Here is a 129069-nt window from a genome sequence, read left to right as displayed (position 1 = left end):
GTTTACTTAATTATTTTCAGGACTTCTCAAGGCTGCAGTGAAACCATGCCTTCTGACAGGTGGTAAGTGTTACATGAACTAGAAGGGGAGTAGTTTTGCAGTACTGCTGTGAGTAAATGTATGGGATGAGTAAAACTATGGGATGGTGCCAAATATAAAGACTCTTATAGTTAATAAATTCACATTGCTGTTCCAGTGGTTGGGATTGACACTATTGTCAATATGATAAAATACTTCTAGCAGTACTAAAAGACAGTGTTATTTTTGCATTGTGATTTTCCCATCTTTGACCTTACTTAAAAGCACAGGAGTCATACTGCTTGAGAGGATTTTGCCATTGGGTATCTTCTGAGTAAAGGTCATAGCATATAATCAAAAGATTCTTAATACAAGGGTGGGCAATACATGAATTATAAAGAGATTTACAGATAAATGGATTTTCTTAGGGCTTAGTCCCTTAAAACTGTGGAGTATGGCAATGAAGTTAACAGAAGTGTGTTACATAGATTCACTGACTGATGAGTCATTATCAATAAAATCAAACAGGGGAATTTGCTGATACAAATCGCTATTTTACCATCATCCTCAGCACATCTGTGCCAAAATGACATGATGGTAGAGCACTGTCTTACCTTTTACAAATATTTAACAAGTCAAATTGTCTGGGAAGAGAAGCCAAATTAAACATTACCTAACTACAATGGTTTAGAGCTGGTCACAGATGTCCTAGAAGAGAACATGATGAGATACTTCATGGCCATAAAGCAAATGTGTTGCTCTTGATAGTAAAAGCAAACCTGGAAGCAGTTCAAACTGCAGGTTTTACACAAGTTATGTGAAATGCAGCTATGCAGCATTTCTAGAATACTATTAGAAGAGAGACTATTTTAATGAAGGGTGACACTCCAGACGACTCAGGTACCGATGAATTTAACATGCCAGAAGTGAGTCCAAAAGGAGGAACTGTAAATACAAAATAAAAAATGGGCCTGCTAACTCAATACTCATGTATATCAACTTACTTGCACTCTTCAGCATTTTAAAAGCTTGTCTTTTTTATTTATTTATTTTTATATGGGACAGGAGGATTACCTGAGAAATGTGTTTCTGCATTCTGCTTACATGTTACCTTAAAAAAAATGCTGATTCCACAAATACAATTACTGTTCTTCAGTGGCATTGAAAATAAAGAAAAATCAAAATGAGAGACAAGAGATAGTGGAACTCACGGACTGATAATATTCGGTCCTGTCTGCTTGTCCTGAAGGGTTGTTTGTAGAATTAGAATGAAAACTCTTATGTCTACAAAAAGAGTTTTGTCAGAGGTGTTTAATCCATTCCCATTGTGTTTTTCTGTGTTTCCACAGAAAAAAAAACAAACCCTGCATATAAGAATAATTTCTTATCACTAGTGTTATTTTACTTTAAAAGTTAATATAATTTTTTACTGTTACCCTTTAACTAGGGTTAATATAAGTAGTTAATCTTTGGTCTTTTTTTTTTTTTTTTTTTTTTTTTACAAATTTTATTTTTCTAAGTGGTGTTAATGTGTAATTTATTCAGAATAAGTGTCAGTGGGGAGACGACTCTTTACTCCAGAGAAATCTGTGCCTTATAGTGTGAATTCTGCATTTTTAAGGTCAATCAGTGCTTTTCATTCCGTGAAATGAATTCTGTACAACAGGAAATCAAGAGAATGTGTTTGAAATTAGCAATTTCATGTCAATGATAATTTGAGAGGGGGCAATACTGCAGCAGATTGCTGGTGAACATTCACAGGCATTGGTTATTGTTTTCAGGAATGTAGGCAGAAAGTGAAAATTCTAATGAATTCTTACATAAGTACGTTGCATTGCCGAAATTTGAATCCAAGGGGCTAAATAAAGTGATCTTTTAAAAGAATACTGAACAAGGGTTTGAGGTGAACTCAGGCAGTTTATAAACTGAAGAGTGACAAGGACTTAATTGCTGTCAAAATTGCAAGGACTATGCCACTCATTTCAATCCAAGCACCACGTATTTTTATCTAACATCTAAATGAATGATTAAGAGAATATGATTCAGTGCTTATTGAATTAAAGGGAAATTTTCATTTTGGTAGACCAATGATATGGTCCGAAATTGAGACTAGAATGGTTTCTGTAAAGGAATTAAGAATAATTACTTTTTTATAATGGTGCAGTAGCACTGGGCATTTTCTAGATCTGCCCCGTGAGTGTGTTTACTTGTCTTTTTGTATAATAACTTAATGGCATGTATAACAACAAAACTGCATCTGTCTTCATACCTGTCATACCATCAGCATATTCCATACATGACCCATCTGACTGTAGAAGAAATTTTCAGTAGCAGAACAGAGCACAAGTATTCACACATGGCAGTTCATGTATTTCTAAGAGTTATGGCATATAATATGAGAATATGATACAAAAAGAGAAGATGGATCTGAATTAATAGAAGAGAGGACAGAGGAAAAGCAAAGGCTGAAGGGAGAAGTCTGCCTGAATGAGAAACACTCATCATACTAGATCTTATCAGATGTTTCGTCTCTGAAATGTCCGGGAAGATTGAGTGAAAATGAAAAAACCCCAAATATTTCAGGACAGAATTCTACTTTTCAAGAGATGAAAAAGTAAAAGGAAAATACACTTATATGATGCATAGCAAACGTATTCCAGTCTCTTGCTAGAAAAGACATGCATTTACAGATTTTTTTTACCTATACCCTGTAAAACCACAACACACAGTTGGAAGCACAACATAGATCCCAGATTGAGGGGAGAGACAAGTTGAAGAAGCAGCTGACCTGAACCGTCACCAGTACTCCTGGATTACTTCATGCTCAGTTGAGTTGCTAAGATAACCAGTCTTTCACGGGTTGAATCCAGAATGTTTCCAAGAACCGAGTTAATTAGTGAAATATCCTAACATTAACTAACTCCCCTGCCAAGAAATGGGCTCTTCCATTTTCCTCACATGATTATCTAGGCACTTTCACTTTTCCATATATAGGAGCAGCTCAGGGACTGACAGATCAGCCTAGGTAGGGATACGGACTTCAGGCACATGCATAGTCCTTGCATGTGTACACAGATGCAAGCACATGCTGATTTCACACACTGAAATTCAAGTTAGTGTAAGAAGTAATAACTGAAGACAGCAATAGTCCTGCTGATAAGGAACATTCTCCTTTAAGAGAAGGTACTAAAGGTAGAACTTTTCTACCACTATAATAATCCATCAGGAAACGCATCACAATCATGAATGGGCCAGTGGATGGTTTATGTGATTTTACGCTGGATGATGAAGGAGCTTTCATGTTCACATCAGAGTCAGTGGGAGAAGGACATCCAGGTAAGAACCCAGCTTTGACAGATAAGTTAAAAGAATAATATTTTAATTTTAAATGTTTTAAAAGCCTAAAGATTTCATCTGCTATTAATCTTATTATAGAAGTAATTTGTAGCAGAATGCTTTTAATTTTAATTCTGTTGGACCTCATTCATATAGACTATAGAACCGTTATAACTAGGGTCCTCCCAACAGTTTACATGCCTTTGCAGGGTGTGTGTTACACTGAGTAGGGCAAGGGGGTTTCTGGTTGCTGCTTCTTCCTTTTCATCTGAATTCCTTTCAGTATTACTGTGGAGACACTACTGTATCTCTGATACACTCAAGTTTCACATATGTATAAGAATGCATAGCTTGCTTCTCAAGTTCCATCTTAATGGGCCCTGAGAAACTGCCCTGCATATATGCTATGCTCTAAAACTGTTACCCATGACAGGAGTATCTCTAAGCAGGCTATTTTAAAGCCTTTGAAAATCAATGGTCTCAGCAGCTGTACATGGCAAAGTTGCTGATTTTCCACTCCCCCGCCCCATTCCATCATCTGATGCAATATATGGAATTGCTTAGCAAACAGTGGACAGTTAATCACTAAACTTTATGTATGTGCATCTGCCATAAACATGTACCTTAGGTCAACTGCAAGTTTTCCCCCAAATGAAGCCAGGGGACAGTAGACTGATGTCCTGCAAAGTACATTTATTTTAGAAGCCAATTTGGTGTCCTGTACCTTTTGCTATAATGAGGCTTTTTAAGGTCTGTATTTGTATTATGTAAGTAAATAATAAAAGGGGTGAAATTCCATAGCAGAGAGTAAAAAGATCAGCAGTGAGAATTCTATGACTATAATTCTGATACTCCTCTATAATATTAACTTATTACTGCAGTTCAAATCCATGGCTGATGCAATTGATTACATCTCTGTCAATGTCAAAGCAGCTACATCAAGTTATGCCAGTTGGGGTTCTTTCTGATGTAACAATCCAAAAATGACAACCACATTCAGTACTTGGGACATAGGTTCCATCTCAGATTTATATATGATTACATCCAGCATCTGTGCCACAATATAGTTTCATAGGAAAAATATTCTACAATATGGTAATTTAAAAATCGTGATGATATTTCCAAAGATAACAGGTCAAAATTTATGCTAGTCTAATCATTATTTTTAGTATCCCCAGGATAATAATAGGTAAGTCTCTAAACAGCAAGAGTACAACTAAGTCCCCAGGCTTAGCTTTGCCCCTTAGTTTTCCTCCTTTACCTGTTCTCTTGTTGTCTTGTTTCTTGCTTTAGAATATGGCCTATTTTTTAGTTTTGAATCACATTCCCTTCTTTCTGAAAATTCTGTTGGCCCTCCGTAGGCTTTTTCTTAAGTCCCATGAACATGATTTTCCTGCTGCTCTGAAATACTTGGCACACCTTTGAGAAACAATGCTACCACATGAAGAAGTGGACAGCTGAAATTTACGTTTTCAAGACTCTGGTGCTTATAATTTCTTAAACAGTCTAGGTCTTCATGTAGGGTACTGAAAACCCAAATTCCTATGACAAAGGTACAGATTTTCCAGATCCAGGGACAGGTTGACAGTAAGTAACTCTTTGTGGTCCTGCAAATTCTTGTTCCTGAACACAGCCCAGCAATAGGTCTTAATTGTCTCAGCACTAGCTGAGACTAGCTCTAGTTCCTGGCAGCAAGTTGATTACCCGTACATCCTGGCCAACCCCCCCTTCTCCCTGTCTGTGGTTTTACATGAGAGATACAGACATGCCATTATGCCTTTATCACCCAGGAAAATCAGGCTATTTCTGAAAATGTAGCTGGACTTCTGACGTTATCAGTAGCACTAGAATTTTATTGTGAGTTTTTACTTCCTCTGTTTGATACCAAGTGGATAATTGGTGTGTTCTTGATTATTTCTCTTCTGTATGCAATAGTATAATTTTGCTAGAGGGTATTATGCGAAGTAAAGATCCCGAACCAGATCTTTGCTGGAAATTTGAATTGCCCTGATTATATTAGCTTAGGTTTGAATGCTTTAATGGACACCTCCTTCTTAACAAACAAATCAGGATAAATTACATGCTTTTTTATTTGGGTATACAGAGAACTGCCTTATAGTTGTGCAGTGCCTAAGTGTGTATCACTTAGAAGCCCAGATTTCGTAGAAGCAAGTAATAGCTGTGAATCATTAACATACAGGTATTACCTATGCTCTCCAAAGACTTTATAGAAGACTGTTTATCCCATCTTCTCAGTCCAAATTCTTGAAAATCACTTTGGTATAAAATTTGGGACTTCCTTCCAGAAGGTCTTTAATCCTGGCAATTAGTGGAGTAAATTCCAAACTCTCTTAAGACTTACATGTGACCTTCTTCATTTCAGTATACTAAAAGTACGTAGACTAGTTGCATGGGGAGAAAAAATGTCTGCCCATAATGCACAATGGTTTCACTGTGCTGTGAAAGGCATTGTGTGTTTCTCTGACCCACAATGTCTCACAGGTGCCAAACAACTTAGGTTTAATTCCTTCCCCTGTCTGGTGTGAATTCAGGTGGAAGTGACTGCAAACAGAATGTCATTCAGTTTTACAGTAAGTATCCAGGACTCTCTTTAAAATATGTAAGAGAAAACATCTACTAAAAGCACACTCAGACTTTCAACCATATTAAAAATGTGTTGATCTTCTGGATACTCACAGAAAAATCAAAAAAGAAAAAAAAAAACAGAAAATGCAGCTCTTTCCAGTAAGTTGATGCTTGCATTATCTATACTTATCAATATCTGACATTGTATATACTTAACAATATACAGTAAACTGTATTGAACAAAGAGAACAGATGTGCTAGATACTTAAGCAGTGTAGTGTTAACAATGCAATACCACTACAGTTATTAATTAGCACTCCTCAAGAGTCTTTTAAATAGGCTAAGTATATATTTTATTTTGAGGATCATGGGTTTTAAGAAAATCAGCCTTACCTTTTGAAATGTTCAAAGCTTATTATATTTACCACACCATCAAAGCCAGAAGTGTGGTTGTACCTCTTTGTTGTGCTTCAAAGGGCAGAGATTTTTTTAATTACATTTTCAGTTGTTAGTGCTGTTCATACGATTTATTGTGTGTGTGTGTGTGTGTGTGTGTGGTGAATCCATGAAACTGAATTCCTGGGGAGATCCTGAGAATTTGCAGATGTCCTGGCTTGCATTTGGCTCTTAAATAATCTAGATTAATGTAACAAACTTATGTTCAGCTATCTGGAAAACTGTGCAACGCCTTCTAATTATTGGAGATTACTTTTGTTGTTGAATGCCTCCTTCATTATTTGACAGCTGGGCATTTGAGTAGGGTTTATCATCCGCTCCCATAGACCCATTAATTCCTTTCATAGTTGGCAAGAGCTATTTTACAGCTGATTGGCAACTCTGCCATAAGGCTGGGTCTGTGGGATGATTGGATTTCATGAAAAGAATCAATGGTTATCTAATACTCAGTCAAGAAATCCTCAGCCTAGACAGCCCTTTTGCAATATTTATCCTATTGGATAGTAATTCACTACATGAATGTATGCATTTAAAATATAATTAATATAAATTTTAAATAAATTTAGGTAACAATGAAGGGTGCACAAAGCCTGCTAAGCATTGCTAAAAATAGAATGCCTCATTTTGTTCTACTAATAGACATGTCTTTAATTTAATGCATTAATAAGCCAATCATCCAGCTAGCTTTCTCTTCCCAGTCTTGATATATCTGTATTTGGATCTAGTTGCACTAGAACTGCTGGTTGTTGTACCAATTTTTAAACTGATTTGGATTTGAAGGAACAAAGGAATCCTGCATACCTCTAGATGAATGGTCTCAATGGCTGGAACCCTTTTAAGATTTTCTTTTTTGAATCCTTATCTGTCTCTCTTTAATTTCCAGCTATCAACTGTAGTTATATTATTATCCATCAGACACAACTTTTCTGACAGCATATTATTTTAGGTTCTTACAGACTATGATCTCAAGGCTTCTAAGGGTCTCCTCTGGTAGGCTGCCTTTCATAGAATGGTTTGAGTTGGAAGGGACCTCAAAGATCATATGGTTCCAACATTCCTGCATGGACAATTTGCTCAAAGCCCCATCCAACTTGGTCTTGAACACTTCTAGGGAGAGGGCATGCCCAACTTCTCTGGAAAACCTGTTCCAGTGTCTCACCACCTTGACTGTACAAAAAGTATTCCTAGTATCTAATCTAAATCTGCCCTTTTTCTGTTTAAAACTGTTACCTCTCATCCTATCACTTAGTGCCCTTGTAAAAAGTCCCTCTCCAGCCTTCCTATAGGCCCCTTCAGGTACTGGAAGACTTCTCCTTCAGCCTTTTGAACTAGATTGAGCTTGATTGATTGCATCCTGTAAGAAAGACTTTTCTGATTTTTGGGCATTCTTCTCAGTCTGTCCTAAAGCTTCCCACAGCTTCTTAATGTCATCTTTGGAATACCACCACCAAAATCTAGTATTTCTGCAGCAGTTTCAATGCTATTGAATGCAGAGTATTTCATTTCTATAGGTGACTGTTAATCTGGTTTTCTATCACAATCTTTTCAGAGTAACAGTTTTGTAAGACAAACTCTCCTCTTCTGTTAATGTGGACTATGCTTTTTGTTTATGAATGTTCACTGTGTTATTTCTCTGAGAGGAAGCATAAGACCTGCTTTTCTATCTACAGGTATGCATGAACTACTGTAGATACTAACCATACAGTTCATGAAGAAAAAACAAAACCAAAACAAACCAAAACCAAACAAAACAAAAACCATGAAAATATCCTGTTACACCTTCACTTGCTGATTTCACTGCATACTGTGGCTCATGCTCCCTTGAGACATTTCATGAAAGTTTTAGTTCATAAATTAGTTTCAACCACAGCATGCAAAACCAACATAAGTTGTTTGTACCAGGAAGGTTCCACAAGGAGAAAAAAGGATGAATTAGTCATATGGGATTACTGGTACTATTCTTGAATGTTTTGTACAATAATATCCCTGAATGTGCAGGGAACTTAGACAAACATGGTACACTGGCATCTAAGACAGGTGAGACATGCTTCGTGTGGAGCAAGGAAAGGGATGAAGGTTGTTCCTGGCATTGAAACTCTGGGTGGCAAAAAAAAAAGACTACAAAGCAGTTCCAGTCACTGGGAGTTTACTGTAAGGCACTGGAATTGCACTAAGAAGGTCATCATATCCCAGTTGCTCTGGTGTCCCACCCAGGTAACAAAAAATTGCATATTTTCATAAATATTTTCTGGTTTATGCTTGAAAATATGGCTATATTTCCATGTAAAAATGGAAACTCTGAAGAGAGCAAGCAGAGATGCATTTTAATAAAATCCAGTCTTGCTAAACAAGTTTCATTTGGACTTCTAGCAAAATTGCAAGAATGGTGTCTGATCCCTGTTTAGTAATAATTGTCTCAAATATAGTAATCCTAAAAAATTATTTCTTGCAAGGCTGAAGGTTCCAGTGCAGCCTACATCTATTAATTGTCTTTTATGTTTGTTCTTTTTTGTGTTGAAGTGGTTAATATGGGAGATAAGAGTGTAAAATCACATTAGTTCTCTCATCTTTGATATTTCCTTCTTAGCTAAATGTGCATCTTCCTCATGAAAATAAATGAGAAATTATTTTCACTTGAGGTTGAATATATTAAAAGTCTCTCATTACATACATAACAAAACATTGCTTTCCAACAGACTGTGTTGCAAATGGCAAGGCAGGAGATAAATTTATTTTGCCAGACAGCATGTTATGGCAACATCTAAAAATAGTATGCAATGCTAGACGTTCTTTAAGAACAATAAAATTAAAATGTATGAGAAAAATTACTGGTTTCATGTGAAAGGCAATGTTATGGTTGCTGCCCTTTTGTGTTCATTAGATTAGCTATTGTTGTGGGGGTCTATTACAGGCCTCCTGATCAGGATGAGGGAGTTGATGAGGCTTTCTACAGGCAGCTGAAAGCAGCCTCGCAACTACAGGCCTTAGTCCTCCTGGGGGATTTTAACTACCCAGATATTTGCTGGAAGGCCTACACAGCCAGCCATTCACAGGCTAGGAGGTTCCTCCAATGCATCAATGATAACTTCTTGATACAAATGGTGGACAAACCAACTAGGAGAGGAGAGCTGCTGGAGCTTGTGCTCACCAACAAGGAGGGTTCAAGCAATTATTAAGAGAAGTCCCATGGGACAGGGTATTAGATGGTAAAGGGGCTCAAGATAGTTGGTCAACATTCAAGGACCATTTCTCCCAAGCTCAGGATCAGAGCATCCCAATGGGTAGGAAAGGTAAGGGAGCCAAGAGACTGGCATGGTTAAACAAGGAACTGCTGGGCAAACTCAAGTGGAAAAAGAGAATCTATGGATCATGGAAGGAGGGGTTGGCCACTCTGACTGTTGTCAGAGGATGTAGGGAGGCAATAAGGAAAGCTAAGGCCTGCTTGGAACTAAACCTTGCTGGAGAGGTCAAAACAACAGAAAGGGCTTATTGAAATACATTGCAGACAGAACTAACACTAGGGGCAATATAGGCCCACTGCTGAATGAGGTGGGTGCCCTGGTGACAGAGGATATAAAGAAGGCAGAGGTACTGAATGCCTTCTTTGCCTCTGTCTTCACTGCTGCAGACTCTCCCCAGGAGCACCAGATCCCTAAAGCCCCAGAAGAAGTCAGGATGAAAGAGGAGTTTGCTTTGGTAGATGAGGATTGGGTTAGGGATCAGTTAAGCAATCCGGACATCCATAAATCAATGGGTCCGGATGGAATGAACCTGTGGGTGCTGAGGGAACTGGCAGAGGTCATTGCTAGGCCAGTCTCCATCATCTTTGGTAAGTCATGGGCAACAGGAGAGGTGCCTAAGGACTGGAGGACAGCAAATGTCACTCCAGTCTACAAGAAGGGCAAGAAGGAGGACCCAGGTAACTATAGACCAGTCAGCCTCACCTCCATCCCTGGAAAGGTGATAGAACAACTTGTTCTTGGCACTATCAGGGAACTGCTTGAAAGAGTCCAGTGCAGAGCCACAAAGATGATTAAGGGAGTGGAACATCTCCCTTATGAGGAAAGGCTGAAGGAGCTGGGTCTCTTTAGCTTGGAGGAGACTGAGGGGCAACATCATCATTGTTTACAGATATGTTAAGGGCAAGTGTCTGGCTTTTTTCAGTGATGTCCAGTGATAGGACAAGGGGCAATGGATGCAAACTGGAACATAGGAGGTTCCACGTAAACATCAGAAAAAACTCTACTGTGAGAGTGACAGAGCACTGGGACAGGCTTTCTCAGGCTTTACTAGCAGTGTTGTTCAGGTGCATTCTAACTTTCTGTTGGGGAGATGGAAGTCGATGGTGAAATATCACCTTGTTAGAATACTACTGATATGGAGTGCATGCTGTATTGGCTTGTGGTGTTAGAGAAGAGGAAAGCTGGAAGTTAAATCTCTTAGCTTTTCTGGTAATTCTACACGTAACATACTTGTTTCACATTTAAGTGCAGAAGACTACAGGTAAAGTTGTATTCAACTTTAGTTTACACCAGTAAAAAATTCCTCATTGTATTTAATGGCTTTGTTTGCAGGACATTTCAGATGTCTTTCTATGTAGCTAGCTTAAATACTCTAGTCAGTAGCAATAAAAGAATTCCTTGCTGAAAAACTTACCTATTCAAAGAGATACAAACAGTCCAGGTTTTGTATTGAGTGCTATGGTTTTGAATCACAATTTTGATGTATTGCAGATAAAATCTGTGATCAAATCAGTGATGCTGTACTAGATGCCCATCTCAAGCAGGACCCAAATGCCAAGGTTGCTTGTGGTAAGTTGTTTGCTGCTTTGCCTTAAGTCATCACCCTATCATTGTTCTTTTTTTTGTGATGTTTGCAAAGAGCTTGGTGTTATCATTTGCTAATTCATTTTACTCTCAAGAAATTATGTAAGAATTACTTTTTAAGCGAAGGAGAGATGAGAAGAAACAGTAAGATTTTGTAAAGACTAAAGCCAAAGCAGGCTGTAGAAGTGTAGGATAGTTAATTTTGTGTGTGGACTGAATTTTCCTGGGAGAAACAGGTTGGCTTCATTACAGTGGATTTTTGAAAGAATTTTTGAATGTTTTGCTGAACAGTTAATTTACTATATTTAATAAAGTACAAATTGTTAACTCCAAGTCCCTGTAATTGCTTGTTTTTCGAAATCTCTTCATAAAGAAAAGCTCCATGAACCCTCGGGTTATTAACCCAGTTTGTGTGTTATGTAACTAAACCTCATCTTCAGATTCTTCCTCCCTAGACTGGGGGCAAGTTTTCAAAATAGTTGGTCATTGATTGAGTTTTAGTTAGCCTCAGTATGTATCTTAGAGTGATTAAGTGGATTTAGAAATCACAGCTTAATGCTACATTTCCCCAAAATCTGTGCGTATCACTGAATCTTGCTTAGTATTGTGACTTGTCCATTTGTAAGCTGGACATAGTAATCTTTTCCTTACTTTCAGACATACTGTGGATACGACAAGAATTTGTTTAAGAATAAGCTAATAGTGCTAAAATTACAAATAGAAGGGACTTACACTGTATATACCCAGTAGATATCTCAACATCACCGTCATTACAGTTATTTGTCTTAGTGGGCCTGGTTCTTCTGCATTTATAATCCTGTTTTTATCTCTCTCCTCAGAGACAGTATGTAAGACAGGAATGGTGTTGCTCTGTGGGGAGATCACATCTCGTGCTATTGTGGATTATCAACGAGTTGTCCGAGATGCAATCAGACATATTGGCTATGATGATTCAGCTAAAGGTTGGTGGAAAAACTCATGAAATCCTTGAAGAGCAAGCAATAGGCAACAGCAAAACAGGTCTGTCACCACTTCCATATATGGGCTTTAGCACACCTGATAAACAGTGAATATCCTTTGTGAAAGCTGCTTACATGGTGCTACCTGATACACTTTCTGGTTTTATCCTAGTAAGTAGAAAAAACATTGTGTATTAGTTAAAACTCAAAGGAAGTAGACAGAATATACTTTGACCTGTGCTATTAGGCCACAATAGCTAACTGAGTCACAAAATCTGCCAGACCACAATGTCTGCAAGAACTCAAATATTGGATATTAATTTGGCAGGCTGATTGGTGCATCTTGGTGAGAAAGAGATAGAAGAAGAAACCTAGTTCATTTCATTGCATTGCTATATATTTGTGTTGTGGTAGCACCTAGAATTCTCAGATGTCCAGCACGTTCTCACTGTGCAAGGTGCTCTGTCAGCTCTGAACAACTCCTATGCTGAGGTGTTTGCAGTCCAGATCTGTTTTGTGTAATGTACAAATGATATAAAAGACAAAATGCTTTCTATACTAGACACATTTCACTTTCTGATTTGCCATGTATCTGTTTATATGTTACAAATATTCCAAATCCACTGTTCCAGGGTAGTATATCTTTGAAGAGCTTTTTGTTTAAAAAGTTTTTTCTTGCAGTCCTTTAATTGCTATTGAATTTACAGGAAGATTATGGTGGGAGAATATTACAGCAGCACATCTGCAGGTTATCTTCTCTATCATGTAACAGCAATACTTCAGAAAGCGCTGGCAAATCTAGTAGGTCATAAATCTTTTTTTATCCTAACTGCCAGAAATTATAAGGAGAAATGCAGTGACCCAGTAAAAATCCATTTCTATGCAGAAATAAAACAAAAAGCTAAACCAAACAATTGCACACAGAAATATAATTTTCTTCTCTACATAGCCTACTTAAAAGAGGGTGACAAGCATGCTTGAAATGGGTCATATGCATGTATATATGTTGTATTGGCTGAACATGAGTTTGGTCAGCAGATGCCAGTAGCTACAGTTCTAGGAAAGGTTGGATTTGGAGAGAAGCAAGTTACTATTAATATATTAGGAAGAGGTGGAGAGTTTTTGCCACAATCTTGTGTAAGTCAAGATTTAAAGTTTTAAAACTTTCCTTTTGGTCTGTGAAAGTAATGTAAAGTAAATTCCCATTTCCAGATTTTCTATGAGACTTGAATCTGTTTGGTTTTTTCTGTTTGTGGCTCTCACGCAAACTCCCACAAGACATTTAGGTGCAGGCACTGCTTTACATGTATTACAAGTACTGCATCAGAGAGCAGCGCCTTCAGTTGCCAAAAAAAGTTAGCTCCTAGGAATTCACATAGAGGGTTTTAATCCTATTTATTTGGGAGAGGCTGGTTATTTACATTTTTTACTAGTTTTCTGCAGTTAATAATTCATAATCTGAATTGGCTTAGCACAGGGTGCCAATGCAAGAGAAAACAAGTGGCAACAAGCAATAAAGGCAACACTATATGCCCCACCCACTCCCGAAAAAGGCTTTAAGTGTTGTATTGACAGAAAAAAAAAAAATCTAAAAATTGCAGTTAGGTTGTGAGTTCTGAATGTGGTATTCTTCAGAATAAAAATTTGGTCATATGGTTCCATATTACTTTTCTTGATTGTGACAGAAAGAGCTCATTTTCCATTAATCTTTTTTTCCAAATAGGCTTTGACTACAAGACTTGTAACGTTTTAGTGGCACTGGAACAGCAGTCACCTGATATTGCCCAAGGTGTTCACCTACACAGGGATGAAGAGGATGTTGGTGCTGGAGATCAGGTACACATACCGTCTCATCTAAAACATCAAAGCTGTTTGAGTGGAAAGTTTACTGCATCTCATGGCTGTATTTTCTGAATCAAAACCTTGTGAATATTTCCACACTTCCACCTTGGGCAAGTCCAAGATAAAAAACATATTTCTATTAAAGCAGTTGGAAGTTCTTTGAGGGCAGACTTTTGCCTGGTTTTGTTGTTTTTTGCTTACATATTTCATGTTTTTGTTGAGTAGCTTTATGTTCATTAGACCATTAATCTTGTAGCCAGACTTGTCTTGTAAGATGGAATAAACTAAAGATATTTTTGCTTTCACAGAAGTCTTGAGATTTTGCACAGCAAAATATTAGGTGATGTTTCAACTGTCTGCAGCCCTAGTACAATGATGGCAAATATGCCAGATTACTTTTAATTCTCACTTATTTCCCAGAGGCAGCTACTGTAATAGGTCTTCCACATAATTAGGGCTATCCAAGCTGCATTTCTGTGAGCTAAATAACATATGTAGATCATTATGGTGTGTTCCCAAGAGAAAAATGCTAACATAAAAACTCCATAATCTGAATGATGCCAGTATAAGCAAGTTTAACATCTGCAGTAATTATCATTAGTAGTAATATCTAGTTCATAACAATACTGTTGAGAACCAGAAGTGGACATATCAGAGTCCAGGAGCCAAGCTAATATTGTTCAAAAAACCCTTGAGGACTAAGTCAAAATGCTTTTATGCTGTCATGGGGACATAATACTACATCAGATGAAAAGATACCTGACTTTCAGTGGAACTTATATGGCTTCCCTTCCCATCGTATCTAAGTACCTTCCTGTTTGTTTGGGATTTGTTGTGGTTTTGTTTTTTTTTTTTTTAATCACAACATACACTGGATGAGGAGAAAGAAAATACTGCAAACTATGTAACAAATGAACATGGCTGAATAACAGTAGAAGCTGTGACTAGAAGCATGTGGCACTGTAAACCTGAGGCAGGTGCCCTGACTTCATGGAGTATTCACATCCCATTCCTCTGAAATATCAGATGTGACCTGCTCTTATGCACACATAAGTGCACCTGTGTTCTTACATAAAAGCCTCTACAACCTGTTCAGGCTAACCAGAACACCTTCCCTATGACAGAATAGTCCTGAAATGGACTATTCAACAGATCCAACAGATTCTTCTTCTGTGTAAGAACCTGATTTTTTTTTCATAGAAACTTCTCCATTTTTGTCCAGATTTCCACCTCTCCATGCAAACCTTTAGGCTTTCACTGTAAATTGTAGGAACACAGTTTGTTTCTCATTAAACTAACATGTTGGAGCCTGATCTGAGTTTAGGTTTCTTGCACTGTAATGTAAAACAGTAGAAAGTAAACCCGAGGGTACTTTTTACTCTTGTTTCAGATGGAATCTTGTTGCCTTTGGTTGTGGTGCTTTTAACACTGATTGAAGTCTCTTCTCCTGTAGGGCTTGATGTTTGGTTATGCAACAGATGAGACAGAAGAATGTATGCCTCTAACAATTATTCTTGCTCATAAACTCAATGCCAGGTTAGCAGAGATGAGACGTAGTGGAGAACTTCCTTGGCTGAGGCCTGACTCTAAGACACAGGTAAATACTGCTACAGGTAGTCCAGATAGTTGAAAGCTAACACTTTTTCTCTCCAGAAATCTTTTTTTTTTTTTTTTAAAGACAGCAATTGATGGTGTTCAGAGTATCAGAATTCCTACTACATAACCTACAAGTAGCAGATAAAGAATTTCCACTGCTTATGATACTGTCTCCTTTGCTGTTGGAAAATGGTTAAGCTCTATCAGAGTGGTAGGAGCACTTAACCACAGACCAGTGAAGAAACATTTAGCCCTTCAAACCTTAGTGGTCTGTGCTTGTTCAAAAAGTGACAAGAGATCCAAGGATTTACTTGCATTTAGGGATTTGGGCTGGCCTTTTGAACATGCACTGAGAAGGTGAATTTCTGAGGCTTGGCAGTTTTGCTGGAAATCCCAACCAAAAGACACATCTTGGACAAATTCACAGAAAATTAGATTGTCCATGCTGGGTTTTGGTAGTGGGGGGTTTTCTTCCTTTTTCTTTTTTTTTTTCTTTTTTTTTCCCCTCAGCACTCCAAAAACAAAGAATGAAAAAATGGGCTTAATTTCTCACACCTTGTCAACAATGTGAGCAGCGTTCATTATCACGTCAGCATTGATATTTTTGCTACCATTTTGCTCTTGAAATAGCAGAGCATGAGGTATGATGTAGACCAATAATACATTTTATAAGAACTTTGTTTTTTTCTTCCTGCTTGTCCCTGTTCTGCTCAGGTCACGGTTCAGTATACCCAGAAGAATGGAGCAGTCATCCCAGTGCGTGTTCACACCATCGTGATATCTGTGCAGCACGATGAAACCGTTTCGCTGGAGAACATGCGCAGAGCCCTGAAAGATCGTGTGATTCGAGCTGTTGTCCCTGCAAAGTACTTGGATGAGAATACTGTTTATCACCTTCAACCTAGTGGACGTTTTGTTATTGGAGGGCCTCAGGTTTGTGTTGTATTATTTTGGTGCTTTTATCAGCTTGCCTTTGTCATGGGGTGTGTAACTTAAATGCTCAGCTTTTTGCCACGTCTTTCCTAAGGAGTAAGAAGCAAGCTGTCTAGTAGAAGTTTTAACTGCAGTTGTATGTGGAAGAAGCACCCAGGGTTTCATGTGCTGTACTCCAAAGTAACCTTTGAGGGCACAGTTGTATCATCCATGTGCTGTGGTTAGGCAGGCAAGTTGAGCTGTATCTTACATTGTGTGTGGAATGCATAGCCCAGCTCTGGGTTTCCAATACCTGAAAGGGGCCTACAGGAAGGCTAGGGAAGACCAGTTCACAAGACCATGTAATGATAGGACAATGGTTAGTGGTTTCAAGGCTTGAGGAGGCTCTGAGGAATCTGTTCTAATGTGAGATGTCCCTGCTTATCGTAGGGAGGTTGGACTAGATGACCTGTATAGGCCCCTTCCAACACAAGGCATTTTATGATTCTATGATTCCTCAAACCTTCTCGAGTCCAGCACTGAGTGAGAGACACGATCCTTTTCTCACAGAAAGCACACCTCACAAAGAGATAGACAAGAGAAGATTCACTTCTCTTACAGTGAACCTGGTTTTCAGATCTGCATGGCTTGCCCTGTTCTACCTACAGCAATGACAGCTGAAGGTGTTAATCTGTTCTGAAAATCAGCCCCTGAGAGGCTTCTCCCAGTGAGAAAATAAGTGTTGCTTTTGCTTTATATAAGCAATGCAGGAACTGGACTAGATGATCTTTCGAGGTCCCTTCCAACCCCTAGGATTCTATGAACTGGGATTTAGAAACTGCACTCACATATGTCAGGCAGAACTTCAACTCTATAGGATCAGGACCTTTGAGATTTAGTTTTTCAAAACAAATTCATAATTCCCAATGTTTTAGTCTTCAGTGCCTTTCAGAACTACCAAAGCAAAATTTCAAAGCTCCTTCCTGAAATTAGGCCAATTTTTACAAAAAGTCCATATAGATGATGTTTTTCCTTTGCTGTTAAAATGCATTCATTTACTGGAATTTTCCAGAATTATTTCTAGGGTGCTCAGTCTTTTTTACATTAGTACTATGGAACAGGTAGGAAGGTGTTGAGATTAATAATTATCATAATGATTATACAGAGAATTTATTTTTGTGTAGTTGCATTGGTTGTATCACTGTAATTTTGTGTATCACTGACATCCTAGACTATGGAAAAATGTAGAGGCAAACCTGAGCTGTAACTTAGAGCAAATGAACCAATGCAGCAATCATAGCTACATGCAAAAAGAAGGCTAAACGTATGCAAATTTTCAGGTGTGCACTGAACTGCACCCATTAAAAAATGTAGTAGAATTACATTTGGTAAGCCAACCAGAACTATTTTTTTTACTCTTGCGGTGGAACAGTATTGCTTCTGTTTGCAGAGACAAACACAGGCATGTTGCAGCGTATGTTTGCAGCTTTTTAAGCCTGGGATAAGTTTACTTAGTATGGGTCAATCTGCCTGTATGTCCGTGGCCTTACAACTGCTGTCATCACTTGTGCAATTTGCAATAGCATTGCAGCAACCAGAAAACAACTATTTCTTTCTCTGTCTTTTACATGTTGAACTCTGATCCCTTTTCATAAGAGTATTACTAAGTTGTATTGTTAATGAAGCCAGCTATGGAAGGCTGTCTTAATCTGTAGCTCAGTTCATATAAGGAAGACGTATTTCACTTGGGATTTTCACATGGCACCTTGAAATCTGGCTATGCCAAAATTAGTAATTTTGCTGCTATCGCCCATTTTGCAACAACAACACCCTCTGGTACTGTGAAGACATTACAGCTCATCACAAAAGCAACTTTCACATACTTTACCAATGCATTTGTGCTCTTTAGCACCTTTAAAACCAGACATGTCTTTTTCCCTTCACCTGTCCATTTCTCTTCCTCTCACTCAGTTCTGCACTCAAGTCATGATGGCACACCAGGTGTTCTCACTGCAATTGTCAGTGCCACCAGAATTGAAGGTTTGAGCCCAGCAGAAGAACCCCAAGAAGACAGAATCCTTTAGACAAGCCCAGCTATCTGCAATTCAGATTTATGTCTTTCTGCTTTCTTAGCAGAATGGAACAAACAGTGCCAAAGGTTTTCTTCTGTGTATATGCACAGTCTTTCTGAGAAAAACTTTGGCTCTCCACTTGTGTTTGCTTTGCAAACATTCCAGCAGTTGAATTTTACTGACACAATATTCTATAGACAAAGAATTTCCAACCTGCCTGCACAGGTGGAGACTGAAATTCAAATTTGACAATGTTTCCATTCACGCCAGAAAGCTTAAGTATTTAGTAAATCAAGTGACAGACAATTAGTCAGGTACCGATCAGCTAACTAAGATCAAATGAAAATATCAAGTACTTGTGTGGAATAATCAGGATCACTGTATAGGCAGCTAGAAGGTGAACTGTGCTCCCTTATTTAATACTTTAGAATATTCATCTACATGTATCTGTAACCTTCATTCTCAATTAGCTATAATGGCCTACTGCTCCATACCTGTTGTGTTTAGTTCAAATTAGACTATCAATATTTTGGAGTTGAAAAATGTGTTTTTAGTACATACTTGTACGACAGTCTCTGTAATGATACTGCACTGGAAGTATGGGGTGCCAGCCTCAATGTAATGATGTGTAAGGTAGCACTGGCATACCTTCTGATGGTAAATAAGAAAAGCCATAAAATATTTAATATTCACACAACTATCAGCGTTTGACCAAATTACACGAAAGCTTGTTTGGTTTGGTTTTGGTTCTGTTTTTTTTTAACAGTGTACAATATCTCAATGGCTCCTATATGCCACATAGTTTGTTAGCAATATTCTGTATTGAGTTAGGATGTGGTAGATATAGGTAACTTTTTAAACCCAAGTTCCTATATTGTCTGGAATATAAAGTGGGATTATTTAGTCTGGAGAATAGGAGGCTGAGGGGAGACCGCATTGCTTTCTACAGCTACCTGAAAGAAGGTTGAAGTGAGGTGCGTCTTGGCTTCTTTTCCCAAGTGAATAATGATAGCTCTAGAGAAGATGGCCTGAAGTTGCACCAGGGAAGGTTTAGACTAGATACTAGGAAGAATTTCTTTACTGAAGGAGTGGTCAGGTATTGGAAAAAGCTGCAGGATGCATAGCCTTGTTTGAGAGTTATATTAAAATGGATTGTAAAATGGATTAATTCTTTTACTGATTCAGGGTGATGCTGGTGTTACTGGTCGGAAGATCATTGTGGATACCTATGGTGGCTGGGGAGCCCATGGGGGTGGTGCCTTTTCTGGCAAGGACTATACAAAGGTGGACCGATCAGCTGCGTATGCAGCCCGCTGGGTGGCTAAGTCTCTTGTGAAAGCAGGGCTCTGTCGCCGTGTTCTGGTTCAGGTATGGTTTGCTATGAGTGATACTTTCCTCAAACAGATTTTTCCTTTTTAACTTTACCTTGAATACACATGATATGAGAGACTATAATAGAAGCAGTCTTGGTGACGGCTTGGGGTTGAAGAAAGGAGGACCTTGATCTGCTTGGTTCAAGACCACTGTAACATCCCTAGTAGCCTATCAGCTCCTTGAGGCTGAACTTTTCGTTTAGCTTTCATTATATTGGCTGGTTTTCTGGACACTTATTGAGTCCTCAACCCTCTGACACACACATGGAAATTAGAATGGGGTGACTGGATAATGGGGAAGAAAGTTATCCGGATACATTGGTATTTCCTCTTTTTTTCCTACAAATATAGATTGCACAAATGTGGGAGATGAAGAAAAGGCCTTAGTTTTCCTAAGGTGGCTCATGAATGAGTGCTTTCTTCTGTTTCTTACTCTTTATTTGCTACTGTGTTTTTTTTTTTGCTGTAGGTTTCTTATGCCATCGGGGTAGCTCATCCATTATCCATTTCACTATTCACTTATGGAACTTCCCAAAAAACAGAGAAAGAACTGCTGGACATTGTGCACAAAAACTTTGATCTTCGGCCTGGTGTCATTGTCAGGTATATAAAAACACAAAAAAGAAAATATCTTGATGATCACATCCTAGACATTATTGCAGAAACATTAGGTGTTACAATGTTAGGAGTTAGCCTCTTGAACTGGTGTGGGATTATTCCACGCAGTACAAAGGAGACTTTCATTCTTTCAGTCTTCACAATTGATATTTTTAATGAATCTACCACTGTGCCATATGTCTTAAGATAACAGCTGTAGTTTTCAAGTTTCATATGAAGCATATATTTTCAGCATTAGGCTTTATACAGTATGTGGAATTCAAATAAAATAAAATAACTTTTGTATTCCAAGAATTTTAAGTTACTTTGCTATCAAAAAAAAAAAGTGCTTTGTTTTACAAGAGGAATCGGAGTTTAAGCTTTTCTATTACAATTAATAAATCTTAATAATAAGGACTTTTCCTGTAGCCCTAAATTACTTCAGATTTAAGTTTTGTTGTCACTTTTATGGTTCACTATTGGACATGTTTACTGATATATGTGCATCTTCAGAATATGCTTGCTCAACTAAGGGTGTTAAAATGGATATCAGCATCAAGATTTTAATGGTAGTTATTATCAGGTGATCTTAATGTGAAAAAAATTGTCTTCTTTTTGTTATACACACAGGGATTTGGACCTAAAAAAGCCTATTTATCAGAAGACTGCATGTTATGGTCACTTTGGAAGAAACGAATTCTCATGGGAGGTGCCTAAGAAACTTGTGTTTTGACACTAGCAGTGACCCTTTAAAAACAGGAAATAAGAGAAGTCCATTAGTGATGAAGATGCTTCCAAAAATCAAATTTGACAGCTTTGTATTCCACAAAAGGAATTCTAGATTTTTAAAGGGAAAGAAAGAAAATGATATTTTCATCTAAATTGATTTTTTTATCCCTCAGTGTCTTTCATTATCTAAGATATAACGGACAGAGTCTGTTTTTTAATCAGCATAAGACAAAAAAAGTTTACGTTTTATTGCTGCTCTGTTGGTTCTTTTGATAAATGCAAAGTATGACTCAGACACACAAACTAATAGCTGAACCTCAGCCCTTTCATGGGCAAAGGCGAAGACAACTTTCTCAATTCTGACTAAGGATCAGCAGATCTGTTGCTTCTAATTAGACAACAGGAAATTCTGGGGTCCAATTTCCATACTGGAGTTAGTTGCATACAGCTGGGGGTTGCTTTTTTGGGACAAGGCTGAATGTCACCTAACTGCCTGTCAACTCTTTTGTAGATGATGTTAACATATACGTAATATTTAAATCACCTTCACTGGGTATGTGCTGTTACTGTAGTGTTTCAATTACTTATGTATTTGAAACACAAGTGTTCCATAAAACAATCATAGAATAAAAATCTTTTTCCTACCATATATATAAAGGTGTCTCTTTTTCCAATTTTTTTAATATTTCAGTAAAATGCTTCATTTCAACTGAGTGTCTTTATACTCTAGGATTTTCGTTTACCAACATAATGGAATTTTATTAGATTTTGGAATTTTTATATGAATTTACCTGTCCCTTTTGAGTAAAAGCTTAGTGAAAAAGTGTTAGATTTTTATTTTTAACTCTTAGGTGCATTGTATACAGTAATCTCTTTTAATTTTTGCTCCCAAATGTTTGGTTTGTTGCATGGCTTATTTGATATAATTTGGTAATAAAATGAAGTGCATAGAAATAACTGCAAAACATCAACGAATTATACATAGCATGAGGTTAAAATTTGGACCACTACCTTCCCTGTCGAGCAGTCCATCACCAAAAAACCAGCCGCTAGATGGCTGTATGGAGCAAAAGCAGGTCCCTGTTTGTCCCCAGTACTCGGCTGCTCAGCCTGGGCGTTGGTTACCTGTTACTCCGCTGGAGACAGTGACAGCCTCTCCTGGCTGAGCAATGCAGTTGCTGTGCATGGTGGATTGGCTATGATCTAGACTGAGGACAAGGATGGTTCTGTGCTCATCTGCTGTATCATCCTACAAAGTGACAAACTAATTTTTGCATAAGACTGTGGATTAATCCTAGGCTGTTGAAATTGGGAGGGTGTGAGATCACATTTATCCTCTGTGATCAGTTTTGTTTGTCAATAGGCAACAGGGATGAACTTCATCCTGCAATGCAAGGGTTACCTATGTATGACTCCCAAGGTCACTTAATCCCAGCGTTACAGTTTAAGCAGTGTCCCATTAGCTCTTCTGCACTGGAGAGATCCTGCCACCCCATGATTCTCACCTAACTTCCTTTCTAGTGTCTCCCAAATAGATGTTGAGGTGGAAAGAGAGTGTTTGACTGTGATGATCATTAAAGAAAAGTTGCTATTCATTTTCTTCAAGTATGTCACAAACATAACTTGTATCTGTTCAAGCCAGAAGTTTATCCACTGTATTAATTGTGGTGATGTGCTATATGTAGTGTGTACTTTGCGACAAACAAGTAGGTTTATCTGTAGTTTCTGATGTTATGAGGACATAGAGCATTGATCAATGGCCTTTGTTGGACACCTGGATACTTTTTGGCAGGAAAATATCTTAAAATGCATCTGCATCTTAAATAATGTATTGGCAAAAAACTTCCCAGGGCCTGTTTTCCCAGTTGCATATTGCTCATCTTTCTTGCAAGGAAGATTACTGTGTGTGTCAGCCTCAAAAATGTAAACTGTCTGGGAGCAGGTCCTGCCTTGAAACATAAACCTTGGCCTTCATTATTAAAGACTTGTTTTGCTAATGAACTTTTACCTATCAGTAATGTATACAAAGGAATTTTTACTACTAATAAGGAAGTTGCCATTCATGCTGCCACAGAACTGTTTAGTGCCAGTGTTACAGTCCTACACATACCTTTTTATCAAGCAGTCCCCGAGATGGCATCAGAAGGCACAGCTTTGTTCATGTGATGGAGATCTTGCCACTGGTTTAGCTGCTCCAGGATCTTCTGGTCATAATGTGTTGTAGTACAACTAGAAGAAACAAGCAGATGAAAAATAAATAAAAGTAAACCTGAAAAAGTGCTGTATAAATAAATGTGTTGCATAATGTAATATGAAAGCAGAATGTCCCTGTCTCAGCAAAGCCAAACACCTACAGACAAAATGAACAGTTCTGCTCTAGCAGTGACAATAAACCAGGCCAGAGTTTGTTGGAGAGGGAGCGTGTTTGTGTGTCTAGCTGTTTGCTGGGCAGGCAAGGGCAGTGCTGAGGCTTGGCAGTGGTGTGAGCATGATGGGCTGTGGCGGAAGGCTCATGACTGCAACCTGCAGTTTACAGAAGGGGTCAGTCAGTTACGCCCCTAGGACACATGAGGACAGTAAATGTATAGGGTAGAAATTATTGAACTTCTGTGGTAGTTTTGCTTAGATATTCAGTTTTTCCCAGAAATGGGTATAAGCATATGAGGTTCCTTGCCCCATTAAAAAAAAACACCCAAAAGTAAAAATAGAAATACCATGTAGCTGCTGGTATAATACACACGCAAGGAGGAGGTATGCAGTTGGCAATATAATATACACAGAAAGTAGGTTCATGTTCTCAGGAATTTTTTTTTCTTTTTTTTTTTTTTTCCCCCCTGCTTCTGCTGTTTCTTTGTTTAGTCTGTATTTTATAATTCAGAAGCTGGAAACTGGAAACCATAACTGCCTTCCTTACCAGACAGCTAAACTCTGTATGTTACAGGATATACAGCACTCCCCCTTGGTCCAAATCAGTTTAGCCATCACCTGATGTTCTGAGCTTCCTCTTTCTCTGAGATACAGAGTTGAGCCCTGTAAGTAAGGTGTACTTGCGTCTTCTATATGCATATATGTGTGACCAAGATAAGCAGACTCAGACACATGGAGGGGTGGGGAGGCCAGAGAGAGCAAGAACATGACAGAGTGTGCATACACTAAACACGTTTACAGTAAACCAATTAATCTGAAAGTTTCCAGATGGGGTTGGCAGCAGCAGGGAAGCCAGACCGCCTCAGTGTGGTAATTGAGAAACCTCCCTTTGCCCTCCCTAAGCCATGCTGGCAAACTCCCTGCTGGCTTCCCAGCAAGTTGGGCAATATGTGCGTGCCCCCTGTCTGGTGCTAATGCCTTATCCCAGCACTGGCTAGGAGCGAGGCACACTGGAAAAACCAGCGACCCACAGCTGTGTAACTTTGTGCCTGACTCCAGCACCTCAGCTCTTAGGATCCACAAGCAACAAGTTATTAGCCCCTGATCTGCTGCAGAAAAAAATGCTGTTCAGCTCCTGCTCACTGTGGAAAACTCTGCCCACTCTGGTTGTTATAAATGTAGCAGTGCTTCTTACAGGTAAGATATTGCTATTCTTGAATATGACAATTACTTAAATAATGGTTTTCTTTTAGAGAAATGAAGCATCCCACCTGGGAAGCCAGACCTAGGTGGCCACAAAGAGGTGATCAGGTTGCTAACCATTTTTAATAAATCACATTTGAGCCCTGATCACCTTAGGTATACAAGGTAGCACTAGCACCACAGGATAGCGACACAAGTCCCACAAACATGTACTGTTATGTGATATCTGGGCTTTGCTAACGTGTCAGAAGGGATTACTAACCAGCTCTGTACCTGCTTCTGTTCATTTTTTAGATTTTGCTGAAACCGGAGCTCTTACCAGTGAAAGTGACTGTAAAAGTGCAACCATAAATGATGTGAATGAGAGGCTTGAGGTAAGAGGTTGGCTGCCTCAGCCAGCCTGTGACCCTCTTTGCACTCACCTTCTGTGGTGCTGGGAGGAGCAGGGCCCCCTCATGCCGCTCCTGCAGCCAGACACACCAGCTGGGCAAGCACCACTTGCAGATTGCTTCAGCAATTCCTGGTCCAAAACAGAAGTATATGGTGGGGAGGGAGGGCTGTGAGATGGAAGATAAAAAAAAATTAGTGTCACTTGACTTGTAGTATCTTTGGCTCTGCTACTACTAGTTAAAAAAACCCAAAAGTTCCTGTAGGTGTATTTTCCAGTTTTGCTTTGCTCCAGATATATAAAGTGCCTTGAACAACAACAGTTAAGATCTTTCGTCTTACACACAGCATGTTGTTTTCAATCCCACTTCCAAATACAATGTGCTAAATATTTTAAGTACAAATAAAGCCAGTGAACCATAAGTCTATGTTCTATGAGTTAGTGCCCCTGCCTTTTATGGGTTAGGAATAACATAATGGCGTGATTACAAGTGATTACGCAGTGACCCTTGAACATGGCAGAAATGGTAAAGAAATACCAGAGGCAGAGCCTAAAAGTTTTCACACATGGTTGAGACATTCATCTGTAAACCCGTAACATGGAACTAATAGCTAGACTCGGGTTTACATATTAGTTCACATTGTGAAGTTCTGCCTAGGAGGAGGGGAGGGGCAGGAAGGCTGAGGGCAGCACTTGCTGAGGAGGTGTGCTTCCAGGTGTTTGAGATTTATTCTTTTTCAACAAAGGTTCTGAAAGCTTCAGCCCAATAAACAGAGTTAGCCATTGCTGAATAGTGCTTCAGCAGCTGCCCCTAAAAATTTTACTTGGTCTTTTTTCTTGCACCTGTGCAAGTGCAAAGTAACTGGTGTCTCATTTAAGGCTGGCACGCACTTGTGTTTTGGTTGCAGACTTTACCACAACTCACACTATCCACACGCTTATGGACTGAAAGGTATTTATGTGCTTATAAAGCAATAACCAGATTTTAAAAATATGTAGAAATTACTTTGTTTACACACATTCACAAATATGTATTTTTCACACATACACAGAGAAAATCTGCACGATGCCAGCATTCAAGGAATAAAAATGATATACCAGTTTTGTGAAGAAAAAAGATACATATAGTTGTTTATAAAGGCATCTTTTCATAGATAGAAAAAAACACCACAACCTGCACTACTTCTTACTTAAAGATATATAATTTTCAAGATGGCTCTTGTTCTGCATTAAAGAAAAAATTAAAAATTGCCACTTCCATAAACTAATTCTAAGACCTCTCCTGCTCAACTTGGCCTTTTTCTCCCCTAACTCCATAGAAATATTCAAAATGTTTTAATGCAATGATCGCCAAGGGTGAAAGAGCTTCAATCAATTTACTTACCTGGACACTACAAGAAATGCTGGATCTTCTGCGCCCTGTTCAAGAGAAATGTAAGTGTCTGCTTTTCTTGAGCAGGGAAAAAATAAGATAAAAGTAATAAGCCAGAAAGCAAGGGTACTTAACTATTGCACTGATAAGTATTGGGGGCACAGCAGCACCACAGCCCAGCACCCCAGGTGCAGCAGTAATGTGGAGTCACAAAACACTGGGCCTGCTCTGCCCTCCGGCAAGAGCCTCTTTGCTGTCTGGGAAAAGGCATTTAGGTCATATTTTTACAAGAAATATAGGGATAATTTTTGGCCCCAGTAGTACTGAATGTGAATGCCACTTTGAGCCACTTTTGAAGTGCAACTGGGGCTAAGAGAGACTTCACTGTCACAGTGATAAGTGATGGAAAAACTGGGTGTTGCCAGGAAAATGCTAACCAGCTCGAAAGAAACAAAAATGCTTACAGTGACTAAGTCAGCTAGTGGGGCCAGTAATCATCCATGTCCACGTCAATGAGCATGCTTTTGGTTTGCTTGAAAAGGGGAGACTTTTACACTCACTTTCACACTGATGTGTTTTTCTCTCTCTACTTTTTTTTTTTTCTTTGTAACCCTCTCCGAAGTTTGCAAGCAGCTCCCTCTGTGCCCACTCCCACTAGCCCCTAGGAATGGTGGGCTGGTGTGTGTCATCATTGACAATGCTCAGTACTGCAAACCCATGTGCAACAAGGTAATACTCATAATTTACTGCTGTTCTAGTGCTGGATCTATTCATTAATTTACAAGTGTTCATTGAGTCATGCAGACTATTAATTTAATTTCCTTTTTTTTTTTCTTTTTTCTTTTTCATTTGGGTAGGGAGAGGTTGTAGTGTTTTTATTACCTTCACTGGCTGAATGTTTCTTCATCTTTCAGTTACCATGATGTAGCCTAAAACACTGTTTGCTTGGTATTTCCCCTATCTTTGTCTTCCAAGGGTTATGACTTTCAGTTCCTCAGAAGAAGTAGGCTGTATGAAGTGTGTGGCAATGCCACCGGATTTTCCTGGACATCACAGTTTGTTGGAGGAAATGCACTTGCTGTTTGTAACCGTGAGTATTTCTCAAACACATCTGGTCACACAAACCGGAGGCTTGGTTTGTTATGTTTAAACAAAGAAGGAAAGAAAAGTTTATCTTTTCTTGGTGTATGTGACAACCTTGGCATATGTGACATTGTGAGAGCTAGTGCTGAACTAGCAAAGTGCTGAATAAGAAATCATGTGAGCTTTAGAACCACCACAAAGGCCTGGGCTGATGAGCATCACTAGTTCAGCTTGGGATAACAAACATGACATGTATGTAATGTTTTGGGGGAAATGCAATTCTTTTAAATAGTGAACAGGTACCATCTTAACATAAACCCTACATTGCACAAGGACTGTGTGACCCACTGGTCAGACAGCAGTGGAACATATAACTGCTGTTTACCTTGCAGTAGTACTCGAAGAACTTCAGTAAAACTGGCCAACACCTGCATTATTACTCTATGTACATAACCGTTAAATCCTGCAGCTCCTGCCAGCAAGGCTGCCCTTTTCAGGTGGCAGTTCACGGGTTTTGGCTGCTCCCATTGCATCCAGTGAGTAATCTGTGACCTTAAACAGGCTGACTCCATTGTTATTGCCTTAATTTAAAAATAAGTGTGTATATACATACACAAAAAGGACAACCTATCACTCCTATGGTTAATGGAAAATATTTTACTGTATACAGTGCCTTGTTGCTAGAGCAGTTGTTTCCCAAGGCTTACCAAAAGCAATCTAGATAATTTTATTCCAAGTTGAAGTCTTAATTTGGAAAAAACAGAATGCCTACACTTGTTTAAAGATCAGGACAAAACTGAGCTAATTAATTCAGCTGCTTTCTTTGTTGTTGTCGTCTTTGATCTTTTCAGCCTCTGAGATGGCCATCAGTGGAGCTAAATCTGCCTATTTCCCCACCAACAGCACCTGTCTGCGTACATTAGCCTTCTCTGAAACTCAGACAGAGCAGCTAAACATCTTCCTCAAAGAGCTTGGTGAGCAAGGCATTGAAAGCTCCAACCGTGACAAGGAGGGTGATTGTATCATCTGTGGTTACTAGCACCAAAAGGCTTGTTTCACAGACCAACCAGCCATCTGCTATTTGACATGGGTTCTTTGACAAGAGTAGCAGTGAAATAATTGCAAAAACATGTAAACACACAGCTTTCTTTTAGCTAAAAGACTAGACTTCTTGATCATTTGGCTTCAGCTCATGGGTACAGATATGTAGGCTAAATGTCATCACATATCTCTTGGTGTTGGTCTTTCTAAAAAACATCACTTTTTATGACTTAAATTTGTAGCTGGAATTAAATAAGAATTGCAGTTGTTTAATGGATGCGGTCATTAATTAAACACAATAATTGTTATCAGAAATAATTATCTGTCAGGGGTCATCTTTACTGAAAAAGGGCCATACATTTAGTTGCTTTTACAGTTGCCAAATAATCACTATTATTGCTCTGATGATCATTAAAGCAATGCAAGCCACAACAGTTACTGGCTGTAGGGATTCTTTATTCATGTGCCTGCTTGATGGGGGGTTAAATCAGGCTCCACATACAGATATTCAACATGCTGTGTTTTGTAAGAGGTGCAAGCTCAAAGCACTGCAGTTTGTTGATGGGACAACTCAGAAGTCTCTTCTGTATTTCTCACGTTGAGCACATCTCACAGACAGACATAGCCTTTATGTATACCTCAATGCACTTTCAGGAGTCAAAAAGTGTCCAGGATGCCCGCTGTAACCAGGCAAAATGTAGTGCCAGGAAAAATGTAATGTCTTGGTTCAGTCCAAAATGTGAGATTTGGGATTGCCCTAAATTACCAGATATTTGCATCACGTCGTCGTTGCCAAAAGATGATGGAGGTGACAAGTGTTGAGGGACCTGCATGAGAAGCACAATGCCAGCAATCAGTCTCCTCTGTTCCATCCCTGGGAGCAACGAAAGTCCTATTGACCACTGGTTTGCTCTAAGAAAGGCTGTGCCCACACTGTGGGATCTGGGGCTTCAAATGCTCTTTGCTCACACCTCCTCTCACTCCCTAGGCATATGCGCCACATGCACCTGTGAGGCCTCTCCTAGGCAGGTAACAGCTTTAAACATCAACAAATAGCTGAGTGATTGTTTTTGTCATTAATTCTTCTATGAAATAGAAAAACGTCCTGCTGCAATCCCCTTCCTTCTGCCAGCTGTCCCTCTTTTATACCCCCCCCCCATAACACTCCCACATGTGTGCGTACTCTGGAAAACCAAAGGCACAGAGTAAGAAGTGTGAAGAACAGAAACCCCAGGCTGTTTGCCACCTGGTACTCAGTGCTACTGAAGGCCAAAGACAACATAGCACTAGAGATCCAGTGAACTTGTGGAGCTGCAGCTATGGAACAGACATGCATGTGAATTATTACAAAATCTAAACAAAAAGCTTAGTTACTGCTTGCATGGTTTTCAGTGGAATCTGTGCTTGGGGCTTTGTTTTAATTTTCTTCTGTTGAGCAAACACTGAAGCCATAGATCTGAGAACAGCCAGCTCATCTGTTTGTGTTTCATTTCTCCTCCTTACCTTTTCCCTATTCCTGTGAATGACATAGACAGCATTGTTATGTGGTACATGATGTCTAATTGACCTTTACCTCACTAATTGGTAAAATTATTTGGATATGTAAAATGACACTCTCTTTCAGACTCGGAATCCAGTCATTACATGCAAAAAAACCCACTGATTGCTTTGGGGCTCAGAACCAGTCAGTCATATGACTATGAGCATAGCAGGCAATAAAATCAACAAAGGAATGAGCTGGCTGTTTTGGCTGCTTACAAATTATGAGGCAGTGACTTAAGTCATTGTTTTGGAGATAAAAGTGCTGGAGTCTTAAAGAAAAGTAACTGCTTTCAATCACTGGTGGGTTGGTTTGTTTCTGGCAAAGGAATAATTGTATCAAATGAAATTACAGAACCATTTAGGTTGGAAAAGACCCTTAAGATAATTGAGTCCAACCATTAAATGTCTTTGAGTCTTTTGTTTCCAAACAATTCATTATCAGCTAATTCTGATTTTGTTTCAAATATGTGAAACACAGAGAACTTTCCATTATAATTTTTTGACTGGTGCTAAAAAACCTGTTTCTCTGAGTTGCACTGAGCTATTCTTGTGACTTTTCAAAGCAACCAACAACAACAAAAAAGAAACCCAATATTAGATTCCATAAGGAGATAAAACCAATTGTAAACTTTACAGAAACGGTTAAATCTGTGCATTAGAAATCCTGCTAATGAGTGTCCCGTTACATGGAAAAATTAGGTCAGAAAGCTTTAATTTGATGTGGCATGGATTTTATATTAAGCTGGTGATTGAGTTGTTGGGTTTTTTTTCATAAACTTGCAGACAATCAGTTGTCTTTAACCTTGAGTTGGTGTCTGGCCAAGCCTGTCTGAGGCCATCTCCTGTGCTCCTGCTCTAAACCCAGGATGGGCTTTTTGTTCTGGTACTCAGGGTTTCCAGGGAGATGAAAATTCATACAGAAGCAGAAAAATGAAGGCTTTAGTAATACTTACAGTGTAATAATAGAAAGGCAGACTTTCTTGGTATTAGTTAAGGGAATACAATGCTGTGTTATGCTTGCTTCTCTTTCAGTCTTCTTTTCAGTCCTTGATAATGCAGAAGTCAGTCTAGGAACTAAGCCAACAATAGTAATTACAAGAGAGAAAAAAAAAAAAGGAAGGTGAAGTGCTGAGAACTGTAGTACATGAAGACAAAATTATACACAGTCTCTTGTCACAGGACCTTTGCAGCAGTGGACCTGGAAACCCATTGCTTTTGGATGGATTCCTAGGCAGTAACAGTGATCCTGAGAGATACTGTCATTCTGAGAGACACTGTCATTCCGAACCATGCTTCAAAGGGACCAGTGGGGTTACAGCTTGCTCCAGGGCTGGCTCACACTGAGCCATGCAGTGAGATCTGAGGCACATGCTTCATTCTCCAGATGACCACCACAGCGGGGGGCAGAAACATGAGGAAACTCATTATCAGCACTGCAGCAAAAATGACCAGCAGTATTTCCCATGGGGTCAGGATTGTTTCCACCATGATTTCCTCCATGTTGAGTCTGAAGCTGTAAAGCAAAAAATTACACTTCATTACTATCTTGAACATAGGCATTATGACTGCATAGATGTGTGTGTTTTAGCTAGCACAGGGCTGTCAGCCTCTTTTGACCTTTTATTGTCTCATCCTGAAGAGCAAACCCATTTTCCCTGGCTTCAGGCCCCAGTAAAGCTTCTGCTCCTTCTCTGTCCCCTTGCAAGCCTCTATAAGGCATCAATGGAAAGAAGGGCGAACTGTAAGTTGTCTGCCATCAGAATGTCTATTTTATATCTTTTCTGGTTTTTTTCTTCCCTAAAAAGTAGGCTTTAGAAACTCTTTGCTTGCCAGAGAGCTTCAGAGGAAACTTGGTAAAGAATTACGTGCATTGAGAATGACTACAGATGTATTTTAATGAAAATTAAAAAATGAAAACTGATTTCTATTTGAAATAATTTAATACAAGTATAAGCTTGTTTGTAGAGATGTTTAGCAGCCAAGCAGTGGGGTGTACATGGAGAACAAAAGCAGAGCTAGTAAGTCTCAAGTCTTTGGTTTTGCAAAATAGACAGAGCAGCCCAGTTAGGAAAGGGTTAAATGATTCTGGTTTTGAGACAGGAGCCAGGCCTGTCTACAGCTGTGTCCCGCCTAATCAAGGCCCCCTTAATCAGCACACGAGCCTCAAACCTGGAAGCCATAACAAAGCCAGGAGGAGGGTGAATGTATCAAAGGTGGTGGCTGCAGAGCCAGCAGACTTCTTTCCCCTCTCTTCTCTGTGCTCTCACGGTGAGGAGGTTTCCTGGGGTGCTGCCTTCGGCCTGGGATTTTGGCCTAGATTTCGCCAGAGGAGATCTCAGGTTTGTCTGTTGCTTTTCAGAGGGAGTGGTATAATGGGTTTCTGTTATTAAATCCTGACTCTGGTGAGAAAAAGACTGAAAAAGGGTTGATAGAATATGGCTATTTGGAGAGCCTGTAAGACTATGAGCGCATATGGGAAACTAGTGAGTTGCCAACAATTTTGTATGTGGCTTAACAGTGTTAAAATGGCTCTCGGCTCAGAGGTTTTTTCGCTGTGGGCCTGTGAGGAGAAGTGGCAGGTGTCTGGTAACAAATTCTGGAGGATTTACGTAATGATATTACTTGATGAAAGCTAGCTATCTGTTGGACAGACTCTTAAATAGAGTTTCTCTTGGCTATTATATGAACTGGGCTCTGCTGCTTAGTCAGGCCTTGGCTTTCTGGTCCAAAGTTTTCTTTTGCGTTTCTCCTCTTGCTGATGAGGTACCAGTTCAGCCTTTTTTGAGACACACACACAGACTTTGCAGTGGGAAACATGTTCTCTCCAGCCTTAGCTGAAGACCCAAGCCAGGGTCAGTGTCTGCCTTGCAGCAGTGCCAAGGTCTTGCCAGAAACCTCAGCTCTCACAAGGCTGTGCTGAGTTCTACAGTTCAGATTAAAGTCCAATCTTGCAAACTGGAGAAAAGCATGGAAAATGCGAGTGAAGGTCCCTTAGCCTGGAGCCTGCTCAGGGCTGCCTCCCTGCCACCTAAGCCACATAGCTGCAGCAGGGCAGGACAGTCACTGCTGCTGGAATGCTGCCCACCAGGTTTGTTCCTTGCAGCTGGCTTTGTCTGGTATTGCCCAAGCTACAACATAGCTGTTTGATTTTGCTTGGTTTTCATCTGCTCAGGCCTGCAGCTCAGACTGATGGGGGCTGAGCTCTCGAGCATGTTAGGCTATGTGATCTTCTTACCTTTCTTGTGGCACTCTTGATTTTTTCCTCCTTTCTCCTCTGTTGGTGGATGAAGGTAGTAATTTGAGGCTGTTCACACCAGGGGAGGCAGCTGTGGGAGAAGGGGTGTTTGTGCTCAGGGAGCTTCCTTGTGCTGCTATACTAGCAATATCAGAGGTGGGCCTCTTGCCCTCTAATTAAATTTTCTTTCTCCATCAAATAATTCCTTTAAATATCATAACTTATGACTTGCTTTGTGGTCTCTTGTTTCTTTTTCTCTGTCAGGTATTTTCTGTTATACTCCTGCTGTTGCTACTTTTGCTTCCTTCTCCAGCTTTCATTCCAATTCTTTTCATTTGTTATTTGATTCTCTTCCTCATTCCCCTCTTTCAGTTTGCTGCAATCCCACTGTTTGGACAAGCAGTTATTCAGCCACTGATTGCATGGTAAATCACCTGTCCTCATTTTCTGCTCTACTGATCCCTCATCAGCACCTGGCTAAGGGGAAAAAAATCCAAGGAGAGCACCTGCTGCTTCCCCAGCAGCCTGATCTCATGAGAGCAGAGCATTGCTCCTTTCTTTAATTCCTGGCTATGAAGGAAGGTCACACGACTTAAACTTCCACAAAACAAACCTTCAGTGATCTTCAGCTGAACTATACACCATGTTGTGTAAGAAATAGAGGTCCTAAGACAGCCTGGATTTTGAGGATGAAGGAAGTCTGTATTCTCTTCCTCTGCAGAGAAAATAAACTCTGTAGTTTGAGATGAGAAGGTGAGGTGTGCCTGAGCTCAGAGGCAGTAGAAGCATCCCAGGAAAGGCATCTCTCTGTCCCTTGGTGAAGAAAATATGTCCCTATGCTTGAACAAAGGATGGCTGTCCTGGCAGTTATACCACTGGCAGTGAAACAAAGGCCAGACAAAACATCTGTATGTGTGTCTTCCACAGAAAACACTAACTGGGAGACACTGCTGGGTGTCTGCCTTGGTCCTTCTGAGGAGCTGAAATGCTCTGCAATCTGAAAAATAATGGTGAGGGTGATACTGCAGAAGGAATTGAGATGTTACGGGAAGGTCTTTGATAGTGTGGAGACAGCTTCAAAGCTGTAAAGAGCAGCAGTTCATTTGCCAATGACCTTGTTTGCACATGAGAGCTGTAGTAAGCCTTACATAATGTCTCCAAACTATGAATTTGTCATTCACTTACCTATTTGGTGCTTTCTGTGTGCTCATGTTGTCATATTTTAAGGCTTTGGGCTCTCAGCTTTTAAGTGAGCAAAATGCTGCACAGCCCAGGGGTGTGTATGCACCTTATTTTGGTCTTTTGGGGACTGAACACATCAGCAGCTCTTTGTAACTACTCGTATATGATGAGAGTGATGTCATACATCAGTATTACTATAGTACATAATTTTCAGTAAGATACATTGTAAATAAGGAACGGTCATGACCATGGAATCCATCTCAGATAGAAATGGTGTCCTGACAAGTGCGTCTGCTTCACCTTGGTGCTGCCTAATCAGCAGGTGCAGAGGCTGAAGGCCATGATTCTGATCCTTCTCAGTATTGCCTGCATGTGTTCCATTCAGCACAGCTGTGAAAGATCTGGGACTGCTGCTTTTTTGGGGAAGGGTTTCTCACATTAGCAGTGTTTGACTATGTGAGGGTATGAATTAATCAAAATAGTGATCAAACAAAACATAGCTCTAGAAATATGAAAGCAGAGGTACTTCTTTCAGAAAAAATACAAATTGTCACTGGAGCTTTGCAAGTTCTTTGTCACAACTAAAATCTTCAGTGTGAGCATATAAAATTGGTGTCTAAACAACAAAATGTTTTGCAGTGAAGAATGCTATAGATCTATCCTGTGTTTAAAAAGTGCATAAAAAAGGACTCTACAAGGATTGCAATAAGATAATAAATGGTATACAATAAATAACTTCTTTACAGAAGTATACAATAATGAAAGCATTTGGGGAGGACAGGAAAAAAAGGAGACCTATTCGAAGTGTGATTTCTGGTTGTATCTTCTGTTTCCATTGTTTTATTTAAGATTTGCCTAAAGCTACACAAGTTACAGCTGCTTTTCTGAATTATAGTTTATGGAGGAACTTTTTGAACACTAAAGAAGGGATTATCTTAGCACAGTATACAGAATCCTTTCTTAGAAAAATCACAATTCTATCCTTATACCCTTCCACAGAGAAGAAAATTATAACCTTGTTGCATAACTCTGGAAATGAAGTTCATGTGCTTCATTAACTGTGTATGTTTAATGCAATCTAAAGTAGGCCTTGTAAATATGTATGCCTTAGCTTATGAATTGCTTCACTGCTCCCCTTATCTTGGCACAGATCCATTTATGAATTGTAATATCTTTAAAATCCTGTCACACAGCTGTTGCAGAGGTCTCTATAAGCAGGAAACAGAAGACTTGCACTATAGTATATTTAGCCAATACAGTTGTCTGCCAGCTTACACCTGCTGCAGCATAGAAAATCCAGAAAATACTGTTTACCAACTCAACTATTGATCATTAGGAAAAAGCAAAAATACATACAAGCAGACAGATTATTTATTCTTTGGCATGGGCTGGTCTTTTCTAGTGAAGTGTATGGGCAGGGTACAGCTGACAGCTGCCTTATGGCTTCTGCCCTGCGAGGAATCTACCTTGCCTTCCCCCACCAGCCAAAGCTATTTAGGAGCACCTGTACTGCCTGTGCTGGCAGTGCTGTGTTGAATGTAATCTTTGATTCTAGCTGTAATGAATCTATATTAAAAAATAAGTTATTTCTCTCTGCTAATCTTGCATTTTTTTTCTCCAAGTTACTAATGACTATCTTTTGGTTTTAGAGAGCTAACAGTAGGGAAAACATTACAAAAGCCCAGATCTCTTTATTTCCCTATCACAACTGGGAGGGGAAGCTCTGCTTTGTATGATGAGGTAGAATTACTGCTGTGCAAAAAAGGGCCAATTTTCAGTATACAGAAGTAGTGTAAAGCTTTAAGACAGCTTCCTGAAGCTTACAGGGGTCATTGTAACATGAGAACATCCCCAAGCAAGATGCTTGTGGGAGGTGGTGGCCTGCCAGACTGTTAACTTGTTCTCAGTTTTGGTTTCTCTGGAGATGTTTTCTGTGGGTTAGAAAGATGATCTGATATCTGAATTGGAACCTATTTATATAATTTGTCCTCCTCCAGATTTCAGAATAATTGACTATAGTCCTAATTTTTTCTCTCTATTTGGAAAGGTCACAAATCTAATACTGCTGGCTAAGCTCTGGGAACAGAAAAACAAAAAAATTGTGTGGGAGTCTCAAATTTTTAAATGCAACCACTAAAAGGCAGAATGGATCAAAGTCTGCAAAGCCTGTTTCTTATCAGTAAATTATTTTTTTTTCTATCAGGATATTCTGATTAGTTACTACAGCACTTAATGACAACAACAACAAAAAAAAGCACCTGATAACAAAAGACTTGGATGCAAATAAGGAATGCAGGTAAAAGCAGTTTGTCTTTCCTCCTCTTCAGTTCCAACAGAAAACCTGCAATTCCCTCATCTCCCCCATCACGCTGTGCTTCAGGTCTACACCAGTATTTTTTACATGCTTTTGAAAACAACTGATTCTGTGTAAATCCTGTGACTCTTAAATGATTTCTGAAATTGATGGCTTCAGGCAGGTGAGAGCCTCTGTTCCTGGAACAGAACAAGTTCCCCTCTGGTGAAATACTCTGGGCTCCTCTTACTACGTAAAAACTTTGCTTCTAAATATTTGTAAAGCAAGCATAAATATTCCTCAGGCTGACACTTGCTCATAGGTTTGTGTGTCTGAGTATTTATGGAAGCACATCAAGGAAATTAGACCCTTGAGTAATGTCCAAACAGGTGAATTCAGTGTTTAATTTTGTGCTGTGTGGCCTGCTCTAAGTTTTTGTTTCTAGTATTACTTGAAACTTGGCAACAGCAACAGGTTCTACCCCAGATGTTCCCATGGGCAAGAAAATACTGACAAATGTAGACATGGATCTCAGCAGTATCATTTGCAAAGAGCTGGCTGGAAACACATATTGGGAGGCTTGTTTTTGCTGCTGTCCCTGAAGCAGGTATCAGGGCACTGGTGTTTATATAGCTTGTCAAGTCATCACAGTTTGTTTGGCCACTTCCACATTCCATATTGGGGAGAGGAGGAGGAAAGACAAACTATTCCTACAGCAAAGAAAATTACTGTGACTTTAAGAAAGACCAGTCAGCCAGGACAACTTTTCTATAAGAGCTCTAGGACATTCATTGTACTGTTCAAAGACATTTAAGAATCTTTCCTTCCCTTTTCCTCCTCCATCCCCAAAGCCAGGGTCCTATTCAGTATAAGCTTGCATTTTCGTTGTTACTGAAACAGACTGAAACTAGAGCAGACAGTACAAAAAAACGTCTGCACAATGTAGTTGCATTAGCACTTTTGGGAATACCTTGGTCAGATTTATCACAGTGTCATCAGGTGACAGGGCTCAATCCCTAGTTTGCCTGGTGGAGGTTAATCTCCTGATGGAGATTAATACACTCAGAATGGATGAAAAAACCACAAACAGTAGTACTTAATGAAAATATATATCTGAAATGGTAAAGACTGAATATGAGTTATCTCTTTACACGATAATTTTATATTTTTGTGGGTCAGCAATTTCACTGAATATGGTAATGAAGTATGTCAGATAAAACCAGATATGTGATATTGAATTTCCAGTATCTTATACAAAGAGGGTTTATAGTTCTTTATGTGGGGAGGTGTTTTATTATCTAGATGCGAGAGCTGCCCAGTTAGATACGGAGGTTGACTCTTGGTTGCTTTAGCACAGCTGGAGCTATAGAAAATTTCCCATTTTGCAGAGCTGCCAACAACCTCTGCTCCCTTACATGTACTTATTTTAGTGGAAGAACAAGTCAAAAGGGCCAAACCAGCAAGAGCAATGAACTTCTTGTTCTTCCTGTTCCACTCTGATTTAAATCTTTAGCCTTCAAGTGGGGAAAGCAAGTGTTACTGTGTACTTGTTCTCTAACATAACCGTCAACTTCCTATAAATATTTGAAGATAATTACATGTCTAGACTAGTTTTCTGAAGAGTTCATCACTGCTGAAGGTCCCATAGCATGCCTTGTAAGAGTGTGCAACAGCAGAAAGGTGAATTCCTATGCCATTTCTGTGACTGCGTGTTAAAAGATGATGTAGAAAATGGTAGGAATGTAAAAATTCTGAGACCTGGATTTCTTGCACAGCAATTGTCTCAAAATCAGGGTGATGATCAAGAGATAACAGCTACTGCAAGTTAAGAGTCACTTAAATTCCTGTAAAAACTAGAAATCAAATTCAGGGGTTTAGTACCTTAGAGAAAAGACTGTTGCATCTCTAAAAGCTCAAAGATCTGATACCACTGCTGTGATCCCTCAAGGGCCAAACACTCAAACCAAGAGTGTTATGAAAATGCTCAGATTCATAAAATATTCAAATATCACAGAATTTACTTGTATTATAAATTTATCTATAAGTAACAACTGAATAAAGTGCTAAATATAAATATTTTCATAAATATTTAAAAAGGATTTCACCCTTATAAAGCATGCTGTAGTTTAGTCTGATATTTTTAAGTAAAACTTGTGTATATTTAGCTTTCTGTAAGTCAGGTCACTACAGAGTGCAAATCAAACTTAAAGATTATTAAAAGCAAGATGAAGTTTGGGTGCAGAAATCAGACGTATAGAATTCAGGAGAAGATGTTAAGAATAATGAAGACAGGGCATATTTAATAATGCAAAAGTAGTATAGCACACTGCTGCGATTTTGCTGATCTTGGCTTTTGCTGCAGTATGTTTCACCTCACTTCCAAAATAAGCAGGTGACTACAGTGAAAGTTAAAATGCAACAGAAGTCTTTGCTCCTATTTGAAGAATGCATAAATCACTTTCTGGAAATGTAAATTATGATTTTTGTTTTTCATCTAATAAGATGGTTTATATGTTACCTTGGAGTTCCTGGCCTATCTCTATTAGTTTTTTTACTTATGAGTGTATTGCAGAGATGGGTTATATAACCTCTAAGTCAAATAAGCTTTTCCTGTTCTAAAAGACTTCAAACACTTTTGAATAAACTTACACAAGCTGATAGTCTGCTAACTTTAAAAGAAAAATAAATTATTGCATTATGCAGTGCACTTGCAGACATAACTCTAAACATTTAGCAAACTATTTTTATATCAGTGAACTCAAAATGCATGAATAGCAGCCCTATATTTTCCTTTTCATCCCTTCCCTGCTGACAATCTTATAACCAAATTAGAAATAATTTTGTTATCCTCCTTTTTTTTTTTTTTTTTTTTTAGAAAGGCCAGCAAGTGGTTGAATTTGGGTTTGCATTCCTGCCTGAAATGAGTTCTGGCTTTCTCTAAAGCTTGAGTGATCCTGCAGTCATTCAGCTCTTTTCTGTCCACTCTTACCTTCTCACTGTCCTCAAGGTGTCTTGTAAGTCTTGCAGATAAAATTCAGTCACTTTGGGTGTCTGTCCTCCGCTGTCCGGCAGCAGGAGCGCATTAGAGGAGGTGCTGTTCAACCTGCCAGACAAACCAGGGAGGGTGAGGGCAGTGTCCCCTCAGCTCAGGTGAGCACAGCAGCATGCCCAGGTACTTGTTTGTACAGTGCTGTCTATATCACCTCCCACTTGGTGTTCTTAAAGTGGCACAATCCTTTCCAAAGACAGGATGTAGCTGTTCTGCCTTGATCACAGTTGTTTCTGCAGGATCAGCAAAAAAATAGTGGCTGTTCATGCATGCATAAGCTGCTTTAGGAGACAGTCACTTCTAGTGAAAAATGATGGGCTTCTTTGTGCCAGGAAACCACTTGGGCTTTCCTTGGAAATCATCTTATTTGCTCAGAAGTGAATAGTAATAATAGTAACCAGTCAGAATTGAGTTATTTAATGAGTAGCACATGCATCCTTCAGAGCATGAGGGCTGATACCTCTAAGGTTAGTGCAGATCCAAGGGGTCCCTGTATCCAGCTCTCTTCCACCTATGTATGTTCAACAACCCACTTGTTACTTACAAGCTAGGCTGTATTTAAATATTAAAAAAATCACAGCTACAGTCAGATTGCAGTATCTATTTTATGGAGTAAAAGCACATAGAAACCCTTTCAGAGGCTTTCCTAAGCCAGCTCTGGCTCCGCTCTGCACTGTTGTGGCGGGGTGTTACATGGTCCCTGAGAACTGGCCCTCCTAACTACACAGTACTGCATCTGGCATGCGTCTGATTACAAGGAAAGCTGTGAAGGCCAAACTGCAGCCTGGGTTAAAAACCCATAGGTGGAGGCATTGAAGTCAGTACAACTCTCTTGTCTTGGAATGGATACATTCAAAGGAGTGCGAGTTTGCAGCTACCAAAACCAAAATTCAGACTTCAAGAATGTCCCTTTAGACCTCAAAGTCACCAAGTGGCAACTGGTCTTTTAAAACTCTTACAAAACACAGAAAATATTAATGAGGGTATTTTTACAGAAAATAAAAACTGTTAGGAATATTTTTTCACATGATTGATATTTTTCTATAATGAAAAACAATATTCTGAACATATGTTTGTGGAAAAAATGTTTTCCACTGTACAAGATGGAACCAGTATCACTTCCTCCAACTCAATATGCAACTTCCATCTCTCTTGATATTGGCACAAATATTACATTGATTGTGCCAAAACTAGGTTTCTTTCAAAGTTTCTTTCAATAAATCTGCTTATCCACTTTTTTACTAAGATTAAGAAAGATTAAAATATTGTTAGTCCTGGTGGTGGTGACATTAGTCTTACCTTTGGAAGCGATGCTTTCCACAGTCTGAAAACTGAACATCACACAGTTTGGTTTGCCAGCAAGTGCAGTAGTCCAGTTCATGCACAAGTAGTGGTCAATATAGGGCAAATGGTGGCAGTCTTAAAAGGCACAGATAGTATTTAAGGTTAGAATAGAGTGGATTAAGCTTTTAAATTAAGTTAATAAATATTTCAGAAAATAACTTTCACGTAACAGGTTGCCAGCTTGGGGAAATCCTGTCTCTAGAAATCAGAGGTTGCTTTCCTGCCCTCTCATTAAGATTTAAGAAATAAATTGGGTTCCCAGGTGCCAACCTGCTATCCTTACCAGGCCAAGACCACTAGTTCCAGACCCACCTGCTGTCAGCAGGGTTGATGGAGGAAGCAGCTTCAGGCAGGGTGAGAAATACTTCCTTTGTTGGAGGTTTTGAGTCCACAAGTTGCTACAGTGTCACAACAGGGCTAGCATCTTATTGGCTGTGGAGTAATACTTTAAGTCCTTCGCAGTCCTTCCAAGGAGCCCACAGGGAAAAATGCCCAAATGCAGGGTGGTGGGAGAAGATGCTCTGATGCATATTCATGAAGACTGACACTGAAGGCAGCTATTTTCTTTCACGTATCTGAAATTAGCTCTAATTTTGCGACAATTCTGTGAGCCCCTGAATATAAGAAGCAGGATTATAGAAAAAAAAACAAACACAAAAAAACCCACCAAAAAAACCCCAACAACACAAAAAAAACAAAACCCAAACCAAACAAAAAAAAAACAAGAACAAAAAAAAACTTAGCATGGCCTTAAATATTTTGGGGGATCCATTTTCACTCTCAGGCTGATATTAATTATTGTAAACTTCCTTAACTTTATATGATGAGTGGAAAACTACAGTGCAAAGTGATGCCTGTGTTGCTGTTTCCTTGTTGCTTGTGGCAGAATTAGTTTCACAACAGGAGTCACGCAAGGCTTGAAGGCTGTGGGTGGGTGAGCTGATGGGTGCAAGCAGATACTGGGGAGCTGTAAAACATCTGCAAGTAAGAGGAAGAATAGAGATGAAAGTGGAACAGTGCCTATAGACTTAAATCATCATTTCCTCTGTACGTACCTGTTTCAATTTCATTAACATAGCAACATAACTGTCCACCTAGATTTACATAATCTAGGATTCAGTAATTTATATTTTTGGCTGTGCTGTCCAGAAACAGGGCATTAGTTAACAGCTTGTGGATTTCCTTATGTGCTGAATAGATGCATTGGATAAACTGAAGCCTTAGCTCACAACTTTTCTCTCTGCCTATGTTGGGATAACTTTATGGTTCCTAGAAGAGGGAAACATAGTCCTATTTAGTATGCATTATTGTGATGAAGGATTTGAATATTGCTGAAGTGAATAATTAAGTAACCTGTAAAGAAGACCACTTGAAGGTACCAAATTGTTCAAGCAGAAAGGTGTCTTGGTTTCACATTAGCCCTGTTGCATTAATCATCCTAAGTAAATACCTGTAAGATAAATTGCTTAGTTTGCAGAGAATAACAGCATGAATGATTCAGAGACAATGACACCAAGCAGAGGGCTGAAGAGAGAGGCCAGAAGATCCATGACTTGTCACAGAACAGGTGGTGAGAACCATGTACTCAAAATATTTAAGTAATTGAATCTAAGCTAGTCATGGAATGTTGTGCATGGCCAGTTGCTACTCTGAAATTACAGTGATGTGCATGGCTGTGAGGCTTCAGGCAGCCCCTGGGCTGGTGCCTGCATTCACACCACCGTGAGCAGCTCTCCTTCCCACCCCAGTTATCTTCACACTTGGCCTGTTCTGTCGCACAGAGGGTGAGAGGAGCTAGTCTGGCTCTAGAGCTGGATGTTTCCTTGCTGAACTCTCCATGACCAGGCTGGAACTAACAAAGCTTATGTGAGTGTGTGACTGACAGCCAGGCATTTGGCTGTCTGTATATGAAGGTCTGCCATAGACAGTCTTCACACCATGTCATGGAGCTTATGCAGAGCCTTCATTGCCCAAGCCATGTTGAAATAACTGCCCCAGAGGAAGGGGGAATTGTAGACAACTCTGGATGTGCCTCTTATACTGCACAGCTCTGCAGTATAACAGGCCTTAGGGATGCTCAACTTCAGTAGGTGATTGGACCCCAGCAACAAAGCTGTTCAGAAAGCTGTCTCTGAATCCTTTAGCTTGAGTTGCAGGGTGCAGGATCACAACAGCTTCTGCAATGAGCACTGAATACAGGCTGCTTCAGAAACACAGGCATCCATCAACCTCAGCCTCATGGGAATTCCAGCCAGATTTTGCCAAGCAGCTCTGTGGTGCCCACAAATCAGTGGTATCTGACTCTCTTTTCTATCTAGTTAAAAAATAAATAAATTGGCCTTGTCATGGCTCTACAGATCTCCCCAGATGACATGGGCACTGTAATTCCTGTCAGCTCCCATGTGTTTTCTCCCATATAGCATAGGAGAGTGGGCTGCTTGTGCTGGAAAGGGATGTGGAGATGCTGAAGCAGCTCAGAACAGGTGGCTTCTGGCAACCACTTTTCAGGCATATGAAGGTTTAAGACCTGCTGACTCAACCTTTCCCATGGGAAATGCAAGGTAGGTGAGTGCCCCCTGTGCTCACAGGTCTGTCACCCTTAGCAGCAGTGCTTATTTCATCTTTCAGAGGGTCTGTTAAAGGTGAAGATGGCCAAAGCTGAGCAACAGCTGTGGTAGTAGAACTGTCTGTATGGGTATGTTTGGTAAGGAAAATTTCCAGAAATGATCAAAACATACACAACTTAGAGGCTCGTGGATAAAGGGGGGACTGGGAGATCTTGTGGCCATAATTAACTTTAGGTAAGTGCCCAAGAAATCTGCTTTATACTCGTCACAATAAGTAAGCAGGTTAAGAGAGCGGTAGGAATCCATTTGCAGTACTGTCAAGAAACTCGGTGAGCACTGAATAAATAACAGAACAGACAAAACGGCCACTGTTCTCATTACAAGTAATTTCCTCTTTATAGCTGGTGTTTAAAAGACAAATCAGGCTAAGGATGAGTGACTTTTATTTTTCATGCTGCATTATCTGATCTCACTAGCTACAAATAAAGAGGCAAGGGATAGGAAAGCATGTGGCAGGGAGAAGCACTAAAACTGACAGACAATAAGGCGATTCTTGTTGCATGCTTTGTCATTCCAAGTGCCATCAGTGTACATCTCCACACATGCCTCTTCCCCTTTGCCAGAAGGTTCATTTGAATGCCAGTTAGTATAGCTCAATTTGTTGCCATCCAGGATCTGGAATTTGCCTGGAATTAGAGATTCCTTCATCCCCAGGTAGGCATAGGTATTAAAATTTTTCACGAAGTGCAGAATGGCATCATTCTCTCTTGGGTTCCTTGGAGTGGCAATAGACCCTCCAGCCTCTTTGCATGTTTTCAGTGTAGTATCGTAATCAGCTTTTTTGCCATTGGTAGCAAATATTTTTCCTCCAGATCCTGTTACCATATCTTTCAAGCGGAGTACTGCAAGATGAGGTGAAAGCTGTTAGATTTGTATGCATTGTTTTGTTGTCCCTTTGCTGCCAATTGTACTTTCCACTTTATTTCTGCATAACTAAGGAAAAAGCTAAAGGAGAGGAAAACTTGAAATCAAAGATAAGAAAGGAAAAGAAAAAAAAACAACCCCCAAAAGCCAGAAGAAATCTGAAAAGATGAGGGGGGGAAAAGGAAGAAACACAAATATATGGACAATGGAATAAGGGAAACAGAAAAGAGGTTGAATAAGGAGGGAAGGAAATAAAGAATTCTGTGGTTGGAGAAAGTATATTATTTTCTTGGAGTCTGTGCACTGTATGAGCTCTCTGAGCTGGGTTGCAGTATACAAGGATAAATGTCAGTCCCTGAGAGAGTAGGATCTTAGGTGTGATCGGGTTGTGATTGTGTTAGTGTTCAGTTGGTCTGTTAGGAGCATGAGGCGGCCATGGAGCACTTCTGCAAAGGCAGGAATTTCAATCTGATAAACTGGATGTGCTTGCATCTGTTCTTCAGAGCTGTTACCTTGTCATCTCCTACTGGTTAGGAAAAACTAACCCCTCCCTCCCATGTAAAAGTTATCTCTCTCCAGTCTCTCAGCAACCAAAACACAAATGAAATGTAATAAAACTGCAGAAAATTCTGCTTTTTCCCTCAGAAGCCATGTTGTTGATCACCTCGTTTATGCTTAGCAATTCAGCTAAAGATAAAGGCAGATAAATTACCTCCTTCAAGCTGGGAAATCCGATGTTCCAGTTGCCGGACAACGCCTTCCATTTCATTATTGTTCAGCGGCAGGCAATCTAGGAACAAAACCAGCAATCATGCACTTGGTGCTACAGCTCAAATCTTACCTTTCAAAATAAAGTGCAGTTAATAATGTAAAATTAATATCAACTTCTAAATTATTTGTTTGACCTCTTTTAGTTTACTGCTGGTTTAACTTGGGGATATTTTCACACATTGATTGTTGTATGGATAGGGAATAAATTCCTGGAAACTGCCTGTGCAGCGGTGATGTTTATGGAAAACTGAAATTAGCAAACTGCGTTCACTCTCTTAAGTGACTGAGCCAGTCCAGGCAAAACCCTGGCACTTGTGCAGCAGGTTTAGTTGATTTTTAACTGTGTCTAGGGATTGATGACAGAATCCTTCAGGCTGTTCAAGCACTTGCAGCTCCAACTTAACACCAACTACAAGCTTCTTGTGCCCTGTGTTATGGAAAATGATATCCTGTGAATTGAACCAATGTGTCATTAAGTAGAAGAGATTTAAGCATCTTTTTTCATACAAAGAATTAATAAAGATGTATTGATTTCTATGAAATGGAGCCCAAATCAGATTATACAGCATAGCACTGAGTTTACAAAGCAAACAATACAACACAACAGTACATCTAGATAAAAATGGAGATGGTAACTGCATGTACCTGGTAGAAAACATTACTTTATATTCAGGCAAGAGTACAGAACCATCAGTGGATAAATTTCTATAGGTTTACCTTGAGCATAGCATGGGAGCAGGAAAAGTGTGAATCCTAAGATTTTGTGGAACAATCGTGGAGACAGCATCATTTAAAGCCAGATGTAAATCAGACTGTGTTCCACTCTCCAGTGTAGAGTCCTGTCTTTTATAAAATAAAAAATAAAAAATAAAAAATTCAGAATGTTGCTGCCTGGGTTACAATTTTGTGTACCTTAAACTTTGCCTTCATTGACATGAATGTCATTGATGTAGTTGCAAAGTCAGATTATTTCAAATAATTTCTTCCAAAAACTCAGTCTGTTAGTCTACTTAAGAGTTCAAACTACAGAGCAAAAAAACCCCCAACATCTCCTTCAAAGCTCCATTTTTAAAAAAAAAAATTTTTTTGTAAAGCAAATATATGCCATTTTCCCCATACAAAAAGCTATAACTTCAGTCTTAATTTTACCAAGGATTAATAGAAACATGTCTGCTTTAGTAGGAGAAAGGCAGTTAAAGATGAACTGAGACACAATGTCTTTATAAATTGGTTTAGAGTTAATTAACAACAATTCTAATGCTTATTCTTCCATTATGGCATCAGCTTTTGAAGTATCTTCACCTGAGATGATAGCATCTGTAAAAGTAGGGAAAGTTTTCATAAAAATGTTGAGACAAAGTAAAAAAGGATAAAATGAAAGGCTAAGAGGAAACAATATACATGGAAACATATTTAAAGATGTTTAACTTACCTAGGGCTCCAATATGAAATAAGACTTATTAAATGATCTAATTTATAGGGGATGTAACTTGAGATGGATCCTATTACCCACAGTAAATACAGAGCACGTAATATGATATGAATTTGCATATGAATATAAATGTAATGAAATTTACCTTGATTAATAGGGTGTTTTTTTTCAAGAGGTCAACATACTTAAAATGTGAGGAAAATATTTGAGGGTACTTTCTTGATTTGTAGAAACACTTTCACACATTTAAAGAACACCAGCCCTGGCACAGAACAAAGCAGTTTCTCAATACATATTTGAAATGCCTAATGTTGCCACAGAATGGCTGTGTAAATGTTAAATTGTAAATGAAGATAAGTCAAATCAAGGAGTTCACCTGAAATATAATACGCACCAGGAGCACCACCATCATTTTCATTACAGACTGAGGCCTTATCAGTGATAATTGTTTCGTAACCAAATAGGATCACACTGTAGCAGCAAAACCAAAGGACAATGGTGCATCTGCAGCATATGCAGAGATAACAGCCATAGAAGCACACACTTAGATAACCTACAGAATACTCCAGGGGAACCATATATATCATAAATAGTAACAGCTGTACAGTACTATGTAAGTAGTATGGTTTTAGCCAACAAAACAATGACCCTTCAGTGCAGGAAAAAGCTGTTCTAAACTTGTGTAAGTACAGAGGCCTCAAGATGTGGAGCATCCCTGGATGGAAATGCATTGCCAGGCACTTTTCAGTTACTCTCAGCTGAGAGTTTGTTTTAATGGAGGCTTTTAGGAAAGGAGTTTCAGGCTGTGCTCCAGTTCAGACAAATCACATGTGGTCCCATCATCCTTGTAGTGTCAGGCCAGCATGCTGATATTGCAGCAAGGCTAACAGCTGAGTCAGTTAAGGAACAGGTGCTTTGAGATTAGACAGGGAATGTAAGCAATATCTGTATCAGTCTTAAGATGCTGCTGGAACTAAGCAAGCCCAGATCGCCTCCACAGGCACTCTGCACCTGTGCCCTGCACCTTAACACTTGCCTTAACAACTGATGTAGAGTCCTTTGTCATTGGTGTTGTGCCCACAGAAGCCTGATTAATTCCTGCAGCATTGTTTATTGAGTGCCCTGGAAAAGTCACCAGTTCTGTGAAAAGCAAACAAGCAATGCCCAGTTATATATACCTTGGCAGGAAAGGGCTGTTTTAAATTTGTATGAGTAACCTTTGTTTAAAGTTTCTTGTTAAATTTCAAGTTTCTTAGCTTTTGATTGTTTGACTGAATGCTTTTAACATTCTTTTGGCTGAAGTTTTCTAATTGTTTAATGGCAAAAAACCACACCCAGAAAATATGTGGCAAGCCATCACCTGGAGTCCAGATGAGTCCTAGGAAAGGTCATTGGCAGAACCTGGGTGTTTGCATCCATGGTGAGAACAACTTTAGCACTTCAGCTGCATTTGGGAGAAACTCCAGGTTAGAAAAGTGTGAGAAGAGGATGAGGCTTGGCCTCCATTAGTGGGTTTCATGTGCTGACTGATGGCCTGGGAAGCCCAGAGGGTGACAGACTCCTGAGAAGAACTGATGTAGACTTGATAAATTCTAAACTTTTCTGCTTTTGATTTTCATCAGCATATTGATAACATGAAGCAAGCTGAAATAGGTATTTTAAAATAGTTACTTTTCTACCATGCCTGTTTATGACTGTCTAATAGATTATTCTATTAACTATCATAACTTATAAACTGATATTCTGATCTTACTTTGAGCCACATATGGCAGAAGGTCAGCAAGAATCAAGTGTCAAGATCTAGTAAAGAACAAATAATTTCTGAGTGTTGCAGTTAACTTTTGTTCTGTGTTTCCACAGCTATCATTAAGAGGTTTTATAATTTCAGTTCTAGTAAAGCAAATAAAGGATATCCTGAGAGTAGGTTGTATTGCACAATGTAGGTAGGTAAATACAAAACATGCTAAGGACAAGAGTTGGTCAACACTGCTCCCTTTGCTGCTTCAAGAAATACAGTCTCTAGAGTTGAATTTCTGTTTATGAAAGTGGGTGTGTGTTACTTCCAAGGAGCATGTTTATTAGCCTTTCCTTTGTATACTTAACCTCCTGAAAGTTACTTTTTTTCCTCACAGTGCTAGTCACACCTCAGATAACCTTGAAAATTCTTTTCTTACTCTGTTTGTATTTGAATGGCCCCAAGTACAGTTATATTTTCTGTTTATATCGATCTTGTGCTGTTCTGCTGCTGTTTCCATCGTACCTTGCTAGTACCTTCCCTTGTGCTTTCTGCATTTCCTTTTTTCCTCCAAATCATTGTCAGACTGTCCCCAGCAGCTCCCTTATGCCTGGAAATATCAGGAAGAGCATAGCACGTTCAGGACCTAGTGTCTCCCCTCCTCAGAGGAGGGCTGAAGCTTTTTTTTGCTGTGTTTTAAAAACAGGAAGCAAAGAATTCATCTTGATTGAACACTTAGGATGGTGAAATTAAAAAATTATTATTTTTTAAAATTTTGACAAGCATTTTTGAGCAGAAAGTCTTAATTTTACCTGTAGACAGTGTGATCAGTGCTTGTAAATCCTACTGCCATCTTGCTCCACTGACTTAAGTTGTGTGAGAAGGATCCAAGTGGAGGTAACTAGATGTCTCTGATATGTATGTCACTTGGTGCAGCTCAGCTGAAAAACATAAAACTCTTTCTGTGTTTATAGTAAATGGAAAGCAAGATGATGTATTAAATCTTCAATAGCTGTTAGTAGTAAAATATAGCATTCTAATGGGAGAGAGAAAAACCCTCATGTTTATGAACCAGATGAAAATATTATTCCATCTATTCTGTAGTTGTCCTCCATTAGCTGCAGATGAAGCTTAAATTGTTCGTTACAGTTACCATTGCTGCAGCCTCCTTAAGGGTTAAAGTAACCTTGCTGTACAGTTCTTTTTGGCTCCTGAGCCACAAAGGCAGAGATGGGTGCAAGTTTCATTCCATATCTCACTTGGCATCACACCTGGCTTATCACCCTTGAGCCAAATGCTGCCAAACCCAGGTTTTCTAACAGGGAAACTTCAACACAAATCCATGTTCCCTTATCATTTTTAAAGGTGCTACACTGATTTCCGAGCATCTGATATTGATCGTGCTTTAAACCCAGGTATGTTAGTTAATTGTAGGTTAACAAGATTTTATAATAGTACATTTGAACTTCTGCTAATGAAAACCACTTGAAATCTGACACTCTCTGAGGTCCAAACACATCTGTGTTATACCATTACACAATGCTCCCAAGAATGTTCTCCTCTGGTTCATGAGCATTATAATAGGGCCATTTTTCTTTCTACCACTTCTTGCTGTAGTTTCAAAACCAGCTGACAAATTTCCTGGTGTCAAATACTTCTTTATCTATTTGCACTTACTGTTCTTCCAAAGAAAAGCTGCAAATAAATGTAAATCATATGATCAAGCCTTACCCTACTTCATATTTGCATCACTGCTAAAATATCGCGGCAGCAAGCGCTGGTGTTTTTCCACCATATACCTTCTTCTCTCTGGAAAAGAACAGATGAATAACAGTCATTATTCTTTAAATTTTGCTTAAAAATAATAATAAATGAGGCAGTGGTCACAATTTATCCTAGATAAGTAGCCCTGCCAGTCTGGGTCACATACTGCAAGTTACTATGTTCACGCAAGATTGAATTTGAACTCAATTTTTCCAAGAACCATGGGGCTTGGTTTTTAGCTTTTAATTTCTATAAAAATCAGGAAACCATAGAAAAAAAATCTTATTTACTGTAATTGAAGGTTGCTTTCTTTACATGTAGTAGGGATTGATGAAGGCAGGGGACAAGTTTTTGAGTGCTCAAAATGACTAATAGTATTTCTAAGCTAAAACACCTAATTAGATTATACAGTTACAAAAGAGGATATTACTGTAGTCTAGAAAGAATTCTCTCTGACATCAATATCCATAATTTTTATGGCCAGACAAAAATCTTACTGTTAAATATATACTGTAATAACAATTATATTAAACTTCTCTTATATGATACACAATTCATTTGTTTCAGAAGGGACTGAATTTTTGTGACCTTTTAACTAATACCTTAACTGTCAAAATCTACTTTTATAGCATTTGAGAAGTGAATAAGTTATTTCCTGAATTAAAGATCATACTGTTAGATTGTATCTCTGTAGCAAATAATTATAAATTCAGAGAAAAAAACTCCTAACCTGGGTTTTTTTCTGATCTGGTCATTATCGATCAGGGATTATCTTTGCTGATTGCATTTTTAAGGAAATATTTTATCAAAATTATTTATCCTATAATAACAGAACAGAGAAACAATTTATTCTGTTTCTTCTTGTTCCTGACCTCTCTATTAAAAAAAAACACAACACAACAAAACAAAACCCACTAATACCTAAATGCAGAATTTGGATCTTTCATATAAAATAAACTGAAATTACTAGAAGTGTTTTAAACAGCATTTGTGGGTTTACATTGATAGGGCTACAGACAAATAGTAAAAGCCATCTAAAAGAAAAAAAAACAGTATTTCTGGATACTTTTATATTCCTCTATGAACTGCAAAGAATAATCAAGTAACATTCTACTGAGTATGTAACTTCACCAGAATTGTAATTACTACTAATGAATCCCATGAGATACAAGTGTGTTCCAAGCCTGTTTGTAGAATATTGCTTTGATTAGAGAATTTTATTTCTTTCATATATGTTGGACTTTATTTTTCTGAAGTTCCTCAAAGTTAGGAGATTAAAGTCAAGGCAAAAAAAATGTGGACACAGGTTTTTAGGAAGAAGGTGCGAAACTGGCCGATGTCCTCTTGATATCTTCAGTTTTATATATGAGACATAGTCAAGACTTAGAACACAGAACACAGATGACTGCTTCAGAATGGTATAAGGGGAAGGCTAGAGCATAGCAAGAGATGAGCTGAGTATGTGGAGATATTTTAAGAAAATAACTGAGGAATTTAATTCTATTACCTGAAATGTTGCAGATCTCCATGCGAACCATAGAAGGGAAAGTGCTGCCTAGCAGTTCTTTGACTGGATCTGAGGATTTTTTATTTTTAAGCAGCATATGTGTTTCATTTGTTTGGTTTTTGTTTGTTTGTTTGTTTTTCTAATACTAATGGTTTAAGGAGAAAGAAATTATATGCTGAGACCTAGCCTAGATGCTTTGCTTATTGATGTAATAAAAATTAGCTTTTGACTGGAAAAAAAATAATCTTATTTTTCTGAAATGGATAAAATGCACCCAAGGTGTCTTGAAGTTTAAATGTGTTTAGAGATAAATGATATATTGTGTTGAGCCATCTGTGCAATTTTGCACAGTAAGGATTTTAACAAGAGATTTGTATAGTAATTTTGTAAACACAAATGCAGCAGGAATAAATTGCTGAGTAACTAAAGTCCAAACCTAGCTGGAGTTCTGTGTGAGTGGCTATGTGAATTTGTTTCAGATAATACAAGTTAGAAGAGTTGTGGGGATTTTTTGTCTCTAATAAGATGTCTTCTTATGCCAGGTAATTGCTCTAACAAATAATCTGTACAATGAAAGACTTAAAAATTGCTAACAAGGTTTAATCATTAACATACTAATAATTAAACACAAGAGGTACAAGTAGTTTCAAGTAAACTTTCAACTCTTTCTACCAGACTGTGCAGCTGGTCAAAGCTAAACCTAGGAAAATTTGAAGGTATTAGTTTAGCTTTCTCTTTTCTCAAAGTAATCTGAGGGTCTCCCGTTGGATATTTTTGTCCAAAATGGTATCGTGGTTGTTGGTCTCCAAGGAAGCTATTTTTAAAGCAGGTTTACGCTTTGAAATGGAAAAAGTATGCTGGTACCATGTTGGATAGATTTCGAAGTCCCTGTCTGCTCTCAGATCAGCTGGAGTGCTGTATGCAATGCTGGACATTAGTCCTCCACTGCCAAAAACAACCACTTGTCTCCTGCATCTGAAGATAATAACGGTTTACCATTTGACAGGGCTTGAAATGATCAAGTGAACAGATCCTCTCTCTTAATGTGGGCTGGGGACAAGGGACAACTGTATAGAGTCAAGTCCAGGTTCCTAAGGGCTCCCTGCACAAACTCAAATGTGGGGCAGGAAAAGATGAAGAAAACATGTTCATGTATGTGTTTTAACTCCAGTGCTTCTTTTTTTCCCCTTAGTGTGAAAATGATAATGGATGAGCCAAGGACTCCCTGACTGCAAGGTAAGCGTGTGAGATTTTTCCACTCGTGGTACTTTCCTGAGCTTCCACTGCTCACCAGCTTCCCACGCTGCGTAGCAAGCAACAAATTTAGTGAAAAGGCACTCCTTGATCCTAGCAGATTTGAATCGTGGTCTGAATGTGTGGTTGCTTGGTATGACATCAGCAGAGAAACAGCGAGTATTTGAGCTTCTGGTCTTACCTGCTTCCCCCTCAACAGTACGTGGTTATTTAGGGATCTGGGAGAAGACAGGTGGCCTTCTAACAACGCGATGGTCACAGCTTTATGAGCGAATGTGAAGTTTTAGCAACAAAACACAACCTTTAGTATTTTAAACACGTATTTCTATCACTACATGGGTCTAACACAATGTTTATCTTAGTGTTTGATAGATAGTAGCTTCTGAAACTAAGAAAATGAATTGTTACTGGTAGTGTTGATATTTTTATAAAACAGAAGTTAAATATGGATGCTGTATGAATCAGTGCTTGCTTCAATACAAGCCCTATAATTCTGAGATGTACAAAACCTGAGACGATAGTTGCTCCAGCAAAGCCAACCTATGTGCATCTTCTTTGAGGCAAAAACTACTAAATGCTTCCACTGCAAAGCCATGGCCAATTTTAACTTTGGACTTTCCCAATACCCCAACTCAAACTTTGGGATTTTCCTCTAACCTTTACAAAGGCACACTGCAGAGATAGTCTGCCATCAAAAACGAATTCTGAGTTATTCCCAACCCTCCACAAGACAGAAACACATCAGATTAGGCACATTTTAATTAAGTTAATCACCTATCACATTTGGCATTTTCTTAAGGACAAAAAAATACCGTAATATGATTAATTTTAGATTTTCTGACATAGAATAGTTGCAGAAATTGCATAAACCTAGGATGCAGCAGATTTCATTGTCTCCATACCCTGTGGTGGCAGAAAGGCCATTTTTTAAAATTCACAAACTGTGAGGCGATCCATGTGGCATCTTTTGTCATTCCAGCTCCCATCCAGGTACATCTCTACACATTTTTCGCTCCCTCTGCCATTAGGCTCATATCGGTGCCACTTGGTGTAGTTCAGAGGCATCCCATTTATATACTTGAATCGACCTGAAGTCTCACCCTCTTTAATGCCCAAGTAAGCATATCGTTTATACTGTTTCACAATATCTAAAATGGCTTTATTCTCTGCCTCATTTCTGGGAGTTGCAAGAGTTCCTCCAGCCTCTTCACAGGATCCTAGTGCAGCTGCAAAATCAACTTGCTTCCCATTGCTGGCAAATATTTTCTCTCCCGCTTTACTTATTTTCCCTCTAAAAACAAGCACTAAAATGTGAAAAGAAAAAACCTAGTTAGCTTTTAAAATTTGTTATGGCATACTGATAAGAAAGCAAAGGAAGAGAAATCAATAGATGAAAAGAAAATTTTGTGGTAAGAGGAAGAGAGGAGGGAACGGACAGAAAGCATAAGCCTAAAGGATGAAGAGGTATAAAGAACTTCGAAATATTACGAGTTCACTAAGTATAGCGTTACGGTGTTTGTCACCATCTGTCATTGTCTTCTCCAAGACAAGGATACCCCACTAACATTTGCTACATAGACAATCGGTCCTATTATATTCTGTGTACTCTCTAAAGGGGATCAATTTGCTTCAAATTTGAGCAGTGAAACAGATAAATGATATTTTTTGTGAATTCTTTCTCAGTACAAAATAAGTTACCACCTTTAACAACTTCACTGCTAAAAGATAAAAAGGTTACTGACATGGTACAAGGCTGAGGTGTTCCCATGAATCTGGGTGGAAAGTGCAACATTACTTGGATTTTTTTTGTAGTTTTTAATCAAATTTGAATAAATGCACATTAGTGTTCCTGACACAAATCTGCTTTTCCAGGAAAATTAGTCCTGTTCTCCTCTGCTTTGGATGAGAAAATGGGAGCTTCAGGATGTAGAACCGTTTTCAAGTGTGATTTATTTCTTGCAAGTCATGATTCTAAAATTAATTTTGCCTATTGCACTTTAAACTATGAGCTTAGAAAGTAAAAATGGAAAAAATTACCCCGTTCAAGTCTGCAAAGTCGGTTTTTCAAATGTACTAAAATCTTGTGCAGTTCAGTGTTCAGAAAATCAGGAAGACCTACATGAATAAAAATAAGTTATACATAATCAAGCAAAACTAGGCTCTGCTGATAGGAACACTTCTTTGGATAAAACTAATCATTTTCCAAAACTAACTAGCACACAATGTGTATTTTTTTAACATCATGTGACATAAAATATATATGCTGATAATTCCCCTCTGCACAGAAGAAAATTATTTCTTTTAGGTTGAACCTTAATGTTTGTCAAATCTGTGGAAGTGGCTTTGCTAAAGAGAATTCATTTAATTCTAATAACTCTCCATAAGGGTAGAGGTCTTTTTCATACAAATTTTTATGGGTAACAAAGATTCTACATGTAGAATAAAGTTAGTAGTGTGCTCCCACAATCGTGTTCATGTTATTCTCAATTAAAACAAGTGGCAGTGTAGAAGTACAAAATAAGGCTGCATCTCCCTCTCACCAAGTTTCCGTATTGCAAATCTTACTGCACTTCACAGTAAGTAAAAACCAACATATTTGACCCACTTAAGAGAGTCTGTTTGACTGACAGAACATGACATGCATCAGCCTTTTTCACATGGTAGTCCAATATCCCCTTTTTCTCCTTTCTTACCTGGCAGCCAAGGACGACGATCTCTTCCAGGAGGTCTTACAAGACCTGGAAAAGAGAAGCAAAATTTTCTTTCCAATTGTCTGAGAACTTAATGTGAAACTGAAATGTGTTACATTTATGAATAATTTTGATAGTGCTTTAGCCATGGTAATGGACCCAGAGAAGGCATTTCTAGATAGAAGGAAAATTACACAGTGCACAGAGTGTTCTTTACCAGGCTACTTTTCCACATACCTTCTTTGAATACTAGAGAAACATGTCAGAAGCCTTTCTATTTACATTTGTAAATACTGGAATAAAGTTTTCTTTATACTTAAAAAAAGGAAAATGCTTCTGCTGTGAAAGAAGCAATTCCCTTTAGAAAGTAAATGGAAAAGCACTACAAAGGTATATATATTTATACATTTAAGTATTTATAACCTGTTAATTTCCCCTCTTCTCCCAGAAGAGAGAGGAGACCTATATTCTACAAAAAAAGCCACAAAACCCTGAACTGCCCCTTTCCTCCATTCACTTTTTCCTCCTCTGCTTAATGCAGCTGCTTCCTTGAGGGGACATGTCCTTCCGTCTTAGCTGTTTTTATTCATGCAGCCTTCACAACAACGATTTGTTGCAAAATAGGAAAGTTTACTTACCTAGTAGATGTGATTGTACTTCCTGACCAACTCTTCCAGGTAGTCTCAGGATACCAGATATCTCATTATTTCCAGGATGCAGTGCATGGCAAGTCACTAGCAAAGCAGCTGTGAGCATGTAGGATGAGTAAAGGAACATGATTGCTCAGGCCAGCTGTAAGAAAACACACATCTTTGTCAGGCAATGATTCTGTAAGAATTGTAGGCATTAGCTTATATAATTTATCACTTTTTTTACTTTCCCCCTCTCCATTTGTCCATTCTTGAAATGTACATTCTTTCCTTGTTTAAGTCTATAGTCTAGGTATAAGATATTTCCCAGATTTATTTTGCTAGCATTGCCTAGCTGTTTCTAAACTGATACAGATTGGTATGCTCATTACAGGATTACAGCAACACATTTGGGAGTAGTGAAGACAAATTATTCTTTTTGCTATTATTGACTGTTTGCTAGATAAATCCTTGAGAAATGATGGGCTCAGATGTAACTGATCAGGCTTAAGCCATTAGTTGTCTGTAAGGCCTATAATCATTGAATGAAACAAGCATACGATACCAACATGAAAGGCACAATCTGTTCCAGCGGTGGTTGTGATGCTTGGAGCTAGTTAGCAATCTCTTTAAGCACAGTACTATTTAAGCACATATCTTTGAAATAAGCAGACTGATTGAACTTTTTACACATGGGCAAAATTTTATAGCTCAATTGACATTCCTGTCTTGTTTTGAACAAAATTCCACAAGCTTGAAAATGTCAGTTAATCTTGTAGAAATGCATTTTTGCTGGTTGGTAGTATGCCTATTCATCTTGTTTTATCCTTTCAGATATAACATTAAGTAGGGTTATCATCTCAATGCTGAGATACCATGACTAAAAAGGACTCTGAAACTATGGAACTTGGGTTTACAGTGCAGCCAATGGGTATCAGCACTGGTAACACTGCATGGTTATAAGACACTATGGCATGGAGACAGCTGGTTACTGCCATCATTCAGTTAAAATAGTGAGAGATAAAGAAAGGTTCAAGATGCCAGAATGAGTATCCCTTTCTAATGAGATGATCCTGATGGGTTGACTCTCATACATACTCTATAACTTAATACCCGTGACTTCACTTTTCTTTGGCGTATATTAGAGAGGATCATGTACTACACTCTCAAAAATGTGAATCCTTAGAAAAAACTCAGAATGAACAAGATAATTTTAATTGACACATAATATATTCTAAATCTAGCTCCACTTACGCATTAGAATAAAATCTTGGTCAGCTTGTGTGCTGCAAGATTATTAACACCTCACTTCTTCAGTTAAAAAAAGGAATTTATTTCGAAGCATACATGCCAAGCAGAATCAAAGTATCACTTTGTTATTATTACTGTTTATCAAATGGATACAATAAAACTACGCTGAGCAATACCTACAAAGGTATTGTTTACAACTTCCAGGCAGATCTATCACAGAAGGCTTTTAACATCAATATCAATTATTTTTAAGGTAAAGTTCACTTGTTTATCTAGAGGAATGTCTCATTCAAATTAGTTCAGTGATTTCTACCCTTGAACAAAAGAATATTATGTTATAAATTTCAGCATTTCACTGCATGTAGAATCTATTTAAGTAACAGCAGTGTCTATTCCTCACAGTCAAGAACTTCCACTTGAATAGAAATTTCAAATCCACATAAGAACACACGTGATGTATTAAAAGTGCAGTTGAGTTTTCTGTGTTCAATCTGAAGTGTCTCAAGTTGTTTGTCCTTTGCTATCTCGAAGTCTAGCAGACACCTCTGGCAATGCTGGCCAATGACTCAGAGAGCAGATTATTAAAGCCTCTGACAGAAACCTACCTTAGGTGCCTGGGAATACTTATGTCTCTGAGATAAGGAAATGTAATTACAACAGGTACTCTTCATCTGGTACTGATCATTCAGGGAATTACATTTGAATGGACTACTGCATTCACTTCATAATTGGATTATGATGCAGAGTCAGAGTCCTGATCGGTTATATAGCAAAATGGAAAAAAACAGCTCTTCAGTTTTAACTGAGTCTAAATGACCTTCATCAGTCATTACAATCTGGTGTCCTTCAGGCATTTCCTCATCTAGAAAAATTGTTGATGTAAGCAAAATAAAGAAATACTAATAAAGTAAAATTTAATTTTAAATGTAAATATGACCACAGAAATTAAAAGGAACAGGTTTGCCTTCTAGCTGAAGTTACTTGTGATTCATTAAAAGGAAATTCAACTTACCCTTCTGCTTCAAAGATAAATGAAAGAGGAGTTCGCACCAGTCCCCTTTATACAGTGTAGTGTTTGTTAAATGTCACTGCAGAGGTGGAGACTGGATACTGAGGGCACAAACAAGCTTTTTTAGTTTTGCTTAAACATTTGTTATGCAAATACTGAGAACAATTGTAAACATTGAGAAGTTTCTCTTTTATAAGAATAAGAGGCCAAAGCTGGAGAAAAAAGACTAATCTAGAACAGATAAATCCAGATTTGTATACACATACAAATTGTATACAAAAAAAATTAAAGAAACTTTTGGTGACCTTAAGTGCTATTGTAACCATCTTTTCTTGTTTTAAGAAAGCAGAAATAGCACGTGACCACCAGTGGTTTTTGCAGAAGGAAAAGTGCACTTGTTAATTAGGGAAGCACATTACCTTCCAGATAGAGACCTGATAATCAGAGTTCTGAACTTAGCTTCCCAAGTCAAGTACTTACTTTAATACGATTTTCCAGCTGTGTATAAGCTCAATGTTTCTGTGAGCATCTGGTCTCTTTTGCATGCAGAGTACATCTTATCCTGTCTTGGTCGGAGATGGATTCTGGAAAAAATTGTACCGATGCACAAAATCCTCAAATGGACAACATATTCAAATAAAAAAGAGAAGAGAGGCTTTGGTCCTCCAGTTCCCAGCAAGAAAGATTGGCATATTGAGAGTATCTTTCTTCTGGTTCTGATGCCTTCTACTGTAAGGACATTTAGGTTTGATGCTAGCTGAGACTTCTTATGAACCTCAGCAAGCCAACACATCAGTTCCTCATCTGTAAGACAGAAATATCTCTGCTTTACAGCTTTTGTCTGTTTTAGCCATTTACACTGTGGTCTGTTAAGGATAGAATGGTTTCTACTTTTCATTTGCATTTTACTAAAAGTGCTTAAGTTTTGTCATGACCCCTAACTAGAGGGTCTTTCTATCCAGCAGAATTCACAGCTGCAAGGTAATATCTTTAGGCTCCTTGCTCAACAACTAGAGAGAGGTCTAATGTCAACTGGCTGACCTAGCTAAGAGGAAATACTAGAAGGAGATATGTTTAGGATCCCTCTTAGAAGTAACTTAATAACTTAAATCCAGTTCCATTCCCAACAGGGAGTCTTGTCCTGCAGTTAAAAGTACTCACCATGGTCTGTCCTCCCTCAGGAAAAAACAACACAAACCAAAACAAACAGCAAACGGAGGAAATACCAGTGTCCTTTTTAGAATATGATCAATTAACACCCGCAAATGTATGTCATGCAGCAAAGCTTTGAATGCAGGCTAGTAATTTACAAAACCTCTAAGCCCACCAGGTATGGATTAGATAGTACCCAGCAGGGAAAATACCTTGTTTCTGAATCCTCCTGTAATTTGTGAATAGTACAGATACCAGGCAACTCAGCACAACCAAGAGATGGGTGATTTCATTCGGAATGGCAGCAGACCTCTGGTGTACCTACACCTCTAAAAATACCTGCAGTTGCAAGATAAGATGGAACTTCATGGATCCAGATTTTGGGAAGTAATGTTTTACATGATTAGGTGCCCAGGTTCTTAGGAATCTAATTTCCCAGAACACAATCTCATCTAAATCCAGTTTCTAGGCAACCCTGCAACAGTTGTAATGGCTAATACTGTTCTGCAGTATCACTGCCCACATACAAACTCCCCATGCATATACATGCAACTTTAATACATGAACAACATAAATCTTTGCAGATTTGTACTGAAGTTAAAAAAAAAGGGAATCTGATTTTCAAAGACACTGTGGATCCAGAAAAATTATTTCTTTATATAGGAGCCATCTCAAACAAGGTAATTACAGAATCCTAGGGGTTGGAAGGGACCTCGAAAGATCATCTAGTCCAACCAGAAAACTAACTGTCAAGTTAGTTCAAGTGTCAAAACCACAACAAATTTTATATAGACTTAAAATCTCTAATTTTCAGAGAACAAGGTGAACTATCCATTTTGCTCAGCACGCTGTTTTGGCATGAGCTGATTACTAACAACTTTATCATAGCCCAATCTGCACAAATACATGCTGCACTTCTTGACATCCAGTGCAGTGCTGCACAGCCATACTACTTTACTTAGCAATCTGCAAGACAATAATCTTAAATGTGTCACTGTGCTGCAAGTTCCTGGTATCAGCTCTCTGAGCTTGTCCTTGGCACAGCGTCTGTGTGGTGTGCAGGTGTGGTCAACTCTCCATCTTTACCTTGTTCAAAACAACATTAATTTTTTGTATTTGTTTAGTATTTCTACTGTACTCTGTCTGCTCTGCTCCCAAAGCTCTTATAATAATCCAGACTTAGGTGCCTGTAAATCTGTTTGAAGAAGACTTGCTAAGGATCACCTTAAGCCTTCATCAGAAATACAGGGAATTTACATTATGTCACCTATAGAGTAAGGAAACAATCCAATGGGTAAAGTGATGCCTCCTACCCACCTGTGGTTTAACTTTATTGAGACAAATTCAAACAATAAACATGAGAAAGTCAACAAAAACCCCACTGATAATCATTGTTATTCTAGTTTACAGTGCATTGATGCAGGAACAGGATGAAAAATGTAGAGAGTATGGTACCTTACAACAGTGTTATTGAACAAACACAAGTTCTGCTGTGGTTAGGTCTTAAAATCTGTATTATTGCTGTGTGTACTCTAGACTTATGTCACTTAATCTTGAGGATAAGCATCTCACAGGAAGAATGAAATTGCTGATGAAAGATTTATATTTATGAACAAACACAGTATCAGTGACGTGCTGTCAGCTTAATACACTGTAGTTTTAGGGAATGGATCCCAGGGCAGGGGTTTGCATGTAATCAGGTAGAGGGAGGAGATGAAATGCTGAACATGGATGAATAGGTTCCTAAAGAGAGGACAGCAGAGTCGGGGAAAGGAACTTGGGGTAGTGAATTTTGAAGAGCTGTTTCTACCAGATGATACTGAATAGCCCTCACATAGCATTGCTCTTGCGAAGTACAGAAAAGTAGCCTAAGACAAAAAAAGAAAGAGACGGGTTCAAGCAATACAACCCTTTCAGTTGATTTTCCATTCTAGGAAAAGCAAATTCAAAACTATAGTATCAAGAAAAAGGTCACCAGGTTTTTCAGAGCTTTTGTTAAAAAAAAACAGCCATGGTTCTCTCTTGACAAAACCTCATAACCTTAAAATTATGTTAATAGAAGAACTACTTGTCCTTTGTTTTCAGACTGTATCTGATTTCTTCTCTCATACTTGAAACAGTTGATTTAAACTACAGATACACAGCATACTACAGGACATTAGCAAACCATCCGCTTGAAAAACGGTGCTAGACAAGTAATTTTGACTGAAATGTTATTTCTTATGCTTTGGGAAGAAATGGGAGAAAATCAACTAGAGCACATTAAAACAAAGGCAGCAAGCAGCTTCTGCTTTGACATAATGTGGCAGATTTTTAGACACAGCCCTCGTCCTTCCTTTGCACAGGACGAATATTTTCCCTTTCTCTCTTCCCGTACTCGCTCTCCAGATTCAGTAGAAATTTAACCATACTGTAATCAGCTTATGTCTTGTCCTTATACAAAGAAAGAGAAGCACAGATATTATCTCATTCTGTCTTCACAACCTAATAATGATTTCCTGTTTCACAGCTAGACAAACTAAAGTTTAGAGAGATGCTATACCTCAAATTACTGAGAAAGCCTGTTTTTTTCCAGTGCACCTATTCCCTTTTCTATCCTGTAGGGTGTATTGCCAACTCAGTAATTCCTTCTTGTATCTTGTAGTCCTCTATGGAAATGCTGCACAACAGTATGGGAGGTGATTCCTAATCCTTGGTCAGGAACACAACAAAATTACCCATTGCAGTATCAATTAGTAGTTTCATTATGGAGTAAATATTACACTTTTTTAACTGAAAATAGTGCAGAGAGTAATCATAGAGGTATCCACATGAGGATGAGCCATGTCCCTCCTATCAAAAGTGATAATAAGAAGCATTTTATGCCTGAACAGCCACTCTCCAACATTGCCTTGGAAACATATGCTTGCAATTATTATCTTGCCCTTATAAATAGCCAGCGGGCCCTGATTATCAATTTAAAATAAAGATAATCTAGCCTGCAGATAGAAAAAAAATTATAATCCTATTAGGCTGTTATTACATTGCTATTGCTGGGAAATGGCCCATCTATTATATCACTGATAAGTGTTATACCTATATATCCAAAAGCATCATCAATATTTTATTTGCAATTGAAATTCAAAGTTCTTGAGAGAAACTTGTTATTGAAAACACATGACATAAAATACAGAGTTCAAAATGAAAATAATGAACTCACCGAGCTGCTGTGAAGGTCTGATGGTCACAGTAAAATGAAGCTGCTTTGCAACTGGTAGTGAATTCCCAGGAAACACCACATATCACAGTTGTTATTGCTGTTATGGAAAATTAAGACAATAGGTATTGCAAAATTTCATTTTGCACACAACTTTTCAGGACATTGAATACAAAATGGTATGTTTTAACTGATTGTGTTGTTTGAAGCATATAGTACTTAATATGTTGAATCTGTTTCTTTTGTCATGGCAATTTTTTACATTCTAAGTGGTGCAAAAGAAAGAGGAAACCTCTGTACCTCTTTGGTAGAAGACAGATACTAACGAATGTCATTATATCAGTTTCCGTGAGGAGAGCTACTGCCTGGGCCGGTGAAACCCAGCTCCTGTAATTCGGGAATTTTGTGCATGACCTCCAGAGGACTGGGTCTGACTCGCTGGGGATGGCGTGGGTCGGGCAGAAGCAGTGAGGGGTGCTTTGGGGCTGGAGCCCCCCTTGCTGTGCTCCGTGGCCGCATCATGCTCTTCCTCACCTTAGTAGCGCAGGGCAGCGCAGGCAGGTGGCCCTGCCTGCAGCCACTGCAGCCCCTGCCCCGAGGGCCCTGGCAGCCTCAAACCGGCTGTGCTGGTACTGCTGGCAGGACAGCGAGAGCACTGAGGTGCCAAGGGAAGGCCAGAGGCTGAAGTGCACAAGAAAGCAGATTCATCTCCTTCCCTGTCATGGATCCCTGAGCTGACTTGAAACTATATAAGGTGCAGTTATTGCAGAGGCTTCAGCATAGAAATATTCTTGGAATATTCCTCTAAGGCATTAAGAGAACGAAAGGCTTGCCTATGTATATTTATTTATTAAAACCCTTTTCCTTTCATTCCCTAACTCTAGCTGAGCATCCAGAACAGAATATTCTGGAGCCCAAATAGAGAGTTATTTTGTAGTTTTCTGTAGAAATTTTGTTTATTACTAAGTTTTCAAAAATCTTAGACTGACAAGGTTATTGATGTTTGGAAGATGTTTACAGTTTTAAAATACAAGCCAATTTCCTTGCTGAGTTCTCTGCAAGACTTTCTAAGTCAAACTCTTAAAGAAAACAAACACAGCTTGTTCAAATTGTTTGGATTTTCCAAAATAGTGACATATGACCAAACCCACTAATTTATTAACAGAGATAATACAGAAGATGTAACTGGAGGAAAATTTTACTTCATAATTAGCAATTAGGTAAGTGAATATATTAAAATTGAGAGGATTCTTTCAACAGAAGTATGGCTTATTTCAAACCAAGGTGGCTTTGTTTGCAAAGCTTGTTTCATTGGTTCAGAGTATATGTAAAGATGCTCCCTGAAGAGTGAGGACTCATGTTTTCACCATCTTGACATAGTAAAAATAGCAGCACAGAAATTCTTTGCATCCCAAATAAAAGCTTAAGTGCCATGTCTGTCACCCTAATAAAAATATGCCTTTTCCCTGCGAACAAGCCATGTTTGTATCTTTAGATCATCATTGCTAAAACTATACTCCTGTTACACCATTTTACCTGTTATTACTAGAGTCTGGGCTACACTGAGAGCCTTTTGTTCTTTTTATAAAATATGAAAATTGATACTCAAAACTGGAAAGATTAGCACTATTAGATTAATTAGATTCCAGTTCCATTCTGCTAAGCATGACAAATATACACAAACCTGTACAATGGACTGTGTATATTCTCCACTATCCTTTCCATCTGAAGTACAAAAGCAGGAACAGCAACCTCTGTTCATTTTGTCTCAGATCCCAACAGTGACTATGAAAGATGGTGCTGATTGCTGGCCTGTCTGTACTCTTTGGGAAATACAAGCAGCAGCACGACTATGGGTACCCTTTTTTGTTGACTGTTTTTTTCATTTTAGCAGAGCTTCCAAACAAGTACTGAACTAAAATAATCAGCTACATTGTTTTAAATTGTTTTCAAATTGTTTTTTAAAAAATATCACATCCGTATATCTCACATGCCACAAGTACAGTGAAGTTTACCTAAAAGTCTAGATAAGTAGCCTCAGATAAATATGCTAAATTACAGGAGCAGCTCTTGTCCTGTTAATAATATTTTCAGTTCTTTTGCCTTTTCCTGCCTTTCTATAATCTTCAGAAAGCCTCGGTGGTTTCTCACTTCTGTCGCCAGTCATGTACTTGCCTGTTCTATGAATGTTCTTGTCTAGATTCATGACAGGGAAGCAGGTTGTAGCATTCCTTCTATAAAGCATCTGGCAGGCAGGAATACACTTGTTTCTTGGGTGAGGGAATCTCCATAAGAGTGCTTCAAATATGCTTATTTTGAAAGTAGTCTCATTGCTTGGCTGTCTTATCAGGCAATCTCAGGTGTTCAAGTTAGAAAATGAGTGCAACATAGGTTCTTCCTTGCTGTGCCTTTTCAGACTTGTGTTCAACCCTGTGCAGAGCCCAGCCTGCTCAGTTCCCAGAGAGTCCCTTTGACAAGGTCAGTCCATACCCACTTTTACCTTGGACAGTCCTCTAAAGCTGGACTGGATTTTAAGTATTAACATCTAAAAACTAGCTTTTCAAAACCTGCATGTAACAATTGTGGTCCTGTTTCAGTACCAGTGATACATGCAAACAGTGTATATTGCATTTCTCTAGCATCTGTTTCCCCAGCTATGTTTCCACACAAATGGGGCTCAAGTGTCTAATAGCGTTCATCTTTCATGTTTGTTTACCTTTCCAGAGTAACTTACTGTGCCACTGTAAAAAGATAAATAATGTAAACTATTCTACTTTTCAACACCTCATACAATTTGCCAGAATAAGGGCCAAATTCAGAACTATTCTGAGAGCATTTGAAAAAGATAAACTTCAAAGCTGCAGCATTCAAAACCACTGGAGAGTTCCCGGTAACTCAAGACAGAGTGTGGTGTACAATTTTCAGTGAATTCATTTATAACACACTTAAACTTTGTAAACATTTGGAACATTTTTAAAATAGCTTTTACAACTCCTGTTGTGTGATGAGCTGGTAGCTTTTCTTGCCATACAGAGTCCTGCCATACTGTTCCTGACAATCCCCATTTGTTAAAAATACAGGTTCTGATTTAAGATAGGCTTCAAAACATGAAATTAAAAGGAAACAAGCAAACATTTTCACTTTGTAGAACTTTTCAACGGAAAGGCTTTTAAGCTCTTGTCACCATTAGTCTTGAAAGCTATAAATGCACTTGAGTCTTGAAAATGAAAGCTGAGGTTCTCCAAATGCTGGCAGTTGCAGCTTTAAGCGAAGTACTAGGTACTAGAAAATAACAGCACATAAATGACAACATAGTATTTACTTCACTAGTTTTTGATGCACAAATAACAGATCTACTTAACAGGTTTAGCAAGTAGTATTAATATCCCCTTTATTTCACTTTAGCTGTAGCTCTCCATAATAAAAGGTAAAGAGCTAAAAAGGTTTAAAAATGCATCACTACTTCTTGCTTTTCTCTTCTCTCATCTCTGCCCTCTTTACCTTGTTTCCATTAATGCATACAGCTGCTTAAGCAAAGTAGAGAGGGCGTAAGAGCATAGAGGGATTAAAAGATTGTGAGCTATAAGCAAAGTGGCACTGATGAGACCACTTCCAAGTGGGACACCCTTGCACAAATGTAATTGGATCCATAAAGTGCAAGGTAGGAGATAATAAAGCAATTAAGCTATGTATTCATTATTATATTACAAGGTTTCAGGATTCCCAACTACGTTTGGTGAAATACAGTGTCCATCTCATCTAAAGCAGCTTTCAAGTAGTTTAGCCCCACCTTGTTGTATATATATACAAAAAAGTCTGAATGAAAACCATGCTTGGGAATAATTCCCAGGGCAAGGCAGAAGGCTGCACAGAACCTTTTTAATTTTTTTCTTGTACATATCTCGAGCACAAGGCAAAGGTGGTCAAACACTGCAGCCCAACAATGCAAATGGGAGGAAGGGCGAGAGATGCTGTCCAGAGCTCTTCAAAGAGAGCACAGAAAGCCTGATGGTTAAAGCTGCAACAAGGCAGCAGACCCAGATGGTTTAATCCTTCCTTCTCTTTTCTATCACTGAAATTTGTTCAAGTGCAAGATCAGACGGAGTAGGACAGTGAGGGATGTAAACAACTGGGGCTCATCATGATACAATTGCTCTAAGTGTCCAAACAAAAGGCTAAATAAGAGACTGAAATAAAGCAAAGCAACACGGGAACAGAGGGCAGCTCTGGGGTTTTAAATGTCATGAGGTGGTGTACATACACATATTTAGCAGCCCTGTAGTAATGTCTTCTGTTAAGGCTGCAATGAAACTGAATTCATTCTGCTGCATCACTGAGCTGATGCAGGCCCATTTCCACAAAGCCCAGTGTTAGCACGCTTGGACTCTGAAATCAGAGACCTACATGTGAGCTGACTACTGCTCTCATGTTCTGTGTGCTTAGTTCAGCTGCTTGAAGTTTTGTCTTTATTTAAACATCCTGGAAGAGAACACCAACCAGTTAGACAAAGTAATGCCTTCCTTCCACTGCAAAGCTGCCGGAAGCTTCCAGCAGCTCAGCTCTGTGGGACAGACTGTGCAGCCAGCTGAAGATATAAACAAACCAGAGCACACAGCCAGGAAAAAGCTCTCACAACTATCTACCCTGAAGCACTGATCTAAACAGCTGAAGCTCCCAATGTCTGAAACATCACTAGGGTCACAGGCCATAAAAAGAGATCTAACTGTAGGTACCTTAGGATAAATTCATTCCCCAGAGATAACAGAGGTTCCAGTCATACTGCTACTGCTGAGAGGTTTGGCAGAGAGCTCAAAAGACAGAGGAGACTGTACCTAGGTTTCCAGGATCTCCTGCATTATTTCTTCTCCTGGGCATTACTGGCCAAACTACAGTTCTGGAATAATTTTTCTTTCCTTGGATCTCCAAGTGCTGTGTCAAAGGGAAGAGCCACTTTAGTAGTACTAAAGCCACAGACTTCCCTGTATAACACTTCTCCTCTATGTGTTTCACACAAGAGGGTGATGCCTTCTTCTGTAGCAGGAAACAAGCCACAGCAAAGGGCACATCTGTCCTCTGATCTGAGCATAAATTAATTATCTTCCCCATATTTATGTGTAGTAATTAAAAAAATAAAGCAGTAAGCGCAAGTTGCTACTGATTGAAATAGCTTCCTCTTTCCACCTGGTAGTTCCCACTGAAAATTGCCACTTGAAAAATAAAAAGAAGGAAGAGAGTTTTTCAGAGATTGTGTTTTTTCACAAATAGCTCCTTTCTAAGCCTGTACTTAGCCTGAAATTGTGTATGTTTTAGAAAGATAAACCAAGTAGTTGATTTAACAAATTCTGCTCTCACCCTGAATTACTCAGAAGCTCTGTGGAGGATGTATTAGCACCAACTAAGATGGTTCTAATCAGGGGTGTAACAGCAAATAAAGATTAGTATATAATGAATGCAAAACTACGTGGTCATCAGGGATGCTGATTTAAGCCTCTTGAAAGATAACAGAACACAATTTCAAACTCTCTTTTTTCAGTTCCTACTGAATAAAGGTGTCCCTGAAGAAAGGTCTCCCTAATATGCATGATGGGATAGGTCAGAATTCAGGACACGTCTTATAGTACCTTGCTGAGTTTAAAAGTTTCAAGTACTATGACTTTATAAAAGCTAATTTTCTATTTCCAGGTCTTGTTCCTGCCCTGTGGACTTTGTCCAGTCTGAGAAGATCAGCCTGCTCCCATGCAATGGCTTGCCAAAGCTCCCAGATTTCAGCACTGCTATTCTGTTCTCCAAGCAACAGTTCAGGGCAGGAGAGTTTACGGGGTAAGTCCAGACTACACTTTCACTCACATAGCTGCATTTGTAAAGCAGCTCCACCAGAGATGGATTTTAATTTCATTTTTGCAATATGGAGCCGAGATTGGATTTCTACACAGAGAGCAGCTAGCAGCTTTCCTTCTGCACAGGTGTTTGAGTTGAGGAACAATTTTCCTTTTGGGAACATTTATTCCAGGATAAACCTAGAAGACAGGCAATGCTAGGAAAAGGAGAGGTGATACCAGACCGAAGCAGCTTGGATTTGCTATTTACACCGTCCTTGCTGGGACTAAATACACTTTTCATGTACACAGCCTGGTAAAAAAGTTATTTATCTGGTAACTTTGGACTGTATGAAACTGAGCATACAATATGAACGTTCTCCCACTCTGCTTTTGTGAACTCCCAGGGTTTTTAGCATAAGAATATTTTTATACTTACCTGCAAACAGCTTTGCAGTTTATATATTTATATTTAAATTATGAGTAGTGCTCTCCAAAGAAAAACAATCTTAACATCAAGTTACGAGAAGCTTCTTAAGTTTCCAACAGCCATGTTGCAGATTTTCTGGGCAAAATCATGTAAAAAAATTATTCTAAATTACATTTCAGAGCCGGACTCCCAAGAGTGAGTGACTGACATGACAATTAGGAATAGTGTTTCTAAAAAAAAAAAAAATCAGTTGAAAGAACACAACTGTTCACATCTGCAAAACTTTTTCAAATCAGCAATTAAGTCATCATAACCTACTGACTGATGCACTGGGGCATAAGAGATCACTGCTCTTAGTCCAGCTCCAAATGAAATGGTCACGAAAGATACCACAGTGTTTTTTGGATGTACTCTCAAAGCAGACTTACATAATCATTCCAAATAAATGCATTGGAGACGGAGTTACCACTGATCCCTAAATCTGGCAGCACAACAGGATTGTACCTACCCTCTAGAATTCCTCTTTCTTGTTCTAAATTAATCCAAAGCTGTCTTTTAAATGTTGCACCATATCCTGCATTTTCATATAGTAAATACTGATTAAAAACTTTCAGGCAAAATTTAGAAAGTTCTTGTTTTCATAGCTGCAGGACACCAATTAATGAAGAAAAGTAATGCAGTTCACTTGAGAACCACAAGGATATGTTGCCAGTAGTGACAAGAACATGATGCAGATCAGCAGATAAATAATTCTCTAGAAAATTCATACTCTTCACCAATTTCAGTAATAGCTTTTTTGCTATACCTTTATAACTTTGCTGCAGAGAAAAGAGATGTCATTACTTACAAAGGTAGACAGGGAATTAGGCAATTAAAATAATAGCTATAAAACAGATGAACGGGGCACCAAATGCTCCTCTGTATATGTTCCTATGTTCCCATGAGTCCATGTAACTCACCAGTGTAGACAGTTCTTCTCTCCACAGAGGTACTTAGCTTCCATGTCTTAAACTAAGTGGAAGAAGAACTGAAAATCTTCCATACTTCCATGGTCAAAACCTTAAAGCCTGCATGTGAACATTTTTCTTAACTGTCAAACTTTTATTATTGGGCTTTGTTGTCATGGTATTCACCTATTCCTAGTTATCCAGTCTATAGTTCACCTTTTTGTAGTTCAACTGACATGAAAGAAGCTCCCATCAAGAAAATAATTTAAAAAAACAAAAATCAGTGTGGTATCACTTCTCTCACAAGAAGGACCTATTCACATAAGTAAGGCCTTTTGCTGTTCTGTTTAAGCTAAATCCCACTTGGAGTAAATTTCATCAGTAACCTCTTGTATTTAAGACAAGTTTTCACATTTCTAATACATCTAAATCTTGATCTATATTTCCTGTACTGCCTGCAGATTGCAAAAAAAAAATTCCTGCTCTCCTGTCATTTTTCTGCTGCCCACAAAACAACCTGGCTGGGCATTTTACTGTTATATTACTCTGTACTCACAGCACATTTCCTTTGCCTATTACATATAAAACACAGCATGAAAATAGCTGAAAACCAAAATTATTTGTGTCTCAGTGATCACTTGTGCACAATGGACTTCTGTACCCAGATGACAAATGCCACTCTAGGCTCTCGGTGATCATAATCAGTCAATTTTAGAACTACAGTAAAAGCACACTAAGAGCAAATTTCACTAAATACTGAAATAGTGGGACCTTATGCACTATCCATTACTTACACGATAAAAGAACATATCGGAAGAAACATGTGGAGAGTAATCTCTTAAAGTTTACAGCTCAGCTTAAAGACAGAATATATACAAATTTTTCATTAGTTTCATTATTATAAAAAAATGCTTTCCTCGTGCTGCATTTATGAAGAACTCACAGGAAGGTAACAACCAGCCTGCTGAGCATGCCATAACTTATTAGCCTTACTACTACTATGATAAACACAATTTAACTCATAATGATTGAAAAGAATAAATCAGGTTTTTATTAGGAGATTAAAAACTGAATAGCAAAGAGAAAACAATTATAAACACACTCAGGTTCTGGTTAATCCAGACCACTCTTATGGGAACAAACTATATCAACCACAAAACTGAGAGCAAAACTTTTGGATTTTCTTGGATTAATCAACTCAAGAGTTCACAAATAATTAAAGCATGAGAATCTGAACAACTAATGTCACTCCATTTTCCAGAGTCTTGTATTACTACACAGTCTTCATTTTTTACATTATTTGGTTCTCCAGCTTTCCAGCTTGTGTAAGTTACAGCCTCTCCATTCAGATACATGAACCTGCCTTCAGTTTGTTCATCAGATATCCCCAGATAAGCATTCTTTGAAGGCCTCATTAAGTCTTTCAAAGCTGTATTCTCAGCCTCATTCATAGGAGAGGCAAGGACACTTCCAGCTTGCACACAAAGGGATTTTCCATTGTCAAAATATCTTCTTTTCCAGTTGAGACAAATATTTTTTTTACCAGTACTCTTGATGTTCTTCAAAATCAAAGCTAGAAACAGAAGTGAACATAATTGTATCATACTATATTTACATATCACAATTGCACTTCAGAAGTAGCTAGTAACCAGCTATAAACAGACTATCGCTGAAGCAGCAGGCAGAATCCAACAGAAGTCAACAAAAGTTAAGCAAAATAGACACCTAAACATATCGAGCCTGAATTTCACAAGAAACTGGATCACAAGTCTTGTTCTAATGTTTTTTGCTTCCAGTTCATGTAGTATTACAGCTCTAAAGTCAGGATCTGAGGCAATTCACACTCAAATTGCAAGCATGACAAAATAGCTCACCAGGTTTCATTGCAAAAATCACAGATCAATTAAAATCATAAAAAGGAACTTAGCTGCAATTAGGAGATCTTCTGTACCTGTCAGCTTTATCACAAGCAACACAGCAGAAAAAGGAAATAGAGAGACAGCTTTAGGGAGCCTGGGAAACTGAGTATTTCTCCAGAAAATATAAATTATCTGAAGAGAAGTAGGAATAACATCCTTGGCAAGCTTTCATGAAAAGTCCATGGAGAGCAAAGCTTTTGTCCATTTAGCAGATAAAATTGCTAGCAGCAATTCTTTTGAAACACTGTTGCTGTCTTTAATAGGCAAGTTGTTTTATGGCCTTTAACACATTTCTGTCTATCACCTTGTAAAAATGATACAAACCTGGGACATATGTACACTTATATTTTCCCCTGGTGCTGTGGGAATGGTACCAGCACAATACTCTTGCTGGCAGGGAATCCCCATTACTCTCCTGTGCCAGGTAAAACCCCCTTAGCAGTTTCAGATGCCCTTTTTGGGTGCTGATACTTGAGCCCAGGAAGACAAAAGGGAAATGGCTGAAGAGAATACTGGTACCAGCTCTTCAGCCTCTGTGATCATCTATTTTGTGCCCCAGTTACAGGTTACTTTCAGGCTTAACACCAGGGATGACACACCCCCTTGGAAGGATGACTTTATTCTGCTGGTGCTAGTGATGTGGTAAACTGCAGCCTATGTAATTTCCTCCCAAATTAATTCAACATTGATAGACCTTGTGTTTTTCCTAATGTAGCATTTGTACCGGGGCTAGCAGTGCACTGATGAGACATTTTAAAAAAAAAATTTAAACAGTATTGCTTGACAAATTACTTACTGCTGACCCAGGCAGACAGCATCCTAATCTATGTCTAGTCAGAAAATTACCTAGAACTGAGGCAGTAAGAGAAATGCAACACAATGCTTTCAGCACATACATCCAGAAAACACGCCATGAAACAAAGCTCCTGCCCTGTATCTTGGCAAAGTCATCCTTAAAGTTTAGCAGGTCAGTTCAGGAAGGATGCATTCAGTGAGACAGTGTTTAATTAATGACCATCTCCCATGAGCAACACAAGAAATATTTGTAGTATTTGTTTGAACCTACTGTTTCAGTCCCTTCTCCAGCACAAGCATATTAATCGTTTTACCAGGCCAACAGAAAACAAATCAATGATTGGACCTTACCTGTTTTATATCTATTTAGTTCAGCCTCCAAAATCTGTACTTTTATTTCCAAAGCAGTTACTTGTCTCAGCAGGTCATCAGTTACTACACCTAGGAGTTAATGGTATTATTTAGTAATTTATATTAAAATTACTACACAAGAACTGCCTCTGAGATGCTTAGCTCTCCTGTAACCCCTTGCCATGTGAGAGCTATTTGGTTTCCAGAGCAGAAACCACAGCCACATGGCAGATTTGTTCCATGGGAATTTGTCCAACTGTGAGAGCTTTATCCCTGACCAGGATGAATACTTGGGTGGGCTTTGAATTCTCGGGGCTGTGAAAGTCATCTTCTCTTCACAGGGAAAAGGACAGTTTTCAAAGTCAAAACACATATGTAAACATTTTAAAATGAATCAAAGTTGCCATAAAAAACACATGAACGAGCAAAGAATGGAATAAAAAAATGCTGTTTATACTGTGAGATAGAGGGTTTGTTATTTTACTCACAGACAACAATAAACTAGTGACTCATTCCAGATACTTTTTTCCCCCCAGATATGTTGGTCAGCTTATCTCCAATTAACAGATAGTTTTTCTTCCTGCTCCTCACACTTCTGGAACTCACATATTGCCTCAAATTATGTTACAAAAATACTGGACATTGCCACAAATATTTTTTTTTTTTTAATTATGCTAAAAGGTTGCAAACTAGGTTATAGAAACATAAGGAATTTCTCTCTTACTTCCACATTCTCCTTTCTCTCCTTGTGGTCCTGAGTCTCCTTTTATTCTTGGAGGTCCCATTTTTCCAGGGGAACCATGTAGACCTCTCAGTCCTTGTCCTAGAGGTTGAATTAAAATGGTTTAAATGTTTTTTCTAAGTCTTTCTCCCACTGTGTTTTCTTAGTGCTTAGAGAGACTATACCCCCATACACCCCCAGGAAAATAAAAACATCTCAGGAAAAATTAATTGTTCCTGCAGAAAGCTTAATTTGCCAGGAATTGAATTACTTTGATGAAAAATTCTTTACTACACCTACTTATGGCACTGAAAATCCAATGAAATAAATCCTGTCTCATGTCACTGCAGAAGTACACATGCTCTAAAACCAGAAAGCCAATATACTTCAGCGATAATCCAATCACACATCATAGGATATGATCTAGAAAATGAGCTAAATAATAAAATTAAGGATACCTCTGAATTCAGCTGTTGAAACATAGTGCTGGCTTCACTTATTTCACCATGAAGTTACAGAGGGCATACTGAGGGTGCATGGTCCACAAAATGTCTTCAGAATATCAGTGTATGTCACTGAAATAGTTTATGTTGGTTCATATGAAGTGGTATTGATAATGATGGGAGTTTGCTTGGAGGTTGAAAAGCAAATATCTAATTCCAAGGTGTGTGGTACAGACATGATAAAACAGACAGGATATGGTAAGTATGCAATTCCATATGTACTTACTGTTTGGACAGAAACTATGATTTGGCAACTTGGGAGAACAGGTGACTTGGATCTACCACATGACAGAAAGCACTTGCTGATCTATTTGCTGTTTGCAGCAGTGCATGAAAAAAGTTACCTAACTGATAAATCATGCCTTGGGGGAATTCTGTTGTTGGGACATAGTGAGTATGAAGAAATCAAGTTATGATGTAGCCAACCCTAAACAAGCATGATTTCTGATTTTGACAGCTTGCCCCTGGAAATAAAAAGCAGTAATAATTTAGTAGCATATTGTAGGAAATTCAGAGAACAAATTGTACAATCAGATTAAAATCTTATTACATTTATCTCTGTTTTGTGGGCTGCTGTGAAAATGTATTGCATGTTTTTTAATTATTCAAAGCCAAGTATCTAGAATAGCATAATCAATGCAGAAAGCATTTTCAGCTTCTTGACATTGTGATGAGCCTACAAAAGGTTAATGGGGCAGAAGAAAGGAGAGATGTAAAAAAATGAAAGAATGAAAGACGTAAGATAAGAAGTGTCAAAAATACAATATTGCTAAATGGTCATAGATCTGTACCTGGTTCTCCCTTTTCACCTTTGGGACCATCTCTTCCATCTCTGCCTGGTAAGACATGGACTGCAGGAGCACTGCACTGAATTACTGCGCAGGAATAAATTTTCTCTTCAGTCTTATCTGTGTTAATGGAACTTGTTACCATCAACAGTGACAGCCAAAGCACTGAAGGGATTAAGTAGAGGCATTGTTAAGTCCACAGATATGTGACAAATCAGACAGAGTAATTTCATAAATTTCTCTGTTTGCAAAATTTTAAAGGGTTGCCTAGAAGCGAGTTGCCTACATTGCCTAGGAGATACACTCCCATCTTCAGCCAAAAAACCAAGAACAAGAGTTTGAACCATTTAGTGTCTGAACCATTTAATCTAGCCTCAGACTGCATCTTTATGTATGGAAATCAGAAAAGAATAGCCAAGCTTATAAGAATCTAAACATCTCAAGGTGTAATGAGAAAACCTGATATATCAACAACCATAATCTGTGCTGGAAATCCATTGCAATGTTTTGTTATTGTATGTCTAAATTTAAAGCATTTCTCTTCATCCCAAATGAGTCATACAGCATTCCAGTTTGGGATGAATCCTGAACTCTCCAGCTATTTTATTTCTGCTGGGACTCTCTTTTTCCACAGCAGTCAGGATTGCTGTATGTCTTAAGCTTGGAGAAATTAAGCTGTTTCTCTTGCTAGTTTCTCCTCTACCAGCAAACACCGATGGCTTAAAGGTCAAAAAGCTTAAGTGCATTTAAGTAGTAATAATCTGATTGCCTCCCAGTTTTTCCTTTCAGAACTTTTATGCTAATACAATACATTTCTTCCTCAGTATTACACCTCAGAGCTGAAGTTCTCTTGGATCCTAGATCTGCAATAGTTTGTTGCCCCCTCTGAGCAGAACAGTAAAAGGCAGTAATATCATAAAGTTAAGATCTGCATGATGTTCTGACAAGTTGCATTACAGTAACTGTCTTTGATTTTAATGAGGGTGAAATTTGAGGCAATCATGTCCCATGTATTCTGCATTTAACTGAAAAACATGAAATTAAATTACCACAAATGTGAGCTGAGAAGCTTTTAAATTAAATAAGCCATATACCATTGTCAGCTGCCCTTATTTTCTCCCAGTTCTACCAGTTTGTGGAGAATGGCCCCATCGGTTTGCGACAGTTAAAATAGAAAACAAGCCTAAGGAAGCACCATTTGGTTGACAGATTGGGGTAAGGAGAAAAAATAAAATCCAGCATGAATTTTGCTAGTCATCTCAATTATTTTTCTTCATTTTAAGCTTCAGAAAAGATTACCCAGAGAGAGCAGCTTTCCTTGTCACATTTCATCTGAAAAAGTACAATCTAATGTATAATCACTAGCATATTACTATGAGAACATGATCCTTAACATAAAAAGCAGAGTTTAAGATGCACCACTTTTGTATATACTTCTTTGTACTTCCTTCATTAGGCTCACATGAAAATCTGGGACAATGGCATGCACCAAAACAAAACAAGGAAAGGTATTTAGCTAACTAGTATAACAAAACTTGAATCCCGGTTTATATTTCTTATCCAGTTTCATGGACTCAAGCTAGTTCTTAACAGCCCTCTAAGGATTTCCTTCTGCTGGATTTTTATACTATGTTATTTATCCAATACCAGGGAAGTTGACATGGCTGCTGTCTCTCATGAAGGCAGGAAGACAAAACTCAGAATTATGGCACAAGAAAAGAAAACTTGAAAACAAAATGTTAAGCTCTCAGACAAGTTCTCTCTCTGCAGAGATTCAACCTCATAGAAACCTTTGTTGTTATTGCCTGCCAGGAGTTATTATCTATTTACCTCCAAAGTTTTCCAAGTTGACCACCCCAATTCTTTATTCTAGGAGAGCCAAAGTGCCTATTTACCTTGGGCAAATTGGTGGCAAAGTTTCCTAGCAATGAAATCACTTCCCAAAGACACTAATGATAATTTGCACCAACATTGGTTTGTTCCAAATTTATCACAAAATGGAATTTTAGGGAGCTGAAATTGAAAAAAACAGGTTTTGCAATCCATAGATGAAAAGATGGAGAATCACACTAAGTGTGGGTGTAATAACAGCCCTCAGGTCCTAAGGCTTACACAGTTGCATATTTTTTCATTAGGGACCAGAATTAGGCCTTTTAAGGTTCTGTGTTTCGGAAGCAGTTAGTTCTGGAGCTCCTGTTTAAAGACATACATAGATCTCAGGCAATTCTTTTGTTCCTCCATGAAACATACTTTAGGGCATGATTCACCCAATGCAAGTAACAGCAGGGAAAGGATCCTAGAAGAGGCAGCAGGGAGTCCTTGTTCCAGACCTAGTCTTGGAGGCTTGAGTCATTAGCCCAAAACGCGAGAGTCTGACAGCACGGGACAGCCCTTTTGCAGTAAAATACTAGGAAAACTGCTCCTCAAAAGCAGATAGTACATTTATACAGAGAATACTCAGGGACACAATGCTATTAAACTGACAGATTACATCCTACTAACACAGTCCTCTTTATCAGCTTGCCACACTCTAATAGGGCAGCCTACAAAAGTCCCTTCTAACCAGCATGTCTGCAGCTGCAAGGGTTGCTTGGTCTCAGTATGGTCAAATACTTATCACAGCAAAAGAGATCTTTACTTACCAACACCTTTACTTGCATCAGTACACAGTGAACTCTTATCACACCACTGCCTTCCCTGACAGCCAGGACAACAGAATGTCGCAGAGAAGAAATGGAACAGAAACCAGCTGGATTTTTACCATGAGAATGAGCCAAGAGAAAAAAAAAACACAACAAAACCAACCCTAAATTTCTACTAAAAGCTGTAATTTTGTGCTTTATTTTGGGCAGAGGTTGCTTACTGGCTTATCTCTGTCTTGCACAATCCTAATGATTGCCTACCTCAATCTCACCACCCCTATTTACAGGTACCGCACGTCACGTTCTGGTAATGAGTCCTTTGCTCTTTGCCTGGCCTTGGACAGACATTGGCTGTGTTACAGTACAAATGAACAACCAAAAACTCAGAATGACTGCAGGCACTGGAAGTTTTGACTCTTAAGGTTTTTCCCCTTTATTCAGTCAATTGATTAATTTTTGAATCACCTAGGTGAGGAAAGGATATTTGAGGCCTGCTTAACTGCAGTGACTGCCTTTCCCACAACGTATTCAGAATTATCCCTGGAAAAAATTTGGCCAACTCAAACATATCCATTTATGTTTAAAACTGAGATGTAGAATTCGGAAAAACAACATGGGGTGAAGGAATGTATCTTTAAACTTTTAAGTAAACAGCTTACTACTTGTCTTCCTATCATGCTGGTGATACAATTTGTGACTCTCAACACTGTCCAGCTGGCTATGGTACCAGCACGTGGACATGAAAACAAAAGCAGCAAGAAGAGTGTGAGGGATATTGCCGCAGGTATCTCTGCAAAAGTAATAAAAGATAATGTTCAGGAAGACAAGTCATGGGCAATTCTGCTTGCACAAAATTTCCTTACCAAGAGGTAGGTCTGCCAGACATCTCCAGCAGCCAACATCCAATTCATAATCTCTGTCCCATTTCTGGGGCTTTTGTTCTCTGATATAGTGGCATCAGGCAGAGATGTTGTGGGCTGTCAGGCTGCCTTTGTATCTTTCCTGTTCCAGAGTTAGAACAAATATAGTCTGAGTAAAAATAAAATTAATACATCAGTTCAGAGCAGTGCTATTTGTCAGCCATGATTTGATAAAAACACTGTAGAGCCAACATCATTAAACAAAGATTTGGAATTAGAGATCTATTTTTTTAAATAAAAGCTGAAATTTCCACACTGACCTTTGCTATTTTGGCCAAGAACCAAATGTGGTATCTCTGATGTCAACACATGGCATCCAGGGCTCATCTTGTACCCTTGTAACCCACAGAAATGTCTGGTTTGTTGAACGTCTGTTGAACTTCCCTGGAGGCTGCTTGCCTGCAAATGCAGAAATATGAAGCAGATAGGATTCTCAGTAATCTCCCCCCAGCTTCTTGCCAGGTGAGGACACCATCCCACTGAAACATAGTTAATCTAGCCACAGAAATTTTACGAAGCTGTGACAAACCCAGCACGTTCATATATGATATCCAAACCTACAGGGCTGCTATAAATTCCTGCATCAAGTGACAAAAATTATAAAAGCAGGTGGCTCAGTATCCACAAATTTTCAATGTCTTTCTTCACTGGATTTGCAATTAATTTTCTATCTCCTTATTCTATACAGCCTTCCCTTCCTCCAGAATTACTTGGTTTTCCTGATTCACTATTTAGATTTTTGAATGGTTCTTTCTGCATATCATTCCTTTGGGGGAAAGGTCTTATGTCTGTCTACTTTGGTATATGGTGCAGATTTCCTTGGAAAAGCAAGCAGCTCAGCACATGTGAACAGTTGGCTTTTGAAGTTTCAAACTTGTCTTTGGAGCCATCAGTTTCGAGTATTCTTCAGCAGCAGCAGTATCATATGGGAATAACAGAACTCGAAACTATATCCAATTATTTTCATCACAGCATAGCAGGATGACAGCTTCTAGACACTTGCAACAGAATATATGGCTAAAGCAGTGGATAGAAATGCACAGTTAGCTCATTGATTCACTTTGATGTCAGACCTACAGAGTGCTCTTATCCCCGCAACAGGAGTTTACAAAGTATTTCAAACTTTTCAATGAGACAACTAGAATTAGGATTAAAGACTTCGGAAGAGCAAAACCCTAGGAATAACCTTGTTTTGGAAAAAACTTAGACCAGGCATTATGGAACACCATTCTTAACAGGTGTTTGTACAGGGAGTTTAATTAGAGCTCTTAGAAAGATATAAATTGGAAGCTGTCTTGTGCAGGATCTTTTTCTTCTGAATTAGTAGTGATTTATCACTTGACTGTGTAACCTATCATGCATCCGTGTATACACAGCACCTCATCTGTTTCTTCTCCCTTGTCAGCCTGCCACAGAGACTGTGCAGATGAACAGTTACTTCCTGTTTTGGGCTAGTACCCTGAGTCAACCCTGATTAATGATAAAATCTGTGGGTGTCCTGTGTCCACTCTGTATATTAAGAGCAAGGTAAAAGCATCAACTGCTTTTGAGGAGGGAATTTATATAACAGGACACACTAGGAACAATGCTGTAGTAATAATACTGGTCAGTAGGAAAAGAACTATAATTATTAGCATTGGCAGGTGTAATACTCTTGAGTTCAGGTCTATGTATTAAAATAAAGACCTAAACAGGCAGATTTCAGCAAGTTTCCAGTGGGCATTAATGAGAGTCAGATATTATTTTTCTCTCCTGGGCCAGAGAGCTGACAAACTAGGAACAAAGTGGAATTTTGTACCCCCTTACTCTCTCTCAGAGTTTAAAGGACCACATAGTAGTCTGGACCTAAGCTTACAAGCCAGAAACCATTCTTGTTTCCTATTAAAAACAGACTTTGCAGAGATGCTGAGTCTGTAATTTGGAGTTTGCAAGACCGAGCATATGATCTTTTACAGAAGCTGTAAGAGAGTGAGACAATTCTGAAGCTGACCAGACCAAAAAAACCCAAACAACCTGCTTCACTCAGAGGAAGTTCTGTTTGAGATTCAAAGTTCACAATTCACACAGGATCCCTCACTCAGGGTACTGACTTTTAAGAACACACGTACCAACCTTCTCCTCCGCTTTTGAAAATTTGCTGACTGAGCTTCTTGTCACCTGAGCTAAAAGAGATCTGAACTTTAAAAGCATGAGATTTAGAAAGCAGGTAACATGAAGATGCTATTCTTACTGGCCCTAGTCAACTGTTCTGCTTTACCTACGTTGTGAAAGCTAGACTATAAAGTCAAACTTCTGTCTTCACAGAGATCAAAGGGAACTTACCTTGTACATTTGTAATGTATCCGTGTACAGGCCATCCATCGCTCAAGAAAAGTTTTTATCCAGCCACCAGGCCACTTTTCACTCACCTTTTTGTTGACTTTTGCAAATAATGCATTGCTTATTGCAACTGGAAAACTAAGCACAGTGTAAAATCATGACATACTTATATGTTTGTATTTGAGAGCAGCTACAATCTTGTGCCAATATGAGAAGAATTAGGGAGCTAGGGTTTCACATGTTGGGTTTTTTTCCTGCTCTGACATGTCCACATACAAAGATACATTACAGTGCTTCACAATAAAACCACAGTTTACACCTTGATAGTTACTCAACTGAATCAAACAAAAAATATGCTGATGCTTACATGGGTGCATGATGCCTAACTGTTCAGTGCTCTATTGCTCTGTGCAAGAAGTGGTTAAATCTTGCTATCAAAAAGTAGCAAAACAAAAATACATGCCATTCTTACAAAGCTCAGAGCCCATAATCTAACTATGGACTAAAAGGGTCTATAGACTAATGGGGAATTTCTGCCCTTCACTCATCTTGGAGGAACAGGAACCTTCTTGCTCTTTTTCTTTGTTTTTCTTTGATCTGCTGTAAACAAAATATGAATGTGATGAGGGTATTTTTTCTTCAGACTTTGTCAAAAAGGGCTCTTCTTGATGCTTAAGGGATCATAAACCACTAGTATAGATTAGGAGCAGACCTGCTAAAAAGCAGCACTGTGGCAAAACACCTTGGAGTCCTGGTGGACAACAAATATCCATAGGACTGCAATGTGCCCTTGGGGCCAAGGCGGCCAGTGGTATCCTGGGGTGCATTAAGAAGAGTGTGTCCAGCAGGTCAAAGGAGGTTCTCCTCCCCTCACCTCTACCCTGCCCTAGCGAGACCACATCTGGAGTATTGTGTCTAGTCCTGAGCTCCCCAGTTCAAGAGGGACAGGACTCTACTTGAGAGAGTCCAATGGAGGGCTACATTTCTGTGTGACCTGCCTTAGATACTGTGATGGTCCTGCTCTGGCAGGGGGTTGGACTCAATGATCTCCAGAGGTCCCTTCTGTGATTCTGTGATTTCCAGCTTTTCACTCTATCCATGACAGAAGATGCAGAATTGCATCCTTCACCAAAGCTGGATGAGTTGCTCACATGTGACAAATGATTTGACAAGTAAAGAATTCTTGAGGGTTTTCTTAATGTTACAACAAAAATGTTTGAAGTAAAGACATCCGGAATCAACAGCCGAGATTCACACACATTTGAAGAATCAGCAACTGTAAACACATTTTGTTTCTCAATCTAACTGCACATCGAGAAACATTTTGTGAAGACCGAGCAGATAAGAATCCAGATAAGAATCCCACATAGGTAGTAATGCAGGGTATAGTCTATCTGCACTGAAAATTCAATATGCACAGCAAAGCTTGTGAAGCGTGGTGTGGTTCCCGAGATTACCTACTGAGATTATGGCTCAATTAAGTCCCAACATTTTTTTCATTATTTTTCTTGTATTTCAGCAGGATTTTGCCTGTTTCTTATAAGTTAATGTTTCTAGAAAAGACTCAAAGTCATTAGTAGGGTCTTCAGGACCTGCACTTGCACAGCTGATCCAGAAGTACTTACTATGGGAGAAAAGAGAGACTAACTAAGCAAGTGAAAGCACAGCCAATAATTAATAAAGTGGCCTGTAAGTGACCTCTGGTGGACAAGAGCAGCGTTAAATTTGTTTGCTTTGTATTTCTCAGGTGGGTAGTTTATCCACTTAACTTGCTTACAACCATTCAGTTGAATATTATCTAATATTGTACAATAATAAAAAACATTTTCCACTTGAGTCAAATGTATTTAATGCAAGAAAATTGTGAATCATAATCTTTAAAAGCCTCTGTAACAAGAGGGGTTCTTGACTGTTGCATGTATACCATTAACAGTATACCATTAACAAACTGTAGCTAAAACAATCTTTCAGGTGATATAAAAGTCACACACAATTCAAAGGGAATAAAATGGTCCTTTAAAGGCATGTCACTTGTTCCAAAAACCACCAGCATTTCCCAGTTTTGGGTAATGTGGTGGAATCTGTTGCTTCCATGACATGTATGGTATTGATCACAGCACTGTATTCAATTATAAAGAACTTTTATAGCTATGTACTACAATACAGACTATCTCCAAGGACTATATCCTATTCCCAGTTTTTAAAGAGAACTGTAAACTTGATAATCATTTTGATCTCAAGTCTTGAAGAAACTTCCAAGACTGGGTTTTGAAGCCCATCTCTGCAGAGTGCATGTACAATCTGAGACACCAGAAGCTCTGTGCAGATCCATGTAGGACTGCAAACTCCCTTTTGGTAATTAGACTTATTTTCTCTTCCTACTGCTTCCTAATTTCCACATGGAGCCAAAACACCAATAGCTTCTTGCATGGGTCTAACAACAGACACAAGAGATGGTTCTCTGTACAGAAATAACAGGCTAAAATTGTTCCCAAGGAAAACCAGTCTATCTTGGCAACAGTTGTCCTGGCAACTAAGTCTCCTCGCAGAGGACGATGGCCACTGATCTGCGGAAACCAACCCTTGAGTCATTTTTCTCAGACACCAAAGGGACTGGGGAATAGAGCTGCAGAGCCCCCACCATTTGGCTTTCCCCCCTCACTTGCATTGAGAGGGGATTCCCACCAACCAAAGACATTAACTGAAATTCTGCCTCTGGAATACAGATCCAGATGTACTAATTACAAGACATATTTATAGGCAGCATGCTTACAGACTTTTTTTTTTTTTTTTAGCTCATCATATTAAGGGCTGGCTTAACTCTCCACCAGGAGAGGAAAACTGCACTGAAAAAATCACATCAGAATATAATTCAACACAGCCATGACAGTACTAAGCAGAGAACAGATAAAAATAGCACAGCACATTTCTGTGTAAGTAGCTTTTCAGAGGACAGTGTGAAAGCTTTGAAGAGCTGTACAGCTTTTGATTTCATATCTTATGTGGAGAGTGACAGAGGTGCTCATCAGGGCTAGCACTGCTCCAGGAAGGGTGTGCTGCACTTGCAGCTGCAGAGCCCCACAACTAAGCCTAAATGAAACCTAAGGCTCAGAGCTCAAATGGTGGCCTTTTGCCTTGGACAGTGTTCCCATGTTCAGCTCTCCCTGATTGCCTGTTATGACTTGATTGCTCTTTCTGATAAAGTGGCGTTACTGCAAGTTAATATCACTTTGGGACAAAGCACATGCTATGTTAATTGCTGCTCCTTTCCCTGTACAGCATATGCCTGGCACTCATTGATTGAAATGGACAGAAACAGATAAGTAAAAATGCCTCCTTTTCAGCACCATTTGTACAACACACCAGGGTAAGAGCACAATATATGAAGCCTCAATACCCAGCCAAAGCCTGCTCTTCCCCTTCTCCCTTATACTCCCACCTCCGAGAGGCCCAAGCACAGTTTGCCTCAACACCTCCTGGAAATGTCTGAAGTCTCCCACAGTATGATCCTCACTTGGTCACAGCCACAGGGCTCTCACAGTACAACAGGGGCTGCAAGGATGTCAATTCTTCTTCATGAAGAGGATGAGCATTCCTTTGGCTGCAGAGCTGGTGTTCCCATCTCAGCCTGCAGACCTGCACTGCCTTGAAATCCTGCTGGCTGGGAAAAGCAAGGAAACAGAAAACCACCATTTCAATGTTGTGGGCTTGCTACCCCTGAGCTGTCTGTCTCAACAGACATGTGAATGAAGACTCTGGGTGACCGAATAACGAGCAAGGGGTTGAGTGGTGAGCAGAAACTTAAATTACCACAATTTGACATGATCAGTTAGAAGAAACAAGAAAAGTACCAGAGTCCATCTCAGCTGAAAAGGGCCAGTGTGAGGGTGGAGCAGGGCTGAACCAGGACATCTGCATCCAGAAACAGCAGCATTTCCAGTAGTTTCTCAGAACCTGATCTGAAAGAAAGCTCCCTGTTTCAGAAAACATGACATTGCAATAAAATTATTTCCTCCAGGGATATTTCTTATGGTTTATTCTACTACTTTAATGTGAATTATGCCGACCTATGCATACTATTATTTATTTAGTATTGAATATACTATTATTTAGTTATGAATGTTTGGACTTATGCGTTGTCATATAGGAGGAACGCGAAAGACTTTATGTGATGATAGGACAACCATTGCATGAAAGAACTTGCACAAAAAGCAGAGAAATACCAGTTTACACTTCTCTTTCCATTACCTGCACAGTAAACTCAAAACACAGTAAATTTTTCAGGAGGCTGTTAGGCAGGTGGATTCTCAGAGACTTGCCAGGAGAGGAAAGAAACACGTAAAGCAATAAATCATAAACCCTGAAAATACTATAGAAAATAGTAAATACTTGGAGATATTTAAAATTCCACTTCTAACCTAAACGAGTAAACAAGTTGAAAAAATGAGCTCAGACATAAAAATTATGAGCTGACTACAAATCAACTGCAAATACATTAAAGGTTTATATTTGTTCAAATACATTATTCATAAGAAAGAATTTGAGCTGTAGTTGTATGCAGTTTATGTTGCATAAACTTAAGCAAATACTTGTAACCAAAAACTGATTTAACGAATTAATGAGCTATCTCTACATAAAATTCTACTACAAAACAAATTCCTCCCTCATTTGCAAAGCCAATTCATTAAGGGGAGGTTTCTGTGGTAAATAGTAATTGCTCAGTGTTACTATGTGGAATCGCTAATTTTCCTACTTTACTTAGTTTCAGAATGTACTGAATTTATTGGAAAATGTGAAGTGATTATATTCTACTTATAGTAGTGCCATGGTGATGAATTAATATTACTATAAGGTAAAGTAATTATGGTGACTTGATACTGACCTGATTAGAAGCTATCTTGACTTTAGTTTCTATTACTAAGCTGGGAGGCTCCTCCAGCTGGAAAACATCTGCTGGTTTATCTTGGTCTGGCTGTCTTTCTTCAGTATCCTTTTCACTGCCTCTGCTGCCCTCAGGAATCCTGCAAGGAAGAAAAGTGCAAAAATTTATTTCCTGTCTCCTTACATTTGCATAGAATGGCATTAGGTACTCTTGCCAGTGACATTTCTAAAAAGGAAAATGTGGAAAGCAAGAGAAAAAGATATTATCCAAATACCTGTCCTGAGAGGACAATGGCAAGATAAGAATTATGTGCATGTATGACATATTTGAGAGACATTTCTGCCATCCTCTCCAGGCTGCTTACAGGGAAACCACAGCCAGTACCAATTGAAAGCCATAGAGAAACTCTAGATACCTGGTAGCAAAGTATATTAGAAAAGAACTGGAGAAGACCCTGATAATATTTAGAGACAATAATAATAAGTTGTGCAAGAACTGAGATAAGAGTATATAATTACAGAAGACTCGTTTGGGGAGGACTAATGATCTCCTAGGCAAAAGGGGCAAACCTACCTCCTCTTCTGTCATTGTGCAATGCACAAGGCTACTTGTCTGTGACCTGAGAGTGTGGCTTCCTTATCTTCCGTGTTGTCCTCTTCTGCTGCCTGCTGGCATGGAGGAGTAAAAATCAGAGGTTTATATTTTTCTGCCTCACTGGTTTCATTGAAGATGTAAAGCATAGTGCCTTAAGGTGTGCTCTAAAGGCAACAGCTTCTTCTTCAGGCAGAGAGATTAATTATGTGACCTTTCACAACCTTCATTACCCTCTCTTCTATACAGACTTTTTAAAACTGGTTTAATGTATAAATAGTATTTTCTTGCAAGCAGCTTCATTTTATGAGCACTTAATCTCTTATGACACACACATTTGCATTATTTTTTTTTTCTTAACCTCGTAGTGGGAAATTTTCAGACCTTCAATGAAGTTAGTTATATTTTTTTCCTCTAAGCCTCCAGAAACACCAGATTTCTGCAGATGATAACATGAGTCAGAAGGATGCTTCCAATGGATCCAGACAGCTTTAACATTTCATATTAACTCCTATAATTTTAACATAAGCATTTTTCATTGCCTTTACAATGAATAGAAATTTGTCATCTTTAGGTCATTTTGAGCATGCTTGGTAAGGATCTTAGTTGAGTATTCCCTGATAGCTAGTGAATTGCCTCCTTATTAGCAGCAGCTTATATTCAAAAGAGTTAAGTCCACAGGTTTTCCCTTATTTGGGGCCTTTCATTTCCTATTTCTTGATATTATGGGAAAAGAAACTGACAAGTTTATAGATGCTTCTAGCTTTGGTGTAAAATACAGAAATGGGAAATATATTATAAAGCATCATATTTTCCTTAAATAAAAGCATCAATCATTCTTCTTAAAAAAATTTCTGAAACAGCTTCATAAGGAACACATTTAATTCACCACCAGACCAGAGCAGATTTAAATATGTTAACCCAGAATTGAAAGATCCATAGAGCAGTACTTGTGGCCTATTCCACTCACATGTTGTACGGCACTGTCGTGTTCATCTAGCCTTTCACCACATAAGCACATGAAATCAGAAGATTTTATAAACCTTCAGATCAGCAATGCTCACAAACTTTCCGTCTGTACTTTCTATTTGGAAACCCAAAGTGGTAAACTAAGGTTTCATCACATTACACTGAAAGAGCCTTGGCATATAAGTACTCCCAGATGCATTTCCCCTTGCTCATAGTTAAGGGTTTGTGATGTCGCCTTAAAATAAGAGGACTTTAGAAATGGGGCAGGTGTCCAACATGGTTAGGAGCCTTTATTCTTTGAGTCTAAGGTGATGAACTTAACAAGGGCTTTAAGTGATAATTATGCAGGTATTTCTGCTAAGTCATAAAAGTTCCCCCTTGACAGCAAAATTCAGCTCTTATAACCCTGTCTCCTGATATCCCTCTATGCTGTTTCCCTTGTTAGCTATAGCTAATACCCAGTTGCATCTGAGATCAGAGTTGCCCATGGAGTGTTCAAAAAGAACTGCACTGAAGTCCAATGTACTGAGCTAAGGGTTTTGTCATCAGCAGACAAAAAACATACAGTGTGGATCTATCAAATACACGTTTACCTTCCTGACCACAGAAAGAGGTAGATACTCACAAATGAGCTGTTTTTCCTGAGTGACACCAATGCAAGTCCAGAATTATAAACTCTCAGAAATAAGATGCACAGCAATCTATCTTCTGTAAAACAGGAGGCCAGAAATATTAATTACTTTAGACACACTGAATGGGTGCCATGTGTTATGTGGCATTATTACATTAGATATGTAATAATGCTGTATTACCATTCAGCATTATTACACTAGATATGTCATCAGGATGTCATCTACATAAGTAGAGACACTGAATTAAAAAACAAAGAAAAAACCACAACAAAAAAGGTCACATTTTCTGAATGCACTGAAAATGACAAAGAAAACTAGAGCAGAGAGAACACTTGTTTACATACTTCATATATTTTGTTGCTTTGTAGAAGTTTTAAGCAGAAATAATATTGGAGTTCAACCTTTCATTAGCCTGCTAAGCAATTAGTAGAATGATCTCAAATTTGTCCCCTATGCCACTTAATTTTAGGTACATTTAAATAACTAAAAAATAATCCCCCCCCCCCCCTTTTTTTTTTGTGGTCAACACTTACATTGTACAAATAAGGGAATTGCAACTGATAGCTAATTAACTGATATGCCTGCTTCATGGCATAATAAAGACCAACTGTATATCATAATCAGGCTTTCAAAGTATTTAATAATACTAGAAAGAATGTCTGTTTAAGTTATTGCAAGCTGTTGCTTAAGCCCATCAAATTCTCTATTTAGGACTGATGAAAAGTCTAATGAAAGCCAGGAAGATACTTCCAGGGACTGTAAAAACTCCAAATCTTGCCTCTGTAACAGTCAATCTGTATGATGCTGAATTTAGCAGTAAATCCAAAATCTGAAATACAAATGGAAAAGATTTTTCCTTTTGCAATATATTCAGCTCAGTTCATATTCTTCAAGCCACATCTGGAATTTGAAGTGTTTTTTCCACACTCCCAGCTGTAATTTTATCAAGTATTACATAAAATGGTTATCTAATTATGGGCTGCTGTGAAAGACATTCCACAGAGATGCCCGTATCTATAGTAGAGAAGGGAAATAACTGATGCTTCTTTTCAGTTTCACACAATTTTTTCCCATGTAATCAAAATGTCAGTTTTCATAATTTCACTCATTTATAGCCCTGTGCTCAAAAACTATCAGAGCCGAATAATAAAAATATTATCAGAACTTGGAAAGGCTGTCTACCACAACTAGTCATTATAGAACTTCTGCAGTGTCTTCTAGCTGGGTATTTCCACATACTTCAAAATGGCAATGATTGAGCTCTGGTAGCAAAAGTAGGACATCCTAAATTACTAAATCAGTTTCAGTAATAATCTGACCTTAAATCAAGGGTTTGAAAAGTGTCAGATAACCTGCTTTTCCTTGAAACAGTCTAACAGGAATAAAAATCTTGGCACTATATGAAGCCAGAGCAACTTAATTACCCAAAAAAGTCAGGTCTTCTCATGCTCTTTATCAGAGAACATTGACCCCAAGTCATTCCCTGTGACCTCAAGGAAGCCAGTGCTTTAAAGGTTGCCCTTGTGTATCTGATTATGGAGAGTCTAAATACAGTACCTTCCACCTTACAAAATCTGGCTTAAAGAACAAGTCTGATTTTATTTTTAACATGTTTGTTAGATTTAGGTGTAGATAAGATCTTAAACTTATATTCCTTCCTTATATTACTCTCACATTTAATTTAGATTTAAAATTATTTTATTTTCAATGATAGTATTTTCAATGAAAACTGCAGAGTTTCTAATCTTGCTTTAAATTTTTGAAAGACACTTTGCAAAAGTAGGCTAGTGTTCAAATAAAAATGGAGTATACTCTGATTTTATCACCTATGTTATGCCACTCGTAAATTCACTGACTTTAAAGAAACACTGGGGAGGCTCTAGTCTGAAGAAATGTAGTTGGCATCTCAGCAGCTACAGCACCACCATGATAAGACTGAAGCCTAGTGCTTACCTTAGTTTTGTAGCAGGTTGGCAGGCACTAAAAATCTGGCCACCAGAAATGGTTCTCAAATGTCTGCAGAACATTTCCAGACACAGAAAAGAATGTTTATAATTATGACAAAGGAAATACGCCAGCTATGTATTTTAATTCATACACATTATGCCTGTTAAACACTAACGTGGCGCTTCTAACCTTTCTCATAATCTGGTTCAAAACTCCTTTTTTCACTAGCGTTTCATGGGCTTATGGTGCAAATAAGTGTAACTGATCTGATTTTGACAATACAGAATCTCTCTTCTTCTTCTATCAAAATATCAAATGAAAACAACAAAAAAAGAAGCCTTACTGTTGCACCTGATGTAAATACTCCAAGTGGCAGCAACATTTTAGGTTTTATAATTTGCTCTGCAATGTTGCCTTTCAATTGTCCCTGTCTTTCCTGCCTAAATGCCAGCACTGAATTGCTTCTGAAGCATTACCTCATCAAATCCCGTTGCAGCTGCAAACAGCCCCTCACTGGAGGATGTCACACAGCTAGCAAAACCAGGAACACTTGTTACATTCTCACTCCCTGGCCTGGCACAAAGGTCAGCCTCAAGTCTCTTTCCTGTGTATTCCTCATGTGCTTGGAGATGTTACCTGTATCGCTCACCTCTCCAAGCACATCTTCAGCCACAGCCTCTTTGGTGGGCCCAGCTTCCCCCCAGGCTCCCTGGGCTGAGCAGGGCTCTGCGGGAGTCCCACCACAGGAGCCTCTGTTCCCCTAAGCCACAGCTGGCCTGGCCTGTAATGTACCTAGTTTCTATATGGATTTTTAAATTTGCTTTTGCTTTTTGTTTGAGGAGTTTAACATATATCACAGCTTAAGGATATTAAAATCTTTCACTCTTGAGCAACAATTTTAAAAAGGTTTATTGCATGACATGATCTAAAATAGTAATCCTTTGGATCAACTTAAAAATAAATTAGAACCATGAATAAACATACAATAAAGAACCCAAATCTATCTTTTCTCCTTTAAGTCCATCCATCCCATTTCTTATTTTTTTTAAAATTAGTACACAAACAGTTGCTTCCTATTTTTGGAGTCCGAGTTGGATTAGAGCTGGCAGTTAACATTTAGTGACTGCACCAGGACAGGATGTGAAACTGGTGGTAGCAGTATCATTCAACTGCTTACTTGCAATCAGGGTATCTCAATAGTAAGGGACACATGTTTCAGTACTACAAAAAACCTAAGGGCAGGTTAAACATCTAGGATAGAAATTATTTTAATACATCCAAACAAAAGTTTCAGTACTCATACAGGTATTTTTAGTCTTTGTTTTGTTTTTGTTGGTTTTTTTCAGACAGGTCCCATTCAATAAAAAATGTTCAAACACTTCCTCATGTTTGAGCATTTCTTACTTCATGTCTGCACAAAGAGTCTCTTCGCTGAACTTGTTCTTTAAGGCATTTACAATTTATAGTAAAATGGCTGCACGTTTTTAACATTTGAACACTCCTACTCATGTCCTGTCTTGTCTGTGCTATGGAGCTATTTGTGCAACCTCTGCCCAGGCAGCTGTTTTTAAGAAAATTACTTGTTTTATTTGCAACCTCATGCACATTCTTTAACACTACAATTTTTGCAATATTTATGCTCTGCAGTCACAACTGCATGCTTGTCATGCCAATGATTTTGCACCAGCCCTAACAGTCATTTATGTCTCAAGTTTTCTGTATTAGCAGCATAAGTTTAGAGCTGCATTTTGTACTGCTGTCAGGAAGGGAGAATCCAGAGATCGTGTTCAAAATAAGATATGAGCACATAGAGCAATGGCTGCATAAAAAGAGCTTTACATTTAATATCTAAAATGCAAATGCTCTAAGGAAACAAAACTGGCAAATTATACACTGTTTCATCTTTAAAAAGCATAAAGACAGACATGAAAGATGTAAGACATCTTTAAGTTGGGTTTTAGAGGATCCTTAACATTTCCACATTCATTTCCACAGAACCTGGCACTTTCTACATATACATATGTATACATACCCTATGGGTTGACAGAAGTTCTGGTTTCTCAGCTGTGCCAGTTTACAGGAATTAGAAGTGGCACCTACCATCTCTGAAGGTAAAGACACAGGAGAGATAACAAACAATGCAAAGTTTAGTGTTGACACTGTCAAAAAGGAAAAAACACACTGCACTGACTGCTGCTTCATCTGCTGCAGGCTGTCCTGATGATTCACTTGATGTCACCTGTATACACCCCCCTGGCTTTTCAATAATGAAGACCAATTCTTTAAAAGGTCACACAATCTTCTAAAAATTGTCAGTACAATGTACTTTGATAAATACAGTTTTGCTACTCTCCATTTAAACTAGTTCTTTTGTTGCTACCCTCTTTCTCTGTAAAACATGGATTACTCTGGGATTGTCCCATTCCCCTTCCCCTCCTTCCCTTTACATTCCATTCTAAAGATGCAGAAAGATTAAGAAAAGATGAAAATTATGCATATATTTACATATATATTCACACATGTATATAGATATTAAAGTAAATTGCTAGAAGGCTTATGCTTTTACAGAATCTCATTACCCTGGGATATCAGAAGGGCTAGCCCTTAAGAACAGACTTCAGCACTGTTCTGGTCAAACATATCCCTGCTGGAACTGTTTCTATACTTTTCAGTATAGAAACTTTAGTATACTTTACAGCCTCTGACAGCCTCTAAGAAATCCTAATTCTATAACTTTTCAAGTAACAAACCAACCTACAACGTAACCTTATTAGGAGCAGTAATTAGGAAGTGAGAAAGTTGAACATGTTGAAACAGGAATTCTTTCAGAAAATATATTTCAGAAGAAACACTAGTATCAAGAGTTAATCTTTGCAGTTCAGCACATTTTCTTCAACTCTAAGAGAAAGACCATCAAATTCCTGTTTCCAGTTAACATAAGATCTCAAAGATTAGAGGACTGTTGCTGCCTCTTCTACGGAAAGGACACCTCTTTTCAATTATTTCTTTTCCTTTATAGCAGAGATTGCCAAAAGCAAAAAGATCATATAGGGCAAGCAAAACAGTGTTCTTTCTTCCAGGCATAGAACGAGAAAGAAAGAGAGAGGGGTATCTATGGATAACAGTTCATCCTACTGGCTCACAAAGCCATATTGAGGCCAAGAACTTTTGGGCAGAGACCATACTCCTTGGGCCATTCACCAGCTTTACCCTTCACAGCTTAAAATGCTCTCTTGATCCCCTCCTCTCCAATCAAGGTCTCAGAGTCAATAAAACCCTTTCCACTGTCTCTTTTTCCTTCTCAAGTTGGCCTGAAATTTCCTGTTACTCTACATAGCCTGCACAGGGTTGGTCCGTTACAGGATTCTCTTTAACCTTTCCCAAGGCCTGCAGGTGATATTGCTGACTTTATTCAAAACTACATGGCCTCAGTTCCCCAACGAGGTCACACTTTCTACAGGTTTTCTGGCAGTTAGTGAAACATTTGTTATGGCTCGGTCAGTTTGAGCCTCAGGGTTTTACTCAGAGGACAGATAGCATTACACTCAGTACTTTTGTACCACCCTATCAGACGCAGCTTTTTATCTAAAAAAAAGGACAGAGTTCATATTTTGATCTTAATGCATCATTTTTTCCCCCATGGCTGCAAGTTAAGGGAAGTCCTACTGTTATCTGATGGACCATTAGCTATAAAAACTCATCACCAAGGTTCTATTTTAAGCCAAAACTGAAGAGATTGAGTGGATAAAATAGCCCCACCAGTGAAACACTTTGGTAAAAATTACTACAAGCAAGGTATTCTGCTGCTCAGACATCTTCTGACTGTAACTTCCACCTGTGCCTTGCTGAATTCTGGCAGCCAGCAAGACTGCTTAGTCTACTATTGCTCAGCCAGTAGGATAACTGCTATGGCAGATGTGGGACAGCTTTTACAAATGAAGGCAACTATCAGAACAAATTGCTAAATCAAAAAACAGGATGGCACTTGTGTGAGCCTATGACCTGCTTATCTATAGGAAGATAAGGCATAAAATAGGATTTTGAGTGATTTGTGCTGTAGGAAATTTAATTTGATTCAGCACATACCATTTCCTCTTAAACCAATTGTGTGTTGTTACCCTGGTGTACTGGTAAAATTAAGCCTTTTTTGTTTAACACCAAGAAAGGTGTTTCTACTGTCACATGACAATAATAGAGATTAAGTGAAGTATATTCCAGCCAAAGAATAATATATTATATGATATCCATAGTTACCTGATAAGTCATGAATCAGCAGTTGTAAGTCATTCTTTTGAAAATATTAGTTTGTTTGTTACTTCAAGTGAAACATGCTTTTAGGATGTACTTTAATGGCTGAAGATTGTACATGCCACTTCAGTATAAGTGAGACAGAATTTCATTATTTAACTGTGCCCTTTAATGAAGGGATTAATCTTAAAAGCATTGTGGAATACATTTGCAAAGTCACAGAATAAAAGGATTAGAGAGGATAAAAACCATACAGAGCATAATAGGTACCAGTGGTATGAGTGGTGATGATGAAAAGATGCATAATGTGGTAAGGCTGTATTTATACATGAAGATGACACAGTATGTGAATGAAGAAACCATGGTTCTTCTGTCCCTTTACACCTGCAAATCATATTAAGCCACCTAGTTATTCTAGGCTATTCTAATATTTTATAATCAGCTCTTTCCTAAAACTGCATGTTACGTATCAGTTGTGGTCACCCTCAGTAAGGGAGCTTCAATGTATTACAAGCCTTCTCAATTACTGTTCTTTATTCAACAGAATCAGAAGATGGGAACTTCTGATTTACTATAGTGTCCTTCGCAATGCTATTAGACTATTAAGTTGAAATACCTTCCTTTTCACTCACTCTTTTAATGAGCTCTCCTAGATGACCCCTGTGGAGGTGTGTCCTTGCTTTAGCTTTGTATAAGATTGAAGAAGTTCCTTGCAATTAAGAGTCAGTCCTCGTCCATGCTCATTTTGGCTTTTGGATATTTCCATATATACTTGAGAATGATTTGTTTAATTTAATATAAAAAAAGTAGAACAGTCAATCTTCTGACATGATATCTAGCCTAATATTATGAGTAACACTTGAGCATATGCTGTTTGAGGAAACAGGTTGGTTTGTCCCTGATGGAATTAATACCTGTGCACATAATTAACATAAAATATATGCAATACTTGTAAGTGGCTCATTGGCCACATGTCTAGCTATGTACCTCATGCAGAGTATACTCACAGACATAAGTATTTCATAAATATTACACAAATCAGTTCAGTATTTTCCCTCTTAGACATTAAGAAAACTATGACTTAAACCCAGAAACTCATGGTATTAGATTAAAAATTAAAACAATTTTCTAAAACCAAACCAAACCCGTTTAGTTATTTTATGTACTTTAGACTCATAAACCTCCAACAGTGCTCTGAAGTCCAGTTTTTATAATTCCATGCACCATACCACAGAAGAAATCTTGGCAATTCAGTGTGAGAGGGTGAATGGATCCAAATAAGAGGGTCAAGCATCAGGAAGAATTCAGAGAGGCAACCAGGGTAGACAACAGAGAGTGCCTTGTATTTAAAACAAAGCTGCCTGCTTGTTTTATCTTAACAGTAATGCAAAATGAAGTATCAGCACACTTGGTCCTCCCTAAGCACAGCAGAAGGCTTCTGGCTGAAGCCCTGGCTCTCTTCATGGCTCTGCTGCAGTCTTCAAATGTCCTGAGCAAGACCAGTAACTAACCAGCAGTAACTACCACAAGAGCTGGTTTCTGATACTGAGATAAACAGAAATGTCTTTGCCCTATCCCTGAATCAGTGTTCCAGTTGCTCACATGGAAGGAGACACAAAGACATCAGAATGACATTCGTCAAAAACTGAGAAATCAACCAACCTGGTGGATAGGGAAACTAAATACTTTTATCCATTCTTTGAAACCCAAACCCACCAGATCTGCTCTGCTATGACATTTTTGGTATGCAGAATTTCTCAGCTGAAAAAATAATTTTGTCCATTAACAGGCAGCCAGTGTCTGTACTGAGGAAAATGTTGGACTCTGAAATCTCCTTGGAGACATCTTGTGTACTTTTGAAGTTCTATGTCAAATCCAAGTGCATGCAATATAATGGAAGCCAAAAAGGTCAAATTACCTCCCCTTCTTGTAGTAAACCCCTTAACCATTTTGTAATATTTAAACATAAAAATAATACGATTTTTAACTGGTTCTTTTGTTTCCTACATCCTTCTCCAAACCTCAGTTTGGAACGAGATGCCTGTTCAGAAACTAGTCTCTGAAATGAAAGTATACCTTGGTTCCTGAGCATTTCAAAAGCTTCCAAGTTGTGAGGTTATCCCAAGTCTCTAGATCTGTCTTCTGGCCAAAATTCTGGAGCAGAAAATAAAACTGATAAAAACATTAGCTGGTTCTCATTGCAAATGCAGCCTTTCTCCTAATATGTGTTCTCTTATTTTTTCATTGCCAGATAAATACAAACCTAAAAGCAGGTTTATAAGATTATGATGACTTGAGCAAATGTGAGTGCTAATCGTGTACTAAGTGGCAATTTTGTAAATTCTGAGCACAGTTCAAGTAATACCAATCTAACAGAGAGCATTTAATGGCCATAAAAGTAATAGGAAACAAACTTTTATAATTTAGTTTTTCATCTACATACATTACTTCCAATAATAGAAAACAAAATTTGTGACTCAAAATTGTCTTCCTTAGATGCATCTAAATTAAATGAGTTTAAACAGGCTGTAGTTTAAATTACTATAATGCAATTGTCATAGGTTGTCACTTGTGTCACAAAAATAAAAATTTAAATGAGTTTGGGATAAGTAGGGAAAGAAATGATACTGCCACCAGGTCTGAAGACCAGCCATTATTCTAGCCACTTATATAACAAAGACATCACCTATTACTTTAGTACATTGTCTTTAATAAAAGCAATAAATTTAACTAGAGAACTGATGTAATTATACAGCTGAAGGGAAGCATATCTGAGTGCCTTTGCATTAAAAATTAAATATACACATGTGGTAATAAACTCTATGAAAGAATTGTGGATTACTTTATTCTGGAAAAATGTGTGCTCTCATCTGTTCTCTTAATCATCCTTGATTTTTCACCAATAACACTGTTTCAAAAGACAACTAAGGAATAAAAGGAATAAAAATATTCTGATAACGATGAAATAGTAGCACAGTACAACATTCTTCCAAACCCACTTCATTTTCTTGCTCCTATAGACTTATCTAAAATACTACAGAAGCTATTTCTTCTTTCATTTGTGTTCAGTACAATAAATGTGTGTACAAACATACATTAATATGATGTGGGTAGAAAAATGCAGGGTGGCTGGAAAAATGAGAGCGCCTGGTATCACTCAGAAAGCATCTCTCATCTGCTGAGCTAGAATCAGCTCCATCAGTTTAATCAGAGCCACAGAACTGGCCTAGGGGGAGACATTCAGAGCATGGCAGTGGTTTTGTGGCTTCCTCTTTATCTGTCTACCACTGTTTTTTAAAATATGTGTTTATATTGCTTCTGTATTTTCTAACTGGCCTGCAGAGGTGATCATGGGCAGAAGAGATACAAAGAAAAAACAGATAACTGGTATTAACTGTAAAGCACAAGGATGTATTACTTCATATCTAAATCCCTCAGTATCCTGACATAAAAATAAATTGTCTTGCATTTTGGAGCCAAGGATATTTAAAGTACTAGATCCAGGTGATGGTGAAAAGAGAGGGAGAATATTAAATCCATAAAGCAAATGCAATATATTAAATTGATAATCTTTTGTTTACCAATAGTATCTAAATTTCATAACAAAACATGCTGGGATATAAGCTAGATAAATGGTCAGATAAATAAAGAAAATTGATAATGTTTACGTATCAAGTAAACTAAACAGTTGCCGAGAGTAAAGCTTAAATAGCTACACTTTTGTGTGTGTGTTTTTCTTTGACTTGCCTTTATCTTCTCTAGTTTCTTCATGTTATATTCTTTTGGGGTATTGTCCACAATTTTCTGTTATTCTCCCCCCTCTGCCTTCCCGAGCCCTTCTCCTGGACTGCCATGGTTTCCTGGTCTGCCTTTTATGTGCCTTTCTTCAGTCTGGCCTTTAGTATAAGACAAATATCTGTCACTTTTCCCTCTTTAAATCCATTTATCTCATTGTTTCCACTTGAGCAGCAAAAGTACAGACAGGAATGCATACTAAACTAATATGAATTTCCAGTGTGCTAGTTTTTGAGGTGCTTGGTTTTCTCCCCAGAGCATCTGATTGCCTGTTGAACATAAAATATACATTTAAATAACGTGCAAAGAAACAAACACTTTTTCAGATTCAAGTTTTGACAACAAACTTGCCTACCACACTAATAGCAAACCTTTTGGACCTGCTGCACTTTTGATACGCTTCCACGACTGAACAAGGTAACAGTCTGAAATCTCTTCTGGAGGCTGCACGCGTGCTAAGGTGCTGGAAGAACAGATTAACACGTGTGATCAAAACAGATCAATGCCATCAAAATCCTTTGCAGATATCCACTCCTCAAGTAGGAGTAGGTAGAAGATGATGAGGATAAGGAAAGTAGTGCTGATCTCTCGGGCTGAAGCGTCCACCTGAACGTGACCAGGTAGTTAATAAGCTCTTCAGGGTGTTAATTCAGGACATAAGGGGGAGATACTGCATTTCAGCCTTGCAGAGCACTGCTTTGATTTTCTTCATACTTCCTCCTGCTGCTAGCAGGCAGGACCAGAGGAAAACCGGCTGGGAGAGAAGATGAAAATAAACGTGCTGTTCATTAAGAGAGAATACGCTGTACCGAAAGCAATGTTCCGGTGTCTCGGGTACATTTGGAACAGGGGGAACATGACGCCAGTTGGCGGGTCCGGCTCTGCCAGCCGGGAGGGGGAGCGCCAGCCCCAGCCGTGCGCGCCGGGGCGGCTGCACCAGCGCGGCCGAAGCAGTCCCCTCCTTTCTGCGGGATCTAAGGACGTCGTTATTTCAGCGATGTGGATTTAACTATGTGAAATCGGCTTCCTGTGATGAATGGTACAGTCACGTCATACAGAATATCATCCCTGTTGGCATCTTAGATGCTGCCGGCTTCAGTAAGGGAGTCAGAAGGAATTCAGGTTCCTCCCCCAGCTTGCCATTACCTCGATTTCTCATCTCCAGAACATGCAGTGCTTTCCAACTTCCCCAATATAAACTAAGTCATGCAACACCCACACTGCTGTCCTGCCTACACTGATGTTTCCTCAAATGCAGTTAAGCTGCTGCTGCTGCAAAAAGACATTTATTTCTGATCCACCTGTTGCCCTTCTGCATCAGAGTTAAAGCACATTGCTGGGGAAGGGGCAGTTTTTTTCTTCACTGGTGTATCTCTGCTCTGCAGCTAGAGGACAGTCTCCAGCACTGCTCTTGGGATGAAATGCACTGCGGGTACATGTCAGTTAGATTTTGGTCTCTCTGAAGGACTATTTTATATCTTAATCACTAATCTGAACATGACACACATTCAGTTACCCCATTTCTTTTTAAGATCTGAATTTCACAAGGTCCCACACAAGCCTCTTGTGTACTGTAAACTATGAACCCCAGTGATGCAGCTTCATGAAACTGTAACTGAAGATTATGTCCTTTATGGCAACAAAACAAATGCTAGAGCAACTGATGCTTCATTCTCTTTCCTTCTCTTACAGTTTCTTTATGTCATATTTGGTTGATAATTAATTAGAAGTTATTAATTAAAATGTCTTTCCTCTCTAAGGAATACTTCTGTATGAGTTCTAATCATTAGGCAGCACAGAGCTCCGAACTTTGCTGCACATACTGAGCTGAACACGGTTCTGTTGTTTCATCTAAGTCTTCATCCCTTTTCTGAACAAGCACAGATAGATAGGTTTTAAATTATATTTGCCTAAATTATTTGTGTCCATAGAAAACAAATTATACTTTCTGCTTTGCTTTGGGCAATTCCAAGAAATTAATATGCACTAAGCTGCTTCTCTAGATATTGCAGACTTCTGGTGGCAGTTACAGTTACTAAGCAAATACAAAATACATTCCTTGGTGATGCAAAACCACCCCATACTGTTTGACACTGCCTGCTTTTGCTGCGATATACAAAGACAGATGAAGTTCTGTCATGATTTTAGGTTGCAAACAGCCGTCTAACATGACTATGCCACTTGCTCTTATCCAATTCCTTCTTAGATGTCTAATCAGTCCCAACTTGCCTGCACCTGATTATCATTCTTGAGACTGCATCAAGAAAACTAGTTGCCATTCCTTACTCAGTTGCACTGAATAAAGTAATGACAATGCTATGTTTCACCTGCACAATGCCCTCTACCTATGCAGCACTATGCTCCTCAAAGAGATGTGCTATTTTATTAAATATATAGCTAACAAAAATAAATGAGAGAAAATGCAAAATAGCCTATATGATGACCATGTGGGTAGTCTTCTTAATATTCTTATCTGATTATTCATAGGAAAGAATTTTTATGTCCTCTTGTCTTTCCTTTAAGGCAGAACTTGAACAATTATTTCTTGGCTCTACTGCACACTACAAAAATACTACCAAGCTAATTCTTTTTCCATCAGAGTATTAGTTTTTTACTCTGACTATACCCAGCTTAAAATGTATTTAGATATTGTTTGTTACTTAATTAAGCATGAAATGTTTTAAATGGAAGAACAATGAAATAACATCCTTAATGTTTTGTCTTCTGGGATTCAAAGTCTTTATCACAAATACATAATGGCAATTCAAAAAGTCTCATATAACAAGTGCTCAAGACAAGTCACAGAGAACTGAAGCATCACTTTTGCCACATTTGCAAGAATTCTGCTGCATTTATGGGTTTTACTCAAATATCATTGCTTCTGAAACTGTAGTTACTTTTGGAAGCTCACACATGTTAGAAAGTTGAAAGACAACCAAACACATACAAAGTTCTTAGCACATAGCTCTGGCCCTCTAAGTAACAGCATTATCACCTTATGAAATCAACTTTCCTTCTCCATTGCTAGAGAACTGTCATATTGAAATAAACAGATGAGAAATTACTCCTTTCTAATTTTGCTGGCTACTGCACCTGAAAACTGTCTTCGGTAACTCAGTACAGTTCTTTGAAGACAGAGAAGACTTCCTAGACAGAGCTGTTCGTGAGGTCTTTAATATCTTACCTGCCAATGCCAAGCAAGTGATGGACTGCTGGGGAAAGGAGTAGCACACAGTCACCAGTTCTGCACAACTGCCCTTGTCATCCATGTTTGCTGCAATGAAAAATAAAAAAAAGAAACAGATTTGAGTCTTTCTAAACAACTGTTGCTAAACAAGCTTTTATTTACATTCTAAGTTGATATAAAATGTACCTGATTTATTTTTGTCATTTCATGCACTTTTATTGCCACAAGCATTTTCTCTTACCCTTTTTTACTGTTGTCTTGGTTCACAGAGTTTTCAGGAGGAAAATGTAGACCTGAGGAAAGAGTGAAAATATAAAGTTCCATGTAGAGTCTGGATTTGGTCCTATTTTTTCTGATCTGTCAAACTGCTTGGCTTTCTCAATGGATAAAAATTCTCACACCTCACCTCTATGCTGTCAGACATTCATGTGCACAATACTGATCTCAGTGCCACGAGATAGATCTCTGACAATGCTACTTTATGAAAAGATCGTCATATCTGCAAGGGTGTAAATAAATCAGAATCTGGTCTACAGCTCCTACTTTACCAGATATTTATCTCGTTTCAATTACAGATTATTTTTTTTCAAAATTCAGTTAAAAATTGTATTTTGGTATTGAAATTGTCTGGGTTTGAATGAGTGTTTTTTTAAGTGAGAAAAGTTCATTTGTCTGCATTCTAGTTATATAAAAAAAAAAAAAAATTCACTGACTTAAAAATGCATTTTTGTATGCCTTTACTTCCACAGGCGTCATAAAAATAACTTTAATAGAATTTAGCATGCAAAGAATATTCACAAGTTTAAACATTGTGAAACAATTGAAAAATTTGTGTGCAAAAAGAGTTTGTTTACAAGTCTCAAGAATTTATTCCAAATTTAGGAAAAATGCATGCCCCCTCAGTAAGTAAGAAAACCCCACTCTTGTCATGTTTTCATTTTCTGATCCCTCTTCCCCATTCCATTTTTTGGAGAGACACATAGGGATGGGGGAGAATTATTCATTATTATAATTATTACTGATATTGTTATTTAATTATTATTATTTTATCAGGTGTATTTCAAAGGATAATTTCTAGTACTAGGTGGTTTTTATCCATTTTATGGGGAACAGGCTCAGGTCCAAATTGTGTTTTGCTTCCATGATGACTGATGTGTATAAATATTTATGGGTCAACACCTGGAGTTGACTATTTTCTAAAAGCTATATAAGTGTTATTTCAGTAGTATCTGTGGACTGTAACATCTCATTTTGAATTCATGAGACCTGTTATAAGTTTTAAATATACATGAAGTGACATTAAAGTCTAATGAAGAACAAGAATCCCATCTGCTACCTGCAATCTAGTAATACCTGCATAACAGAGGGAACTGCTAACATAAGCAATGAAGATGTGAACTTGTTTATTAAAGTTTCAGATTTGTTTTGATCATTCCTTTTAATCCCTGTTGATAAAAATCATGTTCCAAAATGGCTTCTTTCCAGATTTCTGTAGAGATATTTGTATTTTAACCCACTAAAAGTTTGGCAAAATATCTAACTGCCTTTTTTTTTTTTTTTTTCAAAGAAGAAAGCTACCTAAACTCTCTAAGAGCAGAGTATTTTTATACAACTTTGCTCACACATGAGACTCTTTTGAAGATGCCTGCTCTCTTATTTCTGTGGACTGTAAGACAAATTTAATTTAGGGTTTTCAACTGAGTTTTTTGTCAAGAGAATTGCAGGGACAAAAATGGTTTTACTTGAACATTTTTATTACCTGTAAAGATGCAAGATGTTCTTTATTATACTAAAGAACATTTTTTAATCACTTGCCAATACTTTTCAGAACTGATTTCCCACAAACTTCCATCAAGAGTTATTTCTGAGCTCAAACACAAAGAAAGATTCAGCTCTTCAAAGCAACTGCCAGGAGGTTGTGAGTACTAGGGCTTTAGAACATGATGGTGATGGTATCCTTGGTATAACACTGGTGTCCCCTGCCTAGAGATAATAGGCCATCATAATACATATTTAAAGTGCATTTTTAATTGCTCATTAAATTATATTTGTGGTGAAGGGAGAGAGGAGGAGCAGGCAAGTTTGCCACTGGTACCAGCAAGTCTGGTACTTCACTGTGTGCTGCCCCTCGTCCCAGTCACTGGCACGACTCTGCAATTTGCAAAGGTACCATGGCCCAAAAAGCCTAACCAACCCACCCATGGAATATTTGTCATGTAATGAGGTGTCACTACTGACTGTAACCTTGCCTAATATCTAATTTGCTGAGAAAATATTTCTTTAATTGAGTTTTGATGAAACCTAAAGAGTAACTGAACAAGTCTGGCACACTGGTCAGCTGTGGGTTTAGCTAAGTCCCAGTAAAGCTCTAGACCTCTGCAGAGGAAGATACTAGAAGTATGCCATACTTTGCTGAGAGTATTTGCATTTACTACGGTACAAATCCATTCCAGTATCCAGCAGCCTGACACTTCCACTTAGAGCTACTTTCATTGTGCAATGGCAGTGTGATCCCTACACATATTTCTGAACAGGACCAATGATCACATTTGACTTGCAGAAGCAACAAAACTTGTTTCAAGAAGAGTCAGACAGCACTCTCCAATGCCTCAGCCCAAGGGGATCGTAAATCCAGAACGGACTTCAGAGTTTTGTACACTAGAAAAGCTGTTTAAACTATTTGAATTCATTTGTCCAAGTATTCTTGGTCATAATTTCTAGTTATTTTCTTACATCTCTAAACATGCTGGAGTAAGACTGTCCATTTATTAATAATTTGTTCTGCCTGTAATAATTCTGGCCCTGAAACACTGTACAGTCAGAAACTGAGAAAACATTGACAAATACTGTGTTTTAAAGACACTTGGATGTATGTAACACACTTTTGCATTCAACTCTAGATACTCATCATGCCAGATGACAACCAGTGTTTTAACCTGAGCTTCCTGACATCTCATTTTCCTCTTCTCAGCTGTCTACGCCTGTACACTTCCAAGTGTAAATGGAAGAATCTGTCACACCACCAGGAAAATAGTTGCTTGCTAGTTATTTCCATAGTCACTTTAGGCCAAGATATTATAAAATTTACAAGAAAGACTAGTTTATAGGAACTCATTGAAGCAACCTGTAGTGCTGTTCACATAAAACCTATGCATTATTACCTATCAGAAACAAATCAAAAGTAGAAACAGTCTAGTAAGAATCCTTACTGGATAAAGGCAGTCTCAGAAAGCACCAATGGAAAAATACAAGGCCCTATTCCTTTTAGGTAACATGCTCAATTGTGTCAGAAAAGACAGACCTAGATGTTCTTTAAGAAGATCTTATCTGCTAAGTGCTTGAATCACATTTGAAGAAAAGCCACACTACCTTAGACTGATTGCAACTGAGAGAGAATCCTTTCTCATCTGTGGGCTTTATGGATCTGAGCTTAGTGGCTTGGGGTTTTTAAAATTACTTTTTTTTAAACACTCTCAGCATCCAAATTGCACTCTGAATATTGCTCAATCATGTCATGTTGATGCATGATCCAATATAATTTCAGCTTTGATTTTTCCATAGTTCCTAAGCAGAGTTCTAAAGGAAACCAAAAGAAAATACAAACAACCAAAAAACCCAGTCAAATGTTTTTTTAGGCCCTACAGCCATCTATGGAGACAGTTTGCAATAAGGTCTTTTAATGGCATTTAGACTATCAGGAAGTAGATAGCAAGTAATTAGCAAAAGACTACCTTGGAATGATCACACAATAGCTTCAGGATTAAGGGGAGTAAGTTTTTACCTCAGTACATGAAAACCTACTGCACTAAATATTGTACTGTATACATATCAAAGGCCCAGCCTGAAGAGAAGAGAACAAACAGAAACATTTTCTTTGTGTGTACCCAAGCTCAAATCCATCTGAAATCAACTCTCAGTTCACTGGGTGAGAATGAGCTCGTTAATGGGCTGTGCCTAGATCTATGCAGATGCATCAGCCTGTTCCCTGTTGAAGAACACGAAAAGACAGGGTTGAAGTCAGGCCCTTGGCTATCAAATTTCATAGGTAGGATCAAGCATGTTCTGTTTCTCAAACCAAAGGAGAAAGAGACAAAACAGGGAGGGGATTACTGGAAATACCTTCTTTCATTCTTTCTTTCTCCCTCTGAAGAGATAAGGACAGAAACAAGAGCAGAAAGCTGTAACAGGAGTACAGAGAAGTACAGAAAAGCTAGAGTAACACGGGGGTTAGATGGACAGACACAGGTGACATCTACTATTTAGACTTCAGGATGGTAAAGAATTTTTTTAAGTGTAAAAGCAGAACATCCTCATGAGCTGAAAATATTCTAATTTTCCTAGATACATCAAGCTTCTTTAGTAAAGACATGTATAAACTGTCAATATTAGCCCCTTGTGACCACCTCCATCACACACCATAAAGAATTTCTTTTTTCCATATCACTGAAAAATATGCAATCAGCAAGAGCATTTCCCTTGGCAGATGCATTTACAAGCTCCAGTGGTGTCACACACTGACGTCTACAACTGCCTTTCACCCTGCAGCTGCAGCAACAGGAAGAAGACACCTCTCCAGAGGCAGGAAAGGGAGGCAAGCAGCAAAGCTAACTTGTTACAGTTGCTGTCACTCACACCAAATTACAACTTCTGCTCTACTAATGGAAATCTTAGTGTTTTACAAATGGCACAATGGACGCAGTACACTGATGGAAACAACGTAGACAGTGATGCTGCAAAAGCTCTTCAGGCAGAAACACAGTTCTCATGTACTGAACTTCTCACACACACATTTGCCACGGCAGTGATTTTAAGAACACTTGGCAGGGCCCTCCCTAAGCTAAACTCCTGCTCTTTATGAAGAATTCCTTGGGGTTTTCATTTCCAGATGGAGAAACAATAGAGCTGAGTTCATCATGTCATCTTCAGGATGACATCTTCCACCATGAAGCACTCCCTGTCACTGAAATACAGTGCCAAGCATTGGGTATGAGCCTAGTACATGAGGTGGAAATGGAAACCACAGCCTTCTGCTGCAGAGATGCAAGCCAATAGTTGAGTCATCTCAAGACCTTTATATAAATCCATATACACTGCTTTTTACATTATAAAACCGAAAAACTGGTAAAAATATGTGCTGCTTGGATCAGGTCATTCAGGTGGCAGGATGGGAGTAAAGACAACAGCCACAGTGGGTGTCCAAGCAGAGTTTTCTAATGCACAGTATCCTCCTTAAGCATTCCTGGAAGCATATGAGACCATAACAAATCTTAATTAAAACTGAATAAATAAAATAATTCAAGATTAAAAAAGAAAAAAATCAGTACTACCTCAAAGATAAATCAAGACCTTACCTTGGCAGACAAGTTGGCAAAGGGATGACTGCCCAGTAACTCATTGCCAGCTAATTTAGCTGCATTATCTGATGCAATCTCATCTTCTGACTCAAGATTTGCCTCATTTGTTAGGTTTTGTCCTCTATCTCCAAATACAATAGCGACGTGATTGCCAGTGATTTTATGCTTTTCAGTGCCCAGGAAAATGGGACTGCTCAGCTACCTCAAAGAGCTAATACATACTTCATTATGAGAAAGAAATGGCCAAAAACACCAAGGAAAGTTGTTTGGGTTTTGGTGGTTGTTTTTTGTGGGTTTTTTTCAATATTCTATAGCATCTCTAGCAGCATATGGAATTTTCAATAGTATATTTTAAAGTGTCTGAGATTTTCTTAAAGTAAAAAATCAGGGCATATTGAGACAATAAATTCTTAGACACGTTTCATGCACTTAAAATATTTAGGATTCATTCTGAACTGTGTTAGCCCACTGTGATACAAAATGTTAAATGCTTCATCAAATACTATTAGATAGAAAGATTTCAGTAGCAATCTGTCACTATAAACGTGAAATAATTGCACTATGGGCTTCTACCACAGCCTCTAATCTCCTTAACCCTTAAAGAAGAACTTCAGTTTGACACTTGCCTGGCTTCCTGTGGGCAGCCTGTGTGTCTGGGATGCTTTACACGCCTTTCAGACTCATCAGAAGCTGTATTATAGCTCATCTGAATTAAAGTGCCGCCTCCTCACTACAACAAGCTTCAAAAAAGTAAAGAGAAGATTTATAGAAAAAGAAATTAACTTGGAGAGACCTCTCTTTTGCTGTTTCTTGGTTCAATGTTAGCTATTTGTACATGTATGAAAACACACAGACCCCTCAAACCCAATTTCTTCCCCTGCATAAGCCAGGTGTGAAGCTGTAATTCTGTGTTTGTAACATCACACTCTTCCTCTGGAATTGATCACCATTTTACAAAATCAGCATTTTAGAACTGTTCTGTAGAACTAATCAAGAGGAAAAAGGATCCAATCCTGTGTGACACTCAATGTTGCCCTTGGAATAACAACTACACAAAATGTTTAGGTCTATGGTAGTGAAATTCCAGGAACCAAAAGATCAATACAGAGAAAAATAATTTTGTGCAAAAGGAAAAAAAAAAGTAATCCTTCCAAACAAAAGATAAGCATCCTACAAGCATTACTTTATACATGTATATAAATAAATGTACACACACAAGCTCATACATATACCCCTATAAACTGTATCCCAAATAATATTTCAGAATTATTTCAATTTCATTTTAGAACAAAATACTGATTAAACACTGTCTGGGGAGAGGAATATGAGGAACTGCTACAAACTTCTGCATTGTGTAGAGCTGCAACCTAAAAGGAGATTAAATTCCCTTCAGTCTTTGCTTAATAAACAGCCCTGGCACTTGTAAGACCATGTGGCATGACAAATTAAAACAAACAAACAAACCAAAACCACAACAAAACACAGTAGGTTAAAATTAGATTGATATCAATTGAGTATATACTGGAATTTGCCAATATAAATGCATTTGTGTCAGAGGGCATTTGTGTCTTGACTAAGAGACAAATAGAAGGTTTGCACCTTCATCATCACTTGCCAGAAAATCAAAGGGACAGAAGTAAACAACTGAAGTAAAGGATCCAAAAAGACTGGTCTTATAAAAGGTGCTGTAATGAACAGTCTCAGTTGAGGAAACTGACTTCTTAGTCTTCTGAGACTGGAGCTATGAAATCACCACCAACCAGGTGTGCATTCCACATCTGATAGACAAACTCTCCTCTAATATCAGTCTGTGTTTCCATCCTAGGTAATTCTCTTGATATTAAATTACCTCACAAGGGTAGTAACAGAGAAACTCCTGCTTCCTGTAACGCCTAGATGATACAGCTTAAAAAATGCTTTATGCCCAAAACAGGTAAAACACTAACATGAATTGTTTGTGCTATCAAACATCTTGGCAGTATAATACATAAATAAGAAATTTGTGTTGATTTCCCTTTTATTTCAAAAGCTTTAGAATGTCATGTGTGAAATCCACTGCCATTGAAGTCAAAAGCCACCCTACTACTGTTTTCAAAACAGGCTTCATTTCACCTAATGATTTTGTAAAATATACACATAATGAAATAAGAAAATTTCTTACTGTTTACTTACTCTTAGTCCTAATCCATTACCATTAATTTGCACAACTCCCCCCAGTATTCATTCTACCCATGGAAGTGTGGGCATCTTCTCTGTTTTCAATGGGACAGCGAGTTTGAAGATTAAGCCAATCTCATGTTAATTAAAAATTAGTAATAGAACTAAAAAGACGTGTGCAAATATCTTCTGCCAGATGAGGAGAACTCAACAGTGCCATCAGAATCAGAACTGAAATAAAATTCTATTTGCTCAAGTTTTATGGCAATGCACCTGCATTCTTGGGGATTTTTTATAGTTTCCCTCTATTACCAACCTTGCATTTTCATGACTAGAAAGGAAATTACTTCCCTTTTGGGAGGAGTTCACATTCTTTGCTAATGATATCCAAGATCTTGTTCAGCCACACATAGATTTTTTGCAAGACTTCATTGAGTTGATCAACATTTAACACTTCCAGAGGAACAGCAGATGTAATCCCTTAACTGGAAATCCTGCAAGGTTTAAGTGATAATGAGTGAATCCTGCAAGAAATTACAAATTCGTACTGCAAAACTGTAGTATTAGGCAGGATGATTTACAGTATGAAACTGCTTAGATCTATACTATTAAAAAACAAGTTTCTAGGTTTTTTGTTTTTTTTTTTTTCTTATTACACAGTGAAGTTACAGAAGTACTAGTAGCATCTTCTAAAGGAAAATTAAGATTTTTCACTTTAAATGTGGGAATATTCAGTAGGAGATGATTACACTTACTGTAGTTAATGTGTAATCCGGTCAAATTCTGCTTCCAAAAGATCAACTTGAACCCCAGCTGTACTGAGATCAAATCCCATGCAGAAGAAAATAAAATGGGGGGAGAAGTGAAGCAAAGAGCATTAAGACTTAAAAAAAAAAAAAAAAAAAAAATCAAAATAGATGGAGAGACTGAAGAATGAGAAAAAAGGAGTGAGAAACAGCATTTTTCTGGAAAATACAATACTCTTACTCAACCTGAATTCTGTTATAGCTGATGCAAAGTCTCCTTTGTTGTATATGGGTTTTGCAGTGAGCCCAGTAAAACCGTAGAGAGTGGGTATGAACCAGTTAGTGCTTTAGGATTCATTCTCCTCAACACATACATAGGTCTTTCATATAAATCACTAATTTTCCCACTTGCAAATTACACCCAAACCACATGGATTTAAAACCATAAATCACTATAAATCCAAAATGGCATGTTTAAATTGGACACCATTCACTTTTCTTCCAATTATCTATTTTATCTCGTCTCTTTTTCCTGCCACTGGTCTGTGATTATAAGTACAGCTTTATTCACACTTAATGCAGTTAAAATTACTCGTGTCACATTCTAGACAGACAGATCAAATAATGTATGTTAAAAGAGTTTGCTCATCTAAGTCCGTAACGGGAGTGATCTCACATGGCCCAGATGATAGTGACATTAAACAAGAACAATGTCCAGAGACTGGCAAAAGTGTGATGACAGTTATTTTTCCACATAAATCAGAAAGAAAAAAAACACAGAGAACTTATGAGTATCTGGAAGAAAGAGAGTAAACAAGTTATGGGGAGACACATCACATATGCAGATGATGCTGTGGACAAATTTACTTCCAGCGACATTCATGGAAATGTTGTTCTTGGCTTTCCCTTAATCTGCACCGTGTGTTAATCTTTCTGCTCAGCTTAACACTAGGTAGAAGGCCAAGACAGACCAATTATCTTACACAACAGATGCTGAGATCAGATTGTCAACAGCATACTGAAGCTCAGATCACAAATACTGTCAAGCTTAGTATGGTCCTGGATTTACATATCCTAAGCATTTGCAAAAACACATTCCAGTTTGGAATAACTTGGAGTCCCTAAAGAAACAAGACTTAGCTAGGAGGTAGCTGAGAGCAGTTTCCTAAACTGTGTGTCAGCTGATACAGATGGTGTGAGCATGCTGGCCCTCTCAGAGGCAGTTTGCAGGGATCTGTGTGCCCAGCTGCACTGCCACAGGCTGGAGGCATCCGGCTGTTGCAGCTGGGGAAGCTGAGGAGGGAGCAGTCCTTCCTGCCTCAGCCAGCACCCCAGCCTCTCTGACAGACTTAGTGGGTGCTAATTTGTCAAAAAGGCCGCATGTTTTCCACATTAGAGCTCCTCCATGGCTGGGTGAGGAATGCAGTGCAACCAGATAGTCATTTGGACATAACTGTTTTCACTGCTTTTCATTTCCAAACAGCTGCCCGCTCTCTGCTTCAGCACGTCACACTCTACGTTACCAGCTTTGGTCCACTTTCACATGCCATTCCCAAGGCAGGTATAAAATGAGGAGTGAGGCTCACAGCTGTTGGCAACCTATATATCAAGACATCTGACATGTTCCTCCCACAGACAGACTTTCCATCCTCTGGCTAAGACAAATCTGTTAAACTTCATAGCCAGACTAAAAAGAGATGGGAAAATTCTCTTTTTTCCAGGTATAATGTGGTTTGCAGCATATGATCAAATAGTCTCTCCCTTCCTCAACAATGCTAAGCAAACACCACGGGTGTTTGCTTAGTTGTTCCTAATGGGAAGCCACTCAGCAGAGCCCTTGCAGAATAACTCACATGGGTGCAGCTGCTGCTGGTGAGGGTCAGCATGTGGCAGGCTGTGAAAACAGCCAAGCCAGGGGCAGATGCAGCTGCTGCCTCCTGCCAGGCCATGAACCTCTCTCTGTTTGCTTCAGTTTCCAAGTGCCCAGTGACAGCAGAAATGCTGACCGAAGTGAACACAAAGTTATTTTTTCTCCATTGATAAATAATAATACTGCATCTGCCAGTCCCTGTGTACTGTTTAGGAGTGAACAAGAAAATGAAATAACAATCTGTGTTCTACAAATAAAGCTCCATACAAACTATTTACTTTTCCCCCCACAAAAAAATCTATTTTGAGTAATAGGAATTTCAGGTATATTTCCAACTGTTGTGTTTACAGTGTAACATAAATGTGAAGGGGGAGATGAATTGCAATAATATAATAAACAGTTCATAGAAATGAATATAAACATTACAGTTTTGTAGCTCTCCTGTGAATTGAACGGATTCCTGTAAGCTTTTGTTTAAAAACAACTGGGAAACAATACAAGCCCTAAATGATTTAAACATACTTCTGAAATATTAACATTACTCCAAATACTTCCTTTTCTCAACTGCTTTTCCTTAGTGTGCAGATTTGGATGAGGTGGATTACCTGGTTAGCTGAGATCTTACTTCAAGCTGCTGTCAGCAAGAAAAGCAGAAAATGCACAGGACAACATTATTGCACAAAAGAAGTGCTGAAACTAGAAGGTCCACTCACTGTAATGGCCCATTTGTGCCAAAACATTACCCACTTCTGATGGCAATCACACTGTACCTGCTAATTACTCATACTTATGGGTGTCATGTTGGCTTTTGCTACTTAATTTGATAATAGACATAGCACACATGAAGGGATTCTTAGAGAAAACCAGGAAAGGAGTAGATAAAAATAACACAGTCTGTAAATATGTATTTTTTGTTTTAACTCACATTAGCATCACATGAATTTTCTATGTGTGCAATATATATATCAGAGCTGACAAAAGATGAGACAGACAAAAGAAAAAACCAATAATGGTTTAATAGATTAAAGATGAGAAAAAAGAAACAAAAGGATCAAGTAATAATATGTTTAATTTACCTATATTATGCCAATTATGGACATTTTCTTCCCTTCATGTGTAACACTTCACAGGGAATCATTCATGGCTGTGAAGTCTTTGGGGAATACTCCTATCTTTATACTACAGACAATCCATAAGACACAGCATCCCCACCTCAATGTCACACATTTCCTGAATCATCAGATTAAAAGAACAAAACAAAGAAAGTGTGAATCCTACTAGGATACCAAAACATCACAGGATTTCTAATGTTACAATTATTATAGCTGCAACAGTTGCTGCTGTCTGCTTACATTTTCAATAGAAAAGGACAATAAAACAGAAGGTTTATGTGGCTTAGGTGCGGTTTCCATTTCAGATTTAGGGATGAAATCTCTTTAGCTCTCTCTCATCTGTTTAGAAATTCTGTGTCCTAAACACTGACATTTTTTGTTGGAATACAAGAGAGGCCAAGACTATGTTTCCTAAGTGCCACAATACCGTGCTGATGGTAAAGCCCTGCAGAAACAGTAATGTTAAATACAGCTTACTGCAAACACAGGAGATATTTTTGGATTTTATTATCTATACCTGTGAGGATTAGTACCAGAAAACTATTGCTAGGAAAAGACCAAAAAATTGCTGATATATCACAGCACTAGAATTGTGTTGGTTTATAAAATGTGTTTGGTAACCATGGGTACTGAACAATTTCATAAGGACTTCACATAATCTAGGAACTATAAATAGATTTGGAACCAAGTAGGAGCTTAACGGCAGTATCCATGGGTTGGGAAGCACAATATTCTTTGTAACATAATTCATTTATATGTGTTCCAACAAGCATTTTTAAGGTATTTAAGGCAATACTGTAATATCTTTTTTTTTTTTTTTTCTGTATTTCTTCTTTTCTAGCATACCCTCCCTATCACTTGCAACTCCATCAAGCTGAGCCTGGGTGATAATAAACAAGGGAGTCATCATAAGCTGTCACTCTATGTGTTTAAATTTTAGAGGAAAGAGTGCAGAATAATGTGTACTAGCCAACATTAAGAAAAATAAACCATGCAAAAGATGCATGGAGTATTATTCAAGAACCTGACAGAAACTACTGCTAAAACACAATTAGAAGCCTTTCTTCAAATAATTTTTTTAACCCTCTGCACAATTTCTTACTGCATCTTACCTGAAGACAAATGGATAAATATAGTAGGCATTTTCCTGCCTGAACTGTACAGGACAATACAGTATATTCAGGTAACTTGGTTATTCAAATAATTCAAGTCATGGTCTAAACCACTTCAAAACAAAGCTAACAATCAATTTGGTTCAGTATTTCAAGTTCTGAAGAGAACTTAGGAATTCATGGTAATACAGAGAACTCTGCTTCAACAGAAGAGGGGCTGCTAAGATTATAACTTCTATTCATATTCCAGCATCCTTCATCACCCTCACCTCTTCTTTTAGTGTCTGTGCTTTAAGAGGAAAAAAAAAAAACAAACTTGGAGATGTAAACAGAAGAAAAAAAAGTAGCACCTTGTTTCAAGATTTCTTAGACAACTTAGAATGAAAACACTTTGGCCTCACAAGCTGAACTTTTTGTCAACTTTGTGAACTTTTCTGATGAACTACTTCTATTTGAGTGACTTACTCCTACCTTTATTCAGTCTTCTTTCATGCAGTATTAGCAAAAGCTATATACGTATGTCTTTTCTATAAATGAACTCCCATCCAATCACCAACATCTCTAACTTCATTTTAAGAAATGCTTCAAATCTGAACTATCCAGCCTAATGGGGGCTGTGGCCTAATATTCCAACTCTGCTGAGAATCAAAGCAATAATACAGGGGGACTTGAACCACAAGCTACAGTTCAAGTTAGCATAATTCATCATCTGTTAATCAAAACACTCTGCAGTCCAAGGCTGTGGCTAGGCTGGGTGAAATCACTGGCAGCAACGCTTGCAGTGAAGACAAAGGCTGGGAACACACCAAGCTAAATCCAAGCAAATGCTCCACCAGTTTTCCTCTGTCAAAGTAATTCATGGGTACTCAGTTTTTGATGGGAAAGACTAAATTAATTTAACACAAATGGTCTTTTTCTAAAGGCTAACTAGCGTATGGATTTATACTTACGTAGCTGGAGCTAATTACAGATTTATTTTCAAGCTTTTTGGCTACCCTTCTCATTACAGTGGAAAAATATGTACGATGCAACATTAAGGCAAAGAAGTGTTTTTCTCATCCTACCAAGAAGTTTCAGTTATTATGATTCTTGTTTTAACATAAAAATCACCAGTAATCTTTGGCAGTACTGCCTGGCCACAAGGAGCTTCTCAGCTAATAACTGAGTATTATAATTACTTACCTATGAGTGTTAAAAAAGTTAACTTACTGAGGGTTCACTTGCACTCTATGCACTGACAGAGGGAAAGATGCTCCAGGGAGCTCAGAGGGGACACAAGATGCATGCTGGGGCTCTCCAACCCTAGCACACCAGCAACGAACCCAGCTGCCAGACCTGCAAAGATCCCTCACCCAACTGCCAAAAGAAACACACCTTTGCAAGAAGTACAGCACAAGAACTGAGATGAAGGAGAAGGCCAGGAGGACAGTTGCCATCCCACTCTGGAGGTGACAGGTCATTTCCCAGCAGTCTTAGTGTTTCCCCATATGTGCCTGGGACCACATTTTTGATCATTAGCCAGAATTTTTTTTCATGCATGACTATTTTTGTGATCATAAAAAGAATACTTAGGATAAAAACGGTGTTAAAACAAACCCTACCTTTTCCTTAGCTTATTCCAAAGTTGTGCTTGACTTCATATTCATTAGTAGGCATCCTCATAGTCAAGACTGACATTCAAGCAAATACTGTAGTCTAATTAATTTTCAGGAATCAAGTCCAGTGTATACAGCACTCTTACTTGCATATCTTTCAGCAGAAACATGTCCATTTAGGTAGGAATTTAGGTATGAATTTAAAAAAAACCTTAAAACTTAACCTTGGTTTTGTTTTTCAGTATCCCCTACAGAAGAAAATTGATGCCAATTATCCCACTAGATAGTACTTTCTTTACTGAGGGTTAGAATCTTAATGCAACAGTAAATTAGGCTTCCTTTTAGAAAGCACAGGAACTTCATTAATTAGCATCATTTGCAGATGTGGCCACACACCAAAATGGTTGGCTGCCAAGCATTTTGCTTCTCATCAGTCAAAAAGTCAAAGACTCATCACAAAGCAGAACAGTGTTTGGCAACTTACAAAGAGAAGTAAACCAGGCTATAATTTACATACACAACGTGTCTATCAAGCTGACAGACATATACCTGCCTACCTGATGGCGAGTGTGTATACGTCCATGAGAACAGATGCAATGTAAGTCTTATCTTTGTGTCAGTAGCTCCTTTTTTGGACATTAATTCTAAGAATTAGCAGCTTCCATAAATTCCAGAGAAAACTGAAAGTACAGTAGAAATTAATACGTCTTCAGTTCAAGCCATTTTATTTTCTTCAGAAGCTACACCAAAATTTGTTCCAAAGTTTTACCCTGACTAGAATTTTCATTAGTTGCTAAAAGGAAGTAAATTATTTTGCTCTTTCTCTGCTTCTCCAGTGAAGTCAGATCACAAAAATAAACAATAAGAGCAATTTTACTTTATCTAAACATGAAGTATAGGACAGAAATGAAATTATAGAAAAAATATACGATGAATCACGTAGTAGACCAGTAATTGGTTAAAATGAAAAATAGGGCACCATTATAATCACTTACATTGAAGAAATTCTAGTTCATGGAAGAAAATTTAGAGACAGAGTAAGATGATATTTTAAGAAATATTTTTTAAAATATGCACTAATTAAAACAGAAGGAGACTGTAAATTCTTAAATACTTTTTTTCTAGGTCTATATTACTAATAATCTCCAAACATTCCATTTACTTCTCTAGCATGAACATATTTGGGTCTCACAGTAAACCAAGGATGTTCTCAATTTATCATCTGCTCAACAGCTTTGAAGGTTTAGAAGAGATTCTGAGTATTCTCTGAAAGTCAACGATGGAACATATGTCTGAACACAGCCTTATCAAGCAAGCCAGCTATTGAAGAAATTGAAACCTGCTTCTCCAACAGCAGAAAATATTCATCTGTGGAGTCCTGCAAATACATACACTGTCAATGTAGAACAAAGCAATTAATAATAAAAGATTAAGAAAGAGTTTAATTTGCATCCATTAAGAGCGTTCATTTCTTTGATCAACATTATCTAATAGAAAGGGCATATGACAGTAAATGGTTTAGAGCGAACACCTGGGCTCTCTCCCAGATTTAGTGGGACTTTTAAAAAAATTTATAAATCAACGTGATTAATCTTCCTATCAAACCCTGGCTTGTTTTTCCTTGTCTGAGGTCAGGTTGACATGCATCTCCCACAGATTTATGCACCAGTGTAGTCTTCCTGTGAAATTCAGTTTTGGAAAAAAGTCTATCCAACAACCATGGTCACCCCCTCCCATATGGCTACAGATACTCTGTATTTTAATGTTTATGTTAACCTTACAGCACACGTGATCTTACAAAAGACACTAAGCATATTGGTTTTCCACCTCCAGTTCCAATTCCAGACAAAAACAGTACTCTAACATTTTATGGAAAATAAGCTGGTTAGCTCTTTCTAAAACTTAAGCAAACTGTTACGAACTCAGATTTAAAGATTCAGTATTTTGAGGTAACTGATCTTCATTTTGTTTATGAGAAAAAAAAATATATGTTTTATTAAAAACTAAAAATTACCTTTATTTTTCGTACTTTTTCTCTCCCTCCCCGCCCTGAATTTCTGTGTTTTCTGTGCAAGGGGCAGGAGAAAGGGGAGACAAGACATTGTGGATTTTGCCACGGATAGCTTCTCTGATTTGAAAGACCACAGCACTTCTCCATTCCTTACACAATAATATTCAGTATTTGCTAAGTGCTTAGGGTCTGCTGCTAAGGGATGTTCAAGGAAGAAACAGACAGCTAAAGCTAGGGCACATCAGTTTTGGCCAGACAGTCAGTGACTCCTATAAAGAAGGTAACAATCTGTTAGGTAAGAAGATAGTGTGTTATGAAGACATTAGATAGTTCTCCCTTCTTCCCCTTCTGACTTCTGTTTGATAATAGTCTCCTCTTAGTTTTAGATGTCTAGCTCTCAGGCAACCAAAAAAAAAAAAATTGTTTCTTAGACCTGATTAAAACCAACAATGTACAGCACAGGTATTGCAAAAGTCAAAGCAATATAGGCAGAAATTTATTCAGACATGTTGTTAACACTGCTTAGATAGCGAGAGCTCTTGTTCTTGCTAAAGTAAGTGCAGATTTTAAGGTTAACTTAAAAACGTTAATTACTATAAAATCTAAATGCTGTTTAAAAGGAAATACAGATAGCCCAGTAAGTTCAGCTTCCAGTATAGTATCATGAATATCTGCATTTCAAAGAACTAAGCTAACATGAAACTGCAAAATGGAGGCCAAGAGGTTCTTCTCTTAGTTCTTCCTTGGACAGACTTCCAACTAGTTTCATATGAGACAGTAAGCTGTGTGGAAACTTCAGGTTTTCTATTAAAATTCAAACTCAGAAAGAGCTTTTTCATCCATATTATCATTCTTAGGGGCTGTTTTATCTTTTCCAAGGGACAAGCACAAATTCCACCACTGCTCTATTAAATGCCTGTTGCAAGGATGAATAATTCTAAGGCTGAAGCCTCCCACTGTTACTGTGGTTTCAAAGCTTCTGTTTCTGGTAATAGTAATTAACCTTAGAAAACATACCTTGTAGGGCTACTGATTTGAAGAAGAACCAGGCATCCTAAACACAGAAAATCAACTCTGAAATGGGCCCATTTTTGCTTCCTGTTTCTAGAAAGCTTTTGGTGAACAATAACATAAGCTGCAGGACAACACTGCTTCTCTGTACTATTTCGACAATAAAACAGGCCAATATTTTATAGAATTCAAATTGGCAGCTTTAATGCAGGGTAAATGCGTGGCTGGACCAAAATACAAAGAAGTTATTGATGCAAAATCATATAATAAGGTCATTCATGTGTTATGTTTCTACCTAGACTATAATGAAACTAGTAGAGCAAGATTTTTTATATCAAGTGGCATCTTTGATACTTTATATGCTTTGAAATTGCTCACTTTTAAAAAATGCACTACTAATTCCACTAGGAAACATACACAAACTAGGAAACACACAGAAATACTTACCTATATTTATGCTTATCTAATATAAAAGTGAAACAACTTGCTAAGATAAAAACATTCAACCAGCAGTTCCTTGCCTATATTTCCCCTTGTATTTTTTCTCGAGGGCGTATATACACTGCCTGAAGCATCTTCTTTGGTTTCTTTAACATTAGCAACAATAGTACTAAGCTTTCTAAACAAAGCTTTGATCTTGACAGGATATAATGAAACCCATCTTATACTTACTTAATTTTAAAATAAATGCCCTTGGGAAAGTGGTGGGGGAGAGGCTGGGGGAATGCAAGAATAACTGAAGAATCAATGAGTGGCCTGGAGCATTAATCAAACTCCAATTGGGGGGCAGAAAGACTCTCTGAGGAGATACTAAACACCAATTTGCAAGTTCTAATGTAAGACTGAAGTTAGGAAAACAGCCATAAAATTTTCTAATGTTCATATCTTTGGGCAACTGCAAAAGTCAAAGTAATTTAGTAGGTACACGTTATAAAATAACTAGGATGTTTTAAAGAATAACATTTTAATCCTTTTTTCAGGAAAACTTTCAAACCTTGGGAGGCACTTCCCTGACAAGTGCTTTTCCTTGCCTCTGCCTTCCATTAGAGCTATGCCAAGTTTGGATATGGAAAGTGTCATGGAAGCACTCTAGGGACTAAAGACTAAAATTTGTAAAACCAACATAAAAATACTTTATGTAACTTTAAAAAAAAAATTGTACTTGTAAAGCAATGTTTTTATTTTTAATTTAAGGTTTTAAATCCACAATATTTTGTTGGGTTTTTTTGCTTAAATTAATTCAAAGGGAAATTTCTTGACCTTAGGCTTTTTAATTAGGCAGGGCTGAAATAGTTTTAACTATCTTAATGCAAAAACCTATGTAGATTAACTTCAGAGGCATAAGAAGTGCTCAGCAAAGTGCATTTCTGAGTTGGCAAGAGGGATAACAAAAACCAGAAATGCCAATGATTTTGGAGATTCATACGTAATTAATTTCACCACAAAACTGGAGATCACTGAAAGCTGTAGTAAATCAGGGAACTGCTGAAGTAACCTGTTTCCAGGACAGCTCTTATAATACAAAATTAACCTAGGTGATAAACTCCCAAGAAGCTTTCATTTTATGAATTAGGGCCTTCAGGGTTCATGCTATATATAAATTAATAAGGTCTCTGTATTGTGATGAAAGTTTGGCCTCTTTTTGCCTTCTGTTGACTGACAAAGCAGACAGCTTTCATGAACAGAAAGCCAGAAATGAGAAATGAGAAATGAGTGTGTGAACATTGTCAGGAACACACCACAGAACATCCTGGAGCTCCAGGGTCCCTGCCTAATACCCAGCACATCAAAGAAGGCCATTCACAAGGAGAGAGAAATGAGAAGCCTCTTCAGCACCAGTCATGCTGCTCCTCTGCCTACTGACAATCAGATCTTTTTATGGCATCACAGTACATGCTCCCAAAATCACCATGACTTCTGAAAATCTTGGCCTGGTGAATTTGCCTGAACCTGTCCTTTCACAGGATGTGATGTCAGACAGCTTGTACTGTCATCTGTAAAACAAAAATGTTGGGCAACAGACATGAAGATGGGTCCAAGGCACTGCTGGTTAACTAAGTGGGACAGAGGTACAGAAAAACACTGTAGAACAATCATCGTGCAAACACAAAGGGATGTTTAAGGATTTCTTAACTGCAAAGGCAACGGAGCACAAGATGAAGGGAGATCTGACTTGGAAAATTCTGCAGCTGTAGGTATGCTAAAAGATGATGAGTTCAGAAGGTGCTCACCCCACTTGTCCCCCAGCCTTTCGGAAGATATAAAACTTCATAGATTTAAAAAATTGCCTAGAAGAACCAGTAAGGCTCAGCAGTAACACAAATAACTGGGCAGACTAAACCCACCTGCTCCAAATTTTCCCAAATTCTAATGAAAACTAACATTTTGTGATATAATATCTGCCACTGTATATTATTTCACTGTTGCTAAACTACGGCGTTTAAGGTGACATTAGCAGTAGATTGATTTAATTTCTGTTTAAAAGGGAAATACACAATTTTAATTCCATTTACTTTTGCAATGCCTTTTTAGCTCAGCTCTGACAGAAAGGAAGTCAGACATCTGGATAAATGAGCTAGGTTGATTGAATATTGATAAGCCAATTTTTAATTTATCAAGGTTATCTAGAGGTGCTAAACTGACGCTGCATACTAACAAGAAATATCAACACACTAAGTGATGTGTGCAGTGAAATATTTCTTTGGGGAAACAGCTCTGGGTGGACTGGAATTATTAAAATTAGAACCTTGCATAGATAGAAAGTGATTTCTTCCAGGCAAACTAAAAGCAGGTGAGAAGGGTGACAAAGGCTGAGATGAAAAGGTGGCAAATTTATACTTTGCACAGTCTGCAACATAAATCCTGACATAAATCAAATCAGTATGGATGGGAGAAAAAGAGAGCGAGAGCTACCTTTGTGAAAAGTAGAGTTAACATGGCACAAAAAATGCTAATGTTTCACTTCTCCAAATTTTCACAGCAAGCTAGGTTACCACTCCACACTTTACAACACACTCTCTATATTGTCAAAAATCTGCAAGGCTTGGCAGCCCCTACAAAAGACAAGGTCCAAGCAACTGAGAGGAAGCAACTATGCATTCTTCAGCCTTGAGAATTCAGAAAAGAGCAGAGTGCATTGTAGCAAGAATAATACCAGAAAACTATGCAAGATTTCAGAAGAGCACAGATTCCTCTCTTGCTTCAGAGAAGAAATGTAATACAACGACATTTTATAGCAGCACTGGATCAATCTCAGATGTTTTCATGTTTTCATTAGAGATAAGTAATTAGAATATTTCATTTAATAGATTGATCAGTAACTTATAAGCAATATGAGATTCAAGTGTACATCAGTATGGGAAGCAAATACTAGAAATAAGGCTTTTTTTTCAGGATTTCTTCCTCTCATGAAGCTAAATGTACTGAAGCCTTAATTAAGAACATTTCTGTGTTTTAGCTTCTGCTTACTCACTACATCAGCAGTAAGCAGGGTAACTGTGGCCCTTTACACACATCCTGACTGAACCCAGCCAGGACAGTCACAGACAGTGGAGTCTCAACATTGACTGCTAGTAGCAAAGCACTAAGCAGGAATGTTCTGCCACAGCTTTTAAGATCTGATTTAACAGATTACTGCTCTGACTGCTGGTCCTGAATGAATGAAAAGTCTCTGATACAAATTTCCTTTGTGAATATTAATTTTTATACCTATCCCAGCTCTGCAAGACCTTAATTTCTGTAATCTTTCATCTATACCCATAAAAGTATGGGTCATATGGACTGAGACAGCATTCCTCCTTACTCAGACCATGAATAACTCCTTTCATCAATTCCTTAAACACGTTTTGCTGATATTCTCTCAAAGTTTCACAGTTTGTAGCAGATTCCTGCTGTAGCTGCTTTATATCTCAGAGACAGACACAAAAATTTCTTACAGCATTTGTTTCCCCAAAGAGAAATACAACTGAGTAGACTCAAGAGAGTGTCCCCATCACATGTAGGATTCTAGTAGTTTGCTTTTCGTATTTTCATTAATCTACATGCTTTTGTGATTTTTATCCTGTACGAGATCAATTACTCGCCAGCTTGATGTACCTGCTCAGTTCAGGGTCTGCACTGATCTAAGTTAATTTCTCCATACTTCATTAACTTGGTTTCTCTTTCATTTGGGATATCCCATTTGCCATTTCAGATGCAAATTCTTTCACACCCTGTACATCTGCCCTTGGTGATTTTGGAGCTGAATTATCTTTCTTGGTACTTCACAACTGGCTGCAATTCAGCACAAGTGACACTATTTGCTGCTAGCGTTTTTGTAAAAAATTTGTAAAATCTGCTCTTTCACTACTCCCCCTCCATCCCCCACCCTCTCATTTGGGTAGACCCATCCAATAGAACAATCTGCTATCAAAACAGGTCTCTGAAAAGCTACTTTTTGATTCTGTCTTAGCATCCACCTATTTACTCTACCATCTCCAACACAAGTAACAACATAGTTATAAGTGCATTATTTCTAAAAGCTGACCTTCATGTTTGCATGCAAAACACATCACATTTCTTATTTGTTCTGAACATACTCATGTTTCAGATGGTTACAACCAATAAATAATCCAGGAAGTTTCCTACCAAAAAATAGACCCCCCCCAAACAAAAGCATAATAATAATCCAATTTCTATAACATTTGAGCAGTAATTAAAAAATAGGCTATTCATATGTGATGCCTGAAGCTACAAATTAGGCACAGATTCTGTTTTATTGCTTTGTCACATCCCCCTCAAAGAGTATGCAAAGGAGCCTAGTGAAGCTGGAACTGATAGAGGCATAGTCTGAATTTGATGTCTTTTGAATGACCCATACTGCTGTCATGGTTCAATTCTTCTTATCTCTTAGACTGTATTAATTGGAAATAGAAATGTGAAATATTAAATTGATAATGCACAGCCTTTAATTTCCTTCAGACATTATCATACTGCATCAAATTTCACAGTCTGTGTGAATTAATGATGCATCTCCATATCTGCATGATAGAGGGATGTGACAACGTTTACATCTGATACTATTAGAGTCTCTTCAATGATAATCATTAACAAGGCCATTAATGAGAACGTATTTCCCTGAGGCTCTATGGTCATTTGATATTGCAATCTAAACCTATACTCTCCAGGAACACTATTCAGAAAGCAGTGAAGTCCCTGAACTATACAAAGGTTATCAGCCAAGTTATTTCACTGAGCATAAAAAATGAGGGAGACTTCCTTAAGTAGTGGCAGTAGAGAAGATTAAAGTATGCCATTGTCTTTTTTTGTTTTAAACCAATAACTGTATTAAAGATACATTGGCTGAAAGCTGCACCCAATGGCTTTAAATAACTTTTAGAAGGTTGTACTTAACTGGAATAAGAAGGTTCAGAAACTCATCGCACTGATTAATATAATCACCTAATAATCACAATTGACTTCTTAAAACACAAATCCTGTTGGCTTGAAGTCTGTACCACAATTTACACAGATTTGACTAAAATAAGAACTACTGTAGTATGCAATTCCTTATTCATCAGCTAGTGAAATGATCTGTTCAAGAAACAGAAAAATTACTTCCATTTCAAAATTATTCTACTATAAAAATGTGCTCAGCTTTCTGTTTCCTATGCAGCTATTTTCACCTCAAGCCTAACAATCAATAATTCACTCTACACCAGGCATCTAAGCTGGCAGCTTCAAAGCAGCAAATATAGTGGACAAAAATAGACAGCTGTTCCCAAGTCCTAATACTTACAGCAAGAGTCAAATGCTGCAATGCCTTCCTGAATTAGTCTGGCAGGAAGCAGAGTTTCAGACTCCTGGGTCCTGTACTTGCCATCCTCCACCTCTGTTAAATCAAAAGTTTGCTGGAGTCACTAGAATATTAAGTCCTCTTTTAAATATGTATTTTTGAGGAGGATTTTTTTTTTTTTTCTTAAAGTGTCACAAAACCATTCTCAGCTATTCATTCTTATCATTAAAAGGTGCCCATGAAGGCAGAATTTCCCAGAATGTCAGCATTATGTAAAGCAAAAGAAATTATGCCCAAGGTGAAAAGAAGTGTGAACTGGTAAACTGAAGCCATGGGTAGCCACTCCTGGAAAAATTATCCCTATAGCCTGCAGGTTCACTACTGACATAGTCCTGTTTTACCACAAATCTGCCCTGGCCCTGATGGATTTTGCTTTTGCAGGTAAACATCCATTTATCTTAAAGTATTACAGAAGCTGAGAGGTCACCAGCTAGAAATTAATTACTTATACTGCAATGCAAATATAAACACTTCCTTCAAGAGTTAGCGCCAATCAATAATTTTTTAGGAACATGTATTTTTTGTTACAGCAATAAAAATCTCTTCATATTTAGGAGCTATTTATGTTGTTCATTCCATGTACCATGAGAAAATCTGACTAGAGACTGACTGTTAGGACAGTATTAAATACTAATATCGATTCAGATTTATGTCATATTCATGATGTGCTCTGTGCTTTATTAGCAATCTGAAATGAGAAATAAAATAAATATGGAGGCAATCAAATCCTACTGCCTGTTTAATATGAGATTCTTTGATTTTTCTATGTGGCCTCTGCTAGAAACAGCAGAGTGAACTAGTTGAAATTTCAGTTTATCTCTGCATAGGAATTTCGGTCTGTATCAACACAACCTAGTTTCAAAAAGGTTTAAATCACTTCTATTTCCTCTTAAGTCTCTCACAGACACCTTGGGAGGTCATCTACAATACCTGTGTCTTTACTCAGTTTCCTTAGCCATGTTATACTTTCAACTTAATCCTAGAGGGGAAAACCTGCTTTTAAAATTCCCTTATTCTATACTGCTCTTAGGTGGAAAGGAAAACATATCAACAGTCATGTTAAAAGCATTGAGCTACTGAAGCTATTATTATTCTCTAAGTATTTAACCTTCAAAAACAACTTGAAATTTCACATACTATGTTATCATTTACTCAGTGATCATCAAGGTTGCTTCTAAGCAACTGCTTGTGAAATGTTACACACAGAAATGTAAAGCCAGTTTTGGTGTTATAAAATACAGTGAAGCATTTAGAAATCCAAATCTCTTCCTTCCCTCCAAAGGAACAAATTGTTTTTTCCTGGAAACCAGCATGCTGCTAGTTTCATACTATGTTTGCCAAATCTGAGCCTGGATGAATGTTTCACAGTGAAGACATAAATCCTTGGAAAGAGAACACACGTAACAAACCTGACGAGAGCAGCAGGGCACACAGGACTCGGCCATGGGAAAAAGCCCTGTGCCTGAATTAATCCCATCCAGAAATGCACAACTCCTTCATGTTCATCTTGAGTGCTTGCCTGTGTTGCTGACAACTTGTAGCATGAAGCAATATATTCATGTTTTTTTCAAAAGCCTGCAAAGAAATTAAAGAGCAGTGCTAAGTCTCTTTAGCTGAAGCAATGAATGGCAAAGAAATTCCTGAAACCACTGAAAAACCTGCTTCAGCACACAAAGATACCTGAACCACATTTGTGACAATTCACAGGAAAACACTATTTCCAAGGCCCTCGTGAAATGTCCCTTCCCCAGTACATTCACCACCTATGGTGTTCTAACAATCCTGGCTCTCATCCTTTTTTGCACTGGCTGAGCAAAATGTCAGGCAGAGATCTGCATCAACACTTCTGCAAACCCAGTTGAATTAAAATACTTAACAAAAGCATTTTTTAAAAAAATCTTCCTAGGTTTTCACTCTGCATAGCTTATTTTTTATTTAATTTTTTATTTTTTGTGATATACTGAGTGAAATTTGCTTCTCTGGGCAAACCAACTGTCTTTTATTTTTATTTTTTTTTTACTGGCTCACAGGAGCTTCTACAAACTTTATCACATCTCTTGCCTCAAGTTAAGTTCTTCTGATATATGTACAAACAGCAGTTTGGGATCTTAAAAGCTAAAAAGAGATTGACTTAGGATTTATTGAATCATTGCTGCAAGATCATTTCTCTAATATTTTACATGCAATGAAGGATCACTGCCTTGCAGTTCTGTTTCAAGAAGGACGTTTTGTCGTGATCCATTACATTCTGTTTAGGAGTCTACTAATGCATGACTTGTAGTACTGAATGGCCTCCTTGAGACTTGGCATCTTTTTAACAAGACCATCCTTGGCAGGAACAAGGCTTCCATGTTAATAAAACAGTGGAGAGATTTCTAATTACCTTTGGACAGTTAACCTTCATTATTGTTCCATGACTCAACTGAGTCAGTGTTTCTGAAAATCACTCGTCTCGGGTGATGTCTCCAGATAGGCCAACTACGCAAGACTGGAAGGAAACCCATTGGAGTGACTTTGTATTAAAAATGAGAAATATATAAAGTCATGAAAAAGACGTTAAGAAAACAACATGCAATGACAAATATTGGAATGAAGGGAAATAAGAGATAACAGAAAAAGATTAAGTGGGAAGGCAAAACTGGATAGAAGGCAGCAGGAAAAATGCTCAGGAACAACTGTAGGAATGACTACTCTTGTTTCTCCATAAGCAGAGAAACAGTACATCAAATATCTAAATCTAGATATATCCACAGAGAAATGTCAATTTGCTGTACAGTATCTTGTTCACTAGTCTTCAGGGGTCACCTCAGAAGTCAGGCTCAAGCTCTTGAAAAAAGGCTGCAAACTGAAGGGGACACTAGTTTTCATGGGCAATGTCTCCTTGAATTATGTGGATTTTACCAGAAAAAAAACATAAAATATTTATATCTGATTGACTAGATTGGCTTTTCTAGATCTCCACATGTACACTCTACAAATCACTTGGCAGTTCAGTTTGGCTAGATGAGTTAGCAAGTTTTGGCAGTTCAGATTCAAACAAAAACTTTTAGAAACTTTTGTTAACTTATCTGTATGGGATTTTAAATGAATCTTTTATCCTCTTCTCAAGTACCAGTTGTGCAGGCGGCACACAGAGCTTCAGACAGGATTATATTTATCAAGGCTGTTGCTGCAAACATTTCTTTCACAGTCTCAAATGTCATCTTAAAATCTAAACACCTGCAAGCCTCTGATATGGTTACATCAATTGCAATCAGTTCAACCAATGATAAACTGTCAAGTCTGCTGGGTTTTTGCTATTTTCCCCTTATCTTTCCATTTTTGGCTACAGCTTTATGGGAATGCATCATTCCTTGGGAAATTTAAGGTCTGCACAGTCTTTTTTATGAAAGTCAGTATTCACCAGTTTTGTGAACAGTAAAAAAGGCTGTAAATGTATTCAGAAGCATGAAACTGAGACATTTGCTTCCTGGTCTCAATGTAAATAACCTGCAATGTGAGATGTGCAGGACTGACTGCAGCTCCTCAAATTGTTATGCTGTTGACATAACTTGGAAAACTCAAAGTTGCATAACTGACAAAATCAGAAGGCAAGCATCATTTTATCATTTGTGCCCAGGTTTATGGCATTATCTTCCAACTAAATGGTGGTCTAAAGTCATAGCTTCTGGCCACCACAGAGCACATATGACTTTTATAAATATCAGAGTTGCTGCACATGTTTACACTAGGCAAGTATTCCAGTTAAAATATTTGTCATCCCAATGTATTTTCACAATAATTTTCCAAGGAGTTATGAGATTTCCAAGTTCAACACAGATGAGAGACATGAGATGGTAGAAACCTTTCTGCCAGAAGGCAAGGTATGAAAACTTGTAACAATTGTAATTCCTGAGCCAAGATCTAAGGTAAGGCTTACTTTGATCTGAAGTTTTATCTTCATGAAACTGTAGAAAAAATTAAGTACAAAGATCACATGCAATCTCCTGACATGGTCCAGCATTCAGAAATTTATAATGAAAGGAGGCTTGAGAATAGGATTAGGGCACAAATACATCACACAGAAAGGAACTCCAAACTCTTAGTCCAAAAACTTTCCTGGAAGGAGTTGGCCAATTTTTTCATTCTCTTGCTGTTTTAAATTATGCAACTGATGAAAGAACTGATTCCCAAGTACGACAAAATGTGAGTCCTGACACAATAAGACATTTTCTAAAACTTCTTCTACCCTTTTTGATGAAAAGGGATTTCAGAGGTCTTCTGAGATGAGAACCAGTTTTTCAATTAGTTCATTTAAGCTTTTTATTCAATACCATATCTAGGATTACTTGAAAAGTTAGCTTCATCCTAGCAACCAGCTGTATCCCCAAAATAACTACAGATGGGTAGTTTTGAATAATTTGAAATGACAACTACCATGTGGCATAATTGCAAGGGATAGTTTGGTAATATAGACAATGATCACATGGTATTTCCTATCTGAGTCATCTTGAGAACAGAAATAAAAGGAAACAATAAAAATTATTTGATCATAAGCTTAAAACATTCTTGCCAATAAAGTTAAACAGCCAACACACTTTATAT

The 129069-nt window shown here is 38.2% G+C and overlaps 5 protein-coding genes and 2 long non-coding RNA genes across 12 annotated transcripts; 3 read left to right on the top strand and 4 right to left on the bottom strand.

Annotated features, from left to right (window-relative positions):
- Nucleotides 1-3029: 3029 nt before the first annotated feature.
- On the top strand, nucleotides 3030-21959 carry MAT1A (methionine adenosyltransferase 1A). The gene is made up of 9 exons (XM_051618418.1): nucleotides 3030-3354; nucleotides 11130-11207; nucleotides 12062-12184; nucleotides 13905-14017; nucleotides 15477-15620; nucleotides 16334-16552; nucleotides 19789-19971; nucleotides 20446-20579; nucleotides 21204-21959. Exons 1-9 carry the CDS (start codon nucleotides 3261-3263, stop codon nucleotides 21304-21306), a joined length of 1191 nt encoding a protein of 396 aa, XP_051474378.1. The 5' UTR covers nucleotides 3030-3260; the 3' UTR covers nucleotides 21307-21959.
- Nucleotides 21960-24627: 2668 nt separating this feature from the next.
- Nucleotides 24628-29190, top strand: LOC127384939 (uncharacterized). Its single transcript, XM_051620051.1, has 6 exons — nucleotides 24628-24866; nucleotides 25167-25246; nucleotides 26580-26694; nucleotides 27255-27361; nucleotides 27608-27722; nucleotides 28567-29190. The coding sequence occupies exons 1-6, from the start codon at nucleotides 24791-24793 to the stop codon at nucleotides 28752-28754; spliced, it is 681 nt and encodes a 226-aa protein (XP_051476011.1). The 5' UTR covers nucleotides 24628-24790; the 3' UTR covers nucleotides 28755-29190.
- Nucleotides 29191-44345: 15155 nt separating this feature from the next.
- Nucleotides 44346-49739, bottom strand: LOC127384942 (pulmonary surfactant-associated protein A-like). 2 transcript variants are annotated; one of them, XM_051620057.1, is made up of 4 exons: nucleotides 49643-49739; nucleotides 46381-46506; nucleotides 45605-45682; nucleotides 44346-44870 (listed from the first exon to the last, which is right to left on the bottom strand). In XM_051620057.1, exons 2-4 carry the CDS (start codon nucleotides 46451-46453, stop codon nucleotides 44494-44496), a joined length of 528 nt encoding a protein of 175 aa, XP_051476017.1. In that variant the 5' UTR covers nucleotides 46454-46506; nucleotides 49643-49739; the 3' UTR covers nucleotides 44346-44493. The 2 variants fall into 2 exon arrangements, with proteins under 2 accessions (XP_051476017.1, XP_051476015.1); XM_051620055.1 differs by lacking the exon at nucleotides 49643-49739 and adding an exon at nucleotides 47241-47533.
- A 3556-nt stretch (nucleotides 49740-53295) lies between these two features.
- Nucleotides 53296-117018, top strand: LOC127384945 (uncharacterized). 3 transcript variants are annotated; one of them, XR_007889539.1, is made up of 3 exons: nucleotides 53296-53337; nucleotides 68965-69102; nucleotides 116864-117018. It is a non-coding gene; the product is annotated as an uncharacterized LOC127384945 (long non-coding RNA). The 3 variants fall into 3 exon arrangements; XR_007889540.1 differs by lacking the exon at nucleotides 116864-117018 and adding an exon at nucleotides 116801-116856; XR_007889538.1 differs by lacking the exon at nucleotides 116864-117018 and adding an exon at nucleotides 101954-102381.
- Nucleotides 54097-71405, bottom strand: LOC127384941 (pulmonary surfactant-associated protein A-like). Of its 3 annotated transcripts, XM_051620052.1 has the most exons (7): nucleotides 69538-71405; nucleotides 63286-63382; nucleotides 59415-59518; nucleotides 56684-56837; nucleotides 56049-56093; nucleotides 55393-55470; nucleotides 54097-54659 (listed from the first exon to the last, which is right to left on the bottom strand). In XM_051620052.1, the coding sequence occupies exons 4-7, from the start codon at nucleotides 56820-56822 to the stop codon at nucleotides 54283-54285; spliced, it is 639 nt and encodes a 212-aa protein (XP_051476012.1). In that variant the 5' UTR covers nucleotides 56823-56837; nucleotides 59415-59518; nucleotides 63286-63382; nucleotides 69538-71405; the 3' UTR covers nucleotides 54097-54282. The 3 variants fall into 3 exon arrangements, with proteins under 3 accessions (XP_051476012.1, XP_051476013.1, XP_051476014.1); XM_051620053.1 differs by lacking the exon at nucleotides 69538-71405 and having other exon boundaries at nucleotides 63286-63512; XM_051620054.1 differs by lacking the exons at nucleotides 63286-63382; nucleotides 69538-71405 and having other exon boundaries at nucleotides 59415-59841.
- Nucleotides 71504-77889, bottom strand: SFTPD (surfactant protein D). Its single transcript, XM_051620050.1, is given in 5 exon segments — nucleotides 71504-72048; nucleotides 73541-73630; nucleotides 74265-74363; nucleotides 75556-75710; nucleotides 75712-77889. Coding segments are annotated over 5 exon segments (912 nt in total). The 5' UTR covers nucleotides 75900-77889; the 3' UTR covers nucleotides 71504-71668.
- LOC127384944 (uncharacterized) lies at nucleotides 92415-126053 on the bottom strand. Its single transcript, XR_007889537.1, has 4 exons — nucleotides 125895-126053; nucleotides 101926-101977; nucleotides 101682-101771; nucleotides 92415-92559 (listed from the first exon to the last, which is right to left on the bottom strand). It is a non-coding gene; the product is annotated as an uncharacterized LOC127384944 (long non-coding RNA).
- Between the last annotated feature and the right edge of the window lie 3016 nt (nucleotides 126054-129069).

Source organism: Apus apus, chromosome 4, assembly GCF_020740795.1.
Source record: "Apus apus isolate bApuApu2 chromosome 4, bApuApu2.pri.cur, whole genome shotgun sequence".
Classification (NCBI taxonomy): Eukaryota; Metazoa; Chordata; class Aves; order Apodiformes; family Apodidae; genus Apus; species Apus apus.
The sequence above is the reverse complement of the archived record's forward strand: the minus strand, read 5'-3'. Positions and strand labels throughout refer to the sequence as shown.

What these genes read in the sequence shown, in the direction of transcription:
- MAT1A (XM_051618418.1), top strand. Translation starts at nt 3,261, where the DNA reads ATGAATGGGCCAGTGGATGGTTTATGTGATTTTACGCTGGATGATGAA. An exon ending in TTGTTATTGGAGGGCCTCAG is followed by an intron (nt 16,553 to 19,788) that starts GTTTGTGTTGTA and finishes TTACTGATTCAG; the next exon opens with GGTGATGCTGGTGTTACTGG. An exon ending in CGGCCTGGTGTCATTGTCAG is followed by an intron (nt 20,580 to 21,203) that starts GTATATAAAAAC and finishes TTATACACACAG; the next exon opens with GGATTTGGACCTAAAAAAGC.
- LOC127384939 (XM_051620051.1), top strand. Translation starts at nt 24,791, where the DNA reads ATGCTGTTCAGCTCCTGCTCACTGTGGAAAACTCTGCCCACTCTGGTT. An exon ending in ATGTGAATGAGAGGCTTGAG is followed by an intron (nt 25,247 to 26,579) that starts GTAAGAGGTTGG and finishes CTAACTCCATAG; the next exon opens with AAATATTCAAAATGTTTTAA. An exon ending in GCAAACCCATGTGCAACAAG is followed by an intron (nt 27,362 to 27,607) that starts GTAATACTCATA and finishes TTGTCTTCCAAG; the next exon opens with GGTTATGACTTTCAGTTCCT.
- LOC127384942 (XM_051620057.1), bottom strand. Translation starts at nt 46,453, where the DNA reads ATGATGCTGTCTCCACGATTGTTCCACAAAATCTTAGGATTCACACTT. An exon ending in GCTCCCATGCTATGCTCAAG is followed by an intron (nt 45,683 to 46,380) that starts GTAAACCTATAG and finishes TTTTGTTCCTAG; the next exon opens with ATTGCCTGCCGCTGAACAAT. An exon ending in GATTTCCCAGCTTGAAGGAG is followed by an intron (nt 44,871 to 45,604) that starts GTAATTTATCTG and finishes CTCATCTTGCAG; the next exon opens with TACTCCGCTTGAAAGATATG.
- LOC127384941 (XM_051620052.1), bottom strand. Translation starts at nt 56,822, where the DNA reads ATGTTCCTTTACTCATCCTACATGCTCACAGCTGCTTTGCTAGTGACT. An exon ending in AGTACAATCACATCTACTAG is followed by an intron (nt 56,094 to 56,683) that starts GTAAGTAAACTT and finishes TCTCTTTTCCAG; the next exon opens with GTCTTGTAAGACCTCCTGGA. An exon ending in TCGTCGTCCTTGGCTGCCAG is followed by an intron (nt 55,471 to 56,048) that starts GTAAGAAAGGAG and finishes TTATTCATGTAG; the next exon opens with GTCTTCCTGATTTTCTGAAC.